General features: G+C 40.1%; 1 protein-coding gene and 1 long non-coding RNA gene across 10 annotated transcripts; one reads left to right on the forward strand and one right to left on the reverse strand.

Moving 5' to 3' along the window:
* Nucleotides 39,418-88,776, reverse strand: LOC110260719. Of its 4 annotated transcripts, none has more exons than XR_002344066.1 (4): nucleotides 85,056-88,776; nucleotides 71,284-71,463; nucleotides 66,425-66,621; nucleotides 39,418-40,153 (listed from the first exon to the last, which is right to left on the reverse strand). It is a non-coding gene; the product is annotated as an uncharacterized LOC110260719 (long non-coding RNA). The 4 variants fall into 4 exon arrangements; XR_002344065.1 differs by having other exon boundaries at nucleotides 66,425-66,625; XR_002344071.1 differs by lacking the exon at nucleotides 39,418-40,153 and adding an exon at nucleotides 59,042-59,333 and having other exon boundaries at nucleotides 66,425-66,625.
* On the forward strand, nucleotides 83,989-116,986 carry HMGN3 (high mobility group nucleosomal binding domain 3). 6 transcript variants are annotated; one of them, XM_005659421.3, is made up of 7 exons: nucleotides 83,991-84,191; nucleotides 103,544-103,594; nucleotides 110,268-110,297; nucleotides 113,978-114,028; nucleotides 115,817-115,930; nucleotides 116,049-116,148; nucleotides 116,503-116,986. In XM_005659421.3, exons 1-7 carry the CDS (start codon nucleotides 84,177-84,179, stop codon nucleotides 116,514-116,516), a joined length of 375 nt encoding a protein of 124 aa, XP_005659478.2. In that variant the 5' UTR covers nucleotides 83,991-84,176; the 3' UTR covers nucleotides 116,517-116,986. The 6 variants fall into 6 exon arrangements, 5 of the variants coding, with proteins under 5 accessions (NP_001231431.1, XP_005659477.2, XP_005659478.2 ...); XM_005659422.3 differs by having other exon boundaries at nucleotides 83,993-84,191; nucleotides 116,049-116,091; NM_001244502.1 differs by lacking the exon at nucleotides 116,049-116,148 and having other exon boundaries at nucleotides 83,989-84,191; nucleotides 115,817-115,889.

Below are 136,072 nucleotides of genomic sequence, written 5' to 3' on the forward strand. Positions count from 1 at the left end.
CAAAAATAAACTCAAATTGGCTTAAAGACTTATACATAAGACAAGACACCATCAAACTCCTAGAAGGGAACATAGGCAAAACATTCTCTGACATCAACTGTACAAATGCTTTCTTAGGTCAGTCTCCCAAGGCAACAGAAATAAAAACAAAAATAAACCAATGGGACCTAATCAAACTGACAAGCTTTTGCACAGCAAAGGAAACCACCAAAAAAACACCAAAAAACAAAAAGACAACCTGTGGAATGGGAGAAAATAGTTTCAAATGATGCTTAATCTCTAGAATATGCAAGCAACTTCTACAACTCAACAGAAAATAAAACAAACAATTCAATTGAAAAATGGGCAAAAGACCTGAGGAGACATTTCTCCAAAGAAGATATACAGATGACCAACAAGCATATGAAAAAATGTTCAACATCACTGATTATTAGAGAAATAATCAAAACTACAATGAGATACCACCTCACACCAATCAGAATGGCCATCATTATTAAGTCCACAAGTAACAAATGCTGGAGAGGGTGTGGAGAAAAGGGAACACTCCTAAGTTGTTGGTGGGAATGTAAATTGGTACAACCACAATGGAAAACAGTATGGAGTGGAGGTACCTCAGAAAACTAAATACAGAACTACCATAAGACCCAGCAATCCAACTCTTGGGCATGTATCTAGACAAAACATTCCTTGAAAAAGACACATGCTCCTGTACGTTCATTGCAGCACTATTCACAATAGCCAAGACATGGAAACAACCTAAATGTCCACCAACTGATGAATGGATTAAGAAGATGTGGTATATATACACAATGGAACACTACTCAGCCATAAAAAAGAACAAAATAATGCCATTTGCAGCAACATGGATGGAACTAAAGACTCTCATACTAAGTGAAATAAGTCAGAAAGGGTAAGACAAATACCATATGATATCACTTATATCTGGAATCTAATATATGGCACAAATCTTTCCACAGAAAAGAAACTCATGGACTTGGAGAACAGACTTATGGTTGCCAAAGGAAAGGGTGAGGGAGTGGGATGGACTGGGAATCTGGAGTTAATAGATGCCAGCTATTGAATTTGGAATGGATAAGCAATGAGATCCCGTTGTATAGCACAGGGAACTATATCTAGTCACTTGTGATGGAACATGATGGAGGGTAATGTGAGAAAAAGAATGTATATATGTATGTGTGACTGGGTCACTTTGCTATACAGTAGAAAATTGACAGAATACTGTAAACCGGTTATAATGGAAGAAATAAAAATCATTACAAAAAAATCTAGGAACAAAGCAGGTTTTAAATATGTATTTGTTTATGAATGAATAAGGTCAGAACAGCCCTTCTCTTCCCTGCTCCTTTTTGATTGTGGTCAGCACTGCTTAAGCTTCACATCCCATGTGGACATTAGGAGAAAAATAGAGTTAAACCAGCTTTCAAGAGAATAATTCTTTTTTTTTTTTTTTTTTTTTTTTTTTGTCTTTTTAGGGCTGCACCGCAACATATGGTAGTGTCCAGGCTAGGGGTTGAATCAGAGCTATAACTGCCAGATATGTCATAGCCACAGCAGCACCAGATCCAAGCTGCGTCTGTGACCTACACCACAGCTCAGGGCAACACTAGACCTTAACCCACTTAGAGGGGTCAGGGATGGAACCCGCATCTTCATGGATACTAGTTGGATTCATTTCTGCTGAGCCACAAGAGGAACTCCAAGAGAGTAATTCTTTTGGTAAACTAGGACCAGGTCATTTTCCCCATTCAGTGCTTTTTCTTTTAGAAAGCACAGCTTCCTATAGCCCTTTGGGGCTCATTCAAATTCAGACATTTCTCTACTGAAAAATGAACTAAAGCTATCAACCAACATTTCACTACACAGATATTCTTCAATCACTAGCAACCACTGCTGAATTATAATCTCATACGATAACTATCATAACAAATACTGTCTCATGCATTATCCACTCGAAGTCATCTGGTTTCTCTGCTAAGACTCTTGTATTTTCACGAGCATTTTAAAAATCACTCACAACTCACTTCACCTTTTATTTAGTTCTTTAAGTCAGCTGTAAGCAGATTCCATGCTATATCAAAAGTCATTTCTTATTTTTACTGGACTTGAATTGCCAGTGCCTGTCTGGACATAAAGACCATTCCAAAGAGATGGAATAAGATGGAGACTAATATCCAGAACTCAATTTTTTTCTTATTAAAAGCAAAACTTGAGAAGAGCCCTGATCCTAAATATTATCATGAGAGGTCAGACCTCTGGAAAAAGAATAAAAACAGAACAGAGTTGAGTACCAGAGCAATGAGTTAAGAAAAGATGGATAAGGAGTTCCCATTGTGGCTCAGTGGGGTAAGAACTTGACCAGTATCCATGAGGATGCATGCAGCTCCCTGGCCTCACCCAGTGGGTTAAGGATCCAGCGTTGCCACAGCTTAGGTGTAGGTCACAGACACAGCTCGGATCAGGTGTTGCTGTGGCTGTGGGGTAGGCCCCAGCTGCAGCTCCGATTCAACTCCAGGTCTGGGAACTTCCATATGTCACATGCCATGTGCCACAGCTGTGGCCCTAAAAAAGGAAAAAAAAAAAAGATAAGATGGATGGTATTTCCATGCAGAGGATATGCAAGAAGAATACAGAAGAAAATAAGTGGTCCTGGAATTCCACTTGCAACTCAGGCTTTTTTTCCTGGGGGCAATGAAGATATATTAAATAAAAGTGCAACTCTGCTGGGAACAGTGATTCTGTTCCCAGCAGCCCTCGACAATGGGCCAGCCCCAGGTTAGAGGTTGAAGGTAACAGTGAAAGGACAGAGTCATGCTCACAGCCTGCAGTGGAGTATATACACAACTCAGTATTACAGAAACCAGGATGGCAGAAATGCCCACATGCAGGAAACAGAACACATTTTCTAAAGTGCTTTGGCATTCTTGAGGTTGCCGGTTCAATCCCTGGCCCTGCTAAGTGGTTTAAGGATCCAGCATTGCCCTGAGCTGTGGTGCAGGTTGAAGTCACAGCTCTGATCTGGCGTTGCTATGGCTGTGGCGTAGGCCCCAGTGGCTACAGCTACAATTCAACCCCTAGCCGGGAAACTTCCATATGCCTAAAAAAGACAGACAGGCAGACAGGCAGGAAGGAAGAAAGAAAGAAAAGAAGAGAAAAAGAAAGAAGGAAAGGGTGAACTTTGGGAGCACAAGAGTGGGGGTTATTCCTGGAAATAAAAGGGGATAAGGAAATTCATCATGTAAGAATTAATTTTCCATTTGGGCCTTCAAATGAATAGGAATTCCTTCAGTAGAAAAAGGAGGGAAAGTGCTCACCAGCTGGAAGAACCAGTTAAGAGGCAGGAAAATGATACAAGGAGGCAACAAATTGAAAAGACCTTAGCAGAGAAATTCAATGGGGCTTAACTCCTGGGCCATGGAAGGTAAAGAGGAAGGAGAAGGTGAAACTAGGAAGACAGCTTAGACTTTTCCAGAGCCTTGGATGGACAGTGGAGTTGCAAGAAGATATGCTCACTGGGAAATGGAAAAACAGGAAGAAATGAGGGCCTTGAAAAGAGGGGCATAGTGGACGGAGCTGCACACTCAGAGAAATGTCATATCAGCACAAAAGCAACAGGTGACTCAAACATATCAAAAAGGGCAGCTTTTTTTTTTTTTTTTTTTTTTGCTTTTTAGGACCGCACTTATAGTATCTGCAAGTACCCAGACTAGGGGTCGAATTGGAACTGTACCTGCCAGCCTACACCACAGCCACAGCCACATGGGATCTGAGCCGAGTCTGTGATCTACCCCACAGCTCACAGCAACACCGTATCCTTAGGCCACTGAGTGAGGTCAGGGATCAAACCTGAATCCTCATGGACACTAGTCAGATTTGTCACCACTGAGCCACGATGGGAACTCCAGAGTAGCATGTTTAAAACTCTGGAAGCACTTTAATGCTAATTGACAGATTGCCGTTCCAGCAGTTTAACGGATTTCCATGATTCATGAAGGACATCAACTTCAGAGGGCGGAGATCAAGGGGGGTGTGCTTTACCACCACAGAGCCCAAGTGTCTAATATCCAAAATAAGATGACTGAGCACCTCCCACCCTCCTGGGACACAAATGCCCATTTCCCCTCTCATTACTGATCTCTAGGGATCTGTGCTTCCATCAGCCTTCCTTGAAGGAGAAAGAAAATGTCTAATTAATCTGCCAGTGCCCAGGGCAGGCTTCCACCATGGAAGGGAAGCCCTCTCAGAGGCCTGAAACCAGCCAAGGTTTCACAGCCCCTCACTCACACAGGCCCTTTCCAGGGCCTCTACCCCTCCTGCACTGCTTCTCTGAGTGTGGTTTCTCCATGCCTGGGAAGGAAGCAACAGCTTCCTGCGTGTCCAGTTGGTTGCTGTGCCACAACACGACAGAACTGGGCTCCTCACAGCTCCATAGTGACAGCAGTGGAGGCTCGTGGCAGAATAAATGCCTGAAGTAGACTGCCAGCATCTCAGACGCTGAGGCCATCACACATAAGCTGGGACAGGATGGCAGGTATTCCCACAGGAACCCAGGGTCAGGGTGGAGGCCAGGCACCAGCTCCAGCTCTTCTCTTCCAGAAAGTTTCTCATGAGTCCCGGCAGTTTTACTGACAACTGGCCTTAGACAGAGTACCCTGGAATGGACACGTGGTGACATTGAGGCCCAGAGTGGCAAGGTCTCCTTCCTGCTCTTCCCCAAAAGGCTCCTTGGCCTCTGTGCAAATTGGACCAACTCCTTTTTCCTCAGAAACCTTCAAATCTAACAATGTTGAAGGCAGACAGCCAGAAGCTCTCTGCCTCCACGCTAAAGTCCATGCCTGACCAGCCTGAGGGGAAGAGTCATCTCTTTATAACTTCCCTTCAGAAAAATCGATGCCCCTTTATCTTACATCAATGTAATGAAATGGGCCATTCAAATGTTTCTTTTTCTCCTTCTGAACAAAGAAAGGGAATTTTAATAATGTATCTTCGTGGAAACAAGCACTTACAACCTTTCAATCACCTGGTCTCATTCTCTCTCCCTGTCCCTGTCTGTCTGTCTGCCCCCCCCCCCCACAGACACACACACACACACACACAAATACACACAGCTTGCAACACTAACATTCTTGGAGTTCCCATTGTGGCTAAGTGTGTTAAGAACCCAACTAGTACCCATGAGGATGTGGGTTCCATCCCCTGCTCAGTGGGTTAAGGCTCTGGTGTTGCTATGGCTGTGGTGTAGGCAGCAGCTGCACCTCTGATTCAAACCCCTAGTCTGGGAACTTCCATATGCCGAAAGTGCGGCCCTAAAAAATGTAACATTCTTTCAGAATGTAATCCTTTCAGAATGATTACAGTGACATAAGTAAGTTTAATAGAATCTTCATCTGATACAAACTAGGTTCCCCACTACCCAGGGCTAGCCTTCATGGCTCTGAGACATGTCTTGGATTCCTCTGAACTCCTCAGACGCTGCCTTGTTTTACCAGAGTGGAAACCTCTGGCTCTGGGTACTCTCGACACAGACATTTTGTCACCGCCATGGACCGAATTGAGCCTTAACTTGAATCTGAACCATAATCAATCACCTTGATCCAAACCCTAGGTAGGAAGAACGTGAGGCATTAAGGCATATTCAGGATATACCTTTATTTCTGAAGGATACAGGTCTCACTTATTAACTTGTCTTCTGATTCAATTATTGTAAATGATAATAAGATGGCATGTTTCAGTGAAAGACGATTTTTGCACTCTTTATTTTTCTGGAAAAAAATCCAAAATCTTACAATATTTTTTTTAATGGTCATTTTAAGTCAATCAAGTTGGACAGTATTTCCCAATTCTGCACTAAGAATATTTTTAAAATGTTTCTAGAGGCAATTTTATCTTCTCTTTTTCAATCCTTAAAAAGCCAACTTGGAACTGACTTTATGCACTATTTTTTAAACCAGGGAGGATAAATAAACTCTTAAAAATAAGGTGTGGAAAACGCAAACAGTGAAAGTCTCTAAGAAAGTTTTAAAAATGAATAGTTTAGGAAAGACAAACTTAACAAACTGCTAAGCATATTACAAGGTTAAAATAAAGCAGTGCAGCATCGATGAAAAACATGATTAATTAAATACTTTTAGCTATTATTTCCAATGATAATTTTACGTCAGGGACTCTTCATACTCACCCACCTGCCCCAACATAGCCATTAGTAACTTGAGAATTCTTTTCTTTTTTAAAAAAATTTAATGGATTATAGTTGATTTACAATGTTTTATTAGTTTCAGTCATACAGCAATGTGAACAGTTTATAAATATACATATATCCATTTTTTTCCCATTAGGACTTTACGTAACATTGAGTAGACCTTCCCTGGCCATACAGTAGGTCCTTGTTAGTTTTCTATTCTGTATGGGATTATCCTCCCACTTTATGCCCTCCCTCCCCCAGTCCCACCATGATATCACCTGTGAGTCCTTGGAGACATTTCTATTTAGATCTTCTGAGTCTCCTGAGTTAGCACATGCTTTTAGCCAAGAACACAAGTTGAATGGCAGGTCCTGAGTCAGGTCTTCAGCCAACTGTCCACAAGCTGCTGGAGGATTCTGCCAGTCCTCTGGTGGGAGATTATTCTGCAGTTCTCCTGGGGAAATTCCCTTTTTGAAGGACACTTTTTTGCCTCTACCAGTCCCTTAGCTCTGTTGTCTCATAAATGATTTATTGCCTCTGCTTCATGCATCTTTCAAGAAATTCTTGCTGCCCTGATCTACCAGTGGGGTCCTCCTGGATTTCCAGAGTTGGTTGTATTTTATTTTTAAAATATATACTGTTATCTTAATGGGATTGATGATGGAGAGGCTTTAAAATGTGGATTTAGTCCACTTTCTTTTTTCTTTTTCTTTTCTTTCTTTCTTTCTTTTTTTTTTTTAGGGCCACACCTGCAGCATATGGAGGTTCCCAGGCTAGGGGTCGAATCAGAACTGTAGTTGCTGGCCTGTGCCATAGCCACAGCAAGGCAGGATCTGAGACATGTCTGTGACCTACACCACAGCTCACAGCAACGTTGGATTCTTAACCCACTGAGCAAGGCCAGGGATTGAACCTGCATCTGCATGGATCCTAGTCAGATTCATTAACTGCTGAGCCACAACGGAAACTCACAGTCTGCTTTCTTGAAGAACTCTTTTATGTTATGGAGACAAATCAAACTGGTAATTAAAGAGTGGAAAGGGGAGGGAGTGGGGGGGGAAGAGAATTTCCCTTGAGAATAATCTCAAGCTCAGAGGCTGTGTGAGCAAAGGGAAGCAGGGTGATTGGCAGGAGAAAGGGCTGGGATCAACTGACTCTAACATTTGCTCAAAAATAAAACCATAAGTGTACAAGTTCACAAATTGAGTACTACTACAAAACAATAGCTAATATACATTAAAATATTACTATACATCAAGAACTGTTTTAAGAGCTTTAAAAGCACTGACATTTAATTCTCATAACAACTCTATGAGGAAGGTACCACTTTTTTCACAGTATTAGAAATAAAGAAACTGAGGCACAGAGCAGCTAGGTAAAAATTTCAAAGTCATACAGCTGTATGTGGCAGAGCCAGGATTTGACCCCAGATGGCCTGGTATTAGAGCCCACCCTTAAGCCCTGTACTGGCTTAAGCCCTTTTCTACTGCACAGCTGAAAAGACCACCTCCCCATTCTGAAGCCTCTCTCCTACCCTTCTTAGAACCACCAGCACTCCTGAAGCCAGAATTTGTATTCTAATAGTAGAAATGAAAAGTCTAATTTGGAAGGCAATAAACCTACCCCAAACAGAAGTATTATGTTATCTGAACATTCATCTAGGGAGTTCCCGTCGTGGCTCGGTGGAAACAAATCTAACTAGTATCCATGAGGATGCAGGTTCTATCCCTGGCCTCATTCAGTGGGTTAAAGATCTGGCTTTGTCGTGAGCTTTGGTGTAGGTTGCAGATTCAGCTCAGCTCCTGTGTTGCTATGGCTGTGGTGCAGGCCAGCAGCTACAGCTCTGATATAACCCCTAGCCTGGGATCTCCATATGCCATGGGTGTGGCCCTAAAAAGACAAAAAAATTAATCTAAAAGTGTAGTCTGGAACTGAGTAACCAAGTATGAGGAAAAACCTCTAGCAGAGAAAGCACAAGTTCCAACTAGAAGGATTAAATCACAAGGAAAAAGTTAACAAGGAAAAAATATTAAAATAAGTATAATTGATTTTTCAGAGAAATACAAGGGGTTGTATTCACACAAACAATACACAAACTAGAGTTCTTGGAAATTAAAAACATGGCTACTGAGGTTTAAAACTAATTGACTGTGTAACAGAATAAACATAACAAAAGATCAAATTAGTGAATTGAAAGTCTAAGAAATTCTCTCAAGATGTTATGTACAAAAAAGAAGCAGACCAACAGATGGAGAGAATAGTCTAGTGGTTGGGGGGTTGGGTAGAGGGGAATGAAGCATATAGGGGCAGAGGAGTAGGAGGTACCAACTTTTGGGTATAAGATAGGTTACAAGGTTACAAGGATGTGTTTTCAATATGGGGAGTACAGCCAATATTTTATAATAACTGTAAATGAGAAGTAACCTTTAAAAATTGTATTAAATATTTTTAATTAAAAAAAAGAACAACTATACTCCCATTTTAGAACAGCAAGTGATCCTCTTGATGAAAGGGCATAAAAATATAAGAAAAATGTTGAGATAGAGTCCAAAGCCCTGTGACAGACAGAATAATGGTCCCACAAAGATTTCCAGAAACTTGTGATATGTTACCTTACGTGGCTAATGAGACATTGCAGAAATAATTAAATTAAGGATTTTGAGATGAGGAAATTGTCCTGGATTATTCATGTTTGTCCAGTATAATCAAAGAGATCCTTAGAAGTGAGTAAAAGAGCAAGGAGGAGAAGCAGAGGCTTAAAACAACACATATTTATTATCTGATAGTTCTGTAATTTAGATGTCTGATGTGGGTTTCATTGGGCTAACATCAAGGAGTCAACAGGCTGTGTTCCTTTCTGAAGGATTCTCCAGGAGAAAATCCATTTCCTTGCCTTTTCCAGCCACCACAATTCTTGACTCTTGGCCACTTTCCCTCTTTAAAGCCAGAAACAGTGGGTAGAGTTCTTCTTATGTATTATCACTCTGAATTCCTCTTCTGGTTCCCTCTTCCACCTTTAAGAGTCCTAGAACCCACCCCGATAATCCAAATAGTCTCCACATTTTAAAGTCATCTGATGAGCAAGCTTAATTACTTCACTATCTTTATTCTCTTTTGTCACATAATGTAACATAGTCATGGCTTTTATTGATTAGGACACAGATATCTTTGGGGGACCATTATTCCGTCTACTAAAGCCCCAGTCTTACCCCCAACTTCAAGTGCCTCTTGCCTTTACAACATAGATCATTTCAGCCATGCCAAACTTCCACGCTGAAACTTTCACATGCTATACACCCCTGGAACCCAGGGGTAGGGAGGGAGTGGTGTCAAATAGTGCACGGAGCCAAAAACCTACCAGTCATCCAAAACCCCCTAGAGTACCCTTCAGGGTTATTTCAGCCTTTTGGGGTCTTTGAGCAATTTTACAATCCTCTAAGTTGTAGCAAACTGATAGTGATACAAAGGAGTCTCATTCATGGAAGTGCAAATAGTGTCCAGAGGAATGTGACCAATTGTTGCCCAGTTTTGCCAGTTTGCATCCACTTCTGGATTCTTATTATGACTATATACTTTGTTTTCTCTTTGGAATTTCCTCTGAACCACTTGTAACCATGATGCCATTTCTCTCATTCATTTATGAGTTAACTAAAATCTTTGACACTGGCAACTGACTCCAGAGTTCCAATAGTTCTATTAGGCAGATTCTCCCAATTAGGCAGTGTAATTCCACCAGCGTCCACGTGGGGAGACAGATTCCTGGCACTCTCCATGCCACCATTTTCCCAGAATCCTTTGCATTGTTTTTTTTAGAGGTCAAAATTTTGCTAGTATATTTTTGCCCATTTAATCATTTCTCATAGTTCTATGGCACATTATTCCAAGTGAACTTCTTATAAAAAATGGCATAGGATACATTTCCAATCTAAGCATACAGGAATTTAACCCATCTGCAGTTATCAATTGTTCTGGCTTATTCTTGCAATCTTATATTTTCTCTATAATATTCTTCCTCTTTTGTTGTTGTTGCCATTCCAGTTTGTTTTTTCCTGTCTGTTGTTAAACAGATGGATTTGTAGAATTTCGTTTGTGTTTCTCTAGTGCAGGACATTTTCTGCAAAGGGCCAGTTAATATGTACATTTGTGGATGATATAGTCTCTGTCACCACTCAACTCTGTTGTGGTGTAAAAACAGCCATAAACAATACACATATAGATGATCATAGCTACACTGTTGGTGGGAATGTAAATTGGTACAACCACTGTGGAAAATAGTATGGAATTTCCTCAAAAAAAAAAAAAAATAGAGCTACCATATGATCCAGAAATCCCACTCCTGGGTATCTATCTGGAGAAAACTGCAATTAGAAAAGATACATGCACCTCAAAGTCCACTACAGTACTGTTTACAATAGCCAAGTCATCGAAATAACCTAAATGTCCATCGACAGAGGAATGGACAAAGAAGCTGTGGTACACACATACAATGGATTATTACTCAGCCATAAAAAGAGTGAAATTATGCCATTTGCAGCAATATGGATGGACCTGGAGATTCTCATACTAAGTGAGATTAAACAGTAAAAGAAAAACATCATATAATATCACTTATATGTGGAATCTAAAAAAGATACAAATGAACTTATTTGCAGAACAGAAACAGGCTCGCAGACTTTGAAAAACTTATGGTTACCAAAGGGGACAGGTGTGGGGAGGGAGGGATGGACTGGGGATTTGGGATTGGCATATGCACACTGAGATATACTGAATGACTAGCCAACAAAGACCTTCTGTATAGCACAAGGAACTCTACCTAATATTCTGTGGAAAAACACTCTGAAAGAGAATAGATGTGTGTATACATGTGCTTAATTACTTTGTTGTACAGCAGAAATTACCTTGCAAATAAACTATACTTCAATCAAGCTTTAAAAAATAAATAGGAGTTCCCGTCATGGCTCAGTGGTTAGTGAATCTGACTAGGAACCATAAGGTTGTGGGTTCGATCCCTGGCTCAGTGGGTTAAGGAGCCAGCTGCCATGAGCTGTGGTGTAGGTCGCAGACGTGGCTCAGATTCCGTGTTGCTGTGCTCTGGCATATGCCAGTGGCTATAGTTCCAATTGGGCCCCTAGCCTGGAACTCTACATATGCCGTGGGTGCAGCCATAGAAAAGGCAAATAAATAAATAAATAAGTATAGCAAAACGAAAAAGAAAAAAGAAAGAAAAGAGAAAAAAAGGAAGTGGGCCATATTTGGCCTATGAGCTTTGGTTTTGTAATCCTGCTCTGGTGTCTAATAAGTTATAAGAACTATTTGTTAGAATATTAACATTTACCTCTCCCTTCCTTCCATTTCCTCCTCTTCTCTTTTTCAGTTAGGTACACTATAATTTTTTCTTTTGTGGGGAGGAGGGATGCAGTGGGATGGATTGGGAGTTTGGGGTTAGTAGATGCAAACTATTATATTTAGAATAGATGAGCAATGAGGTCCTACTGTATAGCACAGGGAACTACATCCAATCTCTTGGGATAGGACATAATGGAATATAGTATGAGAAAAAGAATGTGTATGATTGGGTCACTATATTGTATAGCAGAAATTGGCACAAACTGTAAAAAAACTACACTTCTATAAAAATAATTTTTTTCCTTTTACTAATTGAGACAGTTAAATTGATATCTTTTCCTGAAACTCAACACAAGCCAACTACATATTATCCATAGTTTGGCTCTAAAAAGTGAAAATCCACAAAAGGGTCTGCATTTTTGTTTTTATATAAAGATTATATGATGCCAAGCCAAGCATGGTGATGGGATTATCTTTCCTTTGAAGGTCATGATTCTTAAATCAATTATAACACTGATCCTAAAACCAAGGGCAAATAATATTTTCCTTTCTTATATTAATTGCTTAAAATTGAACCTTATTTTCTTTTCTATAGTCAGTTTAGGGTTTCACATTAACCCTTCTTTTTTTCCATCATATCTCTTTTATCACATCACACCTTCTTCATGCTCTTCTCATACCATCTATTCTCTGAATCCCTCCTGAGGACCTTCAACCCACCCAGCCTTTTGCTCTTTATGTTCCGTATTCTCTAATTGCTCATTCTCCTAACAAACTTTTATTGACTTTTCTTTGCACTATCCCTCTGGAGAATATCACTTAAGAGTATTTTTTTTTAAGTTCAATATCCTTAAATTTTCTCTGCTTCCTCTGGGGTCAGTTTGTCTATGCTCTTGTTTATTTCTTCCTATTGGTCTCCATTTAGCTGTTTTTCTCAAATATCTGATGATCTTTAGTTTTATATTCACATGTATGAAGAAGAAACTCAGTTGATCATCTGGGAGCTGGTACAAATTTTTCCTCCCTGGATGGCAGCACTGATTGCAGGGCTTATACCTGGGAGTAGCCTATCCTCTGGGAAGCCTCCCACTAGGGTGCTTGTATGTGGAGCCAGCAGGTGAGCTGGCATTCCCAGGTGCTGAAATAAGAAGGCTTTTCTCTGGCAGTAGTAGTCTTCAGTGCTCCTTCAGAGTGGTTGCATTTCTTCCTGACACCTGTGCCCTCTCAGGAACTCTCCCCTACCTGGTTCATCACTCTCCTTGGAATGTACCTAGAGGACCTTAGCTTCAGATTAACGCTGCTTTTCTAATTCAATTGTTGGGGCTGCTGTTATAAATAAATTATTACTTATTCTTTTTATTGCCCTAGTGCTCTCTCTGCTTCTGGGTATTTATTTGTTCACTTTTGGAGTTTCAGTGGACCTTTTCTTATTTTCTCAGTGTTTTTTCTATGCATGGATTTGGGGTTTCCTCGACTCTACTCCAGTCAACCCTATTGATTTCTTGCTTATGGGTGTGCCTTGAAATTTCGTCTGCTGATGGTGACTTTTCTGGCTTGCCAGTGTTGGTATGATTATACTTACACACACTCCATAAATTTAAGGGATTTGAGGTGGGTGTTTAGCTACACACTGAGTTCAGTCCCCCAGTTGTTTTATTTTCTTTGAGGCCAGTTAAGCTGATCATTCACTGGGATAGTTTTAGTCACTTGTTTTAAGCCACAGTGTTATTAGCCTGTCCTGAAAATGTTATACTGACTTTTTTATATACTTTAAATTGTACTTACATTTTAATTAATCAATTAACATGATTTTATTATTTATTCATATTTGTTTCTATTTTTAAAAGTATTATGGAAGTATAGTTGATTTAACATTTGAAAATTTCTTGGGAGTTCCCGTTGTGGCGCAGCAGAAATGAATCCAACTAGGAACCATGAGGTTGCAGGTTCAATCCCTGGTCTTGCTCAGTGGGTTAAGGATCTGGCATTGCTGTGAGCTGTGGTGTAGGTCGCAGACACAGCTCAGATCTGGCACTGCTATGCCTCTGGTGTAGGCTGGCAGCTGCGGGTCCGATTAGACCCCTAGCCTGGCAACCTCCATATGCCGCAGGTGCAGACCTAAAAAGACAAAAAAAAAAAAAAAAAAAGAAAAAAAGAAAAAAAAAAGAAAAGAAAATTTCTTGTTGTAAAAATCCAACTAACTGGTAAAAGAAAGTCTCCCTGACCTCCTACTCCAGTCCTAGAGATAATCACTCACTAGCTTTCAACATTTGCTTGCACAACTTTTTCTATATATATTTGTAAAGCTATATAAGCTCACATTGAAACATAGTTTTAAAACATAAACAGCACCATAGTGTTAATTTTGTTTTTTTAAATTTTTTATTATAGTTGATTTACAATGTTCTGTCAGTTGATTTACAATGGTCTGTCAATTTTTGCTGTCCAACAAAGTGACCCAGTTAATTTTGTTTTGCAATTGCCTTTAAAAAATAATATCTCTTAGAGTATTTCCTTTTTTATCTATGATCACTAAATACATATGTAACTCATTCCTTTTAATTGCTACATTGTTTGGACTGTGGTTTATTTAACTTGAAGTGTTAATTTTGCTATTACCACAGTGCTGCAACACACTTTCTTGGGCACTTCTACTTGAACATATGAGTATTTAACTGGTTAAGAATTGACATTGCTGGTTATGAGGGTATGCACATGGGTGAAATGGGTGAGGTTTTCTTGTTTGAGTTTAAGATGAATAACTTATGAAAAGTAAAGAAGTGTAAACTATATATAAAAAAAAACCAGAATAGTAAATGATAGATGAGGCAGAGATGACAAGTGGTTGAACTAAGTGGTACTAAGCTATAAAGACTACATTTATTCTGCAAGCCCAAGCAGTTTATTACTTTCCTATATTTGGTAAAAATGATTTGGGATGTTAAAAAATATCCCCACAGAGATTTTTAAATCTACAGGAAAACTTTCTTTTTTGAGGGAGAAATAATTATAGTATCATAGATGTAAAAATCTTCCAGGAGGATACATAAATATGATGTAATTTTAATTTAGTATAATATGTTAAATACTAAATAGTATTTAATAATATTGTATTAAAAAACCAGAAAAAATCATTAAAAAAAGCCAGAACAATGATTGTCTCTGGAGAGGGATGGAAGAGAATGGAATAAAGGAGAGATTTATAGGAGCTACAATCTATAATGTTATAATTTCTTAAGGTGGTTGGTAGGGTCATGGGTTTTCTTTATACTTTTTATGGTCAAAGTAAAACTAAACACAAGTAGGTCAAAGATTACATTTTTTCTACTTAATTCCAGTGCAGAAAGATTGGAGATTCTTATATTTGCAGGGGAAGGAGAACATGCTTACCAAAATATGAAAATCTACAACCCTGGTGCTAAGGAACATGCTTCAAACTAGAAAATACCCAGTGAGAGTGGAGGACTCAGGATGGGAGAAAAGTCTTGACAAAAAACTAGAAGCCTATTATAGGCACCTTCATGAGTCACCTGAGAAGTCAGGAGGTGGTTCCTATTTATGGGGCTCTGATACTTCCCAGAAAACAATGGCATTGCTCTACTGTGGTTGTATTTTCTGTGTGTAATTGATAAGCCACCAATGTCAAAACCCATGATAGTCACTCAGTTACTCTCTAAGAACAAAGACCTCCTTACAGTGAGACAGAATACTTTAGCTTTTCTGTGTAGCACTTAGGGTCCTCATAGACTCCTAAGTCAGCAATTGATGTTTCTTCCACATTATGGCTTTCAACCTACTAGACACCTGCCACCAGCTAACCACATTTTTCTCCCTCCCTTCCTTCCTTTCTCTTTTCTTTCAACTTTTGGAAAGACCCATTCTGGTAGAAAGTCTTTTTCTTCCTGCCCACTGGAGCTTATTCCACCAGTTAGTTCTTAAAAAGAGGAACTGACTAGAAGAGTAGTAGCCCTAATGCCCAAGAGCTCGAAGGCCTCCCTAGCCAAAAAAAGGCTGACATCATTTCTGGATTACCTTCTGAGACACATTTCCCAGCCATAGGGTGTTTTATAGAATTTTACATGATGCATGAAGAGAACCACATCTCTGTGACCTCAACAGAGGCTCACATTGTGACATATTATATATACGTTTCTAATATGTGTACTAGAAGTTAAAAAAAAAAAAAAAAAAAGACCAGCAAGTTCCCAAATTTCCTTATCAGAACAGAAAACAAGCTGTTTGTGGTAGGTTCTGGTATTGAACCGAGTAATAAAGAAACTGCCTCTTGCAAGTTTCAGGGGAGAGACGGCATTTTTATGTGGGTAATTTTTAAGTACCAGCAAATCGCTAACTTAGAGGACTGGACACCTAAATGCCCAATCTTAAGAATATGTTAGGAGTGTGATTTTAAGATTAATATGTAACCCAAGTTTCTGAGGGGAGCCAAAAAAAAAAGAAATGACTGATGTTAGACTCAGCTAGCTATTCTTTCTGACAGGAGATTAAAGCCGCCTGCGAGATTTCTTTGACTCTGACTCATTTAATTCATTTAGACATTGCCAGCAGAGCAAGCTACAACAAAGCAGATCCATCTTAACAAGCTCACTCCCGGCTGTTCTAATAAAGAAAAATAATTGAATTGCTGATTTTGATTTTTTTTAAATGCACTCAGCATTTGAGTATTTGGCTTCACACACCAAATAAACATAGAGAGATTTATTGCATCATGTTCTTCCCCAGAACGAATGGGGAAAAACAAAACAAAACCCTGCAGAATTAGGCTAGGTACCCTTTAGAGCAGCCATAGCATTTAGGGATCTTTCCTGTGTTTCATTTATTAGAATTGCACTTTTAAATTAAAACCTTAGCGTCTTATTTGGAGCCAGCCCCAGTTCCAAGCACACAGATCTACATGAATAAGTGAACATGCTGATGCTAAGCACATCTACAGGCAATGGATTTCTCAAGAGGCATCTGTGCGCAGCCAAGAGCAAGTCCCCATCAAAGTGGGCGGCATGGAAAGCTGAGGCAGCAAACTGGCAGCCACAGACACGTTTTATTCAACCAAATGCTGTTTTTTTTTTGGTTGTTGTTGTTGTTTAAAAAAACAAAAAACAAAAACAAGAACAAAAACCCCAAAACAGGTCCAGCATTTAAAAAAACAAGAGATTCCACATAAAAACCAGACTTGCAATTCCCTAGAAAACAAAACAATAGGATGCTGTATCCCAGGTCTGCGGCAGCTCAGTGGTGGCCACCTCTCCCAGGGTTCTGAGCCCAAAATTCCCAAGGTGGCTGGTTTGAATTCCCTGCTGATTCCCTGACCACTAATGTACAGAGTGGAGCAGGAAGCTGGGAGTTAAAGACATATACTTGTGCCACAGTCAGCACCAAGCCGATCTTTGGATAAATATGTTAGTGAGATCACACGCCTGTCTACTGATGGGACAGGCTGTGTATCCTGTGTTAAAATGCAGCTCTACAGAGGTCTGTCCCATATCTGGCAAACGTCTTCAAGTAATTAATTACCCTTTACTATAAAGCGGGTGGGTTCTGTATCTTGCCCAAGGTAGAGGGGAGGAGGTTATCATTAAAATGGTATCTATGACTTGGAACTTATTATCTAACTAAACCTCATAATAAGGTCAGGAGGTAGATATTTTATAGATTAGGAAAGAGAAGCTGAGAGAAGTAAAGCAACTTGTTAAACAATTACTGAGTAGTAGTAATTTCAAAGCCCAGTCTTTGTGGCTAAAAAAGAAAGCTATATCTTATCAATGTCACAGGCATTTTCTTAAAGATAAAACCTCCCCACCCCCACTAAATGAGGAAAAGATGATTATTCATTTGACTCTCAGAGGTATGCACTAAATTAAGGATATTTTTATAATCTTCATCCTTCTAGGGGGAAATAATATCGGCTCATCATCCAAATACTTCAAGCTTAAAGATGCAGAACTTTAACACACACAGGAAAATGAACTTTGATCACTATCTCACATCACATAAAAATTAACTCAAAAATGGATTATAGACCTAAATGATCAAAAGCCCAATTCATAAAAGAAGTGCCTAATTGAACTTCATCAAAATTAATTTTTTTTCCTGTTCTTCAAAAGACACTGCTAAGAAAATAAAGAGACAAGACAGACTGAGAAAAAATATTTGCAAATTATACATCTGGTAAAGCACGTATATCTGGAATGTATCAAGAATCCTCAAAACTCAATAATGACACAATTTAAAAAGGGATGGTTAAAAAGGATTTGAAGAGACACATCACCAAAGAAGATGGTGAATTAGCATATGAAAAAATGCTCAGCATTATTAGACATGAGAGAAGGGCAAATTTAAAACACAACATGATATCATTACAAATCAATCAGAACAATTAAAATTTAGAAGTGACTGGGCCAAGTGTTAGAGAGGATGTGGAGGAACCACTGTAGGAAGGCAAAATGGTACAACTGCTTTGGAAATGGTTTGGGCAATTTCTTAAAAAGTTAAGCATACACCTACTGTATGATCCAGCTTTTCCACTCTTGGGTATTTTTTCCAAAAGAAGAAAATGCATTATCCACATTAAGACTTATACTTAAGTGTTCATAGTCACTTTATTCATAAGAATCCCAAACTGCAAACAACCCAAATGTCCATCAACAGATGAGTAGCTAAACAAATGGTAGTCAATCCATACAATGGAAAATTACTCAGCAAGAAGAAAGAATGAGTTACTGATACATGCAACAACTTGGATAAACCCCACAATAATTACGCTGAGTTAAAGCAGCCAGACCAAAAGAAAACAAATGATAGATCCATTTGTTTTGTTGTTTTTTTTTTTTTTTTGTCTTTTTGTCTTTTTAGGGCCACACCCATGGCATATGGAAGTTCCCAGGGTAGGGGTTGAATCGGAGCTGTAGCCACTGGCCTACTCCACAGCCACAGCAATGCCAGATCTGACCTACACCACAGCTCAGGGTGATGCCAGATCCTTAACCCACTGAATGAGGCCAGGGATCAAACCTACGTCCTCATGGATGCTAGTCAGATTCTTTTCCCCTGAGCCATGACGGGAACTCCGATGGATCTATTTGTATAAAACTCTATAAAATGGAAATTAATTCATAGTGACAGAAATCAGGACAGTGGTTGCCTGGGGTGGGGTTGTGGAGAGGGGCTGATGACTGAGATACAGCAGGAGGAGGTTTTTTTAAATGCTGGAACTGTTCTGGATCTTGATCATTGTGAGAGTGTCATATATCCTAGTAGTCAAAACTCACAGAACAGGATTGCCTCCATGATAGTATAGCTTAAATTTTCAATAAATGAATTGATAATCCCTTTGTATATGCCAGATGGAAAACAAAATCAATGTTAATAAATTAAAAAATCTAAAATATTAATTTTCCTCACTTTTTTTCCCAGTGCTGGCCTATAACATCATACCAAAGTATAAATCAGGAAGGGCAAAATTCAAGAGTTCAAAAAATGAGAGGAGTTCCTGTCTTGGCTCAGTGGAAATGAACTGACTGGCATCCATGAGGATGCAGGGTCCATCCCTGACCTCACTCAGTGCGTTAGGGATCTGGTGTTGTCATGAGCTGGTGTAGGTTGCAGAAGTGGCTCAGATCTGGCACTGCTATGGCTGTGGCATAGGCTGGCAGCTAGGGCTCCAATTTGACCCCTAGCTTGGGAACCTCCATGCTGAAGGTATGGCCCTAAAAAGACAAAAAGACAAGAAAAAAAAAACAAAACAACAACAACAAAAAAACACCCGGGTGGTTCAGTGGTTAACGAATTCGACTAGGAACCATGAGTTTGCAGGTTCAATCCCTGGCCTAGCTCAGTGGGTTAAGGATCCAGTGTTGCTGTGAGGTATGGTGTAGGTCGCAGATGTGGCTTGGATCCCATGTTGCTGTGGCTCTGGTGTAGGCCAGTGGCTACAGCTCCGATTCGACCCCTAGCTTGGGAACCTCCATATGCTACAGGAGCGGCCCAAGAAAATGGCAAAAAGACAAAAACAAAAAAACCCCAAAACAGAGAGTTTCCTTGTGGCTCAGTGAGTTAAGGACCTGGAGTTGTTACTACAGTGTCTCTGGGTACTAGAGTGACACAGCCAAAAAAAAAAAAAAAAAAAAAAGAATTTAAAAAATGAGCTCCAAGAGTAATGATAATCTTACTTGTTTCAAGCAGAATTCAACATCTAAAAGAATGAGTAGACTCCATGTCTGGGCAATTTCTCAACAAATAGTATTTCTCACAATACTCATGATAAGTATTAAAAAAGCTGAAAGTTGGTAGTTCTGATTGTGGCATAGCAGTTTATGAACCTGACTAGTATCCATGAGGACACAGGTTCAATCCCTAGCCTCGCTCAGTGGGTGAAGGATCCAGCACTGCCGTGAGCTGTGGCATAGGTTGCAGATGCGGCTCGGATCTGGCATTGCTGTGGCTGTGGTGTAGGCTGGCAGCTAGGGCTCCAATTTGACCTCTAGCCTGGGAACTTCCATGTGCAGTGGGTGTGGCCCTAAAAAGCAAAAAAAAAAAAAAAAAAAAAAGAAAGAAAAGAAAAGAAAGGTGAAAGTTACATGGAAGTACCTAGCAAGCAGGTTGTATATATTACCTTATGCAAGATAAAACCCTAACCAGGACACATCCAATCTCCAACGGAGTTTCTCAGAAAATGATGATCTATGCCAAAATACACATGGATGAATAAGTTCTATTTCCTAGGATAATAGTTTGGAAACTCTCAAACAATTCTCCTCATAATGGAATCAATAAATAAACAGATAAAAATGATGGATAGGTACTTTGGTTTAAGTTTAAAGGATTTCACATTTTAGTAGAAAGTATATATTATTGCTTTTTATTTGAATTACCATCTGGGCTCTGGGATTTAGAAAACATTCACTGAAAACAGCTTGTCAAGCACTTTGATAAATTATAAAGATTCATCAGTGAGCAAGAGAGAGTCACACCTTCATGCACTTTACCACCAGCGTAGTTTTAGAATCTCTGCCAAAAAGCCTGGCCACAGTGATTATAGCCTTGAAAAATTTCAAGGCAGGAAGAACCAATTACCAATCTTCATCTCTCTCTCACACCCCAAATCTATATTTTCACACATAATTATAATTATTTTATCCGGGGTTGCCAGATAAAATATAGGACATCTATTACCATTTAAACTTTAGATAAACAATGAATAAAATTTTAGCATATGTATGTTAAAAACTGGATGGGATATACTTATTCAAAAACTTTAATTTATTTTTTATTTGAAATTCAATTTAACTGAATGTCTTGGTGGTTATTGTTTGGGGCTAAATATGGCTATATATATTAGGATTACCATATATATCTACAGATCTATATGTTATATGTCATGTCTATTTTTGAGCCATTTAACTTGGAGAAACTTTGAAAAGGAACAGTGTGTAAACTATTATCTTAGGTAATTAAGTCTAATGATCAGTGATGTAGTTATTTTGCATAAACCAATTATGTGCTATAGGCCAACTACCAAAAATGATGAATTTCATTTAAAGTAATGACATTAAACCATTATGATTATAAATGATGGGCTATTGGGCCACTTTCCTCTGAGGCCACTGATAGTTCAAGAAAATATCATGGGCATGTGTCATAGAGGAGGTCACACAAAAGTAGATAAAATCACTAAGCCACTGGATAAAAAAAGGGAGGAATTAGCAGAGAAGTATTTCTGTTTTACCCTTGTACGATGCATGTCTTTTATACTAAGAGAGGATCCTAGGAAATGATTGCTTTTATGCCTTCTCTACTCCCAAATCCAGGTTTCATGCTGATTTTGACCAGTGGCTTAGACTAACACAGAGCTTTGGGCCCTGAGGGCATCTGGGTGAGAGGCCAACAGAGGCTTTTCCCTGGGGATGAGTAAGCGCTTGAAACCTTCATCAGACTTCCCTGAGCTAGAATCAGAGCAGAAATTTTGGAAAAATCTTATGCCCCAAGGATCTGCCTACCATAGAAAAAAGACTTTATATGGCCCACATTAAGGCATCAAATCCTACTGCCTCAATAAGCCAGGCAAGAGCTGAATGGGTGTTATGTTCTCCCACTCCTGAGGCTGAAGGTAAGAAAAGATTGAGATTCCAGAGGCTCTTTTGGTAGCTGACTTGGAGGCAGACAACCTGCTGGCCTCTGCCTCAACAGCTCTCTTGAGATTGCCACCACCCATCATCCACCACACTGCCATCACATGGGACAACATCAAGCAGCCCAGAAAAAGCCAGTGATGGAAGAACCCAGCTGAGGGCCCAGCAGTCAGAAAGAAGGTCAGTCAGGACAAATACACATTCCTGGTGAAACAGAACTGCTGTGAGAGGGAGATGAGGGCAAGACATTCAAAAAGAGTCAAATAAAGTACACGTGTACACACACACACACACACACACACACACACACACACACACACACTTTCTGGAGCTAAAGAAAGCCACAATTTCCCAATGAAACAACTGAGCACGCGAAGTGAAGAAGAGGATGTTCACGATGGAGGCCAAAAACAATTGGACTAGGAGATAAAGAAACTGAGAAGGATTCAATAAAAGCTAAAATTAATAAGCTAGAAAAGCAGAAAGGATAAATAAGTCCAAAAGTTAAAAAAAAATCTATTTATGACCAATAAAGCAGATAAAATCTCTGTGAATTTGATTAAAGGAGAGCATTCACATGGCAAGCACATACAAGAGAGGGATTTTAGGAAAACACACAGGATTAAAGCTAAGGAGACAAACCACAGATATGTGTGATTAAAAGAATTATACGAGATTACTGCTTGCGATTCCATGGCTACACATTTGAAAACACAGAGGAAGTGAATGATTTCCTAACAAAATATCAATTACTTAAATTGCCAATCACTGTAGAAGATGTCAAGCTGGTGATTAAGGATCCATCATGGAAAAAGGCACAAAGACCAGAGGAGTTTAACCTTTAAATACCAGACGATTCCAAAGTTGTTTAAACATTTCCAGGCCATGGAAAAAAGGGGGAGTAATTCTAATTCATTTTTTGAAGCCAGATTAATTCCAAAGCCTGATGATATTTCTAAAAGATGCCAGACTCATCGTAAAATTGCAGATACAAAAAATTTAGCTGAAATATTATCAAGTAAAACACAGTTTGCTTCTGTTTTAGGCCTTGTTCCCTGGGGAAACTCTGCTGCAGAAATAAGCATGCCAAAGGTTTTTAGGGGAGTGTTCTCAGAGGCAACACGTTTCAGAATGGGAACTGTGGGGACTGGGAAAAGAAGAGAGGTTGAGCTGAAATTCAGTTACAATGGAGAGGAGAGGCTGATCCAATCCTGGGAGGCAGGCTGCTCCCTGAGGAACTCAGCTGTGATCCATCAGCATTCCCCACATTCTGGGAAACTGGGGGAGTAAGCACCACCTGCTGATGATGGCATCAGAGCAACACCCCACAGCATCCATTAGTCCCAAGTGACTAGATTTTCAAAAGGTACAATATGAACACGCAGAATTTAGTTGTGATTACAAGTGTGAGTTCAAGGTATCTATCCTGCTTTGTATCAACAAACTTTTTAAAATGTATTAAGAACACATAATTGTTAGATAATGAAGAGGCACTTGAAAAAAATTGTTAATTTATCAGCCATTTCTGACACATCTTTAGTTTTATATACTGAAGACATGTGACTGTATTATTCTGATTTGTATGTCTGTATAGCCTTTTTTTTTTTTTTTTTTGTCTTTCTTGGCTTTCTCTCTACCTTTCCACCCACATCAACCCCAATACAGTGTGCAGAAAATAACCATAATATGCAGGCTTTGATGGATACAGATTTAAATGTGGCCCAGATTTTTGTTTCAGGAACAAGATTTCTGCACTGCCAGGTTCCATAGGCATGTGTTGGAGAATTTTTAGTTTAATTAAACACGTCCATCTCCAGAGCCATTCTCTAGCTGTCTATTGAACACACCACAAATATTCCTTGGAGATAATTAACTCTGCCAGGATATAAATAAATAGAAGTAAAAGCTCGAAAAACCATCTAAGGGTGGCCATATGTCCAAACAGAAAGCACACATCCCAGCAGGAGAACTATTTGGGTATAGAGGTAAATCATAACCTATTTGTCAAGGAACTGAATCAGATGCATTTAGAAATTCCCAGCCAGCCCACCTTTATTAATGGCAAATATTCCTCCAATATACATTGCCCTCTCTTGCCATTAATAAGAGATTTTAAAAAAGTGTAAAACCTGAAATATGAAAAGATGTATAGAATCTAAGTCTCTTGTAGATACACAACACACATAAGAAATTAACCTGGATTCTTACCTTTGCAGATTCCATCTGGAGCATCTCAATGAAGCATCTCAATGAAGGGCTTCTAAGGCTGAAAAGCCCACCTGGCTTCCAAGGTTGCTGGAAACATGGTTTGACATCCGTAGTGTTAGCCAAAAGTTCTGTGGCCAAAAGCTCTCCCACTCCAGGGACATCTCAGAGTCATACCCTCTGAAGGAGACTGAGCTGCTGGGGTGGAGTTTAGTATCTGGCTCCTGGATCTCTGTTTGCCTAACCAGGTGCACATCATTAGAACCACTATGTCCAGTCAGGGAGTGGAATTGATTTCACTTGTTTCCCACCCACAAGCCCAGTCAACCTCAAACCCAAAGAATTTCCAAAGGTTACTCTCTCCCAGAATAAAATTCTAGATATGCCTCTGATTATAAGTGTTTTATGGTCTGTCCAAGGTAATGGTTTTTTTTTTTTCTTTGTAGGCATAAATCCAAAAGATAACAGAAGTTTTCTGATGAGCATTGAATAGGGAGCCAAGTGAATTTCAAGTTTAATGTCTGCAAGCTAAGTCATCCTGATGCATTGATCCCAAAATAGATGTGAGATGCCCGTGTGATTCAATACTTTAGGTCTGGTTACCAACCCTTTTTTTCCTCTGGATATGGCTAAATGAACACCGTTATGATTTTCTTTAATAATTTTCCTTTTTCAGTGCTTTTAATTCTACCTAATCTCCCTTTAAATAGGCCCCTCTTTTTAAATTAAAGCTAAATTAATAAATACCTGTTGGAAAATGTTAGTGCATTGCTGATAACCTGATGCTTTGCTTAGTATTATTACATGAAATAGAAAAAAAAAGACTTAAAACTGAATCTGAAATATTAACATTAGGGATAAACTTTTTTGGTTGTTTTTTGGTTTGGGTTTTTTTTTTGGCCACATGCACAGCATATGGTAGTTCCTGGGCCAGGGATTGAACCTGTGCCACAGCAGTGACCTGAACCACAGCAATGACAATGCTGGACCTTTAACCACTAGGCTACCAGGGAACTCCAGGGATAAACTTGTTTTTGAAGAAATTTAAGAAGCAAGAAGAAAAACCAATCTTCCTTTTCTGTTTGGTTGTTTGTTTTTACTGAAAAGAAAGAGCGGGCAAAAGTAGCCCAGAACCATTTATTTCAAGGAGCTGGAGTAGTTATCTGATTGGACACAGGACTGAACCGGATGAGCTTTTGGGACTCTTTCCCAGCTCTATACCATAATCCTCACGTGACAAAACTCTTCTTTACATGTTATTCTTCCACTGACAGTGAGAACATTGCTGAAAAAAAAAATTGTAAGTAATTCTGAAGTTCAACAGACCTCCAAATCTTTATAAGAAACAGATTTTGGTGGGCGTTGAGATAATTAATTTCATATTTGCTATCCATTCGGTGCTACTTTCCCAAGCCTTTCTTTCTTTTTTTCATTCTCCACAAATTTTCCTGCTGGAAAAACTGCAATTACATTTAACTACAGAGAGGTAATTAGCTAGTGCATGCATAAATTTTATGTTTTAATGATTCTTTCATCCCTTTGTGAAATCAAGAGTAATACATCCCTATTCAATTGGTCTAATAACCAAGGTCAGTTTAGTTGAATTCTAATGTTAAAACAACCCAAAGTACATCATATGGAATACTTCTTGCCAACAATGTGATTGCCTTTTGTCCTTATTTTATTCCTTAAAAAAAAAAAGAGCTTCACGCTGCCAATTAGAATCATGTTATGTAGCATTGAATTAAAGGAGAAGAATCTAGAGGCAATTTAGCAATAATGATCTGCAAGCTTCTCAAATGCAATTTGGCACTAAAGAAAATCAGGACTAGGATTTGACTTCCACCTGCAGTCCCGCCCTAGGAGGGACTACCTTCGAAACCATAGTGTCGGAGTTCCCTGGTGGTCTAGCAGTTAAGGATCTGCTGTGGTTCCCGTCACTGCTGTGGTGTGGGGTTCAAACTTCCACGTATCTCGGGGGTGGCTAACAAAAACCCCACAGTGAACCAGGGAATGAGATCATTTTATCAGTTCTGATTAATCAAAACTCACCAATGCTTGCATTTTATTTCTTTGCCCCAGTTGACTACTTTTCTTTCCAACTGTGTAGATGTTTTGCCCATGTTCTTTTCATTGAACGCATTGCTTTCACTTACCCTGTAAATATTGAAGATTTCTTCTCTTCCGCAACACTTGAATTTAATAGATGCAAACTGTTGCCTTTGGAATGGATAAGCAATGAAATCCTCATGAGATCCTGCTGTATAGCACTGGGAACTATATCTAGCCACTTAGGATGGAGCATGATGATGTGAGAAAGAGGAATGTATATGTGTATGTGTGACTGGGTCACTTTGCTGTACAGTAGAAAATTGACAGAACACTGTAAACCAGCTATAATGGAAAAAATACAAATCATTTTTAAAAAAAGCATTTGCAGATAGGAGGAATTTACAGATAGAGGCCTGCTTGGAGCTGGATGTGAGGAGAAGCAAGCCCTCTGTTTTACTTTGTTGTATGTTACCTGAAGGAGGGTTTATTGGGAGTGCTGGAAGTTATGGTGGAGGTGCTGAAATGGAGACCTTATCCAGATTAAAGATGAGCTAGAAACCAAGATTCCTAGAGAGGAATCATGTCACATTTTGAAGTAAGACCACCAGGGTAGAAGAGAATGGAAGTCCAGGTCAAGGAAAGAAGAGCACATGGGGTATGGTTGATGGGAATTACAGGGTTCCATTAAGTACTTTTGAGAAAGGTGCATCCTTTTGGTAGATAATGATTGCTCATTAATGCTTCAGCTGAGGACCACACAGGGTTCATGCCATAAATAATGGGTCCTAAATGTCATCAGTGAGAAACATACCCATTTGAGTTTCTCTGAAATTATCCTGAGGATCCGTCATTAAACTAACATGTTACAGGGTCTTTCCTCCCTTTCCAAATCTTTGTACAGTTTCTAAAGAGCCTTATCCCAAATCATGTCACTTAATGGGCAGTACAATAGAATGCTTTGAATGGAAGAGAGAAATGAAGGAAAAGCACCCTTCTGTGTCCTTTTTTCAAATATAGTTTTCCTTCACAATGGTAATTCTGCTATTAAGATGTTTTCTTTCCACTTTGTTGGAAGATTTCTCTTGCAATGTGTTCACAGCTGTGACCTGAACAGTGCACTCTAATTTCCTATCTGCCTCTCCCTACCTTTTAAGAAGCAACATAATAAAAGGGACTATATCATTTCCATGTGTTAGCTATTGTATATAGTGCTGCAATGAACCCTAAATGTCCATCGACAGAGGAGTGGATAAAGAAGCTGTGGTGCATATACACAGTGGAATATTACTCAGCAATTAAAAGGAAAGAAATACCAGCATTTGCAGCAACATGGATGGACCTAGAAATTATCATGCTAAGTTAGCCAGACAGTGAGACACCAACATCATATGCTATCACATACATGTGGAATCTAAAAAAAGGACACAATTAACTTCTTTGTAGAACAGATACTGACTCAAAGACTTTGAAAAACTTACGGTTTCCAAATGAGACAGGTTGGGGGTGGGGGGATGCACCTGGGGTTTGGGATGGAAATGCTATGAAATTGGGTTGTGATGATTGTTGTACAACTATAAATGTAGTAAAACTCACTGAGTAAAAAAATAAATAAAAAGTAAAAATAAGGACTATGTCTATGGACTGAAAGTCAGAACTGATTACCAGTCCTAGTTCTATGATTTTTTTAAGATGTGTAACTTCAAACAAATTTACCACTCTCAGCTCCATTTAGGAAAGGGAAGACATTAATTCTATAGCTTTCCACTTTTTTAATACCAGAATCCTTATTTGCAATTAGAACTTTATTCAAAAATCCCAACATATAGAACAGATCAAAGTGGAATCCCTTAATTTGAAGTGGGGAGACTGCAGGTAAGGTGAAAGGTTGACTCACCCTCTCCCCTCTCCTTGGGCTTCATTAGCCTCTGAGTCCCCTCACTTAGGAGACTGAAGACGGATCTTAAAAAGCCCAAATCTTGGAAGTTCCCATCATGGCTCAGTGGTTAACCAGCCCAACTAGTATCCATGAGGATGAGGATTCCTGGCCTCGCTCAGTGGGTTGGGGATCCAGCGTTGCCCTGAGCTGTGGTGTAAGTTGCAGATGGGGCTCAGATCCTGCGTTGCTGTGGCTGTGGCGTAGGCCGGCAGCTGTAGCTCCGATTTGAGCCCTAGCCTGGGAACTTCCATGTGCCATGGATGTGGCCCCCAAAAGACAAAAGAAAAAAAAATAAAAAGCCCAAATCTCAATGAGCCCTTCCAAATCTGAGTCTATGATTTAATGATGTTATCCCACTCTTCTCCACTCAGATGCAGAGTATTGGCTCAATTTCAATTAGTGTGAATAATGTCAGAGAAAGGGAAAGTCAGGAAGTAAAAACCTTGCAAAAGATAAAGAAGGAAAACATTGTTTCCTAATAGATAGCAAGAAACAGACTTAAAATTTCCCTAGGAAGTTGTGTTAAATAGATTTGTTTTCTACTGTTAATGTCTGCTGGCATCGCTTTCCGGGTCTGGGTATGTGAGGGTAGTTTAGGGAACAGTGGCTCTCCCTCAGTGCTGACTCCAAGGATGACCTCTTCCTAAGGACTTCGCTTGCCTCAATTCCCAAGCCTTTCTCGATGGAGGAGAGACCCAAAGCAGTACATGCAGCCTCACCTCCACCTGTTGCTCTGTCTTGCAGCTCCAGGAACTGTCACCCAGAACCCAGTGGACCCAGCCAACTCTGATTCCATAGGGCCTCTTGGTGGCCAACCAAGTGTTGGGCCAGGAGCACTATAAGCAATGAAGTCCTACTGTACAGCACAGGGAGCTATATCCAATCTCTTGGGATAGAACATGATGGAAGAATAGTATAGGAAAAAGAATGTATGTATATGTGTGACTGGGTCACTAAGCTGTACAGCAGAAACTGGCACAACATTGTCAGTCGACTATAATAAAAAAGAAAAAGAAAGATCTGGTGCAAAGAATATAACTTAAAAAATATAATTACTGTCATTTCATGAATATTAACTATATGCCAGGTATTATGCTAAGTGCTTTATCACTGTGCATATGGAGGCAACCACATCCTGCAAGGCAGGCTTCATTTTTCCCTTCTCACACAGGAAGAAACTGAAACTCAGAGTTTTTCAAAACACAAAGACCATATTGAGCATGAGCGCAAGTACCTAGAGAGATTCCTTTCTTGCTCCCATGGGAGTTAGGAGTTCTGCTTAGCTAAGACTCCTGACATGCCCTTGCAGCCCTGGATGATAGTCTCCTGGTTGCTTCCTTGGTGCAGCTGACAAAGTGGTCACAGGGAGACTGTCAACCAGATACAGGCCGTTTACTTATTTATTTATATTTCTTATTAGGGCCGAACTTGGGATACTTGGAAGTTCCCAGGCTAGGGGTCAAATCAGAGCTGTAGCTGCCAGCCTACACCACAGCTCACAGCAACGCCAGAACCTTAACCTACTTAGTGGGGCCAGGGATCAAACCCACATCATTGTGGATCCTAGTCAGGTTCATTACCACTGAGCCACAACAGGAACTCCCAAATACAGGCCATTTAAAACACTGCTATATGTTTAGCAAATATTTTAAATCACTGACAATGTGGACAAGTAATTGACATCATGGAAGCAATCATTTAATCACTGCAATTAACCAAATTATGACCTATTTAGCTATGATCTTTTCATTATATAATTTAAAAAAATTCCATATTACATTACTCTAGCCAATGCCAAATTGTTTTCTTTTTTTTTTTTTTCATAATTTCCCAATGAAAAGTGTAATTTACTATATGGTACAATGTAATTTTCTACAGAAATTAAGTTTCATTTTATTCCTAATTACAGGATAAATCTTCCCATTACTACCGTGACCTGTACATAACCAATGAGAAAACTTGACCTTTTGGGAAAATGTAGCTCTAGAGGCTAGAACAAAGGCAGTCAGTTAAATTGTTTTTTTTTTTTTTTTTTTCCAGACATCTTAAGAAAGTGCTGACTTTCTGCTCAAAAAGATGATACCATCAACCCAGCAGTGGTTTTCAACTAGCTGCATGTTAGAATTTCCTGAGGAGCTTAAAAGAAAAGAAAACCTCATGTTCAGGGGCACTCCCTAGGGATTCTGATTTAATTGGTCTGAGGCGGGGCCCATCATGCTTTTACAATCTCTCCAGTGACTGTGTTTCCCGTGCTGTACAATATATCCTGTAGATTATTTATTTTATACATAGGAGTTTATTCCTTTCCATCCCCTCCCCCTATCTTGCCTCTCCCTCCTTCCCCCTTCCCACTGGTAACCATTAGTTTTTTCCCTAAATCTGTGAGTCTATTTCTGTTTTCTTATATTTGCTAGTTTGTTATGTTTTTTAGATTCCACAAGTAAATGATAATCACACCATAAACGGAGTATAACCTTTAAAAATCATGGAATCACTATGTTGAGCGCCTGAAACTTACATAATATTGTACATCAACCAGACCTCAATGAACAAAAAATTTTAAAGGGTAGGAGAGTGTGGGGTAGGAGGAATCTTCAAATTTGTCAAGTAAAGGTATTTCTGGCTCCTAAAAAATATCTCTCCAAGAAGGAGAGATTATACTATTGGTGGGAATGTAAATTGGTACAACCACTGTGGAAAAACAATGGAAGACAGTATGGAGGTTCCTCAGAAAACTAAATAGAGAACTACCATATGATCCAGCAATCCCATTCCTGGGCATATATCCAGACAAAACTTTCATTCAAAAAATACATGCACCCCTACGTTCATCGCCACACTATTCACAATAGCCATGGAAACAACCTAATGTCCATTGACAGATGAATAGATTAAGAAGATATGGTATACTACCCAGCCATAAAAAAGAACTAATAATGCCATTTGCAGCAACATGGATGCAACTGAAGATTCCCACACTAAGGGAAAGCAGTCAGAAAGAGAGACAAATACCATATGATATCACTTATATGTGGAATCTAAAATAGGGCAAAAATGAACCTATCTACAGAACAGAAACAGACTCACAGACATGGAGAACAGACTTGTGGTTGCCAAGGGGGAGGGAGTGGGATGGACAGGGAGTTTGGGGTTAGTAGATGCAAACTATAACATTTAGAATAGATAAGCCATGAGGTCCTGCTGTGTAGCACAGGGAACTATATCCAATCACTTAGACCATGATAGAAGATAATATCAGAAAAAAAAGTGTGTATATATATATTCTGTAAAGCAGAAATTGACCCAACATTAGAAATCAACTATAACAACAGTTTTTTAAAAAGCAAGGGAGCAAGCACTGACTGATTCTATTAAATGATGATAGCACACTACAAAGAAAAAAAAAAAAAAACTCTCCAGATGACCCTGAAGTGCAGCCAAGGTTAAAAACCACTGAGAAGGTAATTTTTGCCTGATCTGCCTGTATTTGTGTTTTGTTTGTTCTGGTAGGAGTTACTGATAGACAGTGTCAAGAAACACTGTACTGGGTCTGTGGGAGCAGTAAGGCAGGGTTATGATGATGGTTGCAGAAGATCGACATAAACAACCTGACTGTAGATTCATAACCTAGAGAGTTAGAAGTCTGCAGTTATAGAAAGATGAGACACAGACCAAGATTCTGGATAGTTGTGCTCAGTTGTCAAATACTCCAGTATTGATGGCCAGGGACTTGCAAAATTGTTGGGAATTTAAGCAGATAGTTTATGTGCTGTGAGACCATACACCTTGCATACAAAAGCAAAAGTTACCTGAGTTAATGAGCTTCTTGTAAAATTCTGGGCCAAAGGATACCTATGAGTGGATGTAATGACCATAGTTAAGAACACTGTGACTCTCCCATTATGGCTCCGCAGGTTAAGAACCCGACTAGAGGAGTTCCCATCGTGGCACAGAGGAAACGAATCCGACTAGGAACCATGAGGTTGTGGGTTTGATCCCTGGCCTTGCTCAGTGGGTTAAGGATCTGGCATTGCTATGAGCTGTGGTGTAGGTCACAGATGCAGCTCGAATCTGGTGTTGCTGTGCCTCTGGCGTAGGCCAGCAGCTGTAGCTCCGACTAGACTTGTAGCCTGGGAACATCCATATGTCCAGGGTGCGGCTCTTAAAAAAGGACAAAAGACAAAAATAAAATTAAAAAAAGAACACGACTAGTACTCATGAGGATGCAGGTTCGATCCCCACTTGCTCATTCGGTTAAGGATCTGGCGTTGCCATAAGCTGCAGTGCAGCTCACAGATGTGGCTCAGATCTGGCATTACCATGGCTGTGGTGTAGGCTGGCATCTGCAGCTCCCATTCGACCCCTAGCCTGGGAACTTCTGGATGCCACAGGTGCGGCCCTAAAACACACACACACAAAATCAAAACACTTCAGGATACAAATACACACTCAACATTTGCCAGCCCCAGGTAAGTTGCTTGGATGATGATGAAGTTGAATGGCAGGAGCTTTCTGCCCCAGAACGTGCTCTCTGACATTGCCAGTAAGAAGGCTGGAGGAGCCAAGGCTGCCCTGGGTATAGTTCTGAGCGAGAGAGAAACAAGCATGCTTGGGAGGCTGTCTTCAGCCCCTAAAGATGTTTCCCTGAGGGAAGCTCAATGATCATGGGTTTTCCATATGTTAACCAACCCAGCAGCCCCCAAAGCACATGAGTATGAAACCTGGGCATAGAGATCAAAAGGCAGCATACATGTGTTCTTTTATTTATTTATTTATTTACTTTCTGTTTTTTTAGGGCCACACCTGTGGCATATGGAGGTTTCCAGGCTAGTGGTCGAATTGGAACTACAGCTGTTAGGCTGCACCACAGCCACAGCAATGCCAGATCCGAGCCACATCTGTGACCTATACCACAGCTCATGGCAATGTCAGATCCTTGCCCCATTGAGTGAGGCCAGGGATTGAACCCACATCCTCATGGATCCTGGTCGGGTTTGTTAACTGCTAAGCCATGAAGGGAACTCCGCCCGTGTGTTCTTTAAAAAAAAAAAAAAAAAAAAAAAAGTTTTATTGACACAATTTATACAATATCAGCTGCATATATTTGAAGTGTAAAATTTGATGTTTGATACTTTTGTGAAACCATCACCACATTCAAGATAATGAACAGATCCAGCATGCCTCCAATTTTTTTTATGCCTTTGTAATCCCTCCTTCCACTTCCCTCTCCATTCTGAAACCACCATGTCTATGCTTTTTATCACTGTAGATTAGTTTGACTTTTTAGAATTTCATGTAAATTAAATCCTATGATATATACCCTTTCTAGTCTGGGTTTTTCAACCAGTATAATTATTTTGAGATTAATCATTTTTTAAAATTTTAATTTCATTGAAGTATAGCTGATTTACAATGTTGTATTAGTTTCAAGTGTACGGCAAAGTGAATCAGTCATGTATATATATCTATCCATTCTTTTTTCCCATATAGGTTATTACAAACTGTTGAGTAGATTTTCCTATGCTATAGATACAGCAGTTTCTTGTTAAGCATCCCTTTTATATAGTAGTGTATATGTGTTATTTCTACCCACCCAATTCTTTCCTCCCCTTAATGGTTTCAATTACGGTAACCTTAAGATTGGTTTTGAGGCATTCCCGTTGTGGCTCAGCAGTTAATGAACCCAACTAGTATCCATGAGGACACGGGTTCAATCCCTGGCCTTGCTCATTGGGTTAAGGATCTGGCGTTGCTGTGAGCTGTGGTGTAGGTCACAGAGGCAGCTTGGAGCCCATGTTTCTGTGGCTGTAGTATAGGCCTGTGACTACAAGCTTCAATTGGATCCCTAGCCTGGGAACCTCCATACATTGCAGGTGTAAAAAGACAAAAAAGAGAGAGAGAGAGAGAGAGAGAGAGAGAGAGAGAGAAAGGACTGGTTTTGAAATCTGTGAGTTTATTTCTGTTTTATAAATAAGTTCTGTAAGTTCTTTTGTCTTTTTATGAGATTCCACATATAAGTGATATCATATGATATTTGTCTTTCTCTAACTTCACTTGGTATGATAGCCTCTAGGCCCATTCATGTTGCTGCAAATGGCATTATTTCATTCTTTTTTATGGCTGAGTAATATATGTATTTATGTACCACATCTTTATCCATTTATCTGTTAGTGGACACTTCGGTTGCTTCCATGTCTTGCTTATTGATTTTGCTTTTATACAGACCATATTTAGCCATTTTTCATAAGTAATTGATGGAAAATAAGCCCTTTTCCTGACTTTTAACTGTTCCTTCTTGGTCTCCTGTGTCACTCCTCCTTTGCTTATCACTCAAAAATGTTGGATTTCTTGATGGTTCCAGTTGGATCCATGCTTTTCTAATCTACATGCTCAGTTCTGCCATCTGAAATGGAGGCAGAAGAAGCAGAGGCTTTCAAGGCCACTTCCAGCTCTAACATTCACTGACTGGGCCATGCTATGAGAAGGTCACAGGTGTGAAGTCTGGGTCTTACCCTCTCTTTTTCTCCTTTTACACTTATTGGAATCTCTTCTCTTTAAGCTCATCATGTTTCCTCCGTAATATGCTTCAATTAATAGGGCTCATCACCAAAGTCTCTTCCTCCCCCCATATGGTGATTGACTAGGGATTTTACATTCTACCATAAAACTCCATTTCCAAACCCTTGGGACATCATACTCTCTGATAGTTTAGAACAACCCAGCCTTTCTAGACTAAAGCTGGATATACACACACTAGCACAGCCCTGCCCTTGAAATACTTGTAAGTTTTCCTACAAAATTATTAGCCCTTTTACAACCACTTCCTTCTTCTGATGAAGATTTGTCTTATTTTTAACAAATGGCTATTTTCACAGCCAGTTATGCAATCCTCTCTCCAGCTCAATTTACTTTATTCTCTGCATGTCTTAATAAGAAAACATTTCTTAAATACTTCTAGTTTAGATTTGGGGGAAGCATTTTTTTTCAGTCCTTTAATTTCTTTCCTTCTAGATTCAATACTTTTTTTCCCAAATAAAGAAATTAGTGAGTATAGGAATCAATTGTTATACAAATTATTTTATTATTATTTCATATTAGATACACATCTATTTTCAAACATCACAGACTGAACTTGGGCCTTTTTTTTTTTTTTTGTACACAACTATCACTATCACATGGCAAGGTAGAGTTTATGACTGAAAACATGAGAATAGAAAGATAGTATTTCTTCCCACAAAATAACACTGCACATCAAAATCATACAATGAAGCTGACATTAGAAGGGATATTACAGTTTTCCGAAAAAATCAAAAGGATTGTCAGTTGGGAGAGTTCTCATTATGACTCAGTGGGTTAATAACCTGACATAGTGTTTGTAAGGATAGGGTTCGACCCCTGGTCTCACTCAATGAGTTAAGGATCTGGCATTGCTGCCACAAGCTGTGGTATAGGTCAAAGACAAGGCTTGGATCTAGTGGCTGTGGTGTAGGCTGGCAGCTGTAGCTCCGATCGACCCCTGCCCCAAGAACTTCCATAAGCTGCAGATATGGCGATAAAAATTAAAAAAAAAAAGAAAAAAAAAGAGTTTAAATTGATGCCAATATGTAGATGCAGTTATATGTAGATGAAATAGCTTGTATATGCTCTTGAGAAATTCCAGGCAGAATGGAAGGGGGGATTTGAAAATGACAAAGATCTGTCAGTTGCTGTGGGCAATCAGGGAGTTAAGGAAGGACATGAATTCAGAGGGTCTAGCTAAGAATGGAAACAAACAAACAAAAAAACAGATTGTCAGCTGGAAGTGGAATGGATATATTTATACTGGAACCAAAGATTATAGTTAGGACAAATTTATTGATATTAAAGTTATATTTTTTATAGTATAAGTAATATTTACATTGACTTTTATGTGGAAACTATTTTATAACTTCTTCAAACTTAAGGAATGGGGTTTGAATTTGATGACCTTCCAGTTTGAGGGTTTTCTGTTCTACTCCAGAACCGTACAAAGGTGGTGGTAGCATTCTGTTAGTGTTTGGTGAAATGTTTAAATCTAACAGTTTTATTTTATTTTATTAATTTTTATTTTTTTGCTTTTTAGGGCCGCACCTGAAGCATATGGAAATTCCTTGAGCTAGGGGTCAATCTGCAGATGTAGCTGCTGACCTATACCACAGCCACAGCAACACAGGATCTGAGGTGCATCTGCAACCTACATACAGCCCATAGCAACGCCAGATTCCTGAAACGCTGAGCAAGGTCAGGGATCGAAACTGTGTCCTTATGGATACTAGTCAGATTCATTCCTGCTTCAACACAATACAACTCCCAAACAGCTTGATTTTAGAGTGTAACAAAGGGTAGGCTACATGATCTGAGTCTAAGCCTCTAGGAAGTAAGAATGTATTTAAATGAACTCAAACCAAATAAAGAGTAGGCATTTAGTCTATGTGATTTAATTGTAATATTTTTTTGTCAACATAAACACACAGTTTATATTTAAAGTAAATATAGGAGTTCCCGTTGTGGCTCAGTGGTTAACAAATCTGACTAGGAACCATAGAGGTTGTGGGTTCAATCCCTGGCCTCACTCAGTGGGTTAGGGATTTGGTGCTGCCGTGAGCTGTGGTGTAGGTCGCAGACGCAGCTCGGATCCCATGTTGCTGAGGCTGTGGCATAGTCCAGCTGCTACAGCTCTGACTGGACCCCTAGCCTGGGAACCCACATATCCACGGGTGCGGCCCTAGAAAAAGACCAAAAAAAAAGTAAATATGGGTTTTGTTGGCGTTCCCATCGTGGTGCAGCAGAAACGAATCTAAGAACCATGAGGTTGCAGTTTAATCCCTGGCCTCACTCAGTGGGTTAAGGATCTGGAGTTGCCGTGAGCTGTGGTGTAGGTCGCAGATGCGGCTCGGATCCTGTGTTGCTGTGGCTGTGGCATGGGCCAGCAGTTGAGACTCTGATTTGACCCCTAGCCTGGGAACCTCCATTTGCCATGCCATATGCCCTAAAAAGCAAAAAAAAAAAAAAAAAAAAAAAAAAAAAAAAAAAAATTTAAAAAGTAAATATGGGTTTTGTTCACATGATGCTTGAGAAATTGAAAATGGGTTAAGGTTTAGCCCCAGATCTGAATTTGTATAAGGTGCATTATTCAGCAACACAGAGGCCAGATTAAAGTGCCTAGGGTTGCTCATAATTCTTGGTAGTTTCTTATTTAAAAACTGTGCTATAAAATCTCAGCTTCTATATATATTCCCTCTAAATGATAATAAAGCTTTAAAAGGGTTTCTCAGTTCATCTCTACCATTATAGGGTCCTGGTCTATTAATTAGTGTATCTCCTAAACATTAACATAGTAGACTGACTTTCCTAATATGTAAATAACATACATTTAAAAATAGAGCTAAAATGCACAAAAACTGCATAAACATTAAATTAAAGTACCAAGAGTCAATATTCCCATTACTTTCTCCATGGAGCTCAAATGATCACCAAAAGCTCGCATGGACTCTCTGGCATTTAATATTTCTGACTTCCAAAAATGGCAGTTTCACACAGTCAACTTGATACAAAATGGAAATATGAGCAGTAGGTGAATGATGGCAACTAGCTGCTCAAAGTACATTTTTCCAGTTGGAAGAAAATCAAAGACTTGGACACAGCTTCTAAATGCAACAGGAGATTTTCAGTTTATGACCAAAAGGGAGAAAAAATGGAGGTTGAAAGAAACGCTGGTTTGAGGATTCCCTGGGATCAGCTAAGTGATGAGAGCTGAGCCCTGACAGCTGGTCCCTCTGATGTGGGCAGGGATCCTGGAATACAGCTTGTAGAAGGACGGACGGATGCTAAAAGCAGTATTCAGGTAAATCACAGACAGCCAATGGCCCAACGCTTATCAAAATCGGGAAGACCACAAGTAGGAGAAATGAAAGGTCTTCCTGAGGTGATAAAAATCAAAGCAAAGTGGTAACAGTTGAGGTCAGTAAAATTGATACCTAACTTACACCTCACTTTTGCCATTACTTCACATCTTAAGGCAAAAATGAAAATTTTATTAAAAGATTTTTTTGTAGGCATTTCCTTCATGGCTCAGCAGTCAATGAACCTGACTAGAATCCATGGGGATGCGGGTTGGATCCCTGGCCTCGCTCAGTGAGTTAAGGATCTGGCATTGCCATGAGCTGTGGTGGATGTAGGTCACAGATGTGGCTCGGATGGCACACTGCAGTGGCTGTGACATAGGCTGGCAGCTATAGCTCCAATTCGACCCCTAGCCTGGGAGCTTCCGTGTGCTGTGGGTATGGCCCAAAAGCAAAAAAAAAAAAAGTGACTTTTTTCCTTTGTGGGGCTTAAATGAAATCATGTACAGAAAGGACTTTGTACCTGATAACTGCTGGAAAGTGTCAGTTCCCTTTGCCTCTCTCCTGGCTTCTCAGGGTTTGATTGCAGATTTTGTCAATGAGGGGTGAGTCTTGAAATAGAGCCTAGAATGATTACTGGAAGGAACAGCCGCTAGCAGGGGTGTGTCAGAGAGTGCCCTGCAAAATGCAAAGTTGTTCCATTTTTCTGCACCATGAAAATATTTATGTTTGCTCTTCCTCCTTCTTCAGCCTAAATGACTTCCCAGCAATGGCAGCTTGGCTTCTGCCCAGCTCGACTCTGAGCCGATTTGATTTGATGAATGTCACCACTGACCTGTGTGGTTCTAATTCCATGTAGACGTTGAGGGCCGGGTGACATTTCCTTCCCTCCCTTCCTGTGGTTTCTCCTTCCTGATTCACCTCTACCTCCTTCCATCTGCTCCTCTCTAGCTTCCTTTTTAATTGTTAACCCTCCACAGAGTTCTTTACTCAGAGTAGTTCTTGAGTTTCTCTGCTGCTTTTTCCAAACCACGACTTCCCCTCCCACGTATACAGATTCCTACACCAATATCACCATTCACGTTGCCTGATCAAGCCTCTGGCCTGTGGTGAATCCAACTGCCAAATGAGTAGACACACCGGAGAGTCCCCCAAATACCTCAAATCAAACTCCCTAGCTCTCTGTGCTCCCACGGTCTTTGCTGATGATTTATACTAGCATTTATCACACTATACAGGTAAGGGTTTTAAATATATTTTCATCATTTTTTTTAACTTTTATTGAAGTATAGTTGATTTACAATGTTGTGATAATTTCTGCTATACATCAAAGTGATTCAGTTATACATGCACACACATCCACTCTCTTTCAGATTATTTTCCCACATAGATGATCACAGAACATTGGGTAGAGTTCTCTGCGCTGTACGCAGGTCCTTGTTGGCCAATCATTCCATATACCTCAATGTGCATATGCCAATCCCAAACCCCCAGTCCATCCATCCTCCCCTCACCTGTCCCCTTTGGTAACCATAAGTTTGTTTTCAAAGTTTGTGAGTCTATTTCTATTCTGCAAATTTCATTTGCATCCTTTTTTTAGTTTCCTCATATAAGTGATATCATATGATGTTTGTCTTTCACTATCTGACTTACTTCACTTACTATCATGATCTCTAGGTCCATCCATGTTGCCGCAAATGGCATTATTTCTTTTTATGGGTGAATAATATTCCATTATCATCATTTTATTGAAGAAAGAGACTGTTTCTTATTCAACCTAGAACTGGATAATTCTTGGAAAAGCACTGCATTCATTAAATATGAGTGAGCAAATACAAGTCTTGTGTCACTGCTGACTTGAACCTGACACAGAGCATCCTTGCCTGAACATCCCTTTCTTTCCTTAGTATGTCTGGGTTCTGTTTTGGTTACTGGGTTGCTTTGTTCTCAACTCTCTTATTGTTGCCGGGTGATTTCCTTGGGACTGTCTTCTGGTTGGCTATGCTTCTAGTGCTCAGAGATTTTCCTTTGTAGCTAAATGGTTGCATTTTTACCAGCCTCTGGAATGGATCAGAGTCTCAGGGAAGTTCAACTGCAACTACAAACATGTTTGTGGACTGAAACAGGCAGGGAAAGAATTTTCAAGGAGTCACCTTATCTCTGCCCAGAGTCATCCCTCATGTCTTCTCTCTTTCTTTTCCTAATTTCTTAAATTATAGTTGATTTACCATGTTCCTTCAATTTCTGCTGCACAGCAAAGTGACCCAGTTATACATACATATACATTCTTTTTCTCATACTGTTTTGTCCTTGTGCCTTATTTTACCATCTGCTTCCTCTGAAGGGATCTTTCTTCCTCACTACTCAGCATTCCAGTGTGAATCGTCCACTGCGTTGGTAATGGATCTGTGGACTTGAAAAAAGGAGGAGGTTTTTTACCCTCAAAATAAAAATGAGAGAGCTTCAACTCTCTTTTGTGGGATAAGGTCTTTGTGTTATTATTTTCCTTTTAAACTTTATTTTTAATTTTTTTTTTATTTTTTACATTTTTTATTATAGTTGATTTACCATGTTCCTTCAATTTCTGCTGTACAGCAAAGTGACCCAGTCACACATACACATACATTCTTTTCTTTTTTTCATACTATCCTCCATCGTGTTCTAGCCCAAGAGACTGGGTACAGTTCACTGTGCTGTACAGTAGGACACTATTACTTAGTCATTCTAAATGTAATAGTTTGCATCTACCAACCCCAAACTCCCCATCTGTCCCCTTCTGCCTTTTCCCCAACCCCCTGGGGCAGGCACAGGTCTGATCTCCATATCTGTAATCTGTTTCTGTTTTGTGGGTAGATCATAAACTTTTGACAAAATCCAATCCTTTTAAATTTTAAAACACGGAGTTCCCATCATGGCTCAGTGGTTAACGAAACCAACTAGCATCCATGAGGAGGCGGGTTCAATCCCTGGCCTCGCTCAGTGGGTCAGGATCTGGCATTGCCACCAGCTGTGGTGTAAGTCGAAGACACAGCTCAGATCCTGCGTTGCTGTGGCTCTGGCATAGGCCGGTGGCTCCAGCTCCGATTTGACTCCTAGCCTGGGAACCTCCATATGCCACCAGTGTGGCCCTAAAAGACAAAAAGACAAAAATAAATAAATAAATAAATAAATAAATAAATAAAATAAACTTTAAAACAGATACTCTATAACTTTTTTTTTTTAATGGAAGACTAAAATTAGGATTTGGGAGAGACATATAAACTATTTGCCTTTTAAAAGTTGTTATAATAAACTTCCTTTATTTGGACATGTTGGGAACTAAGATATTCTGATCAATTGAATGTTCCAGTTAACCAATACAAAAATACTTCTCAAATGCTTTCTCAACACTGTCCTAGACATTTCAAAGACATCAGAAGAATTTTACAGCACAATTGAGGATAAGAAGACACATATGATAATTTATCAACAACTCTAGACCATAGAAGCAAACCAGATAAATCCTTAAATACACCCTTGAAACTGAAAAAGTACTCCTCTACCCCTCTGGTCAATTTATTCTCCCACTCTCCAAATGCATATTCAAACTTTCTCTACTCTCCTCAAATTTCTGATGCAATGTGGTAGCTGCATTGGCCACAACTGCCAACTTTACCTCTACCCCTGGCACCTCCCTCACCCCCCGTGTGACCTTGAATCATATCTCATTAGAGGGGAGAAAACCTAAGAAGCCCTCAGCAACTTCCTCACCCTCCTGATGCCAAATGTATTAACACATCCCATCCTTTTCCCCCCACTTTGATATAAAAGAATCCTCCCTTCTCCTACATAGGACCAATTGTTCCCTGTGTGATGTAAAAATGAGTAATAACTAACCTCAAAGACCCGCAGGTATTAAATGCATTGATTCTCTCACACATGCATATATAAGTTAGTCAGATGAGAGCCTAGAACTCATCTTTCTTCTGAACCTTGGACTCACATATTGAACTGCAGAGTGAACATTTCCACTTAGATGTCTCAAAAGTACTATATTAGTACTTTTCTAGTGTTGCAGTAATAAAGTGCCACAAATTTATTATCTTATAGTTCTGAAGGTTAGAAGTTTGACCTGGGTCTCTATGGGCTAAAATCAAGGTGAAGGTAGGGCTAATTTCCTTTCTGGAAGCTCAAGAGGGAAATCTGCTTCCCTGCCTTCTCTAGCCTCTAGAGGCCACCCGCAACCCTTGGGTAATGGGCCCTGCTCCATCTTCAAAGCCAGCAACATTGCTTCTCTTTCTCTGTCTTCTGCCTCCCTCTTCACTTTTTAAAACTTTGAGATGTAATCATGTACCATAAAGTTGACTGAAGTATAAAACTCAGTGGTTTTTAGCATATTTACAAAGCTGTATAAGTATCATCACCTATTTCACAGTTTTCCCATCACTGTAAAAAGACATCCCATACCCTTAGCAGTCATTCCTCACTTCTCTCTCCCCCAGCCCCTGGCAATCACTATCCTTGCAACTCTACGAATTTGCCTACTATGAACATTTCATATAAACAGAAACATACAATACATGGCCTTTTGTGTCTGGCTTCTTTCACTTAGTTCATCCATGCGGTAGCACATATAAGTACTTCCATCCTTTCTATGACCGAAAATATTTCATTGTATGGATATATCACATTTTTATCTATTCATCAGTTGATGGATATTTGGGTTGTTTCTACATTTTGGCTATTATAAATAATGCTGTTGTGAACATTCCTGTACAAGTTTTTGTATGAACATTTGTTCTCAATATTTCTATACTCGGGTATATTAGAACTATAGTGTAACCCTACATTTAACCTTTTCTGGAACTACTACACCATTTCTCAAGGTGGCTGAGCCATTTTCCATTGCCACAAGTAGTGTTCCAAATCCTCGCTAACACTTGCTATTTATTTTTTCTTTTCCCTCTTCTTTTCTCTTTTAGTCTATAGCCATCCTAGTAGCTGTGAGGTAGCAACTCCTGGTGGTTTTGATTTGCATTTTCCTAATGATTAATGACATTGAGGATATTTTCATATGCTTGTTGACCATTCATATATCTTCTTTGGAGAAATGTCTAATCTTTTGCCTCTTTTTGAGTTTCTTATCTCTTTATTATTGAGTTGTAAAAGTTTTTATAATCTAGATACTAGACTCTTCTCAGATATATGATATGAAAATACTTTCTTCCACACTGTGGGTTGTCTTACTTTTTTAATAGCGCACTTTGATGTTTTTACTTTTGATGAAGTCCAATATATTTTTTCCTTGGTTGCTTGTACTTTTGGTGTCATATCTATGAAGCCATTGCTTAGTCAAAGGTTATGAAGACTTACATCGATGTTTTCTTCAGAGAATATTATAGTTCTAGTTCTTCCATTAGATCCTTGATCCACTCTGAGTTAATTTTTGTTTATCATATGATTAAAAGGTCCAGAATTCATTTTTTAGCATGTGGATATCATTTCCCCTATTAAATGCTCTCGGCACCCTTGTCAGAAATCAATGAACCATAGATGTATAAATTAATTTCTGGACTCTCAATTCTGTTCTACTGATCTATATATTTATGCTTAAGCCACAATGCTTTGATGACTGTTCCTTCAAATTAGGGTTTAAAATCAGGAAGTGAATCCTCCAACTCTGTTCTTTTTCAAGATTGTTTTGGATTCCTTATAATTCCACATGAATTACAGAATTAGGCTGTCTAATGCTGTAAAAAAGGCATTTGAAAATTTAATGGGGATTGTACTGTATTGTAGATTAACTTCAGTGGTATTGGCACCTTAATATTAAGTCTTTAATTAAAGAACATAGAATATCTTTCCATGTATGTAGGTATTCTTCAAGTTCTTTTGGCAATGTCTTATATTTTTAAGTATACAAGACTGTACCTCTTTGATTAAATTTATTCTTAAGTATTTTCTACTTGTTTATGTTACTGTAAGTGAAATTGTTTTCTTAATTTCATTTTTAGGCTGCTCATTCTAAGGTATAAAATGCAAATCACTTTCATATATTAATCTTGTATCCTGCAAATCTGCTAAATATATTTGTCATAACAGCTTTTTTCTTGTGGACTCTTTAGGATTTTCTCTGTATAAGATAATGTCATCTACAAATAGAGATAGTTTTACCTCTTCTTATTCAATCTGGATGTCTACTGATTTTCCCTTCTGTTAAATAGAAGTGATAAGAGCTGACATTATTTGCTTATTCCCTGGGATTAGCAGAAGAGCTTTTAGTCTTTTGTCATCAAGTATAGTATTAGCTGTGGCTTTTTCATAGCTGTCCTTTATTAGGAAATTCCCTTCTGCTCCTAGTTTAGTATTTTATTATGAAAAGATATTGGATTTAGTCAAATGCTTTTTTTCACTTCTATTGAAATGATCGTGTGGAGATTTTAAAAAATTTTATGATATAGTTGATTCATTTTTGTATATTGCAACAACCTTGGATTCCTGGAATAAACCCCACTTGGTCGTGGTCTATAATCCTTTTTATATGTTAATGGCTTGGTTTACTAGTAATTGAAGATTAATAAGGGGAATTGGTCTGTAGTTTTCTTATGATGTTCTTATTTGGCTTTGGTCAAGGTAATAGTGGCCTCATAGAATGAGTCAGAAAGTTTTCCTTTCTCTTTTACTTTTTGGAAGAGTTTGTGAAGAATTGATGCCAATTCTTCTTTAAATACTTGGTTAAATTCACCAGTAAAGCCATCTAGTCCTGGGCTTTTCTTAGATGCAAGATTTTTGATTCAATCTCCTTCTTTTTTATAAATTGATACATATTTTCTGTTTCTTCTTGAGTGCTGATAATTTGTGTCATAAGAATTTTCTGTTTCATCTAGGTAATCTAATTTGTAGCATATCATTATTTATAGTATTTCATTATAAGCCATTTTATTTCCATAAGGTTGGTAACTGTTACCTTTTTCATTCCTAATGTTAGTAATTGAACATTCTCTCTTTTATCATGGTCAAACAACTTAAAGGTTTGTCAATTTTGTTGATCTCTTCAAAGAACCAACTTTTGATTTCCTGTATTATTTTTCTATTCTCTAATTGTAAACATTTTAGACATAATCTTTATTACTTCCATCCTCTGTTTGCTTGGGGTTTGCCTTGCTCTTTTTTTCTTATAAAGTAGATTATTGATCTGAGCTATTCCATCTTTTGTAAATGCAGGTGCTTAAATAAATTTCCCTCTGATCATTGTTTTCTTCTGCATCCTGTAAGTTTTAGTATTTGTATTTTCACACATCTTTCAATCATCTCAAAGTATTTTCTAATTCCCCTTGTGATTTCTTCCTTGAATCACCGGTTCTTTAGATGTGTGTTGTTTAATATCTTTAAAATTTTTTGTTTTTTCTTTTTTCTTTTGTTAAGTTTTATTGAAGTATAGTTGATTTACAAGGTTGTGATAATAAATGCTGCAAAACAAAGTGATTCGCCCATACAATATATATATCCATTCTCTTTCAGATTGTTTTCCCACACAAATTATCACAGATTGGGTAGTGTTCTCTATGCTGTACAGCAGGTCCCCACTGGCCAATCATTCCATATACTTCAGTGTGCATATGCCAATCCCAAATCTGCAGTCCATCCCTCCCATCCCACCCCAACCTGTCTGCTTTGGTAAGCATAAGTTTTTCAAAGTCTGTGGGTTTGTTTTTGTTCTGCAAATAAGTTCATTTGTATCCTTTTTTACATTCCACATATAAGTGATATCTATGATGTTTGTCATTCACTGTCTAACTTCAGTTAGTATGTACATTTCTAGCTCCATCCATATTGCTGAAAATGGCATGGGTCATATTTTTATGGCTGAATAATATTCCATTGTATATATGTACCACATCTTCATCTAGTCCTCTGTTGATGGACATTTGGGTTGCTTCCATGTCTTGGCTATTGTAAACAGTACTGCAGTGAACATCAGGTGAATGTATTTTTTTGAATTTGGTTTTCTCCAGATAGATGGCCAGGAGTGGGATTGCTGGATCATATGGTAGTTCTATATTTTTTTTTTGGTAAAACTTCATACTGTTTCCATACATTCCCACAAACAGTGTAACAGTGTTCTCTTTCCTCTGTGCACTTTCCAGCATTTATTGTTCACAGACTTTCTGATGATGGTCATTCTGGCTGGTGTCAGTTGGTACCTCATAGTAGTTTTGATTTGCATTTCTCTAATAATTAGTGATGTTGAGCATCTTTTCATGTGTTTTTTTGGCAACCTCGATGTCTTATTTGGAAAAATGTCTGTTTAAATCTTCCACCCATTTTATGATTGGGTTTCTGTTTTTGTTTTTTTGGTGTATGTATGGGGTATATGTATGTTTTGGAGATTAATGTTTGTTTTTTGGGGTATGCAAGGGGTGTATGTATGTTTTGGAGATTAATCCCTTATCAGTTGCTTCACTTGCAAATATATTCTCCCATTCTGTGGGTTGTCTTTTTGTCTTTTTTTTTATGGTTTCCTTTCCTGTGCAAAAACTTTTCAGTTTAATTAGGTCTCATTTGTTTAGATTTGTTTTTATTTTCATTACTCAAGGAGGTAGAGCTGAGAAGATATTGATGCAGTTTATGTCAAAGAGTGTTTGGCCTATGTTTTATAGTATCTGATCCTACATTTAGGTCTTTAATCCATTTTGAGTGTATTTTTGTGTATGGTGTAAGGGAGTATCCCAATTGATTTTATATAGCTGACCAGTTATTCCAGCACCACTTATTGAAAAGACTGTCTTTTCTCCATTATATTATCTTACCTTCTTTGTCAGATTTGTTAACCATAGGTGAGTGGACTCATTTCTGGGCTTTCTATCTGGTCCCATTGATCTATATTTTTGTTTTTGTGTCAGTACCATACTGTTTTGAGACTGTAGCTTTGTAGTACAGTCTGAAGTCAGGGGGCCTGATTCCTTCAGCTCCATTTTTCTTTCTCAAGATTGCTTTGGGTGTTCAGAGCTTTTGAGTTTCCATACAGATGTAAACATTTTTTATCTAGTTTTGTGAAAAATGCCATTGGTAATTTGATAGGGATTGTATTGAATCTATAGACTGCCTTGGGTAATATACTCACTTTGACAATATTGATTCTTCCAACTCAAGAGCATGGTATATCTTTCTGTTTGTGTCATCTTTGATTTCTTTCATCAGTGTCTCATAGTTTTCAGAGTACAGGTGTTTTGTCTTTTTAGGTAGGTTTATTCCGAGGTATTTTATCCTTTTTGATGCAATAGTAAATGGGATTGTTTCCCTAATTTCTCTTTCTGATCTTTCATTGTTAGTATATAGAAATGCAATCAATTTCTGTGTATTAATTTTGTACCCTGCAAAACTTTACAAAATTCATTGATGAGCTCTAACAGTTTTCTGGTAGTGTCTTTAGGATTTTCTAGGCATAGTATCATGTTATCTGTAAACAGTGATAGTTTCACTGCTTCCTTTCCAATTTGGATTCCTTTTATTTCTTTTTCTTCTCTGACTGCTGTGGCTAGGACTTCTAAAACTATGTTGAATAAGAGTGGTGAGAGTGGACATCCTTGTCTTGTTCCTGACCTTAGTAGGAATTCTTTCAGCTTTTCACTATAGAGAATGATGTTAGCTCTGGGTTTGTCATATATGGCCTTTATTATGTTGAGGTAGGTTCCCTCTATGCCCACTTTCTGGAGGGTTTTCTCAGAAATGGGTGTTAGGTTTTGTCAAAAGCTTTTTCTGCATCTACTAAGATGATCATGTGGTTTTTATTCTTGTTTGTTAATGTGGTGTATCATACTTATTGATTTGTAGATATTGAAAAATCCCTGCATCCCTGAGATAAATCCCACTTGATCATGGAGTATGACCCTTTTAATGTATTGCTAGATTTGGTTTGCTAGTATTTTATTGAGGATTTTTGCATCTATGTTCATCAATGATATTGACCTATAATTTTCTTTTTTGTTGATGTTTTTGTCTGGTTTTGGTATCAGAGTGACGGTGGCCTCACAGAATGAGTTTGGTAGAGTTCCTTCCTCTGCAATTTTTTGGGGGAAGAGTTTCAGAAGAATAGGTGTTAACTTTTTTCTAAATGTTTGATAGAATTCACCTGTGAAGCTATCCAGTCCTGGACTTTAGTTTCTTGAAAGTTTATTAATCAATTTCAATGTCAGTCCTCATGATTGGTCCATTCATCTTTTCTATGTCTTCATAGTTTAGTCTTGGAAGAGTATACATTTCTAAGAATTTGTCCATTTCTTCAAGGTTGTCCATTTTATTGACATACAATTAACTGTAGTAGACTCTTACAATACTTTATATTTCTGTAATGTCCACTGTAACTTTTTCTTTTTCATCTCCAATTTTATTGATTTGAGTCCTTGATCTTTTTTTCTTGATGTGTCTGGCTAAGGATTTATCAATTTAGTTATCTTTTCAAAGAACCAGCTTTTAGTTTCATGATCTTTTTTATTGCTTTCTCCATTTCTATTTCATTTATTTCTGCTCTGATCTTTATGATTTCTTTCCCTCTACTCACTCTGGATTTTGTTTGTTCTTTCTCTAGTTGTTTCAGGTGTAAGGTTAGCTTGTTTGAGATTTTTCCTGCTTCCTGAGGTAGGCTAGTATTGTTATAAACATCCCTCTTAGAACTGTTTTTGTTGAATCCATAGGTTTTGGATTGTTGTGTCTTCACTATCATTTGTCTCTAGGTATTTTTAAATTTCCTCTTTGATTTCTTCAGTGATCCATTGGTTGTTTAGTAGCATGTTGTTCAGTCTCCATGGGTTTTTTTTTCCAAGTTTTTTGTTGTTGTTGTTGTTGTTGTTGTTGTTGATTTCTAGCCTTAGAGCATTGTGGTGTGAAAAGATGCTTGATATGATTTCAATTTTCTTAAATTTACTGAGCTTGATTTGTGGCCCAAAATATGATCTACCCTAGAGAATGTTCCATGTGTGCCTGAGAAGAATGTGTAGTCTCTGCTTTGGGGTGGAAAATTCTATAAATATCTGTAATATCTCAAAGTCTTTTCTAATTCCCCTTGTGATTTCTACTTCGAATCATTGATTCTGTAGATGTGTGTAGTTTAATTTCCACATATGTATGAATTTTCAAATTTTCCTTTTTAAAATTTCTGATTTCTTTCCATTGTGTTTGGAAGTACATATTTTGTATGATTTCAATCCTTTTAAATTTATTGAGACTCATTTAATGGTCCAATATGTGGTCTAGCCTGGTGAACGTTCCAAGAGCACTGGAGAAGAATACATATTCTGTTGCTTTGGGGTTGAATGTTCTATAGATGCCTGTTAGGTTTATAGTGTTGTCCATATCTGCCTTCTTACTGATCTTTCTACTTCCCTATTCATTATGGCAAGTGGGATATTAAAGTCTTCAAGTATTATTGTGTTGAATATTTCTCTGTTTAATTTTAATCAGCTTTTTCTTCATATATATAGTCTCTGTTAGGTAACAGTATGTTTATATTTACTGTATTTTCCTGGTAGATTGATCTTTTATCACTATAAAATGTCCATTTTTGTCCTTGAAATGATTTTTTTCTTTGAGTTCATTTTGTCTAATATTAGTATAGCCACTACAACTGTCTTTTGCTTACTGTTTGCAGTTATCTCTTTTCCACCCTTTTGCATTCAAACTTGTGTCTTTGGATCTAAAGTGAGTCTTTTAGGCAGCATATTGTTGAATCATGTCTTTTAAAATCTCATCTGCCCATCTGCCTTTTAATTGGATAGTTTAATACATTTATAATTAATGCAATTTTTTTTTCTATTTACAGCCACACCTGTGGTATATGGAAGTTCCTTGGCTAGGGGTCGAATCAGAGCTAGAACTAAGGCCTACACAACAGCCACAGAAATACCAGATCCTTAGCCCACTAAGTAAGGCCAAGGATTGAACCCACATCCTCACAGAGTCAGTGTCATTTTGGGTCCTTAACCCACTGAGCCACAATAGTAACTCCCTATTTAACACAATTATTGATAAAATGGAATTTATTATCCATAGATGTCTGTTAATTACTCTACAGATAGTAAGTTCTATTCTGTTCTGATACATTACTACTTGTTCTTTGTATGTCTTTGAGTTCCTTGGTTTCTCCAATAACGCCTTCTTTTGTGTTAAGTGGACATTTTCTACTATAGTGTTTTAATTCCCTGGTAGTATTTATTATTTACTATATATTTCTGTCTTATTTTCTTAGTGGTTCCCTGGGAATTAGCATTAATATCTTGAAGTTTTGCTAATTAACAACCTTGGTTCCATCTGTTCCATCTAACCTTAATTCATCTTTGCCATGTAACATAATTTATTCATAGGTTGCAGGGATTTGGATATGGACATTTTGAGAAGACCATTATCCTGCCTACCATAAGTACCTAAAAGTCAGTGTGTCAAAGACCTTTTCATTAAATTACCATCCCCCCCATTAAAAAAAAAAACACATGGATGACAAATTCCTGGTGCTCTTCCACTGCTTCCCAGTCTTGATGGCTTGCTGAGTCATCTACGTCGTTGTATAAACTAGACCTAGGAGTAATTTTAAAAACCCTCCCCTCTTTCCTTCTTCAGATCCTATTTGTCATTGAATCCTAGTGATTTACTTCCCTTATATTTTCTGTATTTCTGTATTTCTAATTCTATCACCCTAATCTAAATAAATTTTACTAAGCTTTTTTTCTCATTATTATGCCCCAAGAAGACTGTTAGATACTTTTTCCTAATTGTCCAATCTATGAAATGTAAATACCAGAGATATACTGTAGAGCTGTGATTTATATAAAAAGAGTAAATATAAAGCTTACTCATTTAATTCAATACAGGATTAAGAATGATTAAGTAAAATTTCCAAGTTAAAAGGTAAATTAGAAGGCTATCAACATTTAAATTAACTTTAAAACTATGCATGCTGAGAACTGTTTAATGTAATTTCTCAGCTTACATAAATTTTAATGTATCAAATATATGCATATAAGCAAATGAGCATTTTATTTATTTCATTTTTGTATGTTTTTATTTCCTTTTCTGATAATTTTTTTTCTTTCTATGACCTCACCTAAAGCATGTGGAAGTTCCTGGGCTAGGGGTCAAATCAGAGCTGCAATTGGTGGCCTATACCACAGCCATGGCAACACTGGATCTGAGCCACATCTGTGACCTATGCTGTAGTTTGTGGCAATGCCAAACTTTAACCCACTGAGCAAGGCCAGGGATTGAACTTGCATCCTTATGGACACTATGTTGTTTCCCTAACCCGCTGAGCCATAACAGGAACTCCTAAGTGAGCAATTTATATAAATACATTAGAGTGGCCATGGAATCAAAAAAAAATTTTTTTAAATTATCTCTCCCTGGCCTTTCTCAGTGGGTTAAGGATCTGGTATCACTGTGAGCTATGGTGGTGGTCACAGATGTAGCTCGTATCTGGCATTGCTAGGGCTGTGGCACAGGCCAGCGGCTGCAGCTCCAGTTCAACCCCTAGCCTGGGAACCTCCATAAGCCATGGTTGGGGCCCTGAAAAAGACAATAAACAAACAAACAAACAATCTCATTATATTTTCCAGCAAAAGTATTGAAAAATTGAATTAATTTCTTTAAAAAATTTTAGGGAACTTAACTTTTGACTTTTGCTTGATATGAGAAAATAAAATTTTTACTTAATTAGGTGCTAGGTATTCAATCAAATATTGCCAAAATTTTTTGTGTGCAGCATTTGAAAAATGAATGGTGAGTCAATTAACTTTTGTGAAGTTAAATAACAAATTATAAACTATTTTTATTTAGTTCTTTAAGCCCAACACACACACAAAAGCAAAAAGATCAAAAATTGACAGAGAGAGGGATCAATATGGTGGAGAAGTAAGAGACAGCATTCACCTGCTCCCACAAACACATCAAAAAAAAAAAATCTGCATGTAGAACAAATCACATAGACTATCTACTGAACACTGGCAGAAGATTTTAAACCTCCAAAAAGGGCAAAAAATCCTTCACATAACTGGGTATAACAAAAGGAAAAAAATTTTAAAAAGAGAGAGAGAGCAAGGAAGGAATTAGGACAAGACTGGTACTCCTGAGAGGGAGCTGTGAAAGAGGAAAGACATCCACATTCTGGGAAGACACCTAACCCACAGGGAGATCAGCCAAGTTGGAGGGACCTCAAAGTCTTGGAGTAGCTGGACTAAGGAGGGCAAAGCAAAGTGAGAGCCACACAGACCACTGGTACTACTGCCCCTGGACACCCCAGCCCGAGATGTTCAGGTCAGGGCTGGGCATTGAGACTTGGGCTCTGGAGGTCAATTCCTGGGAAAGGACTAGGGTTGGTTGTGTGAAGACGGCCTGAGGGGCTAGGGAGCAGTGTGCCACAGACTGGGGAGCAGAATGCCACAGCTGAAGGAAGCCAGGGGGAGGTTTGGGTCCGCAAGAGAAGTTTGGGCCTGCAGGAGAAGGAAGGTGACATTGCTGGTGAGGGTGAGAGGAGGGGCGAACCACTATAGGAATATCTTTCCCTGTGCACATGTGCATGGACTCTCAGAGACCTGGGTGCCTCTGGCACAGGCTATGGGTGACAAGGGGCCACTTGCATGGTCTACAGGAGACAGGACACCTCTTGTGTGGCTATGGGTGGCCAGGCACCCCTCTTAGCACGGGGCCAAGTGCAACATGGCACCTCTTTCATGGTCTGCAGGTAGTAGGGGCAAACTACAGCAGTCATTTCAGACACCAGATGTGGGTGTGGCCCACCATCACTAGGGGTCCATGAACAGGCATCACCTGTGGCCCCAGAACCTCAGAAGTTGGCACACAGGAGGGCACTGCAACTGAGCACCACCTGTTGTTGCTCTCACTCCCCTAGGAATGCACATACCCTGCTGCTGGCACTGCCAGATGCTCCAGGTGCCACCAAGCCCTGCCTGAAAATCACTGTCACTTCCCAGGGCCATGGAGCTAGGAGAAGCCTGTAACACCTTCCAGTGGGTCCTTGTCACTGTCAAGGGTCCAGCAACCAGGCACTGGCTACTGGCCCTGCCCATTGCCTCCATCTCCCTGGAAGCATGCATCATACCCTAAAAATAAATAGTAAGCCCCCCCAAATACCCAGGGACACTCAGGCATATAAATAGCCCTCCAAGACTACAGTAGCTATTTTTCCTAAACTCACAGAATAAGAAAAATACAAGCAAAATGAAGAAGCTCAGGAAACATTCCCAGTTAAAAGAACAGAAGAATTCACCTGAAGGAGCAAACAATGAAACAGACCTCTGCAGTCTAAAAGACACAAGTTCAAAAGGAGATAGTGAAAATACTAAAGGAATTAAGAGCAAATATGAAGGAATTAAGAGTAGATATGAGCAGTAATGAAGATTACTTGAGAAAGGAACTAGAAAATATATGAAAGAGCCAATAAAAATTAGAAAATTCATTTGCAGAGATGCGAGCTCAGTTAAAGGCAATGAAGAGCAGAATGAATAATGTAGAGGAATAAATTAGTGACTTGGAAGATAGAACAATGGCGATCACCCCATCAGGACAGCAGACAAATGAAAAAACATGAAAGTAGGAGTTCCCGTCGTGGTGCAGTGGTTAACGAATCCGACTGGGAACCATGAGGTTGTGGGTTCGGTCCCTGCCCTTGCTCAGTGGGTTAACGATCCAGCATTGCCCTGAGCTGTGGTGTAGGTTGCAGACACAGCTCGGACCCCGCATTGCTGTGGCTCTGGCATAGGCCGGTGGCTACGGCTCCGATTGGACCCCTAGCCTGGGAATTGCCACATGCTGTGGAAGCGGCCCAAGAAATAGCAAAAAGGCAAAAAAAAAAAAAAAAATGAAAGTAATATGAGAGATCTATGTGATAACAAAGCAGGCCAGTCTATGCGTAATAGGGATTCCAGAAGGAGAGGAAAAAGAAAAAGAGACTGAAAATATATTTGAAGAAGTTATGGCTGAAAACTTCCCAAATCTAAAGGAAACAGATATCAAGATAAAAGAAGCACAGAGAGCCCCAAACAAGTTGAACCCAAAAAGGCCCACACCAAGATACATTATAGCAGAAATAGCAAAAGGATAAAGAGAGGATTCTAAAGGCAGCAAAAGAAAAACAAAGCATTAATTATAAGGGAACACCCATAAGGCTATCAGCTGATTTCTCTACAGAAACACTACAGGCCAGAAGAGAGTGGCAAGATATATTCAAAGTTCTAAAACGGAAAAATTTGCAGACTAGAATACTCTACCCAGCAAGAATATCAGTCAAATTAGAAGGAGAAATAAAGGCTTTCTTCAACAAAGAAAAAATAAAAGAGTACAGCAATACTAAACCCATTCTTAAAGAAATACTGAAAGGACTTCTCTAAATAAAAAAGAAGTAAGAAGAAATAGGATGGAGGAAATCACTACTGGAAAGCAATCACTTAAATAAGCCAGTATACAGATCTAAAAGGAAAAAAAAAACTTATAAAAGTGATGATAAACACAAGGAAGAGCAAAAGGACAATCATGAAGATGTTAATAAAGGACTTTGAAATCATAAAATGTGGAGTTCCTGTTATGACTCAATGGTTAACGAATCCAAATAGTATCCATGAGGATGTGGGTTCCATCCCTGGCCCTGGTCAGTGGGTTAAGGATATGGTGTTGCCTTGAGCTGTGGTGTATGTCGCAAATGCAGCTCGGATCCTGCATTGCTGTGGCTCTGGCATAGGCTGGCGGCTACAGCTCCAACTGGACCCCTAGCCTGGGAACCTCCATATGCCACAGGTGTGGCCCTGAAAATACAAAAAAGTAAAAATAAAAATCATAAAATGTGTGGAAAGGAAGTAAGAAAATCTAGGCTCTTTTTTTTTTAAAAATGTGTTTTGAGCCTATATAACTATCATGCTAAAGCAAGCAGATATAGGAAGGGGTTAACATACTTGAAAAACAGTGCAACCTAAAATCAAAATCAAATATTATATCCATAAAAACTAAAAAGAGGACACAAGCATAAAATAAAAAGAAGTCATCCTACCAAAAAAAAAAAAAAAAGAAACAAAGGAGAAACATAGAATCAACTAGAAAACAAGGTTTAAAATGGCAATAAATACATACTTATCAATAATTACCTTAAATGTCAATGGACTGAATGTCCCAATCAAAAGACACAGAGTGGCAGACTGGATAACAAAGCAAGAGCCTACAATATGCTGCCTACAAGAAACTTACCTTAGGGGAAAGGATACATATAAATTAAAAGTGAGAGGATGGAAAAAGATATTTCATGTGAATGGAAAAGATAGGAAAGCAGGAGTTGAAATCCTCATATGAGACAAAATAGGCTTTAAAATGAAACCCATAAAGAAAGACAAAGAAGAACACATTTAATGATAAAAGGATCCATTCAAGAAGAGGATATTACAATCATCAATATATATGCCCCTAATATAGGAGCACCCAAATGCAGACAAGAAATACTAACAGATATAACAGGAGAAATTGATGAGGATACAATAATATTAGGAGACTTTAACACCCCACTCACATCAATGTACAGATCCTCCAGATAGAAAATAAATAAGGCAACAGAGATCCTAAATGACATAATAGAAAAGTTAGACTTAATTGACATATTCAGGACGTTACTGTTTACATGGAGACTAAACAACATGCTACTAAAAAACCAATGAGTCAATGAGGAAATCAAAAGGGAAATAAAAAAATAACTCAAGATAAATGATAATGAAAATACAACCATTCCGGAGTTCCCGTCGTGGCGCAGTGGTTAACGAATCCTACTAGGAACCATGAGGTTGCGGGTTCGATCCCTGCCCTTGCTCAGTGGGTTAACGATCCGGCGTTGCCGTGAGCTGTGGTGTAGGTTGCAGATGCGGCTCGGATCCCGCGTTGCTGTGGCTCTGGCGTAGGCCGGAGCCACAGCAACCCCTAGCCTGGGAACCTCCATATGCCGTGGGAGCGGCCCAAGAAATAGCAACAATAACAACAACAACAACAAAAAGACAAAAGACAAAAAAAAAAAAAAAAAAAAAAAAAGAAAATACAACCATTCAAAATCTATAGGATGCTCCAAAAACAGTTCTTAAAGGGAAGTTCATAGAAATATAAGACTTTCTCAGAAAAGAAGAAAAATCTCAAATCAACAACTTAAGCAGCAACCTAAAGGAATTAGAAAAAGAAGAACAAATGAAACCTAAAGTCAGCAGAAGGAAGTAAATCATAAAGGTCAGAGAGGAAATCAATAAAATAGAGATTCAAAAAACAATAGAAAAAATCAATAAAACCAAGAGCTGGTTCATTGAAAGGGTAAACAAAATTGATAAACCTCTGGCCAGACTCACCAAGAAGAGGAGAGAAAGAACTCAAAATAAGAAATGAAAAAGGAGAAATCTCAACAGATACTGCAGAAATTCTAAAAACCATAACAGAATATAATGGACAATTACATGCCAACAAATTTGAAAACCTAGAAGAAATGGTCAACTTTCTAGAGACATACAGCCCACCAAAACTGAACCAAGAAGAAACAGATTAATTAAACAGACCAATAACTAGAAATGAAATTGATTTGTAATAAAAAATACTCCCTAAAAACAAAAGTCCAGAACCATATGGCTTCACAGGCAAATTCTACCAAGCAAAGAACTTATACCCACCCTGCTTAAACTTTTCCAAAAGACTGAGGAAAGAACACTCCCAAAGACATCCTATAGTGCCACCATCACCCTAATACCAAAACCAGACAAAGATACTACCAAAAAAGAAAATTATAGGCCAATATCTTGATGAATATAGATGCAAAAATTCTTAACAAAATTTTAGTAAACCAAATCCAACAACATATAAAAAAGATCATACACCATGACCAAAGGGGTTTCATCCTGAGTTCACAAGGATGGTTCAACATATGCAAATCAATAAACATCATATACCACATTAAAAAAAGAAAAGTCAAAAATCATATGATCATCTCAATACATGCAGAAAAAACATTTGACAAAGTTCAACATCCATATCACGAAGATAAAACCTCTTACCAAAGTGGGTATAGAGGGAACATACCTTAACATAATAAAAGCCATTTATGACAAACTCACAGCAAATAAAATACTCAATGGAGAAAAGCTGAAAGCCTTCTCACTAAAATCTGGAACAAGATAAGGATGCCCACTCTATCCACTGTTATTCAACATAGTATTGGAAGTCCTAGCCTCAGCAATCAAAGGAAATAAAAAGCATCCAAATAGGAAGAAAAGAGGTAAAATTGTCACTGTATGCAGGTGACATGATATTATATATAGAAAGCCCTAAGGACTCAACCCAAAAATTACTTGACCTGACCAACAAATTCAGCAAAGTATGAGGATATAAGATTAACATTCAGAAATCACTCGCATTTCTGTATACTAACAATGAAACATTAGAAAAGTACTACAAAAATACAATACCTTTTAAATTGCACCCCCAAAAATCAAAAACCTGGGAATAAACCTGACCAAGGAGGTGAAAGGCTTATATGCTGCAAACTATAAAACATTAATCAAGGAAATTAAAGAGAATTCAAAGAAATGGAAAGATGCACCATGCTCCTGGGTTGGAAAAATTAATATTGTAAAAATGGCCATAGTACCCAAAGCAATCTACAGATTCAATGCAATCCCTATCAATTTACCCATGACATTTTTTCACAGAACCAGAACAAACATTCCAAAAACTTATATGGAACCATAAAAGACCCAGAATTTACAAAACAATCCTGAGGAACAAAAACCAAGCAGGAGGCGTAACTCTCCCAGACTTCAGGCAATATTACAAAGCCACAGTAATCAAGACAGGGTGGTACTGTCTTGGTACTAAAACAGACATTCTGATCAATGGACCAGAAGAGAGAACCTAGAAGTGAACTCAGACACCTAATGTCAATTAATCTTCAATAAAGGAGGCAAGAATACAAAATGGGAAAAAGTCTCTTCAGCAAGTAGTTCTGGGAAACCTGGACAGCTGCATGCAAATCAGCGAAACTGGAACACACCCTCACAGCATGCACAAAAATAAACTCAAATTGACTTAAGGACGTAATCATAAGACAAGACACCATCAAACCCCTAGAAGAGAACAATGGCAAAACATTCTTTGACATCTACCGTTTTCTCACATCAGTCTCCCAAGGCAACAGAAATAAAAACAAAAATAAACCAACGAGACCTAATCAAACTGACAAGCTTTTGCACAGCAAAGTGAACCATAAAAAAAAAAAAAGACAACCTATGTAATGGGAGAAAATAGTTTCAAATGACGCAAACAGCAAGGGCTTAATCTCTAAAATATACAAACAACTTATACAACTCAACAGCAAATAAAACAAACAACCCAATTGAAAAATGGGCAAAAGACCTGAATAGACATTTCACCAAAGAAGATATACAGATGGTCAACAAGCATATGCAAAAATGCTCAACATCACTGATTATTAGAGAAATGAAAATCAAAACTACTATGAGGTACCACCTCACACCAGTCAGAATGGCTGTCATTAATACGTCCACGAGTAACAAATGCTGGAGAGGGTGTGGAGAAAAGGGAACCCTCCTACAGTCTTGGTGGGAATGTAAACTGGTACAACCACTATGGAAAACAGTATGGAGGTACCTCAGAAAACTAAATATGGAACTACCATAAGATCCAGCAATCCCACTCTTGGGCATATATCTGGAGAAAACTTTGTAGACTTCTAAAACTTTCCCCTATGTTCATAGCAGCATATATCTAGACAAAACTTTCCAGTTTCCAAAACTTTCCCCTATGTTCATAGCAGCACTATTCACAATAGCCAAGACACGGAAACAACCTAAATGTCCATCAACAGATGAATGGATTAAGAAGATGCAGTATGTATACACAATGGAGTACTACTCAGCCATAAAAAATGCCACTTGCAGCAACATGGATGGATCTAGAGATTCTCATACTAAGGGAAGTAAGTCAGAAAGAGAAATACAAATACTGTACAATATTACTATATCTGTAATTGAAAATATGGCACAAATGCACCTATCTATAGAAAAAAAAGAAAAATGAAAAACTCATGGACATGGAGAACAGACTTGTGTTTGACAAGAGGGAGGGAGTGGGATGGCCTGGGAGTTTGGAGTTAGTAGATGCAAATTATTGCATTTGGACTGGATAAGCAATGGGATCCTGGTGTATAGCACAAGAAACTATGTCTAGCCACTTGTGATGGAACATGATGGTGGATAATGTGAGAAAAAGAAAAAAATATGTATGACTGGGTTACTTTCCTGCACAGCACAAATTGACAGAACACTGTAAATCAGCTATCATTTTAAAAAATATTTAAAATACCATAGACAATATCTACAAGGTGGCCAATAGCAGCTCAAAGCCATGCTCAGGGCATCTTTGCAATATGAATTCAAGATTGGATAGTCATGCAAGAGAAAGTTCCCAGTCACAGCTAGGTATTTCCTTTAGCTACACAGCACCGATCTTGCATATATTTTGTGTATCTTCCATGAATTCAGTGCCACTGCTGCTCATGTGAAAACTCAAAACAATGCCAAAACCTAAATGAGAGAAATAAAATAATAAAGAATAAGATTCTATCTGTTAGGCGAACTTTGGAGCATCACAAACCACTGCAATAGCTAAGATTTTTATTTTCTGTTCCCAGTGAACAATTAATATGTTTTCCTAAAAAAAAAACCTCCTCATAGATCTCAATACAGTAGTCCATCCTTGTCTGGGATTTCACTTTCCATGCTTTTAGTTACCCTCAGCCTGAAATTTTTAAATGGAAAAGTCCAGAAATCAACAATACCAAAATCTAAAATTGTGCATCATTCTGAGTAGCCTGATGAAATCTCGTTCCATCCTGCTCTGTCCAGTCCAGACTGTGAGTCACCCCAGTGAATCTCTCTCCTATTGGTCACTTAGTAATCCTCTTGGTTACCAGCTATCCCTGCTACTTGTGTTCAAAGGACCCTTATTTTACTGAATAATGGCCCCAAAGCACAAGAGTAGTGATGCTGGCAATTCAGATCCACCAAAGAGAAAACATAAAGTGCTACCTCTAAATGAAAAGGTGAAAGTTCTCGAACTATTAAGGAAAGAAAAAAAAATCATAGGCTGAAGTTTCCAAGGTCTACAGTATGAACAAATCTTCTATCCATGAAATCGTGAAGAAGGAAAAAGAAATTCATGCTGTTTTTGCTCTGCCACCTCCAACTGCAAAAGTGCTTAGTTAACTTTTAAGTTTGTACAATAAGACATTTTGAGAGAGACCACATTCACATAACTTTTATTACAGTATATTGTTATAATTGTTCAATTTTATTACTATTTATGTCTAACATTATTTATTGTCAGTTATTTATAAATTAAGCACATTAAGAGATAACCAAAACTTTATTCTAGATATGTATGAATAGGAAACAGCATAGTATATAGAAGGTTCAGTACTAGCTTTGATTTCAGGCATTCACTGGGGGTCTTGGAATCTAACCCCATGGATAAGAGGGCTCTACTGTATCTCCTTGGCTTCTGGTCTGTTCCTCACAGAACAGAACGATTTTCCAAAACATGAATCTTGATCACCCTACCTCTGTCAATTCTTTCAAGAGCGCTCAGAATAAAGCCAAATGCCTAGCACTGCCTGCAAATGCCCAGTCCTGACTCATATCATCTCATATAAGAACCTCAGACTCTGTCCATCCTTCAGCAATACTGGCCATCATTTCATTAAACCACCCTCTGTGTACATGCTGTTCTGCTGGAAGCCTCTTCTCTGCTTTCCTTGCCTATCTAAAGGCTATTTCTTTATACTTTTGTTTAATCATTCCTTCCTCAAGGAATCCTATTCTTTTATCGCCAATTCCATCAAATCTGCCTTGAATAAACTGTGATATCACCATACCCCCCCTTCAGTGACACTTATCACAGCTGTAATTTCATATTTATTTGTGCTATCAGTTCTATAGTCTCTAAGTTTTATATCTGTTCTTTCACCAGTGTCTCTCCAGTATCTGGCATAAATCTGGTGCATAGTAAGTGCTCAATGAACATATTAAACGAATGCATAAATGATGAATTGTTTTAAAGAACTCCAAAGATTGAATAGTTCAAAGATGTAAAAAAAGAAATCAATGAGAGCCATACCATAGCAGTCAGCAGAGGTTTGCTGAGGCAAAAGTAAAACAATTATGACAAATGTAAACTATAAAAACAAGCACTATGACCCTAGACCTTGAGTCTTCTATTAAATTGTATTCCAGAAAACTTATTTTCAAGTCCAACAATTGTCTTTGATTGAAGGTTGTCACACTGTCACCTTAGAATGCCATCATAGAGTTCCTGTTGTGGCTAAGCAGAAACGAATCTGACTAGCATCCATGAGGACGCAGGTTTGATCCCTGGCCTCACTCAGTGGATTAAGGATCCAGCATTGCCGTGAGCTGTGGTATAGCTCGCAGGCGTGGCTTGGATCTGGTATTGCTGTGGCTGTGGCGTGGGCCCATGCAGGCAGCTCTGATTTAACCCCTAGCCTGGGAACCTCCATATGCCATCTGTGTGGCCCTAAAAAAGCAAAACAAAACAAAACAAAACAAAAAACAAAAACAAAAACCAAAAAACAAGGCCATCATATGTAGTAAATGCTACAACTGTGCCAAACATAATAACTCTTTGATACTTCATATGGCATCCTGGGGACCTGCAGAGCCTTGGGGACATCTTGGTTGTGAACCAGAATCATCACAGCACAACTCAGTGGTCACGGACAACATGAGCTTGCTTTCAGGGATCTGTGCTGCAGTAGTATTTTGCCTCCAAGCCTTCTGCTATGTCTGGGCTGATGACAGTGCCCTGGCACACAGGCAGGCATGCAGAAGTAGTTCTCACAAGCCTGGGGGTGTGACGGCAGCCACTAACCTCTGCCCATAGAAAATGCCCTTCATGCTACCCACAGCCCAAGTGTTTAATGCCGTCCACTCTGAGGACACACTAACGTAGTGAAAAGCATGACAGATTTTGACCAGAAATTTGGAACTTGGTCCTGCCTCCATCATTAACCAGTTGCATGACCTTGGAAAATGCATTTGACCTCTTTAAACCTCTATAGAAAGTTAAACCAGATCAATAGTTGAAACATTTTCACCACTAAGCCCTCCTGCTAATAACTTTTAACCATGGAGAGCTTGTGCTTCAAAATATTGTGTCTAGAAAGAGTCACTTAGTGAGCAATAATTAATGTTTCATTTTTGTTTGTTTTGTTAAAAATTCTGACAAACCTCTAAGGGAGATTATAAATGGTAGTGACATAAAGGAGTGAAGTGTTGGGAGTGAGAGGGCAGGGTAGGTGATTGGGCTATAAGGACAGGTCAGTTTCATCAGGTAATTAAGCAACAATCTGATGTTCTGTTTTTATGGAACAAAGACCTATAACCACATTGGGGGGAAAAAGCTGAGCAAGAGTATAAATTTTTGTCTTGGCATTTTGATATACTGAAAATAGCTCATGACACCCATAACTACTTTTGTAATTATTCAGAGATCTCAGGCTGGACATCATTGCATGATCCCTGAAGTCTCTTGGAAAAGTGTGCTCCAAAATGAATTTTTTTAAGTGAGTTTTGGGGACACTGACTTGTGTTATCAACCTAGGGAAAAAATTTTAAAGGGGAGGCAGTTGTCCCTTGTACATATAAAATTACATCTAAGAAATTAAAAACAATTTTTTTTTCTTTTTAGGGCCACACCTTTGGCATGTGAAAGTTCCCAGGTTAAAGCTGCAGCTGCCGGCTTGTGCTACAGCCACAGCAATGCAGGATCTGAGCCATGTCTGGAATCTATACCACAGCTCATGGCAACGACAGATCCTTAGTCCACTAAGTGAGGCCGGGGATCAAACCCGCATCCTCATGGTTACTAGTCAGGTTTGTTACTGCTGAGCCACAACAGAAACACCCGATCTTTTTTAAAATTTTATAGTTCAAGGGAAACTATATCTTTCTTGCAAATATTCATTTCATCCATTTTTTCTATCAGTGGTTTAAATTCATTTACAGATGCATTCTCAGTGGGGCACTACCGCATCAAACAGGACAAAAATTGTTCTCTGGGAAATGTTTAAAAAAACTTGAAGTTCCTGCTGTGGTGCAGTGGGTTAAAGGATCAGGCATTGCTATAGCTGTGGTGTAGGTCAAAGCTGTGGCTCAGATTCAGTCCCTGGCCTGGGATGTTACATATGGTGCAGCCATTAAAAAAAAAAAAAAAAAAAAAAGCAACAAAAAGAACAAAAAGCTCTTAATATTACAATGACATGTAGCATGCTAAAGCTCAACCCTACCTAACAAAAACTTATTCTTAGTATTTAACTTCTCTTGTTGGGGTTTTGGTTTTTAGGAGTATCACATAGGTAGCTTGACATTGAATTCATAGAAGGTACACAAAATGTATGATGGGTCAGTTCTATAGAACTATGGCTAGTGGAAGGCTGGGAATTGAGGACTTTCTCCTGCTCTATTGTTGGGTCTCACATTGCGAGGGGTGGTCTGTGCATGGCCATGGGCTGCTGTTGGCCTCATTAATGCTGTTTATGTTTGCTCCTCATGCTTCTGTGTGTAAGCAGGAGTTTGAGAATGAAATAAAAACTGTTTCTCTTTTATTATTTAACTTGACAAAATTATTTGATACTCTTTTATTTATGTCAAGTGCTGAAAAGAAAAATGTCAACAATATTGGCATGACTGTCTAGCAGCTAAACTAGAAGTTATATTCTCACATCCAGCAAAAGTTAATTTTACACAGCACAGGAAAATATAGCCATTATTATATAATAACTTTCAATGGAGGATAGTCTACAAAAATACTGAATCACAGAATTTCCATTGTGGCTCAGAGGGTTACAAACCCAACTAGCATCCATGAAGATGTGGGTTCAGTCCCCGGCCTTGGCTCGGTGGGTTGGGGATCTCGCATCGTTGCCATGAGCTGTGGTGTAGGTTGCAGAGGTGGCTCAAATCTGGCATTGCGGCTGAGGCATGGGCTGGCAGCCTCAGCTCCGATTTGACCCCTGGTCTGGGAACTTTCATGTGCTACAGGCGCAGTCCTAAAAAGAAAAAAAAAATACTGAATCACCATGTTGTATACAGCATATATTATACTAAAGTAAAACTGCAAATCAACTATATTTCAATAATGAACTTAAATATTTAAAAAGCTGTTACTAAATAATTGTGAAATTAATTGTTAATTATTATACTTTTGGTGGAAAAATAACACTTTTGAGTGAATTTTTTGATAATATTCAGTTACATTGCTATTATCATATGTATACACACACACACACACACACACACACACACACACACCACACACACACACACACACACCACACACACACACAGGATTTGTTCCCTCTCTGAGGTTTAGTTTCTTTAGACTTCTTTGCATTCAACAACCCTCTTTTAAAAAGAATTTTCTTAGTTCAATTAATTTAAAGATGGATGTGACTGTCCCAGCTTTCTAACTGAAGTAGAATGCCATTTGTTTACTTGTTTTAATTTTTGCTGTTTTGATAAAGGGAAAAAAATCAATAGTATACAGGGATTTTGTTTGATTTTAACCTTTAAGGAAGGACTGGCACATCAGCATCTGGGATGAGGATTCCTTCTCCAGTTTAAAGATAGTGACAGAGGAGTTCCCACTGTGGTGCAACAGGATCAGCGGAGTTTGGGAGTGCTGGGACACAGGTTCAATTCCTGGCTCCCCATCCTGGAATAAGGATCCTGTGTTGCTGCAGATGTGGTTTAGGTTGCACTGTGGCTCAGATCTAATCCCTGACACAGGAATTCCATATGCTGTAGGCAGCCAAAAAAAAAAAAGGATAGTGACACATAGGCAGGTTACTCTGAAGGGGGTCTCAGGACAGAAAGGGAGCCAAAATGAAATATTTAGAAATGTGTCACAACGCTGAGAACAAGGCTGATGCTCAGACTGTAAGGCAAAGATTCATCAAATCCTTTTATGTAAAGTCACTTGATCCTCACCTTCCAACTAAAATTTCTCATGGTTGCCTGTTAGGTCCCAAAGCAGATATGAAGTCTCATTAGAGCCTTTTCTCTTTGATCTAACGAAAGATGTCAGTCAAAATAGTGTAAAATACCAGACTAGATTAAAGATCTAGGGGTTTCTACTGTCTCTGTCAGGCGGCCCTGTGTAAAGCACAGGTTATAAAGGCCCAGAGCTGGGCAGAGAAAGTGTCTTTCTAAAGTTGTGTGTTCCACTATGTGGTCATTTCCCTGAAGGGAGGGGATTCTTGTACACTAACTAAAGAAAGTGATGTGTTAGCCAAAAACTGAGTTTAAAAAAATCTGAAGAGGAAAAAAATATACTCATTTTGCTATGTAAATAAGATTTGGTTTATTTATAACCTAATTCATCCTAAAGCTTCAAAAATACATCTTTGGAAACCACTGATCATTTCTCAAAGCTTCCCTTCAAGTCCAAAGGCATAAGTTAAGCTCTCTAAGCTCCTTTTTCATGTCTACTGGGAAACAGGCCAATGAAACATAAAAAGTGCTTCTGAACTTAACCAAAATATTGAAGGCTTTCCCCATCATTAAGAGAAGACCAAAAGCCTATTTCACTATATCTAGAATTACGTGGTTGGATCTGAGACTGTCTTGGCACCTGGTCCCCCAGACAGCCAAAGGGATGTATTTGTGGGAAAGCTGGCCATGGTGCAGGTCATTCTGGCTCTGGCACCTCTGTTTTGCAGAACTTTGCCAATTAAAATGCCCATTATTAATTTTCATGAGGTAGACCATTAAAGCAAAACCCATTAGGGTCTCTGTGAAGCTGACAGTCATAGTCCAACACCTTTATGTTTCTATTTGCTCATTAATTAATAATCTTAAGGTATAAATAATAATCTTAAGGCTTAATAATTATATCCAAACAACATCTGGCCATTGTTAATTGCCAATGGTATTGACTGAAGGCAAATAAATGCAAAGTCTACCAAGCCTTGGGGAGAAGGATATTGTCAAAGAAACTGCAAACTTGGAAAAACTCAAACTGTTTAACCTTCAAAGCAATCATTGGGCACTCTACCCCAGAACAGGAAGAAGTGGGAAACCAAAATGGTACAAATTCTTTCAATGCCCACTTCCTTTTGGCCCTGGAGGATGAAGCACAAGGAAGACCTTCCTAGAGGGCAGAGTCGGGGTGTTTGTGGGAAAGTGAGCATGGGAGATCCTCCTGGAGCAAAGACCTTGCCATCCAGGGTGCCAGAGGAGCCCATCAAGGAACTCAGAGCTAGAGACTGAGTATTGTCTACTGAGTCCCAATATAGCAGGTATTCAGGGAGCAGATAACTCGGCTACATCTGTGCCTGATGGAGAGGGCTGAGTAGCTTCTTAAGTCCTGGACTTTGAGCTGGACAATGTAAATGGAAAAGATGGATGGGATTTGAGAGGTTTCTCTCTAGAACAGAAGTTGAATCTGTTTTATGTGTGAAGAAAAGATTAGGCACAGGTATTTGAGTCACCAAAGGAGAGTTTTGTGGCTGAGATGCTAGGGTTTTTGTTTTCCATTGTTGCTATAACAAATTACCATAAGTTTAGTGGCTTAAGACAACAGGAAAGTATTAACTTACAGTTCTATGGGTGAGAAGTTCAACATGTCCCACTGGGCCAGGATTAAGGCGTTCCTTCTTAGAGGCTCTGGAGGAGAATCTGTTCCCTTGCATTCTCCAGGTTATAGAGGCCACCTGCCTTCCTTGGCTCATGGTCCCTTCTTCTTTAAATCCAGAAGCGGCAGGTTGAGTCTTTTTTCATGTGCAATCTCTCTGACCTGCCTTCCAAACCACAGCCAAGAAAAGTTCTTTAAGAGTTCATGTGATTAGATTGTGCCCATCTGGATAATCCAGAATAATTTCCCCCATCTCAAGGTTCTTGCTGTAAAGTCATTTTTTTCCCCATAAAAAGTAACCTATGCCCAGGAATATTCTGAGAGTTAGGATGTCAGTATCTTTGGGGGACAATGATTCTGCCTACCATAGGCAAATACCTTAATAGCCGTTTCCCACTTCTTCAGAAGTAGGACATCCATGTTATTTACTGAAACCAGGGAACCTCATTGCCCAGAATGAAGTTTGTATTTCCCAGACCATGGCTGGTGTGACTGAATTTCTACCATAGGATGTAAGCGGAAGTGGTATGTGCAGCTTCTGGAAGAGAGAGGGCATGTCTTTCCCTTTTTCCTTATCCTTCCTGCTGGCCAAACTGCACACACGAGCAGGGAAGCTGGATCAGGAAGCCTAGAATGTGACAGAGAAGCTGCATAAGGAGGACGACAGAGTCATAAGAAGAGAGATTACATCCTAGGGGATCAGGAGCTACCATATTGACCCTGTGTTGGTTAGTTGAGGGGGAAATTAACTTCTATCTTCTTAGCCTCTGTTACCAGGGGGTTTGGATGCTCAAACCTGCCCCTATCAAATACACAGGATGCAAAGACACTGCCAATCCAAAGGACAGAAATCAGGATAAATGGCTAGGAAATGAGAAAAAGGGATTTGAAACTTCTCCAGGCTTTGGGCAGCTAAAGAAGGAGAAGTCATGAGTATGACAAAGACAAAACAAAACATCAAGAAGGAAGTATAGCACAACAAAAGTATAGGATTCAAATGCAGGTATGCAATGGGAGCCTCTGATCAATACCTTTCTCTACAAACTTTACAGGAGTTGAATTTTAACTTTAAAAGTTAAAACCTTATCAGTTTTCATTTGGGAAAAAAAAGGACCCCAATGTCTTAGTGGTTTAAAATAACAAAGGCTTATTTCTCACTCGCTGCCCATGTTCAGTGCAGGTCAGCAGAGAGAACCACTCATTTTAGCAATGAAAAGCTCATCTTTTTTTTTTTTTTTTTTTTTTTGGTCTTCTTAGGGCTGCACCCATGGCATATGGAAGTTTCCTACATCACAGCAATGCCAGATCGGAGCCACAGCCACAGTTTGTAGCTATGCCAGATCCTTAACCCCCTGTGAGGCCAGGGATCTAACCTTCATCCTCATGGATACTAGTCTGGTTCTTAGCCTGCCGAACTATAATGGGAACTCCAAGCAAAACTCATTTTAATGTGTGCCCCTCTGCACACTGAAGCAGGAAAAGGGAGTATGGTCAACCATACACTGCTTCTTTTTTTTTTAAGTCAATGAATTTTATGACACTTATAGTTGTACTATGATCATCACAACCCAATTTTATAGTATTTCCATCCCAAACCCCCAGCCCACCCTCCCACCCCCAACCTGTCTCCTCTGGAAACCATAAGTTTTTCAAAGTCTGTGAGTATCTGTTCTGCAAAGAAGTTCACTGTGTCCTTTTTTTAGATTCCACATGTACGTGATAGCATATGATGTTGGTGTCTCACTGTCTGACTGACTGCACTTAGCATGATCATTTCTAGGTCCATCCATGTTGCTGCAAATGCCGGTATTTCTTTCCTTTTAAATGGCTGAGTAATATTCCATTGTGTACATGTATCACATCTTCTTTATCCACTCCTCTGTCGATGGACATTTAGGTTGTTGCCATGTCTTGGCTATTGTATATAGTGCTGCAATGAACACTGGAGTACACATGCCTTTTCGAGTCATGGTTGTCTCTAGCTAGATGTCTCTGGATAGATGCCCCAGAGTGGGATTGCTGGATCAAATGATAATTCTATTTTTAGTTTTTTGAGGAATCTCCATACTGTTTTCCACAGTGGTCATACCAATTTACATTCCCACCAACAGTGTGATAAGGTTCCTTTTTCTCCACACCCTCTCCAGCATTTCCAGCATTTATTGTTTGTACACTTTTTGATGACGGCCATTCTGGCTCACACGCTAGCTCTTAAAATTGGTACTCAGCACAGAAATATAGGTCAGTGGAACAGCATAGAAAGCCCAGAATTAAACCCACGCACCTCAGTCAACTAATCTATGACAAAGGAGGCAAGAATATACAATGGAGAAAAGGCAGTCCCTTCAATAAGTGGTGCTGGGAAAACTGGACAGCTACATATAAAAGAAAGAAATTAGAACATTTCCTAACACCATACACAAAAATAAACTCAAAATGGATTAAAAACCTAGATATAAGACTGGATACTATAAAACTCTTAGAGGAAAACAGGCAGAACCTCTCGGACATAAACTACAGCAATATCTTCTGATTACCTAGAGTAATGACGATAAAAACAAAAATCAACAAATGGGACTTAATTAAACTTAAAAGTTTCTGCACAGCAAAGGAAACCCTAAATAAAATGAAAAGCCAGCCCACAGAATGGGAGAAAATATTTGTAAATGAAGCAACTGACATGGGATTAATATCCAAAATTTATAAACACCTCATGCAGCTCAATACCAAAAAAACAAACAACCCCATCAAAAAGGGGGCAGAAGATCAGAGTTCCTATTGTGGCTCAGCGGTTAGCAAGCCTGACTAGCATCCATGAGGAGTGGGTTCGATCCCTGCCCTTGCTCAGCAGGTTAAGGACCCAGTGTTGCTGTGACCTGTGGTGTAGGTCACAGATGTAGCTCAGATCCTATGTTGCTGTGGCTCTGGCGACTACACCTCCGACTGGACCCCTAGCCTGGGAACCTCCATATGCTGTGGGTACAGCCCTAAAAAGACAAAAAGACAAAAAATAATGGGCAGCAAATCTAAACAGACAATGCTTCAAATAAGACATACGGATGGCTGAAAAACACACGAAATGATGTTCAACATCACTAATTATTAGAGAAATGCAAATCAAAACTACTCTGAGGTACCACCTTACACCAGCCAGAATGGCCGTCATCAAAAAGTGTACAAACAATAAATGCTGGAAATGCTGGAGAGGGTGTGGAGAAAAAGGAACCTTATCACACTGTTGGTGGGAATGTAAATTGGTATGACCACTGTGGAAAACAGTATGGAGATTCCTCAAAAAACTAAAAATAGAATTATCATTTGATCCAGCAATCCCACTCTGGGGCATCTATCCAGAGACATCTAGCTAGAGACAACCATGACTCGAAAAGGCATGTGTACTCCAGTGTTCATTGCAGCACTATATACAATAGCCAAGACATGGCAACAACCTAAATGTCCATCGACAGAGGAGTGGATAAAGAAGATGTGATACATGTACACAATGGAATATTACTCAGCCATTTAAAAGGAAAGAAATACCGGCATTTGCAGCAACATGGATGGACCTAGAAATGATCATGCTAAGTGCAGTCAGTCAGACAGTGAGACACCAACATCATATGCTATCACGTACATGTGGAATCTAAAAAAAGGACACAGTGAACTTCTTTGCAGAACAGATACTCACAGACTTTGAAAAACTTATGGTTTCCAGAGGAGACAGGTTGGGGGTGGGAGGGTGGGCTGGGGGTTTGGGATGGAAATGCTATAAAATTGGGTTGTGATGATCATAGTACAACTATAAATGTCATAAAATTCACTGACTTAAAAAATGTGGTGCTCAGCAGAGTAGCACTATTCACAATAGCCAGGAGGTGGAAGGAAACCCAACGTCCATTGATGTATGAATGAATAAATAAAATTCTTCAGCCTTTAAAAATGAAGGCTAGCATATCACATGCTACAACATGGATGAACTTTGAGGACGTTATGCTAAGGAAAAGAGCAGCCACAAAAGACTAATACTGTCCACCTGATTCTACCTATTAAGAAGCAACTAGGGTAGTCAGATTTATAGAGACAGAAAGTAGAATGGTGGTTACCAGGAGCTGCTGGGAGGGGAAAGAGGAGTTTGTTGTTTAATGGGTACAGAGTTTCAGTTTTGCAAGATGAAAAAGTTCAGGAGCTATGTTTCACAGTCCTATTCATGTGAATATGCTTAACACTACAGAATTGCACACTTAAAAATGACTAAGACGGTGAATTGCATGGTATGCATTTTTTAGCCACCATTTTGAAAGATGGTGCTCAGGAAAGTTACAAGTCACTTCTGTTCACATTTAATTAGCAGAACAAGTTAAGTCACTAAGCCTGACTTTAAGAGTAGGGGGAGGAGAGGTATAATCCTAGTAGGGGCCCTTTCGCAGTAGAGCAAACATGTTTGGTGAACAGCATTATTATTACAATCTCTTCCCCTAGGCATGGTATATTTCTTTCACCTTCCTTCCTGCGTACAAAATGCATTCCTTCATCCCCTTTCTAGAAAAATCGACTCTGGGACAGCGTCACGCTCACAGCCCAGGATTTCCGGAGGAGGATGCGAATTCTTTACATGGGGTGTGGGGCGGGGATGTGTTAGCAGCTTCTCCCACAGGTCCCTGTGCACCTCCTCTTGATCCAGAGACCCACCTCCTCCAAAGGTAGCGAGCGCGCACACACACGCACACACACTCTAGCGGTGAGGCAGGATCAAGATAATTTTAATAAACACTCACATGAAAAATAAGAAGAATGGGAAACCCATGGCAGTCACTGGCCCGTTACCTTTCTGATATTAGCCTGGGCAGAAGGTTTACGCTCCCCACGCAACGGGCGAGAAACTGTCCCTGATGAGGATCCATCTAGGTTTTCTAGGAGGTGGTCCCCTGTCTCCACGGGCCTCGGATTTTCCCTCTGTGAGACTCCTCCTTTTCCGTTGTTGTCCTTAAACCTCTGAAGCAGGCACTGAAAGATACAGAGTTAGTCTGAATTCGAATCTGGGGTTACAATACAGCTGTGGATCAGAAGGGCCGGCGTTCTACACCATCCTATGTGGAGTTAAGCATCCAGCTGAGTTCAGTAACCACAGAGGGCCTGGAATCCACGCCCGGTGGATACCCTGGAATGACTTCACTTGCTTTAGGGGTTGAGTAGTCTTCTCAGCATACTTCTTGCCCATCTCTGATGGGGAATCCGAGGGTCATTTTAAGTCCCAAATAGTCACAACTGCATTTAATCCCAGTTGGTGCCTCTTTGAACACTAAAACTGTTTTCAAAATTTAAACCTGTTTGGCTTCTTACCTACTCCCAGGTTACCTTTCTACACATGCTTCTCTGCCATATTTCTCTGCTCTCTTGCCCCAGTGCCTGCCTCTCTCCCTCCTTCCCTAATTGTAGGTTCCTCAAAACTAGCTGTGAGATTGCACCTCTTCCCCTGAATCTTTCAAGCCATTGGGCCCAACTGAAGGGAATTTCAGGCCACCACGCCCAAATCCATGCTCTGTGATCACTGCAAAGCTGGATTTTTTAATAGGCTTCTTTGCTTGAAACATCAATTTTATCTTTATCCTTTGGGTTGAGAAGTTGCCTTTTCCAGCCTTGTAAGTTCTTGAATTTGTAGCCTCTCTTTCTCTTTGATTATCGTTCTCAGCTGACCTAAATTCTCTCAACATATCTTTCTTGTAATATCTTGCCAAATGTAGCCAAAAGCCACCAAGTAAACAGTAAAAATACTAATTTGTTTTCAGTCTCTTCCTTAAAGTTAAATGTGCCTTTTACCTTCCAATGTAATGCTGGCAACACTTTCACCAAATGTTTTCCACTAGGAAACATGGCTTTCCAGTCCTCCCATCCTCAGTTTCCTTGATTGGCTCTAACCAGCTGTTAAGCTGATGCCACATATTTTAGGGTTTATTTTATTATTAAAGCAGCACCTTACTCTTAGGGTCCAAGTTATGTATCATTTCAGGATAAGATAGATAATCCTGCAGTGATAAATTTCTTCCCAACTATCAGCAGTGTAAATAAAAGGTTTCTCATCTCTTGTGCCAGGTATGGAAGGGTCTCAGAAGAACCTATTTACTGTGGTCAATCAAGGACACACACAGTCTCCATCTCGACATCTGCTCCCATAAGCACAGGTCCAGGTGAAGAGAGGGTGCCTTCAAACACTGGAAGTATTTGGTAAGCAGCATTAACAGAAGCTCTACAGTTCTGAGTTCATATTCAGGGAATAGAACCCACTGTATCTAATTTAAAGAGGAAGAGAGAGATTCAAGGATCCAATGGTTCATGGATAGTTGGAGGGACCAGAGAAACAGACTGTCTGTTGAACTTTCAGAAAAGTCTCCCAAAGTCACAGCCCCAGAAGGTCATCAAGGTGCTGGGCCTCTCCCGCAATCAGGAATCCACTAGTGAGGGTCAGGATTCCTTGAGGATGAAAACTCTCTCAATCCAGAAGCCACCACTGCTGCCAGGTCCACACCACACCTGCTACAGTCTATGTCCACAGGGTGGAGGCAGCAAAGCCTGCCTCTCAAAACCCACAAAGCTGGTGCCCAGCATCTCTGCTGCTACTGTCATAGGAAGATGCAAAGTAGCAGCCACAGCAGACATGGCTAAGTGTGCCCTCCTCCTAAACCTCTGCATCTAAATATCATGACTGGCCAAATCCAAATCCTGCCCAGAACCAGAGGTGCCCGGGTCAGAAATCAAACATGAGCCACAGCAGTGACAATGCCCGACCCTTAAACCACTGTACCACCAGGGAACTCCTGGGATGTGGTTTTTAGATTCTAGCATCTACAGTAGCGGGAGGCACACCACAGCAAAGATGAATTTGAGGAGAAAGCCAACGCAGCCATCCCTTAACACACAGCAGTAGGCCACAGTGTAGGCCAGCGCATGCTACAGCAACAATAAAGCTTGTTTATCATTTTCACCCCTGGCTACTTTAAAGTAATTTGAAGATGTTTACACTAGATGTCCATAATCAGGCCCTTAGGGACTCAGGAATAGCTAACATTTTTCTGGCTCTTTTATAATCTATGGGGAAAGATAATATACTTTGATCAAACAAAATATGTTAAGTACCGTGCTTTAGGCAGATGGGCCTTCCCACAGTTTACCTTCTTCTGTTCTCACACCAATTCTACGAGGTCATGTATCAGTTAGGGACTGTATTCAGTGGCAGGTCACAGATACCCAGTGACAGTGGCTTGAACTGGCATGGTGTTTATTTTCCATACATAATAAACAGTGTGGACGGAGCAATCCAGGACCAGTACAGGGACTCAGATGTCTTTTTTCTTTCTTCTCTTTTATCCTAAACTTGGGGCCCTCATCCTCACCGACACAAGAGAGCTGATGTACTTCCAGAACTTTCTAGCAACTTCCAGAAGGGAGAGGGGAGGAACAAGGGCAGAAGGCAGCAGTGGGCTGGCTCAGCCCTGTTCTAGGTGACGTCTACCTTCCGACCTCATGACCTCCGCTTCCAAAACAGTGTCACAGAGCACCCTCGCTCTGCTGGGGAACCGGAAAACTAAAGGTTCAGCCAAAAAACTTGGCAAAATGTGCCAAAATCAGAATCCTGCTAGTAAGGAAGAAAACTAGTGTGAGTATTGGTCAGGTGACGGGCAGTGTCATCAGCCTTGGATAAACAGTATTTTCTTCATTTTACAACAGGGAAATCAGGGTTGAAAGAGATTGAGTAATGTGAGCAGGGCTCAGTGACTTGGGATTTGAATCCATGCCTTATGACTGCAAATTCCAGGCTTTGACAAGAATTTATTTATTTATTTATTTATTTATTTATTTATTTATTTTGCTTTTTAGGGCTGCACCCATGGCATATGGAAGTTCCCAGGCTAGGGGTTGAACTGAAGCTGCAGCTGCCGGCCTGTACCACAGCCACAGCAATGCTAGATCCTTAACCCAATGAGCAAGGCCAGGGATAGAACCTGCGTCCTCATGGACATTAGCTGGGTTTGTTACTGCTGAGCAACAGTGGGAACTCCAGGAATTTATTTTTAAAATCATTAAAACAAACAGACAAAAAAAATTGGGGAGTTCCCATTGTGGCTCAGTGGTTAACGAATCTGACTAGGAAACATGAGGTTGCGGGTTTGGTCCCTGGCCTTGCTCAGTGGGTTAAGGATCTGGCATTGCCGTGAGCTGTGGTGTCGGTCACAGATGTGGCTCGGATCCCGCGTTGCTGTGGCTGTGGTGTATGCTGGTGACTACAGCTCCGATTAGACCCCTAACCTGGGAACCTCCATGTTCTGCGGGTGCGGCCCTAGAAAAAGATTTAAAAAAAATAAAAAATAAAAAAATTTGACCTATGAAGAGGTAAATTGAATTACTTAGAAAACAAACTAGCAAAAAGAAACCATCTGCTAAAGATACTGGAGAGCAGAAGTGGGAGTAAGAAAGGGAAAGGGGGAAAGGACAAGATTTTCTGTGGGAACAGCACAATCTCATTCTCCAACAACAACAAACACCCTCCATAAAAGCAGCCTTAAAAATTATGGCACATTTTCAGGCTAGTTTCCAACTGCGGGGTGAAAATTCATGACCTTGTGGCCAGCAACCATTCTACCCTGGCAAAGTCATTTATGGCATATGGAGATTCCCAGGCTAGGGGTCAAATCGGAGCCATAGCCACCGGCCTACGCCAGAGTCATAGCAATGTGGGATCCGAGCCGCGTCTGCGACCTACACCACAGCTCATGGCAACACCAGATCCTTATCCCACTGAGCAAGGCCAGGGATTGAACCCGCAACCTCATAGTTCCTAGTTGTATTCATTAACCACTGCGCCATGACGGGAACTCCAAAACAGCTCTTTAAAAAAAAAAAAAAAAATTTTTTTCTTTAAAGTATAGTTGATTTACAATGTTCTGTCAATTTCTGCTGAACACTAAGGTGACCCAGTCATACATATATAAACATTCTTTTTCTCACATTATCTTCCATTATGTAAAACAGCTCTTAACTAAGCTAACCTGAAAATCATTTCCAATTGCTATATGGTCTTTTCCGGAATGATTCATTTGATTCTCACTTCTCTACACCTGGATTTTTTTGTTGTTGTCGTTGCTGTCATTGACAAAAGGAAATGGTTTGATCTGCCATGAAAGGCAGGCCCCCAGAGAATAGTGACAGGAATGGGGCCACTGGATGCATCTTACAAGCTCCCAGGGATTCTGGGGTTTGAAGGAAACACAGAAGACATCAGGAATGGGTGCCAAGATCTCAGCTACAAGGGCAGGGGTGGGCCTGTCTGGGAGTGCATGGCCATGGCAAAGTCTAAAAGAATGCAGAACAGTCTGGGGACCCAACGACCACCCCAACTGGTCTTGGGCACCTGAAAGCCTGTGGCTTTTCTCTTACAGAGATGGGATGTGTCCTTACTTTGCTGGCCTCACATTGAACCTTGGGAACTTCCCTCCCTTAACTTTCACCTCCTTGAACCTGGCTCTTGGCACATGCGAACAGCCTAGCCTGCAGGGATGGGAGAACCAAGCCCTGGTTCTAGCTATAGAGCATGGCTAATTCACATCTAATAGTCACTTAGGAACTACCAAGAGTAAATTAATTACACTCCTGTGGGCTTGAGCAAACAAGAAGAAGGAAAGGTAAATAACACAGAAATTGTACCAGAAAAGGACTAGGGGTAGAAAGACTATAAAACACAGTCGGGGTAAGGAATCTGCACACAGATTAAATGTGATTGGAGGTGGGGAAAAACAAAAAGTGGGTTCCTGTTGGAAGACCCCAGAATGCTGGCCCTCCTTACTGATGTAGTTACAAGGTATGCTTGTATAATCACTGAAATCATAAAGCCTTGAAAGGGTGTGGCTTGGAGGGTTTTGGCTCAGGCTAACCTAATTTCCTTTGAGGATGTGGGGCCAGGGAATTGAATCTTGCCAGGGACTGAGGAGCTGCCTACAGTGCTGCCTGGGAAGCTGGGAGCAGGTGCTTTTCTAAGGATCTGGAAGTGGGAAGTTTTTTGTTTTGTTTTATTCCTTAAAATTTCTATCCTTTCTATTTTCTTGTTTTTCTTTTTTTAAATTTAAGGATAGTTGATTTACAACATTGTGTCAATTTCTGCTGTAGAGTAAAGTGGCCCAGTCATAGATATATATATATATATATATATATATATATATATACATTATTTTTCTCATATTATCTTCCATCATGTTTTATCACAGGAGATTGGATATAGTTCCCTGTACTATACAGTAGGACCTCATCGCTTATCCATTCTAAATGTATTAGTTTGTATCTACTAACCCCAAACTCCCCATCCATCCCACTCCTTCCCATCTCCCCTTTGACAACCACAAATCCATTCTCCATGTCTGTAAGTCTGTGTTTGTTCTTTAGATAGGTTCATTTGTGCCATATTTTAGTTTCCAGATATAAGTGATATCATATATTTGTCTTTCTGACTTACTTCCCTAAGTATGAGAATCTCTAGTTGCATCCATATTGCTGCAAATGGTATTATTTCATTCTTTTTTACAGCTGAGTAGTATTCCATTGTGTATGTGTACCACATCTTCTTAATCTGTTCATCTGTCAATGGATATTTAGGTTGTTTTCATATCTTGGCTGTTGTGAATAGTGCTCCTATGAACATAAGGGTGCATGTATACTTTTGAATTTTAGTTTTGTCTGGATATATGCCATGAGTGGGATTGCTACTTCATTTAGTAGTTCTATATTTCGTTTTCTGAGGAGTCTCCGTACTGTCTTCCATAGTGGTTATACCAGTTTACATTTGAGGGGGGATGTTTTTAATCTCCATTCAGGATCCTTGAAACTAGAGAAGGAAGGTAATGTCTGGCAAAACTGGAATTGGGGGGAGATGGAGCACAACACAAGGTGAGGTCTATGCAGAGAAATTTCACCCACAGAATTATGCTCCTGCTTTGGAAGTGTCATAAGATATCAAGAAGCTTTCATAGATAAACATCATTACAACTTAAGTGTCAGAATTCAGGACTAGAAGAGAATTTTCAAGGGCTTAATCTCTACAATATACAAACAACTTACACAACTCAATAGCAAAAAACAAAACAAAACAAAAAAACAACTCAGTTGAAAAATGGGCAAAAGACCTGAATAGATATTTCTCCAAAGAAGATATACAGATGGCCAACAAGCACATGAAAAAAAAATGCTCAACATCACTAATTATTAGAAAAATGCAAATCAAAACTACTAAGGCATGACCTCACACCTGTCAGAATGGCCACTGTTGGTGGGAATGTAAATTGGTATGAGCACTATGGAAAACAGTATGGAGGTACCTCAGAAAACTAAATACAGAACTACCATAAGACCCAGAAATCCCACTCTTGGGCATATATCTGGACAAAACTTTCACTGAAAAAGATACCTGCACCCATATGTTCACTGTAGCACTGAATAGTGAACACAATAGCCAAGACATGGAAACAACCCAGATGTCCATCAACAGATGAATGGATTAAGAAGATGTGGTACATATACACAATGGAATACTACTCAGCCATAAAAAGAATGAAATAATGTCATTTGCAGCAACACCAATGGAACTAGAGACTCTCATACTAAGTGAAGTCAGAGAAAGACAAACACCATATGATATCTGGAATCTAATATATGGCACAAATGAACCTTTCCACAGAAAAGAAACTCAAGGACTTGGAGAAGAAATTTGTGGTTGCCAAGGGGGAGGGGGAGGGACTGGAAGTCTGGGGTTAATAGATGCAAAGTACTGCATTTGGAGTGGATAAGCAATGAGATCCTGCTGTATAGCACAGGGAACTACATCTAGTCACTTGAGATGGAACATGGTGGAGGAGAATGTAAGAAAAAGAATATATATATATATATATATATATATATATATATTTATGACTGGGTCACTTTTCTATATAGTAGAAATTGACAGAACACTGTAAACCAACTGTAATGGCAAAAATAAAAATCATAAAAAAAGAATTTTTAAATTCTAGTATAAAAATCACATGAGAAGCTTGTTTGAAACATGGGTTCCCAAGAACAGCCATAAAAGATTCTGATTCGGTAAACTGGGTTTAGGGTCTGGGAATCTGCATTATTTTCAGGCAGCTCCTGTGATGTGGGACGAGTGGCTCTTGGACTGTCCTAGTCACTTTGTAAGAACTAAATGTGGTCTCTTCAAAAGTTAGCACCCAGTCAAATCAGAGACTTGATTGATACACACACAAACACACACACACACAAACACACACACACACACACACACACACACACACGAGCATTCTTTTGCTACCTCATATTTGTTCATCTTTAGGATTCTCTGGCCTATTTACTGAATGAAATAACTTATCCTGGAATCACAGAGCTATCAAATGCAACAATAGATAGATTAGAGTTCTGATTCCTCCACAGTTTCCCATTATTTAGAGCAAAAGTCCACCTGGGCCTGTGTGAAAGCGGGAAGGAGGGACAGATCAAGAGGGAGGTGACTTGCAAGTGATCCCTTCCCTTCAAAACTTCCTTTCAAGGTTTGAAGACCAGGTACCTTTCTTCCAGAGGAAGAAACTGCTGGAGCCCCCAAGATCCATAAGATTCATGAAGGCTGTGCAATAGCTTGAAGGTTTTTTCACCAAGACCTATATTAAAAATACATTTCCATATGCTGGGGGTGCAGCCAGAAAAAAATAAAACAAGGAGTTCCTGTCATGGCTCAGCGGTAATGAACTCAGCTAGCATCCCTGAGGACGTGGGTTCGATCCCTGGCCCCATTCAGTGGGTTAAGGATCCAGCATTGCCGTGTGCTGTGGTGCAGGTCACAGAGGCAAATCAGATCCCTCATTGCTGTGGCTGTGGTGTAGGCAGGCAGCTGAAGCTCCAACGGGAACCCTAGCCTGGGAACTTCCATATGCTGCCAGATGCAGCCCTAAAAGGGCAAAAAAAAAAAAAAATCAATTGATCAAACCACATAAATAAAAATATATTTCAAGTTGCAGTGCAGAATCCATACATCCCCACATCTACACACACACCCTCCACACATTCCACATAATGGTACATGTGTGGTTTGAGTTTATGTGGAAATGTATGGAAAATTGAAACACTTTATGAAAACGCTATTGATCTTTGCTATGTGAAATTCAGTCTGCTATTTTATGAGCTCTGCTCTTTTTTTTCTTTTCCCTTCACCCTTCCCCCACCTTCCTTAATGACAGTCATGGGAACATACATGACTTGATCTTGCTGTTTGAAAAATGCTGGGATAGGTGTGAGATTCTAACCATTCTGAGCGGGAAAGAAGGGGAGATGAGTTAGCATTGGAAATGAGGTTTGGTCACTCATTTGTCCTTTTTCCGTTCTCAGATAGTAACTCTTCATTTATCCCTTGTCTGTCTTGGCTAAGACAGCAGCCATGGTCTATAGAGAAGACTCTGAAGTCTTACAGAGGCGGATATTTCAAAGCAAGAGAAACACTCAGCAGAATATACCAATAAAGAAACGAGTCTTTTTTTTTTTTTTTTCCAACCAGGTTGGTCTCCTCGATGTCCTGTATGTGGATGCTCATTTCTGCCCAGGTGTGTTTACCTTGTCACCTCACTGCTCCTCTTACTCTTACAGCTGCCAGCAGAGGTCCATGGGCATTTTCCCAGACCTGGAAGGCTACTGAAGGCACAGGGTGAACCTTCTCTTCCCTAGAGTCCTGCTCAGGCAGGTACAGCCTACTTCATAGTAAAAAGGACCAATGTTATTATTCATTTCACAACTAAACCCATTATTTTCATCACTTGTAAATGAACTATGGGACAAAAATGATCTACAGCCCCCACAATCAACCTTCTTTGTCCAACTAGCAAGGTTCTCTTGTGTGGCTGCCATTTAATTATGTGCACTAAAGACAGTCACACTTGTGTTTGCTGTTTGACCAAGTAGTTAGCCTTGAAAAATACCAACTGAAGAAGCCAACCTCGAGTGAGTCAGGTTTTTTGTTCTTTTTGCTTTTTAGGGCCACACCTGCAGCGTTCCCAGGCTAGGGGTCGAATTGGAGCTACAGCTGCCGGCCTATACCACAGCGACAGCCACAACCACACCAGATCCAAGACATTTCTTTAAACTACACCACAACTCATGGCATCACCAGATCCCCAACCCACTGAGTGTGGCCAGGAATAGAACCTTTATCCTCACGGATACTAGTCAGATTCATTTCCACTGAGCCACGATGGGAACTCTCCCATGAGTCACTTTTCATCACAGAGGGAAGAAAAAAAATCACCCTAGTCCCACCTTGGCTATGATAGCTTTTTATCTCCAGAAAGAAAAACAACAATTCAACCCAGATTTCAAGGGCTACCCAGCATCCTTCCCACACATATTTATTTTAAAACGTCCTCACTGGCTGTTTAAATTTAAATTATGCATAAATTATGTATAATATATATAATATATTTTAACATAGCTGCAAATCATAGCTGCAGCTGTAGGCCTATGCTATAGCCACTGCAACACCAGATCCGAGATGCATCTGCACATTACACCACAGCTCATGGCAACATGTGATCCTTAACCCACTGAGCAAGGCCAGGGATCAAACCTTCATCCTCACAGAGATAACCTGAGGTCCTTACCTTAACCCATTGAGCCACAGTGAGAACTCCCACACTGGCTTTTTTTAAAAAGCCACTTTGCAATTAACTCTCTTCCAAAACAACTTCATATAAATTACCATGGTAAAATTATAAACTTCAAATTTTCTATCCAGTTCTAAAGCAAAGTACTGGTTTCATCTCAGTTCTTTTGAGTATATTGTGATCCACTGAATACCTGAAAACAAGGAATCTATCAAAGACAATTGGGATCAACTTACGTTCCCACCAACAGTGTAAGAGGGTCCATTTTCTTCATACTCTCTCCAGTTATGGAAAATAGTATGGAGATTCCTCAAAAAACTAAAAATAGGGAGTTCCCATCGTGGTGCAGTGGTTAACGAATCTGACTAGGAACCAGGAGGTTTCGGGTTCAATCCCTGGCCTTGCTCAGTGGGTTAAGGATCCGGCATTGCTGTGAGCTGTGGTGTAGGTCACAGGTTCACAGACGAGGCTCAGATCCCGCATTGCTGTGGCTGTGGCGTAGGCCGGCATCTACAGCTCCGGTTTGACCCCTGGCCTGGGAACCTCTATATGCCGCAGGAGCTGCCCAAGAAATGGCAAAAAAGACAAAAAAACAAAAACAAAAACAAAAAACAAAACTAAAAGTAGGATTACCGTATGATTCCGCAAACCCACTCCTCAGCATCTATCTGGAGGAAACCATAATTCAAAATATACATGCACCCCATTGTTCACTGCAGCATTGGTTACAATAGTCGTGACATGGAAGTAACCTAAATATCCTGTGATACAGGAATGGATAAAGATGTGGTACACATATATAACAGATTATTACTCAGCCATAAGAAGGAATGAAATAATGCTATTTGCAGCAATATGGATGGACCTAGAAAGTATACTAAGTGAAGTTAGACAGTAAAGGACAACCACCATATGACATTGCTTATATGTGGAATCTAAAAAATGAACACAAATGAACTTATTTGCAGAACGGAAACAGACTCACAGACTTTGAAAAACGTATTGTTACCAAAGAGGACAGGTGGCAGGGGATGGACTGGGGGTTTGGGATCGGCATATGCACACTGTGGTGTATGGATTGACTGGCCAACGTAGGACCTGCTTTATAGCACAGAGAACTCTACCCAGTGTTCTGTGATAATCCATGTGGGAAAAGAATCTGAAAGAGAATGGACGTGCATACATGTATAACTGAATCTCTCTGTTGTAGAGCAGAAATTATCACAACCTTGTAAATCTACTTCAATGAAATTTTTAAAAAGAGACAATGGGGATCATGTCAAAAGTACATAGACACTAATTTGAAAAGAGTCTTTCATATTGGGGTGATACGAGTATCAAAAATGTAATAACGGCAATGGATCGAAGCATGCCAAATATATATAAAAAAATACATGAGTTCCTAAAAATATGACAAGAAAGAAAGTATTGACCACTTCTGGAGTCTTCTAGGATATCAATTCATTATTCTGAAAATTACTAAAGAAAAACATCGGACATTAAAATTAATTACTTGATGATGTTGTTTTATATTTGCAGCCTCTGCGTGACCAAAGTGGATTGGGCCATATTTTAAGTTTTCATTAGGTTTTCCTATAACGTAACTTTTGCCTTCTAATACGATTATGAAACTAACCGTGCCTAGATTTGCTTTTTTAAAATGACTTCATATGAATGAAATTATTCAGCATGGTCTTTTGTATTTGACTTCATTCACATAACATTTTGACATTCATCCATGTAAGAATATTTTGTTCCTTTTTATTAAGCTGAATAGTATTTTATTGCATGTAGTTACCGCAGTCTGCTGAACAGTTCACTATTGCTGTTCCTGTATCTGTCGAAATGATGGTATTGTTATTTTTTCCTTTATTCTGTAATACGAAGAGTTACATTCATTGGTTTTAAGATGTTAAACCAATTTTTCATTCTCTGCATAAACTTCACTGATTGCGATGTCTTATCCTTTTAAATGTTGTTGGATTGATTTACTAAAAAAAACTTTTTCACTGAAGTATAGTTGATGTACAATATTATGTAAGTTCCAGGTCATTCACAATGTTTTAAGTTTACATTTCATTTATAGTTATTAGATTTACTAAAATTTTGTTCAAGACTGTTGTGCTGATTTTTATGTAGGATACTGATTTGTAGCTCTCTTTCCTTGAAGTCTTTCAGGTAAAGAATTACTTCATAAAATAAATTCAGAAGTGTTTACAGGGGCTGTTTGATACCTTGCAGAACTTCGAGGAACATTTAATCATGTATATTTAAATATATTTCAAATACAAAATAATCCGTTCTGGCCTTGTTCAGCCTTCTTCAAATTTCCATAACAAACATACTCTATTCATCTTCAAGCCTAGTTTAAAGGTGGCTGAATTAGCGAGTGATTTGTAATCAATTTCAGGAAATTATTCCTAAAGATTTGGGGGGATTATTGTCAGTAGATAACTGGAAGGGGAAACGGAGACACTTAGGAGTCGACTGCCAAACTCTTCCCGCTCTCCATCATATACCATTCATTACAAGGCTATACAGGAAATATAGCAAGTGCCTGCTATGAATACAATTACCTTATAAAGTTAATGTGTCCTCTTTTTCCTCCTTATGAAAGCCCCCACTTCCTACTGATACAATCCAAATAGGGAGCAGCCAAACAATGAAACTCCAGGATCTTGCGGCTTGGGGGGTTACTAGTTGAACTGAGCATGCTCAGTCGCCAGGCAGATTTGTCGGTGAAGTGGAAACTACAACTGCGCGTACTGTGCGCGCGGAGGTGGGCGTGCCCTCGTGGAATTTAGAACGTTGTCGCAGCCAATGAGGCCTCGCGGCCGGCTGCCGGGGCTTCTCATTGGAGGAGCGGGGAGGCGAGCGAGTAGAGGGCCCCCGGTGGGAGCCGCGGAGGTTTGGGTTCGGGAGGCCGGGCTACGCGGTGCCCTGCGCGTGAGCAGCTGCGGCGGCGGCGGCAGCATCCAGCGGCCGTGCCAGCAGTACCAGCCCGTCGCTTTACTTTTTAGCTGCACGAACACAGTCATTATGCCGAAAAGAAAGGTAAGTCTTACCAAAAAAAGATTTCGAAGGCCTTCAAATTGTGCTAACAGCAAACCTTGTCATTGCGATGGATTGTGCGGAATGCACTCGGTAGTTAACTTGGGGATTGTGAATCTCTGCTTCTTCACGCTTGTTTTCAGATGCCTGTTGCAAACATTGCTCCCTCCCTCTGGCCCTCCCTCCGCCCTCATCGATCTGGGAATGTTACTTTCTCTCCAGCGAAGCAGCCTCCCCTCTTTTAAAACTCATTCTGGACGGAATGGTTTCAACCTCGAGCAAGAAGCCAAAGCGCTTTTCATCCCCCCCCCCCCCTTTCCCGGAGGGGAGTTTCCTCTTTGCAAACTGCCAGCTTGTGGTTAGCGTGGAGGAACAGCCGCAAGAGGGGTGAACCAAGTACACGCGGAGGGAGATCGAGAAGGAAGGAAATAAGTAGGGGGAGATGTGGGGGTTACTCCCCTGGGGGCCGGGCCCACGCTGGGTGCGCGGCAATGGTTCTGAGGCCCCGGTAGAGGGAAAGCCATGTTTAAAATAGCGCTCACTCCCTGTTCGCCTCCGCTGCAGACCCGTATGTACCAACTCCGGTGTCACTCCGGGCCGGGGACAACGCAGGCGGGGCCCCAGGCGGCCCGGACTTGCCCGCAGTTGGCGGCGGGAGCGGCCTAGGTGGCCACACGCAGGACCGGACGTCGCCGGGGGCAGCAAAGGGCAGGGGCCGCTGGGTCCCATCCGGTCACCCAAACCCACGCTCAGGTCAGGGAGGCGGGGTCCGCGTGCCCCCGCGCCCCTTGGAGCGTACAGGGTATCAGGGTTACTCCTCGCGGACTAGTATGTCCCCTTCCGCGCAGGCCCAGGCCACCAACTTACTCGCACTGGGAGGCACGTTTCCCTCGGAGTCCGGCCGCCACTTGTCATTGTCCCAGGGAGGGAAGGGAAGGAAGGCTTTTCCCCACCCTGAGGAAAAACCGCGGTTTGGCAGCTGTTTCTAAGAAAATGCTTTTGCACCCTCTCACTGCCTGCCCTCGTGTTCACCAGTGAAGATACTACATTTGAAGCAAAATGGCAAATAATATTCTGCTTTATCGATTAAAGATGGTGGAATGATTTGTGTTAAGTGAATATTAAAATATTGAAGTTTAGCAGTGCAGACGCTTTTGCCTTTTTAACCTGTCTTTGCTAAGAATGTGGTGGAGGCTTGTGTCCTCCATTTAAAAAAAATAATCTTTAAAAGTTTTTAGATCTTAGAGTTTGTGGACACACTCTGCGCCTCATATTGTGGGTAGAGTTTGATTTAACATCTCATTTAATTCTCAGAACACCTGGACAGGTGTTATGGCAGTTGAACTGCAGCTTAGAGACACGAATTACCCAACGGCCTCACCAACCAATAGCTAGTACCAAAGATTTAATTAGACCCTGTAGATCTAAAGGCCTTATCTTATTTACTCATGCTCTTCATTTAGTGGTGAGTGGGTCAAGAAGAATTTGAAATGCAAAGCCTAAGATAATGGATGGCCTATTAAGAATACTAATACTTTAGATTCACTATTTAAATTTAATTTTTATGAAAGTGTTGTTTTTCCAGTACTAGAATGAGAACATTAGAAGGAGGCCAACATTTTCAACATTTATCTGTGGTTTCATTACAAGGTTGGGAATTCTAGTAGAGTTGTCAAGAAATGGGTTACAGAGTGAATTGGTGCCATCTCCTTTCCTGGGAATTATTAACAAATTTAGACAAATAGTAAGTTAGATGGGCACAGTTTCTTTATTATAATGGACCCTGATGTTCTGGAATCCTTGTTGTTCGACTCAGGGTTGGAAAAACATTATTCTTAAACATTGTCCTCACTGCCCACCTGTCTTAAGGAAACAGAAGGGTTGAAAAGCAGAGGAACTGACTTGATTATTACTTTATTTTCCTGGAAGGCAGGACACCCCAAGAAGCTAACCAGACATCCTGGAACTCAGGGCAGAACTGTGTGCAGGCATATATGTGTTGTCGCTCAGAATATCAGAGTGTTTTCAGAGGTGGGAAACCTCTCCTTGATTAATAGAAAGGCTTTTCATTAATTCCTGCAGCCCAAAGACCTGGGCTGGTAACTGGACAGGAGCAGCTACAAATTAAACATGGCTACATGGTCATCCAGCCTACAAGCCAAACCTTGGAGCCCCCCCGCCATGGGACCCTGGAATTCACTGGAACTTATGTAGGCAACCATAGACATTAGGTAAAACCTGCCTAGATGCAAGAAAATGGAGACAATCTGGACGTTGCTTTTTGAGATCTGGGAAGCTGGGTTATTTACATACTACTCCACGATATTTTTATGGCTAACGCACTACCTGTTCTACATTATAGTAAGTTTTGAAAGTGCCCCCATAATACTTTTTTTTGCCATCTTGGCTTCTTTTTTCCAACTTTTCCCAGAAACCAAAATATGTTATTTAATGAGCACTGTTGAGGCTGTTCTGCAGAGTAAGAAACAGCACTAAGAAAGTCAATAAAAGCATCTAGAATCCTAGTACTGATTTCCTGCCCCAGGAACACAAAGTTGCTCTCATCGAACTTCCAAGTGCTAAGAGTGGCAGGTGCAAGACAGTTGAATGAAGTTAAGCCTATATATATGTCCCAGATATATAGTATAGATTTGAAAGCAGTAGGATAGATAAGGAAAGAAGGTGGACTTGGAGCCAGTCTTGAAACTGTGGGTGAGACTCTAACAGTCATTTTCTGTGTTCAGGCATTTCAGTGCCTCTTCTGATTATTTCTTAAAAGGTCTCAGGTATCCACTTTCAAGGCCACAGTAACCACATTAACATAAAACATTCTTATGCCATTTCTTAATCCTATCTTTGTGACTTTTGTCTATATCTTCATGTGTGATAGTCATAGCTACACAAGACCACATGGTTTTTATAACTGCAGTAGTATTTTTTGAAGCAGAACAGCGCTCAACAGAGATGAGTTCTAAAGTTGCTGTTAGGAATTCCCATCGTGGCTCAGTGGAAACAAATCCAACTAGCATCCTTGAAGACGCAGTTTCCATCCCTGGCCTCAGTGGGTTAGGGAGCTGGCATTGCCATGACTTGTGGTGTAGGTCACAGACGCAGCTCTGATCTGGCGTTGTTGTGGCTGTGGTGTAGGCCAGCAGCTGCAGCTCCCATTGGACCCCTAGCTGGGAACCTCCATATACCACAGGTATGGCCCTAAAATGACGAAACAGATAAATAAATAAAAATAAAGTTGCTGTTAAATCTCTTCCTGAGTTAGTGAGATTGAAATAAATTTGACTTTCTTGTATTCATTACCTAATTGATGGGAACTCATTACTGACATACTGAGTGAAACAGAAAGGGAAATGATAATATTTGTGGACTCAGGTAGTGGCGGGACAATGAGTGGCTTAGTTCTAGACTATGCTGGTCAGACATCTGCAAATGCTTGTTATGTGATGAACTGATGTTCAGAGAAGCCTTAGCCAGTGAGGCCCAGAGCCATGGTCCTGGTATGACTCGCAACAGCAAACCCATTTTCACATCCATCTTTGAATTTTTCCAGTTCCTCCTCAATGGAACTGTTGGAGATGTCTAGCGTGTCACATCAGACGTTCTCTAATGAGGCAGTTTTCCAGGGACTTGGGTTATAAACACCAGTGTCTCTCTATACTTAAAAATGGAGGTTTAGGAAGTGCTCGTTATGGTGAGATGGAAACGAATCCCACTAGTGTCCATGAGGATGCAGGTTCGATCCCTGGCCTTGCTCAGTGGGTTAAGGATCCTGCGTTGCCGTGAGCTGTGGTGTAGGTCACAGACACAGCTTGGATCTGGCATTGCTGTGGCTGTGGTGTAGGCTCAACTCCTAGCCTGGGACTCCTGTATGCTGCACTTTCAGCACTAAAAAGCAAAAAAAAAAAAGAGGGTTTAGGAAGAAAAGTCTGTTGATCTGTAGCTTTGAGATTTGAAATTATGTTTTACTTCTTTTCATAAAATGGAAAAGCCTAGTAGTGCTGAGTTTGACATAGGGGTGCAAGAGTTCTGATTTCTTTCAAAAGTATATCACATAACACCAGAGACAGACTCTGTAAATGAAAATACAGATGAATTTGTCTCCATGAAAGTGAATAGGTTAATATGGCCAAGAAAAAAAAAATCCTGTTAACAACATCTTAAAATGTAAGAAAAACTGGGAAAAAATATTTATACCACATATCACTGAAAAAAGTGTGCTATTTTTTAAAAGATGAAGAGCCTCACATGTCCTTGTAGAAAACATGTCTATCCTTATAAGAAAATAACAAATTCAATAGAAGGAAATACTTAGGTTTACTAGAAATCAAAGAAATGTTTATTATTAAGAATAATGAGATGTGAGTTTTTCAAACCTGTCTGGTTGGAATAAAAGATTGAAAGAATCAATGCCCAGGATTGAGTGACACTGACACTTATTTAAACAACTCTCAAGCAATATGAAGGAGAGTATAATTTCCTTAAAAAAATCATATTGAGGTATGATGTGTTTAATATCCATTCATCTATTCAGAGTATACAAATCAGTGATTTTTAATAAATTTGGAGCATCGTGTAATATAACTATCATCCAGTTTTAAACCACTCCCATCACTCCAAAAAGGTCTATCCCATTGCTTGCAGGCAATCCTACTCCCACCTGAGTCCCAGGCAACCACTGATCTGCTGTCTCTAGATTTGCTTTTTCTGGAAATTTTATATGAAAGGAATCAAACAATATCTGTTGTATCTGGTTTCTTTCACTTAGCGTCAGGTTTTTGAGGGTCACACATGTTATCACATGTATCAGTACCATTCTTTTTTATTTGACCAATAATAGTCCATTGTATGGATATTTGACCTTTTGTGTATCCTCTCACAAAATGATGAGCATTTGGATTATATCAGCTTGGGGTCCTTAGAAATAAGGCTGTTGTGAATATTTCTATGTGAGTATTTGCATGGACATATTTTCATTTCTCTTGGGAAGTTTCCTGAGGGTATAAACTGGTGAATGGTATGAAACTCTGTCTTCAATGTTTTAAGAAACTTCAAACCTGTTTTCCAAAATGTTGTACCCTCAGGGCAAGAGGGTTCCAGTTTCTCCACATCTGTGCTCATAGCTGGTAGTGTCATGTTTTTCTGCTTGTAGCCTTCTAATTAGTTTAGTTTACATTTTCAGAAGTAATGATGATGGGCATCTTTTTGTGTGTTTACAAGCGTAGTGGATATTTTAGGTGAAATGTCCTTTCAGATATTTTGTCCATTTTTAGGTTGGATTGTTCCTCTTGAGTTGTAAGCATCCTTTATATCTTCTGGATGTAAGTCCTTTATCAAATATATGATTTGTAGATCTTTTCTTCTGGTGTGTGGCTTTCTGAAAGAATAATTGTCTTGATGTCTTTTGAAGAACGAAAGTTTTTTAATTTTGATGAAAACCATTTAATATCATATCTAATAGATCTTTGCCTAGCCTAAGGTCACAGATGTTTTCTCCTAGAAGTTTGATAGCTTTAGCTCTTATAGTTAGGTCTTTGATCCATTTTGAGTTAAATTTGTGTAGAAGGTAAGATAAGGGTTGAAAAGACTATCCTTTTTCCACTGAATTGCCCAGGCACCTTTGTTGAAAATCATTTTGATCATAAATGTTAACATTTGATTTCAGTGCTCTGAGTTGTATTCCACTATCTGTGTTTATTCAGATGTTAATACTACATTATCTTGATTACCATGGTTTCATAATAAGTTTTGGTGCTGATAGTGCCTACTCTTCTTTTTCAAAATTGCTTTGGTTGTTACATCCTTTGTGCTTCCATATAAAGTTTGGAATCAGTTTGTAAATTTCTACAGCCTGCCTGCTGTGATTCTGATAGGGATTGAATTGACTCTCTAAGTCAAGTTGGAGAGAATTGCCTTCTTAGCTGTACTGAGTTACCTGGTCTGAAAATAAAAGGGGCTGACTATAGTGTGCCATCCACAAATACCTGCTGAGTTTAATTGCATTAATATTAATATAAAGCCTGTTTTTGAGCAAAGGCTCCAAAATGGCAGGGTTATACATTTTATCCACTTATTCACTCACTTCATGGTAAATAAACATTTATCAGGAATCACCTTTAGGCAAAGTACCATCACCTTGGGAAATTAAGTGAATTATTGTTTGAAGCAAATTAGTAAAGGCCCTTATTTTTAAGGATCTTTCAGTATAACAGGGAAGGTAATATACATATGGCAGTATTTATAATTCATGGCAAGCAGTGATAATGAGCCACAAGAAAAACTATGAGTTCTGAGTATTCAGAAGTATTAAAGTATTCAAAAGTATTCAAAAGCTCTGAGTATTTGTACTGCATATCCAAAGGACAAACACTGACAAAAAGTTGTCTGGTTAAATGGGTTGGACATTCTAGCTTTTTTTTTTTTTATCTCAAGAGGATCAATGCTAGTTTGTTAATAAAGGTGACTTGTTAAGTCTTGTTATCTTTGAAGTAGAACGAGGTTAAATTCAAGGCCTGTTATAGCAGCTGCGGTTAGACTGAGTACAGTAGCTCCCCTCCCTTATTAGTAAAGATGTATTGTCTTTCTTTTTTTTGCAATTTATAATGATTTTTATTTTTTTCCATTATAGCTGGTTTACAGTGTTCTGTCAGTTTTCTACTGTATAGCAAGGTGATCCAGTTACACATACATGTATACATTCTTTTTTCTCACATTATCATGCTCCATTTTAAGTGACTGGACATAGTTCCCAGTGCTACATAGCAGGATCTCATGGCTTCTTGGTCCCTTTGCTTTTCTTTAAATCACCCTCTTCAGTTTAAAAGGTAGTTGTTTGGGACCGTGTTTATAAATTCCCACATGTTATTTGACCGATTACCAAATTTTGAATCAACTTTGTAATCCTTCTGATTCTGTTTGGCCATGAAGTACTTGATGGCTCTGGTCTTTTAAAAAAATTTTTTGTTATTAAAGTATAGCTGATTTACAGTGTTGTGCCAATTTCTGCTATATACCAAAGCAGCCCAGTTATACATATATATATCCCTTTTCTTATATGATCTTCCCTCTTGGTCTATCCCAAAAGATTAGATAGAGTTCCCTGTGCTGTAAAGTAGGACCTCCTTGCTTATCCATTCAAAGGCTCTGATTTTTTTTTTTTTTAATTCCTCACAGTGCCTAGCACGGGTACAGTAACTGTCGAATGAATGCATAAGCCAGTTGTTTTCAAGGGAGGAAAGTGATAACTTTAATGATTTCATATCCTTGTTTGACAGATAGTCCAGTAGGACCCAGCTTTACTGTTTACCAGCTGTGTGATTGAAGGCTGTTACTTACCTCCTTCCTAAGCTTCTAAGTCCCTCATTCTCTGAGACGCAGTTTCCTCATCTGTAAGAATGAGCTAAAAATAGTCTACCTCATTGGGTTGTTCAAGGAATTAAAAGAAATGGTAAATGCAGGATTCTTAGCGTAGCGCCTCACACCTGTGAAACAGTCAATGGATGATCCTTATTGTGATGCTGGTTATTTTTAGTTCTCAAATTTTAGTTATGAAGAGAACTGCAGTGAAATAATAGGCTTGTAATAAGCTACGCTTCTATTTTGTAGGGCAAATGGCACACAGATCTCTCACCCTGTATGTCTAAGTAACTGCAGTTATAGAAGGAGATGTTCAACAAGCAAATAGCAAGTGTAGTGTTTTTGAAAGAACATAAGCTTTCATCTGGTGCATTTTTACATGGTTGATTTTTCTCACAGAAAAAAATTATGTTTAAAAATATCACCACATAACATTAAAATTCACTTGGCAAATCAGTTATCAGGTGATCCTCTTTTCCTATATCTTCCCCCTAAAACATGCATTTGTTGACACCAGAGTTAAAAATATTCCACTTTCCTGCAGGGTACAATTTGGAAATGGTGACTGAAACAAACACCATTTAAGCTGTCTGCTTTCACAGTACCTAGTATGTTGAAATATGATGTTATTCTCCTGAGTAATTTAAAAATCAGTGTTGAAGATAACAAACCAAATCAAAATGTTGAAATTTTTTTTCCCCCACTGGCTGCTTATTTATTGTACATTTCACTGCCTCCTTAGAAGACTTCCTTCAAATTGTGTGTTGGCTCCTGGTCAACGTATTTATTAAGTCCAGTGTTTTTACATCCTGTGAGCATGGCCAGAAACAGGACCATTTGGATTTGCCGGAGATAAATGCATGTTTGGTCACAAAAAGGACATAATAGGCATATTCAGAAGTAGAGAAAGAGAGAAAAAGGTTTTAAATCTCCAAAGTGGTACCAAAATGTAATCTTTTTTTTTTTTTTTTGTCTTTTTAGGGCCACATCTGCAGCATATGGAAGTTCTCAAGCCAGGGGTCAAATCAGAGCTACAGCTGCTGTCCTAAACCACAGCCACAGCAATGCCATATCCTTAACCCACTGAGTGAAGCCAGGGATCGAACCTTCGTCTTCACGGATGCTAGGCAGATTCGTTTCCACTGAGCCACGATGGGAACCCCGCCCCCACAAAATGTAATCTTTTAAGAGAATCCTCTGTCAGTAACAACATATACATATATTTTATTACTATTAAACTTTAAGTGGCTACCATTTATTGACTAACTTGGCTATACCCAACCTGGACTTTGTGCTTTATAGTCACGAGACACCTTAGCTTAAATTAAAATAGGTGAAGTTGTTAGAAGTAAATCCTCCTGGGCAGTATTACGGTGTTAATTTCATATTATATCACTTTATTCTACCACCAGTTCTGGGGGGCGGGTAGGCCTATCCCACAGATCACGGTTTGGACAGCCACCGTCAGCAACACCAAGGTGGCTTTCTGTAACTCAGGCCCCGTTCCCAGTGCTTTACATTAATGAGCTGAAGCCCCCCTCACAACCCCCCCCCATCCCCTGCCACCCTGGAAGGTGGGTGCTGACCTTCAGAGGCCCTGTAAGTTGGGAGGGTCGAGCAGGGTCTTGGCTTCCTTTGCCCTGTGGCCTAACTCATCCACAGGGGGAATATATGGGATTTAATAAGGGAAAGGCGTGTCCCCAGCTCACACGTCTGGGAGGTGATAGAACCAGGACTTACACCCCAGCCTTCTTTTACTCAAGAATTTTTCTCCCGGCCGTTACACTGAATGTTTCTTTCTAATACCCTCATGTATTCATGTGTAAAGAAAGGTGCCCAGTGAATGAAGCAAGGATGATGCAAGAGGTATCTTTATATGTAAAGATGTGAGTGTTCCTCTGTTTCAGACGTTGTCTTTGTTAAGATAGAGGCCAAGGCCTTTGCTTCTAGGTGCCAGCTATAGAAAGTTACCCAACAGGTCCTTATTGTCTCTGATTATGCCTCAAGGCTGCTCCCCAGGGCCCAGGACTCTGGTTTCTGAAAGAGGCACAGTATCATGAAGGCTTCTGGGTATTTCTGTATATATATGTATTTTGGGGTATGTGTGTGTGTGTGTTTGTGTATGAATATATATATGAAGTGTATATATATATGAATGTATATACTTATATACAGATATATACTTGTATATACATTTATGTATATATATGAAGTATATATATATACGAAGGCTGGGTATTTCTGTATATATATTTTTGGTGTATATATGTGAATATATATTTATATATGTACTTATAAGTATAGATATATATATACTTATATATACACATATATGTATATATAGGAAGTATATATGTGAGTATATATATATTGAGTATACATATATATGAAGGCTGGGTATTTCAGCATATATATATACATATATGGGTATTTTAGTAACTAATGGACTGTAGGTCATACACAAGTGTATATGTGAAGTTTCTTCACCCATGCATTGGTATCTGAGTATTGAGAGTGTGAAACTTCCTATTTTCTCAAATTCAAAAACTGCTGGATTTGCTCTATTCAAGATGTAGTATCTTCTTCAATTTGTTGTATTTCACATCATAGGGATAGTCTGCTGTGACCAGGAACATGTAAACACCCTTGCACATTATATAGTATAATGAGAGGTTATGATGTAAATATTAAGCCACCATTGCTTAGGCATCGGATTTCAAAAATGAGCAGGTCTTATGTTTTTGGAACTCATCAGATAAGAACAAAAGCCTCATAGCTGGGATGATCTCCTGGCCCTAGGACTGGATGGATTTTTATTTCAGAGTTCTGGATTTCCAATTGATTAGTGTTTGAGTACAAAAGTTATTTGTTAAATTTGACTTCGTGGGAAGTTGTATTAGGTTTGCTGTATGTGGGAGATAAACACACTAAAGACATGATCAAAGTGTGAAGCTGTAAAGACTGCTTCTGAAGTTCCATATGTATGCTATATAATACCTTTTTAAACTCTATCTTTCCTGTCTACGTCTTGCTGTCTTTTACCTCTTCTCTTAATTATAATTTTTAGTTTTACCATTCCCCCTTTTAGTGGTCACATGTCCATCATGTCAGAGCCACCTGATTAGCTTTGCAGAAATAGAAAGGACACCATAACTGTGTTTACCATTTACTAGAAGTTAATTCCTATCTGGACAAACAGGAAAATGAAGTAATCATCTGATAACACCCCTTTACAAGCCCTGGTGTAAAAGCTAGAAGACTGGAATCTGGTGTGGTCTCCACCAGTCTTTACTGGGGACAGTTCTTTGACTTCTTTGAGCCTCTGTTCTTCATCTGTAAAATGGGAATATTGAGACAGTCCTTGTGTAGCTCAGCACTATCGAGAGGATCAAATACAGCAGCAGTACGAAAGTACATAGAGAAATGTAAAGTGCTATAAAAAATGGTGGAAATGATTTGATGTTTGGTCTTTACTTTTAATAGTGAGATAAACATCCTTGCATCTATATATGTGACCTTTTACAAACCCAGAATAGTAAATGAACATGCATCCCAACATGTATTTTTAGTGGAAAATTGTTTCTTGTTATTCCAACAGGCTCATAAATGAAGGGGACTAGGAAACACTCCATTACATATTGGGTGCTGCTTCCGTGGGTCTACAGATTAAGATATTCCCCAAACTGGAAGCCCTCTGCTCTCCTAGCATCCCAGATACGCATCCAAGTTCCAAGTTAGGACAGCCAGCAGAAGCCACTTAGAGTGGCACCGTGGGTGAGAAGAGGAACTCTGAGCCAGCCTACCCAGGTCTAAATCCCTTCCACTTACCACCAAGATTACCAACTGGGTCATCTTAGTTAAGTTACCTAACCTCTCTGGCTTCACTTCCTCCTTTATACAGTGGCCATGATGCTGTTTACCAGACTCACAGGATTGGGGTGAGATGAGCTCATTTAGATCATTGCTCTGCACATAAGTACAGTTCAGTACCCATGTTTCTTAAGATTGTGACTGTTCCTATGGGTCTTCTCTTGTCATTTTCCAAGACTCCCCTACGTCATCCTTACAGTATACACGTCCCTTGTGTGATTAGCATGTGTACCAGCATCTATTCAGATGAGTGAGATCTTTGGGTCCATCCCCGTAGGTTTACTTGTGAAGAAACTCAAGCCCAGGCATGTAAGATACAAGCCAGACCAGGGGCAGGCTTCTGATCTCATCCAGGAGTTTCCTCTACAATCCCATCAGCACAACATGTGGGAAGAGGTAACTTGTGAAAGAGGTGGCTCGGACCAGAGAGATGCATACAGAATTTTAAATTATGTCATTTTGATGATACACTTCCATTATTTATTTTTAATTAATTGCATTTTATCTTTAATGCAAGACTTGATGTTCTTTCTTTACTGAAGTATAGTTGACTGACAATATTGTATTAATATAATTTCCATTGTTAAATTATGATATTTATACCAAGAAAATGTCACTGAACACACTTGAACATGGCTTTTTCCTTCTTTCAGTTATCTTTTGTGACTGAATACAATGTGAGATGGTTTCCCTAAAAATATGCGTCAGAAAAGGGAGAGTTGCTGTTTATTTCAAGTTCATCCAGAGTCTGTTAAAGCAGAGTTTTACTCACTTTGATCTTATTTTATTTTGGAAAGACATACTAGCCTCATGGCCTTAATTAGCTATTTGGGTTTATAGATGTTGATTGAATTAATAGACACAGGCAAGGGAGAAAAAGGTAAGAAGGAAATTTAACACCAGTTTGATTACTTTGCATGTGATCTCTCAATTCCAAATTCTGGATTTTAAAGGGTTATTTTAAAAAGCAAGGCAGTATTGGAGGATCCCAAACATACACCTAGAGAATGAATGAAGGCTGTTTTTAGTCTTTCTGTTGTTAAACAATGATCCCTGTGACTTTGAATAAAAATTCCAGGGTCTGTTTCATGTGTCAAATTCAAATACATGAATATTTGAATTTAAGGGCAGTACCTGTTATTTGGGACACTTCATGAGAATTTCATGGACAGTGCCCCCATTTGTGGAGGGAAATTAATGTTGTGTTAATCAAACAATTGAGTTATGTGTCAAGTTTAGCAGAAGAGTGAAGAGTTAATCATGGACACATTCCAGTCGTTCTCTGGATGTGTTATTTGGATCTTTTTGTCCTAGAATGGTTTTCCTTGGATAACTAGCTCACGATTGGAATGCTTTCTTTTCCCCAGCCTTAAGTGTATAACAGAAAACATTAATTTAATTTTATTTTTTTATAAATTAATTTTAAAAGAAAACCTAGGAGTTCCTGTTGTGGCTCAGTTCCTGTTCTGTGGGTTAAGAATCTGACTGGTATCCATGAGGATGCAGGTTCAGTTCCTGGCCTCGCTCCGTGGGTTAAGGATCTCATGTTGCCACAAGCTTCAGCATAGGTCACAGATGCAGCTCAGATCTGGTGTTGCCCTGGCTGTGGCGTGGGCCTGCAGCTGCAGCTCTGATTCGACCCAGGAACTTCCATATGCCGCAAGAAAGGCCAAAAAAGAAAATATAAAGAAAAAACTTTAACATATTGGCCAGCAAGATAGGGAAGACCCCACCCAAAGTAATCCATTCCCAGATGAAAAGAAGTGATTGTTGGTTCATTTGTGGTGTTGCCTCTGCTCCAAGCTTTCCTGTATCAGTGTGGAAAACCCAGGAGTTAAGGCTGGACTTGCTCCGTGGCTGCCGACTCATGGTTCCTGGGATTTCATACATACTCCAGGCTTTGAACGAATTCACTTAAGTTATAAGGGACAGTAGTTCCTGTCCCTTAAAATCCTGGAAGGAAAACTCTAAGAGCCCACACTTAGCAGTCAGCCTTTTGGAGACTTTAACATCCAGTTCTCGTTCCTCAGGACCCAGAGCCCTCCTCTTTCTTCTCCTGTGGCTGAGAAACATGGCACCAGGAGGTTCCAGCCCTGTGTTCCCAGGTTCCTGTCACACCTTCAGTATTTTTCTCTGTAGTGGCAAATTCAGAGGCTAAGCCCACCTAGAGCTGTTCTCAAGCATCTGTTGAAGGGCCTAGGCCTTTTCTCATCTTCTCTGATGCCTTCCTGAGTTTGGACAGAGAAAGTTGGGTTCGTGGCCCCCACAGGAGCCCCTCTAGAAGGTGGTAACAGCCATTTATTGAAGGGCAAACTCAGCAGTTGGTGATATGTCCTATTAATTTCTACAAGATGGTCAACAGAATAAAAATTCTGTATTTCTTTTCTTGGGTTCTTGAGAAGGGCTAGAGGTCCGGCTGTAGTCTTAAGGAAATCTAGTTGTGCTCCTGCAATGCATCTTAGGTCCTCGGATGCAGGATCCTGGCATCTTGGTGTAAAGTGAGAATGTGGGTGCAGTGGGCTGAGGAGCGCTTGCCCCCTCCTCCCAGCTCTGCTCCTACATCTGCTCAGGAGGAGCATTTCTGAAATAGTGTTTGTAGGGCTCTTGCTTCTCATCTGGGCCAAGTCCAGATTCCTTCATACCATCAACCAAAGAAATGACTGTGAATTATGTGTCTTGAACAGAAAAGGAAGAGGTTGTGTGGTGAGCCAGACTTTAAGCCATTTAAGAAATACAGAAAATGCTAATGGTCCTGGGCAGACCATGACCAACTGAGCCACTGCCAACTGGGCTTAGCACTTAGTGTCCCCCCTTAATATTGGTAATATTGGGGGAACATTAAATATAGAAGAATCCAGGAAATAATATGACATACCTATTTACTCATCACTCAGAAATTCCACATTTTTGGGATCCCATTTACTTCAACTCTTTCTAAAAAAAAAAAAATGCTCCAAAGTTCAAGTTCATAACACCCCCTTGGTTCCCTTCCTTGTCAGCTTAGAGGTAACCATTATCATGAATTTGATGTGTGTCCTTCCAGTCCATGATTTTATGCATTTCTGATGTGTATATCATTTATAAATCCATAATATTGATTTGTACATCTTTTAAAATTTCTAAAAGTGGAATTATGTACCTGTATTATTCTGTTTTTTCTGTTATTTGATATCATAGTAAATGAGTATGGCTTCTTTAGGTATATTATAAGTAATATATTAGGACTTTTTCTAATGACTTATTTTGTGGTTTCTATTTATCACGTTTTCATTTGTTTTGTTCTTTTCTTCTCTGTCTTTGATTTGTAAACTTTGCCTTATTCCCACTGTTCCTGATTTGTAAGTTTCTATATCCTTTTTATTTTCTTAACATTTTGAAAGCCTGTCTTTAAATTTTGTTTTTAACAAAGTCCGAAATTATTCTGTGTCTGTGCCATCCTCCAGGACAAAACCAGGACCTTCACGTGCTATGACTTGTGGTCTGGTCACACTCCTTTTTCTCTTGTGTGGTTGTTATTTTCTACAACTGTGTTGTCCAATGTGGTGACCACTAACTGCTGAGACTATTAGCCACTTAAAAAGAATGAGATGAATTTTTAAAATTCTAATTTTGCTCAATTTAAATTTAAAACTGGGGAGTTCCTTTCGCGGCTCAGCGGTTAGCGAACCTGACTAGGATCCCTGAGGATGCAGGTTCAATCCCTGGCCTCCCTCAGTGGGTTAAGGATCTGGCGTTGCCGTGAGCTGTGGTATAGGTTGCAGACGTGGCTTGCATCCCGCATTGCTGAGGCTGTGGTGTAGACCGGCAGCTGTAGCTCCGATTTGACCCCTATCCTGGGAACCTCCATATGCTGTGGGTGCAGCCCAAAAACAAAAACAAAAATTTAAAAACTGATTTGAGATTCAATTATTGAGAAATTTTAAATATGTTTGCAACAACCCAGATACGTGAAACTACTATAAACTTTATGACCTCTAAATATGGATTAGGTACTCCTGGTGAAAACTCAGTATCTGAATGGAGGTATACTGTTAAGTGTAAAATACCTGCCAGGTTTTGAAGATTTAGTGCCAAGGAAGTTTGTGAACTATCTCAGTAATTTATCTGTTGATGACATGTTGAAATGGTAAGATGTTAGATATAGTCATCTAAATAAAATACATTACTAAAATTAATTTCACCCATTTCTACTTTCTTCATGTGGCTATTAGAAAATCTGAGATTATGTGTAATAATTCTATAGGGCAGCACCGGTCTAGGCCTTCTGCTGAAATATTTTTAAACATACAAAAATAGGTTCTATAGGCAATAATTAGATCTGCCAGCATATTTTAGGTATTTTTCTTATATATTTTCCTTCCATCTTTTTTTTTTTTTTTTTTTGTCTTTTCTGGAGCCGCTCCCGCATGTGGAGGTTCCCAGGCTGGGGGTCTAATCGGAGCTGCATCTGCCGGCCACAGCCACAGCCACAGCCACAGCAATGCCAGATCCAAGCTGCGTCTGCGACCCACACCACAGCTCACAGAAATACTGGATCCTTAACCCACTAAACAAAGCTAGGGATTGAACCTGCAACCTCATCGTTCCTAGTTGGATTCGTTAACCACTGAGCCACGACGGGAACTCCTATTTTTCTTCCACCTTAATTCATTTTTCTTATCTCTGAATTTGATCCTTTAGTAATAGATCCTTGTTGAAAGAAAAGCTCAGTTAAGAGTAAACGCTCTTAGTATTTGCATTCTGAAATTTGTTTCCTTACATTTATAGATGCTGGTGCGAAATAATTCTTTGTAGATAACCCACCTGTTAAGTCTGATAACTTCGAAAGGTTTTCCTCATTTCCGTTGTCTTTCCATAGTTTTGTGATGTCTCATTGTTTGGTTTGTTTCCCATTTGTGCCTTGGTGTGAGTTTTCCACCTGGAGACTCACGACTTCATTTTGGGGAAATTCTCACCCATTATGACTTTGCACAAATTCCCACTAGTATCTCTATTCTCTGCTTCTGAATGTCTTTAGATAGACGTGGGACCTTGTGATCAACCACCGTGTCCCCAACCTCTTTTTTATGTTTTTCATCTCTTTTATGTTTTTCATCTTTTTTATGTTTTGCTCTTGATTGCACTTTGGGTGAATTCCCCAGCAGCCTGTGACAGTTCATGATTTTTCTGCTCTTGAATATAATTTCATATGTGGTGATTCAGAAGACTCGCTAAGATCTCAGGTATTGTGTTGTATAACATGTGTATAATAATTCACAATCTGGGAAGTGTTCTCCCCAACATCTCATCTGATCGTGAACATGACCCTGTGAGACATTATCATCTATCAGATGAAGAGACTGAGCCAGGTGATCAAGTCACTGCCCCAGATCACACAGCTTCTATGTAGGGAACCAAGATTCGAGCATGGCACACTGCCCCACTGATCCCAAGGTAAAGGTCACTTGGCTTTGTTCATCTAATGCTTTGTGGAGAGGTTGCCAGAGAAACCAGCGTTGCTGGAGCTGTACACCTTCATGTCTCCAGTTTTACATGCATTTGTCTGAAGGCATTAACATTCTCAGTTATACCTGCTTTTTTTTTATAGGGGTTCTTTCCAAGTTTCTTTTTTTCAATAATTTGCATCTACTACAAACATGATTGGCTCAGTGTTTAGAGAGTGAGCTTTCACATTGGTGTCACAGATCCCCTGCCTAGAAGAATATTGAAAGTAACATTATTAACATCAGTTTTTAAAATTTGTTAAAATGCCACTTGGCATCAGTTGTAGCTTTGTGCTGCTGCTGCTGCTGCTGCTGCTGCTGCTGCTGCTGTGTGTGTGTGTGTGTCTTTTTAGGGCCGTATCTGTAACATGTGGAAGTTCCTAGGCTAGGGGTTGAATTGGAGCTGCAGCTGCCGGCCTATACCACAGCCACAGCAACACAGGATCTGAGCCAAATCTGCGACCTACACCACAGCTCACGGCAACACTGGATCCTTAACCCACTGAGTGAGACCAGGGATCGAACCCAGTCTTCATGGATACTAGTCAGGTTCATTACTGCTGAGCCACGATGGAAACTCTTGTGCTGTTTCTTTAAAAGCCTATCAGGGAGTTTCCACTGTGGCTTAGAGGGTTAAGAACCTGACATAGTGGTCATGAGGATGCAGGTTTGATCCCTAGCTTTGATCAGAGGGTTAAGGATCCAGTGTTGCTGTGAGCTGTGGTGTAGGTTACAGATGCAAAAGTGTTGCTGTGGCTGTGGAGTAGGCTGGCAGCTGCAGCTCTGATTCTACCCCTAGCCTGGGAACTTCCATATGCCAAGGGTGTGGCCCTAAAAATTGGGGAGAGGGGGAGGAAGGCTATCAGTTACAGATGGAGGGTAGGTACCCAAGATTGAATCTGCCAAGTGGCCTGAAAAGTAAGAATGAGAGCCCAGCACTTTAGACAAGAGAGAGTCTGGTTTGTGACCAGGAGGGTCACGTCTGTAGCCATGGAAGTGAGCAAAGCCAAATGGCTCAGCTAGGCACTGTCTTCATATGCTCAGACTTTCTAAGATTTTTCTATCTCCAACTCAACTGGCTGATATGGCACAAGATCTGTGCAAGAGCTCTCTTTGCCTTCATGATAGAGAAGTTTCCATGTTCTTAGGAAGTAGTTGGTTGATTTGTGAACTAGGGAGAGCTGCATGGACATGGGGGGTTCTGACAAGAGAAAAACTGGTGGACTCTGGGTTAACAGGCAACCCTAGGGGAGAAGTGAAAGTTCCCAGTGTCCTTTTTCTTGAAGAAAAGCTTTTGTCTTTCTCAGAGACTTTATCTACTTCAGACCTGTGTTTTACATATTGCTTTATAATCTGAGTTTTAAAATGTAGCCTTATTTGCGAATTTGATCCCTGGCCCAGGAATTTCCACATGCTGTGGGTGCGGCCAAAAAAGAAAAATTTACCATTATTTTATGTGGATTTCCCGTGTATTCACATAGCGTAACTACTTTTGATCCCATTGCATTAGTAGTTCATTCATTTCCTCAAATATTTCTCTGATATTTACTGGTCCTGTGAGTTGTTTCCAGTTATTTCATATTAGAAACAGTACACAAAACTGTTTTTATGTGGTTTCTTTCTTTTAGTCTTGGTCCCCAAATTGGAATTACTGGGTCACTATATGGTCAGTCCTATGTGCCTTTTTCATATTGCCAGGTTGTTCTTTGAAAACGTTATATTAATTTATATTGTCACCAGCCCCAGCAAACAGTGGGTTTTAGGAGCTTTTAAATGTTTTTCTCATTTCATCAGATGAGACATTACCTACACCTGTTTTCTTTTCTTAAGCCAAACGTGCCAAATGTTGTTTTGCTATTTGTATTTTTTTTTTTGCCCCGGAAACTCTCTTCCTATCTTGTGTTAATTTACTAATTCGTTTCATTGTTTGAATCTTATTTATTGTCTTTAGCCAGTCAAAATAGATTGGAGTAATTGATGGATCTCATAGATCGAAGTGTATTTTCCCTATTGGCTGCAGCCTAGAAAGGAGTCAGGTGGAAGCTGTCAGGAGAGTGAGCAGGTGCTGGCCCAAGGAATGATCAAAATCAGGAAGGGGATTAGGCAGGGTGCTTGGCTGTCCAGTCAAGGCTGAGAGTGTGGGAGAGACACTGGGTGGATCATGGAAAAAGAGGAATTCATCATCAAGTTGTCAGGTCGTATCAAAAAATAGGCCAGAAATCAAAGCTAAGCTAGTAGGGGATGAAAATGTGCTTCTGCACTTGGTTTGGGCTTTCCCAGCATGCAGCTCTCGCTTTAAAGACACAAAGTGCCTGAAACACATGTTGGATCCTAGGCACCCCTGCTGCTGACCGCTGGGTCCCTGTTCTTTGCCTGGTGGTGCAATCAGTGAACGTTGATTAGCACTCTAATGTACATTGAGAACAGGGGCTCAGATCAGTTCTTGCAACACTCCTGGTTTAAAATTAGAGCAGTTATGCAGATAAATGCTCTGTGTGTGTGTGTGTGTGTGTGTGTGTATTTAAAACATATCCTCTTAGAAAATTACCTTTCCCTGCAGAGTATTGTTGGCTTATGTGGTCCTTTAATACATGTTTTCCAATTTAAATATAATTCACCAAAATATTTTCTTTCTAGTCTCCGGAGAATACAGAGGGAAAGGATGGTTCCAAAGTAACTAAACAGGAGGTAAGTGTATCTTTGATGTCCTGTATTTAATCATTAACTGGAGGTTTTAATATTGTCATGATTGTCTGCATCTGAATGAGCACTATTCTAAACAAGACTGTGGAGGAGTTCCTGCTGTGGCACAGTGGGATCTGGGAGTCGCCGAAGCGCTGGGACAAAGGTTTTTTCCCAGACCCTGCACAGTGAATTCAAGGATCTGGTGTTGCCACAGCTGTGGCACAGGTTTCCACAGTGGCTTGGTTGCAGCTGTGGTTCAGATTCATTCCCTAGCCTGGGAACTTCCTTATATGTTGCAGGGCAGCCAAAAAAGAAAGAAAAGAAAATAAAAAGTAAACAAGATTTCGGAAACCATGTAAACCAGAGATAAAAGTGAGGCTGTGTAGCCTCACTTAGCCTGGGTGGGTTTCAGCTAAGGGCACCCATGAAGCATTTTCCACTTACTCTGTGGTTTATGTTTCTACCTGTTGGTGCTGCTGTCTGTTAAAGCAGGTACTGAGAATTCTTTCTGGGCAAAGAGTGAGATAATAGGTAAATTCATCAAGGAGAACAAAGTCCACCTTTCACAGCAAGGAAATGAAAGACTGTTGATTTAAGAAATTCTTGGCTCCCAGTGAATGAACCAGAAACTATATTGGGGGTTCTGAAAATTTGCCTAAACAGAATCATCTCTAAAGTCAAAAACTACAGAAGGATGAATAAAATGTCAGTATTAAAAATTTTATTTTAATCAGGAAAATGCTTAAATCTTGGGGTAATTAGACAATACTTCTAAGAAGTTCGGTATGAAAATACAGAAAACTGAAAAGCCAGGAACTTGGATTTGACCTCGTGGTAATATCACAGACTTCTAAAGGACAAGCTAAAAAGCAAATGAGATGGTAACTGCAATGCCAGCTGTTCACTTTTGCACAGAGCTTTACAGTATGTGGACACTGCTGCTCTTAACCCTTGAACTAAGAAACTAAAAGGGGTCATGAGAGAGGCAAAAACAGTATCTAGTTACAGATTCTCAGATTGGGTGATTCATATTGTGTTAATAATTCAGAGGCTGTCATGAGACCAAAACCCCTACACAAGATTTGTACAAGGAAGTTCATTCTGCTGAGAGGAAAATCTTTAGCAGAATCTATAGAGAGATAATTGAAAAGCAGAACAAACAGAACTGCCTATAGCCAAATCCCCAACACCCATTTGCCCAGTGCTCAGTGTCTAACAGAGGTAGGGAGATAAAGTTGGTGGTCCAGAGTCAAGTCATTAAATGTCTAGAACTAACTGAACAGTGTTATCAAACCAAAATTCAGATGCTTGAATTTTCTTGAAAAATGGCAGAAACAATTTGTAGGACAGTTGGCTAAGTATATTGCACCTTAGTGTTTGTAGATTTGGGCACAGAATGCATTTGGGTTTCTCCTTAGGGACTGCTATTTAAATTGATCTGTCAGTCAGAAAACCAAGAAGCCATCACACACACAGCAGATCCTAGAGGCTGAAAACAGCCTTTCCCTTCCTTTTACACTAAAAGCCATCACGCTGGTTAGAATATATGTAAAAGATTTTTGCTTATACAACTCTCTTATGCATATTCATTTAGCCTCAGAATTTTTATTATTTCCATCTCTACATTATTATTTTTAATATTTTCATGATTATGGGTCTTATATTATTGCTAACAAAAATCATAGAAAAGACTCTTTTTCTGTTATTGAAGCCAAGACCAGATTAAAACTTGTGCTTGGCCTTCAGGACATCAACACAATTGTTTGGAAAGTTCAGTTAGTTAGTGGTGCTTTGGGGTAAGAACTGTCCATCAGTTCTTTTTTTTTTTCTTTTCCTGTCTTTCTGTCTTTTCTAGGGCCGCTTCCTGTGGCATATGGAGGTTCCCAGGCTAGGGGTCTAATCAGAGCTGTAGCCACCAGCCTATGCCAGAGCCACAGCAATGCCAGATCCAAGCCTCGTCTTCGACCTACACCACAGCTCATGGCAACGCTGGATCCTTAACCCACTGAGCAAGGCCAGGGATTGAACCCGAAACCTCATGGTTCCTAGTCAAATTTGTTTCTGCTGCACCACGACTGGAACTCCATGTCTGATAGTGCTTGATGGATTTTTTTTCCCCCTCTGAATTGACTGAATTTTCTAGTTGTGTCATTAAGTACGCGCACAGCTCTACAGTGAAGAGCTTCAGACACGATGGGAACCCTCTTTTGACAATCCTCTTCCACTCCACAGTATTTGAAGACCTTGGTGCAGAATATCATATGTGATCAATAAATGACCAAAGCAGTATGTTACAGTCATTACCATGGACAGTTTACAAAGCCCTTTTACATCCATCATTTGATCTGATCCTTAAAATTACCCTGGGATGAGGCCAGGCAGAGTACCCCTTTGAGATATCCAGAGACACCATCCAACCAAAGCAATCAAAAATGTTAGGGAGCACCTGAAGACAACAGGGTCTGCAGATGCCACGGTGAACAAAAGGAGCAAAAATCTTTGCCTTCGTGGTGCTTCCATTTTGGTGGTGGTGGGGATGGGGAGAGACAGTAAAATGAAGTGATTGGAAATCTACAATGAAGAGAAATAAAGCAGTGAGAGGAAGCTCACTGTCCTTATGTCAGAGAAGCCCTGTTTTGGTCAACAGACAGGCTGGAGTTATTATCCCCATTTTATGAGAGCAAACAAGGTTCTCAGAGAAATATATGATTTTCCCCAGGCGTCACAACTTGGAAATTGCAGACCTGAGAAAGACATCTGAGTCTTCTGACTCAAAACCTCCTGTCCTCCATGCTCTTTGGGGATCATCATAAAAATCTGGTCACCCAGTGGTGCCTTTTCTGTCTTCCTCCCCTAGCCATGGCTCTGATACACATCTCTCACCCGCCCCCCCCCCTTCCCAGTTTTGCAAAGAAGGTAATTTCTACTTAGCTCTTCGTTTGTTTTTGAAAGTTAAAAGCAACTTAGCTTGTGGATTTTGCTTGGAAGTACATGGTGAAGCTCAGAAGCATTAAGAAATCTCATAAAAATATACTTCCAGATTCCAACAGAATGGCCTGTACGTTTCAAGCAGTATTCAGTGAAGTCCAGTGATCCTGCTGGCATCTGGCCCTCCCAGGGAATTTTGTCACAGTGAGATTAGATTTCCATGTTGCTTTTGCAACCAGAACTTTAAAGTAAAAGACTCCACGTCTCTCAGAGTAGCTTTCACCATAATATTCTGCAACCCAAGGAATGATCAGTTAATCAATACATGCTTACTGAATAATTCTGTTGTGCCTGGCACCTCTGTACTGTGGTGATGACAAACCCTTACATTGTTTCTGTAACTCTTAGCAACCTGTCATTCTGAAAGCCTTCCTTTTTTTCCTGAGAACCATACTTTGGGCCACTTTTCCTGAGGATCCACAATCAACAAATTGAGAGAATTTTTTTTATTATTACTGGAGTATAGTTGATTTACCATGTTGTGTTAGTTTCAGGCATATAGAAAAGTAATTTATTTATACATACATATATATATGTATATATATTTATATATATTTATACACACATATATATGTGTGTGTGTATATATATATATATATATATATATATATATTCTTTTTAAAAAAATGTTATGGCTACACCCATGACATATGGAAGTTCCTGGCCCTGGGATTGAGTCTGAGCTGCAGCTGTGGCAATGCCAGATCCTTTAACCCACTGCTCTGGGCCAGGGATCGAACCTGCGCCTCCACAGCAACCATATTCACCAAAGTGGGATTCTTAACCCACTGCACCACAGCAGGAACTCCGCCTATATTCTTTTTTTTATTATTCCTTCCATTACAGTTTGTTATAAGCTACGGAATATAGTTCACTGTGCTATACAGTGAATTGGTGCTGTTAATTGAGAAAAATTCTTTTTTTCCATAGTAGGTCCACCCAACCACCTTGAGTCTCAAATGAATCCTTCAAATTCAGGGTGAAAAAGAGCAGTCTAGTCTATTTTATATTCAATAAATATAGCCCAGTCATTTATAGATTGGAAGGCTTGTGAAAGCTGATGAAACTTTCCGGGAAGGTGTATAGACTTGGTGCATAATTAGTACTGCTGACTGGGAGCGAACATTTGTCTTAGCCTCCACTGCCTGCAGTGAAGAACAAAGTCCCTTAGGATGGTTACTGAAAAGGGACATTTAAGAGAAGCCTTTTTTTTTTTTTTTTTTTTTTTTTTTTAATCTATAGCATAGCAAGAAGAGCTGGTAAATTTTAGGCAGGAAATAATAAAATGACTTTACAGTAAAAGATGTGTTTTTTTAAAGACAGGTCGGTTTAGACAGCCTGAACAGCAGCCTTGGGTTTTGCATTACTTTCCTAGACTTTTTATTTTGAAATTCTTGTGTTAGACCTGAATCGGGAAAGGAAGGTGAGTCCTCTGGGGAGGAACAGCTTCCAGGCCCCCCAGAACTGTGCTTTGGTTGGAATGTGTGTCTGGAAATACGTGTGTGTGGGGGGGATAAGCTCTAACATCACTGCCTCTTCAGCCTGTGTGCCTGGAGAGGAGGGAGGGGCTTCCCCTCAATGAGATCTTACTCCAGACAACTCATTGGTAGATAGGGAGGCAGTTATAAGTGATAGTTAATGTGTTTGCCCCCTTTCAGCCCCCAAACTGGAGAGCAAGCGAGTAGTGTCCTTGACAAGTTCACACTCACTGTCCGTGTCTGGGGCTACCCCATCCCCCTCACCTCCACGTTTACTGAGGGTCCCATAAACGTTGGAGCTTCAGAAATGCAAGAGAAGGTGGTTCCATGCAGAAGGGGTCCAGACATGAGACACAGGGGAGGGGAGACCAACGTGGTACACGTCAGGGGACGCCCAGGGCACAGGGATTCAGACAGGATCCATTTGCCCCTCTTTAGCAGAGAGGCTGCCAGCTGTCCTCTCGGAGGGAGGGCATCCTTCTGAGCACTCCTGCTGGCTGCACTTCATGGGTGAAGTGGGGTGGCTTGTCCTTGAGGCCACACAGAAGCCTTAAGACAAGCTCTGTTTGGTAACTGGAGGGTCCTCCATGCCCCTTCCTGCTCTGAAAGCACATTGAAGAAGCACAACATACCCATTTGCTGCCCATTTAATTGCTATTGTGATGCCTTTTCTTTGGAGATACCCAATTCATGTGGTTAAATTAACCATCCTGGGATTGGGATTGCATCGCAGTATTGGGGTTCAGGTTCCCAGAAAGAATGCCCCTGTGATAATCCAGCAGACCCCGTGGTATTTTCCTGTGGAATGTCTGCTCCAGGCACCCCTCCATGCTGTGTATCCAGCTTTGCACATTCTTACCCTCCAGTCCAACTCCAGGCTATCCATGAGACCCTAGGGTTAAAGTTATCCACTTAATTATCCATTATTCATCTCTTTCTATAGTTTAAAGAAACATGAGTTTAGCTTCCTCTGGATATTTTCAGCTAGAATGTTCCTAGATGTGGAGGTGACAAGAACTATGTCTTCCACTTTGGCCTTGACCAGCTGACCTAGACTGACCTAAGAATCCCATGATGCCTTGCAGTCATGGCAGGGCACCTGCTCACTATTTTGCTGACCCCCTTAAAAGATACTTTGAAACATTTAAGCTATTGTCCTGAGGCAGAGTCTGCCTAAGGCAGCAAATAAAGGAAAAGCTTGAGTTCATTTTTTTCAGCCAATATTCTTGCATATCTGCTATATGTTAGGTGGTAAGCTATTCTGCTACTAAAGATAGAGCAGTGAATAAAACAGACAAAAGTAGGGAGTATTTACTTCTGTAACATGTTTAAAGAACGGCATTTGTACTTTTAGAAAGTGAAATCCCGTGGGGATCTATCTTTTACTGATGGGAAGAGGATATATTCATTGATTCTGTAGGCTTTTTTTTTTTTCTGAAATACCTACAACAGTTGTGCTCTTAGAAATATCCTTTGCAGCCTTTTTGTTTTTGGTGTGTTTTTTTTGTTTGTTTGTTTGTTTGTTTGGTGTTAACCTGCACCATCCCTGAAGAAGAGATTTCCTTGAAAAATCACAATCTCAACATAGTTTCTCCAAATTTGTAAACTTCCGAATGAAAACGTGAGTGAGCTTTTTATACTCTTTAGGTCTTTAAATACCTGCCTTTCATAAAGAAACGTGTTTATTTTGTCACAGGTAAGGGAGACTCTTGTTAACTGCCTCAGATTTGTCGTCATTCTCCTTTCTAATATAGCAACAAGGCAGAGGACTCCTGCTATTTCGGTTTCTGCACCATTATATAAGTCTCTTTTTGTATTCATTTATAAGCTTCGTTCCGTGGGCAGGGAATGCAAGTCAGACTGGAACTGGCTCCTAAATAGCACCTCCATGCTCCTGCTGCCAGTTTTATCACAAAGGTCGATTATAGTTTGAGTCGGGGTCCAAATGCATCTTCCTTGCCTTGCCCTCCCCACCACACCCCCACTACAAAAGGCCATGGGCACCTGCACCTCTTTAAAAACACTTCCTCTCAGTTTCCCAGTGCCCAAGGCTCTTGGGGTGCTTTGCTGTGCTCACCTGGAGAAGGTAATGCTACTCATGCATTCTGTTCTTTCAATGAAGTAAGACAGTAAGATTGAATGTTTAAAGGTCAACTTGGTTGTGTATAATTACCAACAACAGATTTTTTTTTTTTTCATTTCCTTTGTAGCCCACCAGACGGTCTGCCAGGTTGTCAGCGGTGAGTACTCTGGAACCTATTGTTAGTTCTTATGAACAAACCTTCCCTCTGCCTGGAGCAAAGCAGCAGAAGGAAGATTATGTTGGTATTTCCCTTGAGTTTTTTTTTTTTTTCTTTTTTGGAAATCCCCTGGGTCGTAATTTCTAGCAACTTTGACCAGTGTTGCCAAGCAATTCACTTGATGAGAGGTTTTGGAGAGAAACAGTGCCAGCCCCATTGGCGGGAATGCAAACTCGGGGAGTTGTTTGATATTGCTGGATCCGTGTGACAAAAGAAGCACATTAAGGGGTTCCCGTGGTGGTGCAGTGGGTTAAGAATCTGACTGCAGTGGTTTGGGTGGCTGCAGAGGTGTGAGTTCTATCCCTGGCCCGGTGACATGGATTAAAGGATCCAGCATAGGTCACAGCTGTGACTCAGATTCAGTCCTTGACCCAGGAACTCCATAAAATTTTAAAAAAGAGAGAGAGAAGCACCTGAAACAAAATCCTAGTCTTGCATTCTATCCCCGATGTGCTAAAGGAGACAGGAATTCTGGTTCTTTCTCATACCTTAGAATGTGCTGAAAGTTGTCTGAATCCACACACTCTAGCCTCACTTCAGAACCGGAGAATCTTTGAGAAAGTAATGATTCCCAGTTTGCTACTTGGGGTCTCCCTCTGTGGGCCAGACAAGGGTTAAGATCATTGCAGCTGGAGTGGGCAGGTGTGAGCAAGCCTTAGCCCAACATGCCCGGCCCTTCTCACCACGCTGTGCTCCTGCCTGGCTCCACCGCTCCTTGCTGCTGTTCTGCTCATGTACCAACCAGTCCTTCTCTTCCAAGTCTGGTCAGCCTGGCTCTCTGGTGGGAGACTTTGGTTAATTTCCCTGGGTTGCCCACTGCCATGTAGGGGGGAAGGCATGGACCTCTTGGCCAACGGCATGGATGCCCAGACTGGATGGCACAGGACCTGCAAGATACTTGGGCCTCCAGGGAAGCATGGATTTCCTCCTCAGCCCACACCTGGGCCTGGCACAGTGTAGGGAATCCAAGCAGAAATGGGTAGTGGAAACTAGTTTTACAAATTAAAAAACCAAACAAAAAAAACCAAAAAAAAACCACATGAGTTCCTGTCATGGCTCAAACGTGACTAGTACCCATGAGGACTGACACAAGTTCAATCCCTGGCCTCACTCAGTGGATTAAGGATCTGGCATTGCTGTGGCTGTGGTGTAGGCCTGAGGCTACAGCTCTAATCCGACCCCTAGCCTAGGAACCTCCATATGCTGCAGGTGCAGCCCTAAAAACTGACAACAACCAAAAAACTGTTTCTGGCTTTTCTTCTCAATATATTTTTGCTAAAGCTTATTTCTGTTTAAAAGAAAAGAAAATAAATGGATATGAAGATCACTCACAAGTTCAGAAGAATAGCCACGTTCGGGTTGCATGAGCCAGTGTTTCACATGAGCCCCAGTATCAGAGTCACAGGAAATGAAGGCCTGGGAGGTGTGGCTGTGATTTCCCAGTTAAACCAGATTCTGCCCAAACCCCTCAAAGTCAGTGTGCTTGTCCAGGAGTAATTTTCACCATGGTAGAGAAGTTATGCTCTACTTCTTTTTAAAATTTCACTGTAGATTATACTGAAAGCCATATCTAGTCTATCTGGGGGTAGGCTTTTTAAGTCAAAAATCAAAATTTAGGAGCTACTGTCGTGGCTCAGCGGAAACATATCTGACTAGTATCCATAAGGAGATAGATTCTGTCCCTGGCATCGCTCAGTGGGTTAAGGATCCATCATTGTCGTGGCTGTGGTATAGGTCAGCATCTACAGCTCCGATTTGACCCCTAGCCCGGGAACCTCCATATGCTGTGGGTACAGCCCTAAAAAGACCAAAAAAAATAAATAAATCAGAATTTAAAAGAAGGGCTTTCCTGAGCACCAGGATCCAGCAACAAAAGCCCCTTCCACTGACATCATTACCTGTGATGCTGAAACAGAGCCTCCTCAGAGGCTAGTGGGATTACAGGCTACAAAATCTCATCATTTCCCATCCCATCAAAACACAAATGTTGAGTTTGGGGGAAAGGTCTGTCTTATAGAAAATAATATGAAAGTAAAATGTTTGCTGTAAATCGAGGAAACAAGAGCATGCTGATCCCTCCGTGGTGCAGCAGGTTAAGGATCCGGCATTGTCTCTGCTGGGGTGCAGGTTCCATCCCCAGCCAGGTGCAGTGGGTTAAGGATCTGGGGTTGCCGCAGCTATGGCAGAGCTTATAGATGCAGCTCACATTTGATCCCTGGCCTGGAATTTCCATATGGCTCAGGTGTAGCTGAAAAAGAAAAAATATATATCGAAGCCCCAAATTTTATTTTATTTTATTTTTTATTTTTTGCCATGTCTACACTATGCGGAAGTTCCCTGGCCTGGGGTCGAATTCACACCACACCAGGCTACCAGGGAACTCCTAAAATTTTTTAAATCGTAAAAATTGAGGAGCTATGCAAGCTGATACATTTGGGGAGCAAACTGCAAATTTCAGGTGGTCAGAAGATTAATAAAAACAGCCCCTACTCTTTAGGCTCAGTTTGCTTTTTTGATTTGAGAAGTCATGTCTAATGGCCAGTCTTTGAGAAATGAATTGACTACAATTTCAGTTTATGCCCTTGATGGAAAGGGCCAAGTTCAATATCATCCTGAACACCTGGAGGCATTGGAAAGGAATGTGGTGTGTTTTTCTCTGCAGGCGGGGACTCCAGCCAGAGTTTTCTATTTAAAGACCATTCTCCCCAGTGCCAGGAGAGACATACACTTATTTTTTCCTTGCTCGATGAGAGAAATATTTACCCTGAGGTTGCTAGAGAAAAGCCTGGGTGTCAGCTTCCTCAGCGCCTCTGAGACCCATCCCAGACCCCTAGGAAGCAGCTGGGCTGAAGCCCTGGGTGGAAGGGCCTGGGGCTAGGGAGCAGGTGGGCTCTGCACCCAGAAGTGGAAGGAAGCACACAAGGCCAGAGAAAAATAGTTGCCTGGTGGGCTCTTTGGCTCATCAGGTCTGGGAGAGGTCTGGGAGCTAACACTGAATCATTATAATTGTGCTCTTAATAATAAGCTCTAGGGGCAGATAGCCTTGGGCCCGGGTGAACAGGAGATTCTCACCTTCAGCTGCCCTTGGAGGAGGGAAGTAGGGAGAAGCTTGGTTACAGGACCTTGAAACCTGCATCAGAGGCAGAAGGATTTGGAACTGGTTTTGAAATACTTCCCAGGCAGCCGCCATCATTCCTGAGTGGCCTCTGCCTGTCGTGGTGCTAGAATTTCTGGACTGTGGGGAGGGCCGGTGTGACCAAAGTCATGGAGTCATTTGGCCGAGGGCCTGAGTCATTCCTCTTGCTGCTGTGCTGTGATAAAAGGAAGTACAGAGGCATCTGGCGTAGAAGCTCCAACCTGTTCCCAGAGAGTGTTCTAGACCCAGAATCATGAGTTGGCTTTCAGATCTCACCTCTGTTCACTTGAGAACCCAGGATGAAAATAGTTCTGAAATGTGAGATCATTATGCTGCTACCTGATGCTGAAAATAGGATGAGTTTTTTTTTTTTTTTTTAATGAATGACGGCATAGTCCAAACGGACTGTTGTCTTTGGCAGTCCTGTGTTCCTCTGGGTGCCCAGGGTTGGCTTTTCCAATATTTGTATCATTTATCTTTGCAGAAACCTGCTCCACCAAAACCTGAACCTAAACCAAGAAAAACATCTGCTAAGGTAAGAACTGCTCCCTCCCCGACCTTGGCTTTTTCATCAGTGAATAAGTTACAGTTCCACATCCCAGAGTTGCCTGAGGAAAGATCATATTTAACAATTTGGGTTCCAAGTTCCCATTGTAGCTCAGTGGCTTGAGAACCTGATGTAGTGTCCGTGAGGATGTGGGTTCGATCCCTGGCCTCACTCAGTAGGGCAAGGATCTGGCATTGCTATGAGCTATGGTATAGGTTGTTGCAGATGCAACTGAGACCTGCTGTTACTGTGGCTGTGATGTAGGCTGGCAGCTGCAGCTCCGATTCCACCCCTAGCCTGGAAACTTCCATATGTCCAGGGTGTGGCCATAAAAAAAAAGACAAATAAAAAATGATTCAGGCTCAACGCATGGACCAGAAAACTTACCATAGGCACAGACAGGCTTCCTCAGGAGGCAGAGAGCAGTGTTAGGCTTTACCAGGAGTGTGTTGTCCATTTGGTCCACGAAGCAGAGGAAGTTGGAGCATGTGGCTCTGAGATGCCTCAAGTCCAGGGCAGGGTTTGGTAGCTGCCTTCTGTGGTTTACTGCCTTTGCAGTTAAACTACTTTCACAGTTGACCCAATGCTGGGACAGGGTGAGCCAGGCTGGGCGACACTGCTGCCCACAGCTGGGGGGATTGGGAGAAGCTTCTGACTTCATATAACTGGTCTGAGGAGGCTGGACTGATATGCCTAGTAATGATCGGAGAACAATGAATGCCAGCAGGTCAATACCAGCCAACAGTTATAAGGCCCTTAGCCTGTGCCACGCCCTGTACTGATTGCTTCTCGCGTGTAACCCTCACAGCAGTCCTGTGGAGGTGGGTGCACATATCCTGTTTTGCAGACGAAGTAACTGCAGCACAGAGTTATTAAGAAATGTACCCCCTCACATGGCTTTTCTGTGCCCTGCCCTTCAGAGCGACCTTCCTTGTGGAGTGTTTGAAACAATGTGTATTGTGGTGAGAGTAGGTGATTCTGAAGTGGAGCTCAGTTACGTGGCTGGCTGGGTCTTAAAATCAGGCATTCTTCTTCCTCTGGGCCTTCTTTGTCTTTCTTTCTTTCTTTCTTGCTTTCTTTCTTTCTTTCTTTTTTTCTTTCTTTTTCTTTCTTTCCTTTTTTGGGATCTGAAAATTAGAGGTATGCTTTTATTTTAATTTTATCTATTTATTTAATTTCTTAATTGAAGTCTCTTGATGGACAGTGTTGTGTTCATTTCTGCTATGCAGCAAAGTGACTCAGTTATACATAGATATACATTCTTTTTTGTATTCTTTTTATCACAGTTTATCTAAGGATATTGAATATAGTCCCGTGTTCTATGGTAGGGCCTTGTTGTTTATCCTGGGCCTTCATCCTCAAGGGCTTTCTCAGCTTTCTTGTCACTTAAGCCCCAGGCCCCCACGTGCATTGTTTCTCTTGCTGGAAACTGCCCTGCCTTCACCACATCCCCTCGTTGCTGCCTGCCCACGGCAGGACCACTTCTGGCTTTAGCAAGAGAGAGGCTCACCAAACAGGCACGTAGGCAGAATCATCACTTTCCCAGGAGGGATAGTCCAGTGGACTTTCTAAGCCACCTGTTAACGTTTTCATGGAGCCTCAGTGCCACTCACTGAAAGCTCAGAGAAACTGGGTTTCCATTTCCCCTTAAAAGCCACCCTGTTGGCCCTGGTCATGCTTCTTCCTGCGTTTTGGTTGGAGGCTGGTGAGTTTAGCCAACACTACAGCACATCTGACACACTCCGTTTCCCTGTGCTTTCTTTGATCCTCTGTTAGAAAGAACCTGGAACAAAGATGAACAAAGGTGCTAAAGGGAAGAAGGAGGAAAAGCACGAAGCTGGAAAGGAAGGTACTGCACCATCTGAAAATGGTGAAACTAAAGCTGAAGAGGTACTTTCCTTAACCACCTCCCACTGATTGAATCAGTGTCTTGAAAGCAATTGCTCGATCCTCCAGCCGGCGTTCCCACGTTCATCATGTCTCTCTATTGCCTGTAATGTTATTGCAGATCCACATCTCTCGCTCAGCTGTTAATGTGTCAGCCTCCAGAGGTACCCCACCCAGCACACTGTCAGTAAAGGGGCAGATTGAAACAGTGCGAGTTAAGGGTATAGTAGACAATTCCGCATGTTTGCAGTGACTAGCATCAGATAGGAGTGTGGTGGTGTGGTTTGTTTTTTGTTGTTTTTTTTTTAATGACCAACAGCGGGAGCTTGCAGGTAAAGCTGCTGTGGTTGTTTGCAAAGCAGAAAGCAATACATGCAGCCAAGTGTTTGTATAATATATTCCTGCCTTGCCTGTTTTTACACCCAGAGTTGAAGTAGGTTTTGCAGGAGAGCTGCTCAAAAACAGGTGTTCCGGAGAGTGTGTGTTGGGTGGGGTGGACGGGAATGTTTCTCAGGCTTTTCAGTAGGTTTAATAGTAACGATCTCTCTCTTGTTTTCCTTTCTTTTTTTTCACAGGCACAGAAAACTGAATCTGTAGCTAACGAGGGCGAATGAATTGTCATGAAAATTGGGGTTGATTTTATGTACCTCTTGGGACAACTTTTAAAAGCTATTTTTACCGAGGATTTTGTAAATGCTAATTTTTTTAGGACTCTACTAGTTGGCATACAAAAATATATAAGGATGGACATTTTACCTTCTCGTAGTCATGCTTTTTGGAAATTTCCATCATCCTGGAGTAAAATAAATATCAATTTCATATTGGAAGCTGTCTGTAAGATTGATTCAGCATTCCATGCACTTGCTTTAAAAATGTAGTCCTGTGCATACAGTGGTGTTTTTACTGTGCGTATTTGAATTTTTTCATGCAGTTTTTCTAGAGCAATAATCAGTGGTGCTTTTGTACCTAGGTTTTATGTGATTTTAATGAAACATGGATAGTTGTGGCCACCTGCTGACTATTTGTGGTTTAAAATAAAAGGTTTTCTTGCCTGCAAAATACCTGCCTCTAAGTAGTGTCTTTGCTCAGTTTTAGACAGTGTTTCATTTTATTGCGGCAGAAGATGTAAAGAATTTCTCCAGTCTGTCCCATGATGGGCTCTCTAATAAGTCAAACAGGATTGTTTCTTAATTTTCTGGCCTTTGAAAATGTCATTTTCATAAAGTTATCTAGGAGTGCCAATGTAAAAGAATTACACCTAATATACTTTGTACCAGAAGTGCCCAGCGATAGTTACCATACAATAAGACTTAATAAAACACTATTTGTTGAAATCCTTATAAATAGGAAAGTGGTCCGCTAAACCCAAACTAGTGAAAGACCATAAACAAGAATTCAGCCTTCACAATATTCCCAGGTTCAAAATAATAAAAAGTTACACTTGTGTCAAAATATTTTCCCACTGGTTACAATTTTCAAAGCTCTTTACTGGCATGAGCCCACTGCAGCCTTGTGTCAACCTAAGACAGTTGGGCTAGGTATTATTGGAGCTGCTTTCTAAGCTAAGAAATAGAATATGTACTTTGCTTCAGGCCCAGAGGAAGGAGAAAAATGGGGACTTGAACCTGGTCTTTGGGATAGCGTCAGTCTTAGTCTGTTCAGGCTGCTATAACGAAATACCACAGATAGGGCGGCTTATAAACAACAAATTTCTTCCTCACAGTTCTGGAGCCTGGAAGTCTGAGATCAGGGTTTAGAAGGACAGGGGCAGGGTCCTCTTCAGGCCTCAGATGGGGGAGCGGCTGTGGATCTCTTTTCTAAGAATGCTAACGGCCTTCCCGAGGGTGCCAGGCTCACAACTTAAGACCTTCCGAAAGGCCTCACCTCCTAACACCATCATCTTTGGCAGTTAGGATTTCAACATAGGAACTTCGGAAGAACATAAACCTAGCAGTATCCTCCTGTTTCTGGAAGGACATAGCAGTCCCAGGAGCAGAGGAGCTGTTTTATAAATGCACATATTTTTTTTTGTTGTTTGTTTGTTTGCATTCCTGAGAAGTTTGGTAACTTCATGGACATCCCAGAAAAGCTGACATCTGCATATGGCTCTTAGATGAAGACTTGAATCTTTTAAGATGGAGAATAATTATTGCCTGGGCTGCTCAGGAACTCTTGTAAAAAGGTGGCGGCAGTTCCTCTGGGCCTTTGATGCGCTTCTGTTTTGGTTCTGAGCAAAAATAAGCTCCCTTCTCGGGTGGATGTTTTGGGGTCAGAATTCACACCTGTGTCATTATCCTAAGTTTGCCATTAATCTCTGGCAGATATCAACCACATTAGGTACAGAATAATCTCATTTATAGTTTCTTTGCCTTCTGATTCTGAAATGTATCTTATTAACTCATGAGTGTTAGCTATACCCCAAACCACTTTTGCCCCAAAGAAAAATAGCTGCTGTCCTGTGAACACTTTACAAAGATATTTTCAACGTGAAGATGGTACACAGTTGAAGTTCATTCCTGGCTAGCTTCCAATTCAGAAGTAGAGTATAAACTTCCTAGGTTTACTTTTTTAAAAATTACAGAAGTGATACAGGCATTTTTTTTTTTAAACAGCAGAGATTACAATGATATGTAAGTTAAAAAATCGAAGTCCCTTTTTCACCATCCCTTTCTCTCAAAGGTGATCACTGCCCACCATTTTCTTTATTTTCCTATGTCCACGTGTGTATATGTACACACATTTGTACATGTACATATACACAATTTTTAAAAGAGGGAATCTATACATTCTATTTGGAATTTAAGTCAACTGGTAAATCTTGGAGATAAAGATTAGTACTGCAGGGCTGCCATTGGTACTGCAGTAAAACAGTCTTGTACACACAGCTTTGCCTACTCATATATTTTTACTAATTAAATAATTTCCTAGAAGTGGAATGTCCGATCATAGGAAATATACATTTGATGTTTTGACGATTGCCAAAAAAATGGTTCTCACCCACTTCCATCAACAGCACATAAATGCCATCACTTCCTGCCTTTGTCAGCACTCTTTGTTTTGGTCAGTCTCGTAAATGAAAACTAAATGCTTTACTGTTTTAAATTTAAATTTATTTTATCACTATTACTAAACATATGAGCTTTTCATGTTTAATGTCACCTGAATTTTTTCTTTGAATTGAGATGGTTTTCTCTTTTCCTGTTGGGAAATCAGTGCGTTTTTTTGTTTTTTTTTTCTTTTTTTGCTTTTTAAGGCTGCACCTGCGGCATATGGAGGTTCCTGGGCAAGGGGTCGGATCAGAGCTATAGCTGCTGGCCTACACCATAGCCACAGCAACACAGGATCTGAGCCGTGTCTGCGACCTACAACACAGCTCATGGCAACACCAGATCCTTAACCGACTGAGTGGGGCCAGGGATTGAACCCTCATCCTCATGGTTCCTAGTCGGATTTGTTTCCACTGCACCACAACAGGAACCTCAATGCATTTTAAGTCATTATTTTACAATGACCATTGATGCCGTTACTTTTAGTTGAAACACAAAGATCAGAGGTTCTGTATGGTATTTGTCTCTTAAAGTTTATTGGTATCACTGTCATACTGACAAAGCAAGGGAATACTACAAAGCAAACAGCTACCAAAATAACCCAGGAGCCCTGCATTGGTTCCCTAGAACATGAAGACCTGACAGCTACACTGCCTGCAGATGCAAGGAAGTTTTGGGAATCCCATCCATTGCACACTGCTTACTCCTTTGGTGGGTATGTACATTAGAAAAATACATGTTCTCCAAAATACTTGTCTGCTAATATGTTGCCAAATCCTAGCAACTCTAGGAATCTATGGTGACTTTGAGTCAAGTGGTGCCTCCCTGCAGTTGAGCAGCGCACGGCTTGTCCAGTTGTATGTGGTAGTCCTGACATTCTCCCTGAGGCTGGCCCATGGGTTGTGGTGAAGGAAGAGTGGGCTTCCAGGAGCAGGGAGCTCTGAAATTCCCAAGTTTACATTCTGTGAAAAGATAGTGTAAACTAAAAATCAAGATACACTGGTCCAACAGTAGGTGGACTATTTCATAAAATCTTGAATGTGCATTTACATAATTAAGGAGTTTTGAAACTTGGTTATAAAATGAAGATTTTCTTCCTGTCCCCCAATTTTAGGGGACATCACCCTTGGCTAGACAACAAGTGCCATCCCTCAGGTTGCCAGTCCCAGCAAGCCTACGGAGGTCATCCAATTCATAGCATTCACCTGTGCTAAGGTGTCTCTTCTTTTATTTTTTAATTTTTTTATTAAGTTATAGTTGATTTACAATGTGGTGTCAATTTCTGCTGTACAGCAAAGTGACCCAGTCATATATATATATATACATTCTTTTTCTCATGTTATCTTCCATCATGTTCTATCACAAGGGATTGAATAGAGTTCCCTGTGCAGTAGGGACCTCATTGCTTATCCATTCTACATGCAATCATTTGCATCTACTAACCCCAAACTCATAGTCCATCCCACTCCCTCCCCCTCCCCTTTGGCAACCACAAGTCTGTTCTCTATGTGAGTCTATTTCTGTTTCTTAGATTCATTTGTGTCATATTTTAGAGTCCACATATAAGTGGAGTCTAAATATCATATGGTATTTGTCTTTCTCTTTCTGACTTACTTCACTTAGTGTGAGAATCTCTAGTTGCATCCATTTTGGTGCAAATGGCATTATTTTGTTCATTTTTATGGCTCAGTGGTATTCCACTGTATATATGTTTCACATCTACTTAATCCACTCATCTATTGATGGTCACTTAGGTTGTTTCCATGTCTTGGCTATTGTGAATAGTGTAAAGCAGCATCTTTGAAGAAGGGTTTGGAAGCTCCTCAAAAAGTTAAATATCTCTGAAATTCTACTCCTCAGTATATAGCCCCAGGAGAATTGAAAACACATATTCACTCAAAAACGTGTGCATGAAAGTTTATAGCAGTTGTTTTTTATTTTCCAGAAAGTTGAAAAATCCAGATGTCTATTCATGGATGAGTCCATTCACTGAACATCTCAGTGGAATATTATTCAGCCATAAAAATGACTGAAATACTGGTTCAGACCACTACAAAGTTGAACCACAATAACATCATGCTAGTGAAAGAAGGCAGTCACCAAAATCACTTAGTATATGATCACATGCATATGAAATGACGCAAACTGGCAAATTCACAATGGCAGAAAGTAGATTCATGGTGACCAGAAGGAAGGGGGAGGGGAGAGTGGGAAGTGACTGACAATGGGTACAGAGTTTTTTGGGAATGATGAAAAGTTCTGGAATTAGCTGTGATGGTTGCATATCCTTGTGACTCCACTAAAAACCACCAACTTGTACACTTTTTAAAGTGGCATTTATAAAGATATTGAAAGCACAGGTCTTAGAATCAGAAGGTCTGGGTTTAAATCTCAGCACCACTTCTCACTAATTGCATGGACCAGACAGGTCATTTAACTTCTGCCTCTCATTCTCTCATCCTTAGAGCAGAGATAATATCTGTTTGACAAAGCTGTTAGGTTGAATGAAATAGTCACTCTGAAATCACATCCCAAGAATGCCTAAAATGCAGTAGGTTTTCTGTAAATGCCAACTGAGTGGAAATTGGCCTTGTAGATACGCTCTTGTAGATACGCTCTGATGAGCATGTGTCAGGTCTGTCTGTCCTAGCAGTCAGCCTTGGGTCAGTGAGTCTCCTCTCAACAGTGTGAAAGGAAGAATTGTGGTTCATATCAAAAGCACTAGCATGTAATGGTTAAGCTTGTGAACTTGGAAACTGGACTGCTTGGGTTCAAATCCTGTCTTTGTTTCTTACTGGCTGTATGACCATAAATAGATTACTCAGTCTGTCTGTACTCTGTGTATCTTAGAGGTTCCATCCATAAATGAGAATAAAAATAGCAATTACTTTATAGGGTGTTACAGGTGTTCAGTGGTCCCAAGTAAGTGTTCCAGAAGTATTCTGAGTCAAAGCAAGGAGCAGGTGGAATGTTAACTCCTTGAGAGGAGTGAGCATGATCTCATTCACCTTTGAGACATGGTAGAGAAACAATAAATATTTGTTGAACCCAATGCGGTCATCAATAGACAGGGAAGAACCAAGCTCAGAATTATGCCATTACTATGTTTGTTTCTAAATTCAGCTAATCGGACAGTGTCATGCAAACTGATAAACTACAATTCAGGCTAGTATTCCTTGGAATTAATGCAAAAATTAAACTGTCTTTATTTCATTTTATTTGTATTTAAGCTAAAGCCTTTTATTTTTTTCTTTTTATGACCACACCTGCAGTATATGGAAGTTCCCAGACTAGGATTTGAATCAGGGCTGCAGCTGCGAGCCTACACCACAGCCATAGCAACATCACATTCTTAACCCACTGAGGGAGGCCAGGGATTGAAGCCACATCCTCATAGAGACTGCGTTGGGTCCTTAACCTGCTGAGCCACAATGGGAACTCCTAAGCTAAAGCCTTTTAAAACACTGATACTTGAAGAACATCTTTCTGTTGGGTGAGGACAACAGTATTTCTTAACAATAATAACAGTAGTTCTTAGGACAGTATTAGTTTGACCTGTATACTTACTTTTAATTCAGACCCAACTTCACTTTTCCTGAACAGTTACACTATTTCCTATAATACTTTTCTTTCGAGATCACAAATTACTTAACAGTTGAACAGAAAATATTCACTTAGAGATAAATACGCCTGGACTGAGGTTGATGGGACTTCTTGAAGCCGAGCCACCAATGCTGAGGATGGGAGGAGCCCTTGCAGTCATCTTGTTGCCCTCTGAGATGGTTTAGATTCCCCTTTATAACAAGACAAGCAAACTTTCTCAAATTTATAGAATTCCTTCAGTCATGAATAAGTTAGCACTGAAATAGCTCTGAGGGCTACAAAGTACTTACTTATTGTTGAGCTGAGAACTGTATCCTCGTAGATTCCAGCTGTTGGCACCAGGTCTACTGGGGTTGGGGGGAACTGATTCTCTCCCCATCCCCCTACGGTCCTCCAAACATCTGAAGACACCTGTTTCATCTCCTTGGAAACACCTCGGTTTCTCTCAGCCATCTTTATAGATAGGATATCTATAGATATCCTTTCAAGATTGCTATCTCTTTTTAAAATGTAATGTATTTAAATTTGTCTCAGGGAGTTCCCTGGTGGTCTAGTGGTTAGGAATTGGTGCTTTCACTGCTGAAGCCTGGGTTCAATTCCTAGGAACCGAGATCCTACATCAAGCCACTGCACGCCTTAGCCAAAAAAACTTTTTCTCATGAATTCAGATGGTTGAGAAATGGGAGCAGAAAAATTTTGAAACAATCATATTAGGTTGATCTATATGAAATGCTCATCTTATTTTCTCTATGAAATTTAAAAACAGCAATTTCACGTGGTTTGACTGGTACTTCTCCTCAGTCTTTACCCCTTGTGCAAATTTTGTTAGTGTCTCTTCTGGTGAATTCATCCTGATCTGTAATAAGTATGTTTGCAGGGCAAAGAGCACTTCAGGTTTGCACCATAGTCTGTCTTCCACCTTCATCTATTCATTAAGAACATACAGAATGTCTAAATGTTGGGCATTTTGCAAGGCTTTGGGTTTGTTTGCAGTGGTGAGAAGGTCAGTGTCCTGCTCTTACTGAGCTTAGAATCTAGTGGGAAAGCCAACATCATTAGTTACTTAGTAACACAAATAAATGTGTATTTATAAGAGCCATCTCCGAATCCTAACCTGTTCCACAATAAAACCTTTGTATAATTATTCTAATGGATTTCATTTTACAAAAGATTTGAGCCATAAACACACACACATAAAATGAAATAAGTTAACTTATTGAATAGTATTTTCAAAACATTATTCACCTGGTTGCTATAGAGTGCCCATGAATAATGACCTTTTGGGTTTGGCATAAATGTTTAGTTGTACTTCCTGGAAATAATTGGTCTTGAGTTCTTCCTATGGCTCTTCCACCAATGTCTGTTTGGACTAGAAGATTCTAGTCCATCATACAACTGGAATGACTTGAAAGGGAAAACAGAATTTGGGGAGAGTGGAGGATGGGAGGACGGAGGCCTCAAAGATGAAACCAACCTTTATGGGTACCTGTCTGATGCAGTTTTGTTCTTAGAGACGAGTCTCCTTTGAACTCCAAAAGAATTGCTTTTTTTTTTTTTTTTTCTCCTGTGAAGTGTTTGAGGTTTTCTCATTGTAGGATCTAAATCAGGATAAGGTAGAACTTTCAAATTGGCATTCATTCTTTTTGATGGAATTCAACTTGGGTAATTGGTAATGAATGGGACTCTTAAAAACTGGTGTACTTAGCATATACAAAACCCCCATGAACAACATTTAACCAGCCACTGTCAAGCAGCTAATTGTGCTCTGAGCACTTTACTAAAGAAGTAATAACAGACAGGTCTTTGGCCCATATACACCTCTGGGTTTTTGTTTGTTTCTTTTTACAGTGAGCTGGGTGCTGATTCATCAAATTGCATAAAATCCTCAGTTAATCAACAACTGGTGAGTGACTACAATGAGTGACTACATAGAGGACAGAAACAAATTGACACTTGACTGATCTCTTCTGTCACCATGAGTTGCTTTGCCTTGTGCAATCTCAGAGCACCTGTCTTGACCAATATTGTATACTTATCCATTCTGTCTGGTACTGAAGTACCATGTTCCCTTATCTATTTCCTCAAGTAGATTTTGGAGCCTCTGAAGGCAGGGAGATTTTCCTTCTTATATTTGCCAAAGCATTCTTATAATCCGGTGCCCAGTACATAGTAGTTAGTGTTTACGAACAGTTTAGGTGAACCAAATGAAAAGTCCTGCTTGTTTGGCCCACTCTCGAAGTACTACAACCAAAATTCCCATCATGGCTCAGTGGAAATGAATCTGACTAGTATCCATGAGGATGCAGGTTCGATCCCAACCCCACTCAAGTGGGTTAAGGATCCAGCATTGCCGTGACCTGTGGTATAAGTTGCAGACTCGGCTTGGATCTGGTGTTGCTGTGGCTCTGGCATAGGCCAGCGGCTATAGCTCGGATTCAACCCCTAGCCTGGGAACCTCCATGTGCTGAGGGTGCTGCCCTAAAAAGACAAAAACAAGCAAACAAAAAAAGTACTACTACCTTGAAGGGAGGCAAAATTCGTGTGCATTAAAAAAAATAATAATTCAGGGTAAAAAAAAACCTCAAGTGTTCGATGTGTGCAGTTCAGCCTGAAAAGGCCCTGGAAGACCAGAGAAGAGAACCACATTGAGCAGCTGTGGCAGGATTGTGGTAAAGAAAGCATGTGTGCTCCCTATTTTTGAAGGAGGTCAGGGCAGGTCCGGGAATAGCAGAAGGACTTGTCGGACAGGGGACAAAATTTACCAAGGCTGGAGGGAAGAACATGACATAAGACATACCTGGAATAGATTCATCTTCCAAAACCATGGTTTGGTTACCTGAGCAACACAGGTTCCCAGCCACATCTGCCACCTACACTATAGCTCACAGCAACTCCTGATCCCTATACCACTGAGTGAGGCCAGGGATTGAACCCATATCCTCATGGATACTAGTCAGGTTCGTTACCACAGAGCCACAACGGGAACTCCAGCAATAGCTTTTAAAACCATTTTTTCAGAGAAGCAGGATACCAGTTATCCTTTTTTGATGGGGGAGGGTGGCTGCAGGGCATGTGGGACCCATCTTGGTGGCCATCACCTCACCAATTTGGGCAGCTTCTAAGGCCTATTGGCTCATTGGCTGGACCCGTGCATTAGAAATGCACTGACCTAGGGCACTTCTAAAGGCCTGGATGAGAGGCCATGTCCTCCTAGGTGTCAGTGAACCACAGTTTGTGTGGGAAAGTTGGAAACCCGTGTGACTGGAGGAGAGGGTTGCTGGTGGCAAGCAGTGCACGCAGGGGCTGGGCCCGACATACAGGAAGCCCTTGGGAAAGTTTCTGTCGTGTCTGTGGAAGCGAGCTGTTGTAGACTGGGCAGGTGCCATCCACATGGTCAGAGAGGCCTCTACCAGTGCTTAGACGTGAAGTGTAGAGCCCCCATAGACCCTTCCACAGGGGAGAGACAGGATGAGCGTGGAGTTCTGGGAAGAGGAGTTCGGCAGACAACTAGATTCCTCACTTAACTCATATTTTCCTTTTAGTTAGGATATAGTCTGGATATTGCATATTAGGGAACTATCATAGTTTTCTAAGGTGAAATATGGTATTGTGGTTATTCTCTTGGAATATGTGCTAATTTTTTTTTTTAAGAGATGAAGGATTGTGAGAGCTGCAACTTATTTTCAAACAATTCATATATATGTTTGTGTGTATATATATATATATTCCTATATCTACATCTGAATTGTTTGAAAATAAGCATATATATTGTATAATATATGTGTGTACACCATTTGTACACATATATTTATCTATAAAGAGTCAACAACAAATATAGCAAGATGATCATTGTTGGGTCTAGTAGTGGGTAACAGTTATTCCTTACATCATAATGATAATCACACATATTAGGGAAGTACTTACTCTCTGCCAGATTATGTAATAAACAATTCAGGCTTTGTCCTCAGCTTCTGAGTGGTAGTTTTTAAACCCTTGGTATTTCCCCAAGTGAAGAGAGTGTCTGTTATTCAGGGTGGGATGCTGGGCCATGTGATTTCAGTCCAAACTTGGGGTGGGGAGACTGAAGACCAAGTTCAACCACATGCACAATCCATCAATCAAACATGCCTGCATAGAAGTTCTCTTGGGGTGAATGGGTTAAGGATCTGGCATTGTCACTGCAGTGGCTCAGGTCGCTGCTGTAGTGCAGGTTTGATCCCTGACCTGGGACCTTCTACATGCCTCAGGTAAAGCCAAAAAATAGTAATAACTATACAAGGAAGCCCCACTAAAAACTCTGCACACCACAGCTCAGATGAACACCCCAGGATCCTGTTTATTGTCAGACATCAATATAGGGCATTAACACTTACTGAGGACAATGAAAGCCTTGCTTTTGGAACCCTCCTAGACTCTTCCCTACATGTTTCTTCCTTTAGCAGGTTCCAGTTTGTATCCTTTCTCTGTAATAAACTGTAACCATGAGTGTAATGACCTTCAGTGAGGCCTGTGAGTTCTTAGAGGTTTATCCCATTATCAAATCTGGAGTGGCTTTGAGAACTCCCTGAAACTGCCCTTGTTCAGAAGTTAGTTTGGTGTCAGAAGTGGGAACTGTGTTGGGGACTGTGCCCTTGGGCTGTTCATTTTGGCTAATCCTTCATACTTTGTTTGAATATTTCCTACTCATAACATGAACATTAATGAGTTGTCATAGGACCTACTGTTTGCCCTTTTTATGGATTAGAAAAATTTAGGAACAGATAATTCCCCTGCCCAAGGTTATACATGTGCAATAGTAAATGGTGGAGCTAGAATTTAACCCTTGCCAGGCTGCTCCAGAACTTGTGCATCTTGCTGCAAAGGAAATAAGCTTATCCCAGGGATATTAGTGAAGAGAATTCCAGAGTAGGTAGGTCCAGGTTGGGTCCTGTCTCCTCCTTTCTCTAATTGCAGGTCTGTAGAATAACAATAAACCTTCAGAATGAAGACCCCGAGGCATAGCAAGACACCAAGCCCTGAAAGAAAGATTTAGTGATGTTTAATACTACACACTTTGTTTTCTAAGGTCATTAAGTGGACTAATTAATTTTGTAAAGAAGTCCAAGGGTTCTAACATAATGGGCTTTCTCATAGACTTTTCCCTTGTCCAAGTAACAAGACCTCCCCATTCTCTAGCCATCCCAGTTAATAAGAGACTTGCTATAAAATCTCAGTGGCATGGAAAAAATGCTTTAAAAGAGAGAGCAGCCCCACACCTCTCTCCACTAATTGATAGTTGACAGTCATCCAGATCTCAATGGCATGTGCTTCAGAATTCAAAAATAAGGGTGGTAAAAATGTCAATACTTTAAAGAAATTATATGAAGGAAGAAGATCTATCTCATAAGTGAAGCTCATGAAAACTCCTCTTTTGCAAAATTCAAAAAAACTCCAATAGGAAAAGTTTAATTTGAACAGGCTACAAATGCCAATACTTTGCCAGTACTTTGGTAATTTTGTAAACCCTCCAGCTAAATGTGCATTAAATGTTCATCAAATTGTCACAAAAGCATCCAGAGAGATAGTGCTATATAGATGCCAGCAAATGCTGTGAGTGGTGCTCTGCAGTGGTCATGAAGTTGGGCATTTGCTCTTTGAATATATATGTTGATATGTGAGCAAATGCTCTGACACAGGTTGTGAAGATGCTGTTCCTCCTTTGCTACTTCCAGAAGCCTGAAGGTTAGCAGTTCACTAGTAGGGGGAATTTAGGCAACACCAAGAGCACATAAACAATAACCAAGAGAAATCCAAGAGATTAAATCTCTGGTGTTGCTTTATTCTGCTCACGTGAGCCTCATGGGCAAATGAATCTCTAAGAGGCTTTAGTTTGCTCTTCTGTGGAATTCTCTAAGTGGCTTATGGTTCCCCTGCAATAAACAAACCCCCCAACTCCAAACCTTGTATTTGACATAATGCTTTGCTCTGATTTCTGCTATAGTTGTTTTCCAAATTTTATCAATGGTCAAAAAAATTTTTTTTTGGTTTCAGAACATAATTATTACAGTCCTAAAATGTTATGTATGAAAAAAATGAAGACGAGAGAAAGAAAGGGTGGAAGGAAGGAAGGGAAAAAGAAAGAACCATGAACCTTAACCAACAGAAAATAGGAAACAGTGTTACATGTTTTTCCTCATCTCTAAAATAAAAATAATAAAATAAAAGTGCCAATCTCACAGAGTTGTTATGAGGATTAAATGAATTAATATTTTTAAAGTGCTCAGAACAGTGCCAGGCTGTAAACTATATAACCTCATTTAAAAGAAGTTTTTAAACACAAGTAAAAGAAACTTTGCAGGCACAAGAGGAATAAAGTTAGTGAGAATCAGCAAAGCCACCTTTGTCTTCCTTCTGAGTAATTAAGTACCACAAGGCAGTTCTGGAAGCAGGCGGAATTGAGGTATAGTGGGAGAAATGTGTTTCTAGCAAATCTCAGCTAAGTGTTATCCTTTGGTTTATTTTCATTATATGAGTTTTTGATTGCTGCATACTTTGAAGTTTGTCTCAAGGGAAAAAGTTGAATTGGGACTCTTCGTGACTAGAATCTTTGGCCTGGAAGGTTGGCGCCTTCAACTGTTTCTCTTGCCAAGCCTGTGAGATTCTGTTCCTGTTCCAAAAGCTGACAGGAGCTTCCTTGCAAATTTTTCTGAAAGAAATGAATGAGACTCTACTCCAACAGATTTCTGCCTTTGTGGGCCCTTAACTAGCCTAATTAGCTTGGTGAATGAATAGTGCGAAGGCAGAATGGGCAGTGCAGCAGGCTCAGCTCTAGGGGTAGTGATGCACGAGGCCCAACCGATCACGGGGCAGGAACCCTCCTGTAGCCGGTCAGGAATGCTTGAGAAAGGCGGCCTTGAAGATTCTGCAGGAAAGCTGCTGCTGTCTTTTTGCTGATTCCACAGGAATGTGGGTTTTGAACTTTGAGTCCAGCAAAACCATCTTTATACCCAGAAAAAGCTTCATAATGGCAAACCTAGTGAGCATAAGCTGTTACATCATTTACACTTTGGGACATAAAAAAAGAAAGAAAAATTTAAGGCCATTTTCAGAAGCTATTTTCTATCTCCAAAAAGAAAAGTGACTGAGGGTGTTCCTGTTGTGGTTCAGCAGAAAGAAATCCAATTAGTATCCCTGAGGACACAGGTTCGATCCCTGGCCTCGCTCAGTGGGTTAGGGATCTGGCGTTGCCGTGAGCTCTAGTGTAGTTTCCAGATGCAGCTCAGATCCCGCTGTGGTATAGGCTGGCAGTTGTAGCTCCAATTCAACCCCTATCCTGGGAACTTCTAAATGCCGTGGGTGAGGCCATAAAAAGACAAAAAGGAAAAAGAAAAAAAAGAAAAGAAAAGACTGAAAGTGAAAATGGATTTAAGCTGTGACAGGAGGGACCCAGTTGTAATACAAAGAATCCTTAGGCCTTGCTAAAATAGTTGTATTCAACCCTATTGTTTTGTGTACAAATGTATAACACACCTTGACTATCTTAAACTGAAGCTTCTAACAATATAACACACCTATAGGCATAATTTCAAAACTTAACATTTTTGGTGGGAATGTAAATTTGTGCAGCCACTATGGAAATCAGTATGGAATTAAAAATTGAACTACCATGTGATCCCACAATTCCACTTCTGGGTATTTATCCAAAGGAAACGAAAATATTATCTTGAAAAGATATAAGCACCATTGTCAGATTCATTGCAGCATTATTTACAGTAGCCAATATATACAAACAATTGAGGTGTCCATTGACGGATGAATGGATAAAGAAGATGTGAGATATTGGAATGGAATACTATTCAACCATGAACAAGAATGAAATCTTGTCATTTGTGACAACATAGATGGACTTTGAGGATATTATGTAAGTGAAATAAGTCAGAGGAGGACCGAGACCATATGATCTCATTTATATGTGGAATCTAAAAAACAAAACAAATAAGCAACATAACAAGAAAAACCAAGGTCATAGATACAGAGAACAGAACAGATTGGTGGTTGTGGGGTGGGATTGGGGGACTGGGAAGGGTGAAGTGGTCAAAAGAGACAGAATTTCAGCCACCTATAAAAAACATAAAAAGTAAGTCATGTGGATATAGTGTGCAGCATTATGACTGTAGTGAATGATAACGAATTGCATATTTGAAAGCTTCCAAGAGAGTTGATCTTAAGAGAAAAATGTCTGTGACTATATATAGTAATGAATATTAACTAGACTTATTGTGATCACATGGCAGTAGATAGAAATATAGAACCATTATGTTGTACATCTCAAACTAACGTAGGTCAGTTATACTTCGGTTTTTAAAAAAAAAATCTCAATAGACTGCCCTAACCATAACATAAAGAAGAATTAAAATCAAAGTAATTAAACCAAAGTAAATAAACTATGTATTTTCATATGCAACAGTTTGGGTGTGACTGCACAAGAAGACATGATAGTGTAGACAGATGCATAAAATAAGTTTGGTCTAAGAAAAGACATATTCAGTGAGTTATCAACATACTTTACACTTGAGACTTTAAATAGGAGGTTGACACGTTTATACATAAGCATGGAATCATGGTGATGCAACAGCTGCATTTGCGTTGGAGATGCCAACACGACAAATGGCTGCTATGGGTGATGTGATTTCCTGAAATGTTGCCCAACACGTGTTAAAGTTCCAAACTAAGTACAATGTTTAAAACTGTGCAGGAGTGGAGTTCCCATTGTGGCTCAGCAGGTTAAGGACTTGACATTTGTCTCTGTGTGGATGCAGGTTTAATCCCCGGCCTCGCTCGGTGGGTTAAGGCTCTGGCATTGCTGTGAGCTGTGATGTAGACCTACAGCTGCAGCTCTGATTCGGCCTTTAGTCTGGAAACTTCTATGTGCTGCAGGTGATGCCTTAAAGGAAAAAACAAAAAAACAAAAAACAAAAAAAACCAAAAAACAAAAAAAACCTGCAGGAGTTTGTGGTGGTGGAGTGGATTAAGAATCTGACTGTGGAGTTCCCACTGTGGCTCTGTGGTAATGAACCCAAATAATATCCTTGAGGACTTGGTTTGATCCCTGGCCCCACTCAGTAGATTAAGGATCCGGAGTTGCCGTGAGCTGGAGTGTGGGTCTCAGACACGGCTGGCATGTGGCATTGCTGTGGCTGTGGTGTAGGCCAGCAGCTATAGCTCCAATTTGACCCCTAGCCTGAGAACTTCCATATGCCATATACCCTGGGGTGCATCTCTTAAAAAAAAAAAAAAAAAAAAAAAGAAGAATTCCACCGCAGTGGCTTCAGGAAGTGCAGGTATGATCCATAGTAGGCGGCCCAGAGGGTTAAAAGATCTGGTGTTGCAGCAGCTGTGGGGCAGGTGGCAGCTGTGGCTCCAATTCAGTCTTTGGCCCAGGAAATTCCATATGCCTCAGTTGTGGCCAAATAAATAAATAAAAACTGAGCAAAAAGTATTCAGAATACTCAGTGTGTATATAAAACAGAGTTAGGTTCTAGGCTTGGAAACTTTCAGTCAGGATTCTTTTAAAAAATCTACATGAATGTCCAGGCAGACATGAAAGTCATGAGAGAGGATGATGCTGTGCTGCTTAGGACTGTTCACACACTGCAGAACATCTGGAATTCCTGGTTCCTGCCCAGGAAATGCCAGTCACCCCCTCCAGCCCTGCCCATGTACCTCCCTACTCTGGTCATGGTGACAACTAAAGTGACTCCAGTGCCTTCTGAGAGCAGAGTACAGCCCAAACTAAGAAATACCACTCTAGAAGATTGGTGACCTCCCCTGTGAAGTCAAGGTGGGAGTTCAGGTGTGAGGTCAGGCCCCAAGGGGTCGGGTCTGTGGTCCTGTTTGGGGATTTTATGGAATGGAGGGTTTGAGGTCACAGATAAACTTCCTTCTCTGTTTCTCCACTCTAACTTCTTGATTTTATTTTTTTTTAAATCAAGTGGTTTAAAAGTAAAGTAGTCTTTTTATTAAATAATAGACTTTTTAAATTGAAGTATACTTAATTTACAATGTTGTGTTAGTTTCAGGTGTACAGCAAAGTGATTCAGTCATATATATATATATATATATATATATATACACACACACACACATATATATATTTTTCCGATTCTTTTCTGCTATAGGTTATTATAAATTATTGAGTATAGTTGTCCGTGCTATACAATAGGCCCTTCCTGGTTATCTCTTTTATATATTGTAGTGCGTATATGTTAATTCTAAACTTCTAATTTATCCCTCCCTCCTGACTCCTTCCCCTTTGGTAACCCTAAGTTTGTTTTCTATGTCTGTGGATCTGGTCCTATTTTGTAAATAAGTTCATTTGTATTGTATTTTAGCTTACACATATATGTAATATCATATGATACTTGTCTTTCTCTGGCTGAAAAGTCAAGCAGTCTTTTTTTTTTTTAAATTTTTGTCTTTCTGGGGCCACACCTGAGGCATATGGATGTTCCCCGACTCGGAGTCAAATTGGAGCTGTAGCTGCTGGCCTATACCACAGCCACAACACTGGGTCCAGGCCATGTCTGTGACCTATACCACAGCTCATGACAATGCCAGATCCTTAACCCACTAAGCAAGGCCAGGGATCAAACATGCATCCTCTTGGATACTAGTCAGATGCGTTTCCACTGAGCCACGATGGGAACTTCATTTTTTTTTTTTTTTTTTTTGTCTTTTTGCCATTTCTTTGGGCCGCTCTCACTGCATATGGAGGTTCCCAGGCTAGGGGTCGAATCGGAGCTGTAGCCACTGGCCTACGCCAGAGCCAGTGGCTACAACCTACACCACAGCTCATGGCAACGCCGGATCCTTAACCCACTGAGCAAGGGCAGGGACCGAACCCGCAACCTCATGGTTCCTAGTCGGATTCGTTAACCACTGCGCCACAACGGGAACTCCTTTTTTTTTTTTTTTTTTTTAATTAAAGTATAGCAGGAGTTCCCATCGTGGCTCAGTGGTTGGCGAATCCAACTAGGAACCATGAGGTTGCAGGTTTGATCTCTGGCCTTGCTCAGTGGGTTAACGATCTGGCATTGCCATGAGCTGTGGTGTAGGTTGTAGATGTGGCTCGGATCCATATGCTGCGGGTGCGGCCCTAGAAATGGCAAAAAAAAAGGAAGATAAAGTATAGCAAATCCACAATGCTGAGCCAGTCTCAAGTGTATAGCGAAGTGACTCAGCCACACGCACATATGTACATATATTCCCTGACTCAGTTTCTCCTCTACCATAGGTTATGGCAGGACACTGAGTATAGTTCCCTGTGCTACACAGCAGGTCCCCACCTGGGAAGAAAATTGGAACACAGATAAGTGACATGCTCAAGACCACAGGACTGTCAAATAGCTGAGAGCTGACTAGAGCTCAGCCAGCACATTCGCTCTTCTTAGACTGTTGTTTTCAACCTTGCTTGGACAGTGGAAGTGCCATGGGACCCTTCTGCTTAGATTTCCTGCTGGCAAATCTCCTTAAAGGCCAATTCCAAGGGCACATTCTCCCCGAAATGTTTTCTCTGAGTTCCCCCAGAAGTTTGTTGGTGCCTTGACCTTGGCACTCATCACAGTAACTCATTAGTTGTCCTTTTCACCTGCCCAGAGTCAGATCCTGAGTTCATCTAAGCCCTAGGCAGCTTCTCAGTCCCCTTTCTGTCCCCAGATCCTAGCAGGTCATCAGGTAGAAGGTGGAGGTGAATCTCTGGGCTAGTGCCTGTGCTAAATGCCTGGGTACATGGGTGACCAGGACAGAATACATTCCCTGGCTTCCAGGCCTCCAGTCTGGCGTAAACCATGATAGAAGATAATATGAGAAAAATAATGTGTATATATGTATGACTGAGTCACTGGGTACAGCAGAAATTGACACAACACCATAAATCAACTATACTCTAATAAAAAGAAAAAAGAAAAAAGACATATATGAGTGCTACTCTCTGAAATGGACAGAGAAGCAATGATTTCAGGAGGATAAGCTACACAGAGACCAATGTCTTGTCATATTTGGCTGCTTTGCACCTTCATACTTAAAAGATGAGCCAGATCAGACTGAAAGAGTTACACATGCAAAACAAACAAGATTCACAAGATAATGAAGATCCTGGGAGTGGAATTAGCAAAAGAGAAGGCCAATAAAGTTTCGTTCTTTTAAGAACAAAGATGGAAAATGACTTTTGGTGAATGGAAGAGATTTATTAGTAAGGCCAAGAGGAGAGGAGAGTAATGTACATTACTTGAGAAGGGAAATGAGAAATGTGTGGACTGATATTTTATCTGGAAGAATGTTGAGTAGCTTTAATAATGGAGAAAATACCTTCGGTTTTCCAGATGGTAAAGGAGAGTGATAAGCCTAGCAAGTGATATGATAAGAAAGAAGGAGTCAGATTTAGCCACACATCAGTAATGGACATGAAGTTAAAGGGAATTTATAAAGTTGTCGAGGGCTCTTGAGACATTATGAAGGAAAAGAAAGGAAACAGTTTTGTGGAGGAGGAGTGGTGAGTGATTCTTTCATTGTCCAGTTGGGTAAGAAGTAACAGTGATAAACTCCTAGGAGAAACTGTAATATGAAACATACAGGTTCTATCCAGAAATGCCACTGAAAATTATTTGAGTTACCAGTGCTGCATTTCCTTTCTTTTTCAATGCAAGAAAGAAAACACCCTGTTAACTTTGATAAATAACCACAGTTATAAATAAATAACTGTGAAAAGGTAGCCTATTCCTGAAACCAAAGAATAGGTTCTTGGTTTTTATCAGTTGCCACATACCCTCCGAAGCCTTGTATGAGCCAAGATCAATATCTCCTCCCAGAACCTCTTTCCCAGGAAGAGACCAGATTTGATATCTATGGTTGAATTAAAAATTGGGGTAGAAGTAAAACCACCTTTATTCAGAGGCAACGGGATCCCCATTTGTAGAAAATGCTAAGGCAAAAACACACAAAAATCCCTGTTAGAACTAATGAGAAAAAATAAACTCAACAAGAGCTTGGGATTCAAGATCAGTATACACAAATCAACTGTACTTCTATATACTGACAATGAACAATCCAAAATGTGGATTTTAGCAATTGTTTTAAAACTTGGTAAATTAGCCCCCTGGAATCATTTAATTTACACTTAAAATGAGTGTATTTTATGGTATGTAAATTATACCTCAAGATTTTTTTTAATTGGGGGTGTTAAAAGGCAATAAAAGACAATATTTTTTTTCCACAAAAAGAGGATATTACTCATCATCTATTCCTAATTTCTATGTTATAATCTCTTGTGTCCAATCCTTTAGCCTTGAAGGTTGGGGCTTGGGCTAAAGTATTTCTAGGTCACACTCAGCATAGAAGGTGAGAGGTGTCAGCATAAAAACGTCAGCACTGACACCAGTGGGTGGGACTTGGACAATCACGCTTCTTTTGTTGTTTATCTGGCTGAGCACTGATGAGCCTGGTCACCAAGAAACAGACC

The sequence above is a fragment of the Sus scrofa genome, chromosome 1 (assembly GCF_000003025.6).
Source record: "Sus scrofa isolate TJ Tabasco breed Duroc chromosome 1, Sscrofa11.1, whole genome shotgun sequence".
Classification (NCBI taxonomy): domain Eukaryota; kingdom Metazoa; phylum Chordata; class Mammalia; order Artiodactyla; family Suidae; genus Sus; species Sus scrofa.

What these genes read in the sequence shown, in the direction of transcription:
- HMGN3 (XM_005659420.3), top strand. An exon ending in CCAAAGTAACTAAACAGGAG is followed by an intron (nt 103,595 to 110,267) that starts GTAAGTGTATCT and finishes TTTCCTTTGTAG; the next exon opens with CCCACCAGACGGTCTGCCAG. An exon ending in CAAGAAAAACATCTGCTAAG is followed by an intron (nt 114,029 to 115,816) that starts GTAAGAACTGCT and finishes ATCCTCTGTTAG; the next exon opens with AAAGAACCTGGAACAAAGAT.